The sequence below is a fragment of the Diadema setosum genome, chromosome 22, assembly GCF_964275005.1.
Source record: "Diadema setosum chromosome 22, eeDiaSeto1, whole genome shotgun sequence".
Lineage (NCBI taxonomy): Eukaryota > Metazoa > Echinodermata > Echinoidea > Diadematoida > Diadematidae > Diadema > Diadema setosum.
Window position 1 is genome coordinate 3671150 of NC_092706.1, and position 113951 is coordinate 3785100.

The 113951-nt window shown below is 39.5% G+C and overlaps 6 protein-coding genes across 6 annotated transcripts; all 6 read right to left on the reverse strand.

The window, feature by feature from the left end:
* Positions 1–1648: 1648 nt before the first annotated feature.
* LOC140245502 (N-acetylglutamate synthase, mitochondrial-like) lies at positions 1649–62767 on the reverse strand. The gene is made up of 10 exons (XM_072325072.1): positions 62372–62767; positions 22418–22540; positions 14248–14361; positions 12557–12738; positions 10510–10672; positions 9767–9947; positions 7523–7616; positions 4323–4488; positions 3579–3673; positions 1649–1875 (listed from the first exon to the last, which is right to left on the reverse strand). The coding sequence occupies exons 1-10, from the start codon at positions 62765–62767 to the stop codon at positions 1704–1706; spliced, it is 1686 nt and encodes a 561-aa protein (XP_072181173.1). The 3' UTR covers positions 1649–1703.
* Positions 62768–71827: 9060 nt separating this feature from the next.
* Positions 71828–73167, reverse strand: LOC140245556 (uncharacterized). The gene is made up of 2 exons (XM_072325121.1): positions 72723–73167; positions 71828–72499 (listed from the first exon to the last, which is right to left on the reverse strand). The coding sequence occupies exons 1-2, from the start codon at positions 72753–72755 to the stop codon at positions 71828–71830; spliced, it is 705 nt and encodes a 234-aa protein (XP_072181222.1). The 5' UTR covers positions 72756–73167.
* A 3458-nt stretch (positions 73168–76625) lies between these two features.
* LOC140245453 (uncharacterized) lies at positions 76626–77718 on the reverse strand. The gene is made up of 2 exons (XM_072325030.1): positions 77669–77718; positions 76626–77447 (listed from the first exon to the last, which is right to left on the reverse strand). The coding sequence occupies exons 1-2, from the start codon at positions 77699–77701 to the stop codon at positions 76767–76769; spliced, it is 714 nt and encodes a 237-aa protein (XP_072181131.1). The 5' UTR covers positions 77702–77718; the 3' UTR covers positions 76626–76766.
* A 6330-nt stretch (positions 77719–84048) lies between these two features.
* On the reverse strand, positions 84049–85354 carry LOC140245438 (uncharacterized). The gene is made up of 2 exons (XM_072325018.1): positions 84976–85354; positions 84049–84756 (listed from the first exon to the last, which is right to left on the reverse strand). The coding sequence occupies exons 1-2, from the start codon at positions 85006–85008 to the stop codon at positions 84076–84078; spliced, it is 714 nt and encodes a 237-aa protein (XP_072181119.1). The 5' UTR covers positions 85009–85354; the 3' UTR covers positions 84049–84075.
* Positions 85355–101135: 15781 nt separating this feature from the next.
* Positions 101136–102228, reverse strand: LOC140245557 (uncharacterized). The gene is made up of 2 exons (XM_072325123.1): positions 102054–102228; positions 101136–101819 (listed from the first exon to the last, which is right to left on the reverse strand). The coding sequence occupies exons 1-2, from the start codon at positions 102084–102086 to the stop codon at positions 101136–101138; spliced, it is 717 nt and encodes a 238-aa protein (XP_072181224.1). The 5' UTR covers positions 102087–102228.
* Positions 102229–109716: 7488 nt separating this feature from the next.
* LOC140245433 (uncharacterized) lies at positions 109717–110758 on the reverse strand. The gene is made up of 2 exons (XM_072325011.1): positions 110707–110758; positions 109717–110480 (listed from the first exon to the last, which is right to left on the reverse strand). The coding sequence occupies exons 1-2, from the start codon at positions 110737–110739 to the stop codon at positions 109803–109805; spliced, it is 711 nt and encodes a 236-aa protein (XP_072181112.1). The 5' UTR covers positions 110740–110758; the 3' UTR covers positions 109717–109802.
* Positions 110759–113951: the final 3193 nt, after the last annotated feature.

Sequence of the window (113951 nt, forward strand, 5' to 3'; positions counted from 1 at the left end):
CTAATACTGTCACATTAGTTTGACACTATTTTCTTCTCCTCTTCATACAAGTGTATATTTATACATCGCATGCATGCATCTTGTCACAAATAAAAAAATCTTTTGGACTTCTCTCTTTGCTCTCATTTGCAAACATTTTTTGAGATGTGAGATATACTGGTGACATACTGTAGAGTGCAACCTCTTCAATATAGAAGTTCGAAGTAAATCACAACTTTGGTTTCCCACAAAGTGTCTGCATACCTTTCCTTCTTGCAATGCACATTGGCACAAGTGGAGAGGACATGCTCCATTCAAAGTCTTTACTGAAAGTTTTTTGTAATACTTAAGGTAAGTCTCTATTGATTGCTCTTCTGCAATCTTTTTTTTTTTTTTTTTTTTTGGCCAGTCTGGTGGATGTCAGCATCACAAAGGGTCTTCAGCAACCCAAAATGGCACTCTGATAATGCTCCACTACCAACTTCAGCTGCTACAATTTGACAACACGAGGATCCTAACATTATACAAAAGGTTCGATCACAGCAGGACATATATACAATATTTTCTGCACTCGTCTCTTTTCTTCTCTCAGGAAAACTTCACACTGTTACATCCAGAGAGAAAGATCCATCCAACAATCTTTACAAAGCACAATGTGCTTGTTATTACCCTGCTTGCCTTTTAAGTTAGATCACAAGACCTCGGCAAAACTGTCCGCCTGGGCAAGATTGACATTGTTCTACTGGCATTCATCTCCCTAGAACTCTGCCTTCTAACAGCCATGATGTAAACGAACTGGAAACTTGAGCTACTTCCGCCTTTCTACTACAAGGTACAAACTCTAGATAGATATATACTCTGTATCAAACTTAGCAAATTCCTCTACCATCTTTACATGCAGCCATAGACGGAATCACAGAATTCAACTGCTCACTTTACGCAACCCTTGATGATCACTTAATATATCATATATCTTTATACGTTATCATCTTCCAAGCTTACACTTTTGAAATATCGCAAGCCTCTGGCCAAATATTTGTCCTCCTGCTGGAGAAATCCTACACTATGTTCTTTATGCCACACGCAGACCGACAGAAGGTTGCTAATGCGACATCTTTGGCATTATAAATAATCTAATGCTAGCAACATGACGAAAATTCACCTACGATATGCAATATCTCTTGTTCCGCAATATGAACACTAGCTAAAGATATCACTTTGTGAAGCATGCCCTTATGAAACATATCAGAAGGAAGATAAGAATTCAGAAGTCACAAGGTCAAAGGTTAGTTCCAGACCTCTCAGACTGCACATTTTCTGTCCTGTGACCCTTAACAGCACAAAGGGTTGAATATCTACCTCTTTATTCTCTGCTATATAATGATCTACTAGTATTAAAAATGGAGGAGTTCTTCCTCTTGTAAAACCTTGTTCTCACTCTCTCTCTTTATCTCTCTCTCTCGTTTTCTCTTGTCTCTTTCTATCTATCTATCTATCTATCCATCTATCTATCTATCTTTTCAGCCCTAAACTAGTGAATATTATGTACTGTCCTACTGAGGTATTCTAAACATGAGAGTGAAGTGCGCTGTCAGAGTTACGGCTGTCCTGCACTACCTACGTACTACGTGACAAGTCTTTGGTATTGCAATATGCCATGGCATGGGGGCGGGGAAGGTACGCAGAGGCAGAGGGGTAGGGGTGGGGGAGATGTGAGTGTGTCGTCATGGGTACTGATGCATCTTGTCATCCTCGTAGCTGTCAGGTTCTTGGAAGGAGGCGGGGCGCTTGATGGCCCACTCCACCAGCGCGTAGGAGAGCTTGGGATCCGACATCCCGTACCAGAATACCGTCCACTTGCTGTTGCTCCAGCTGCCCTCGCATCGCTTGAAGTACCTGGAGGACAGACGGCAATCATCGTGATGGAGAGAACAACATTCGAAACATTGAGTCAAAAAGGAGCAGAAAGAAGGAGGAGAGTTGGGAGGAGGAGAAGAAGAAGTGATGTCAGGAAAAAAGGAGATTACTGAAAATATATAATGGTGTAATTTCTGTTAAAAATCAAAACAAAACAAAACTTGTCCGCAACCTTCTTTGACTACAATTTCTTTCATTTGTGGGACTACCTCATTCACCATATTACATCTTGCAGATATCTCTTTACTGCATCATACATGTACATGTGAAGCACACTTGAACGTTTGAATGAGGAAACACACATCTGTTTTACAAGCTTCTGAATTAATGACTCTTCAAGTCTGGTTCCAAGTGAAGTAAAGGAAACTGAAACTACACACACACACACACACACACACACACACACACACACGCATGGTAAACCTATCACCTCATCCGACTTGATTCGATTAACTTGACACAACACAACCTCCTGTACATAACACATACAGCATCACACCAGAAATAGGAGGGTGTACATACATTATCTACATTTGTATGCTCTGTGCCCTATTACTTCTTAAGAATAAATACACAAGAAAGACCATCTGGTCTCCCCTACGCATTAAGCCTAATGTGTGATAGCAATACTTAAAAGTCTACACACCTACTGATGTTTATCTGTAACCAAGTCAGTCAATATTATTTAATTTTTTAAAGCAGACATACACTGTACTCTGCTGCATTCAAGAGCTTGTGACGCACTTGATATGACAATTTACGAATGTCTCATTGAAAAGATGTGCTTTTAATTACCACCTGAAACACAATTTTTGAAGTCCTACATAGAGCTTATTTCTTCCTTAGTTTGGGTGCTATCCATGCAAATACGTAATCTCCTAATGCCATCTTTGTTCTATGTGAGCGATTGCAAGAATAATGTACACGTGTATCTTGAGAATTATGAAGGTTGTGGAACAGTTCACTACATTTTATCAGGTCAGCATTATGTAATGGAACTCGTGGGTGGACCTCCATGTGCTTTGTTGTCAATCAATAGAACTTTGAATAAAATTCTGCAGCTTACTGCAAGCATATGCAGGTCTAGGGGTAATCTTGGAGATTTAGAGCAACCAGAAAAAAGTCCTGTACAAGTGTAATTTATCCGATGCTGCTGCCCCATTCAGATTATTCAGATTCAGGGAGTCCATGCAACAGCTCCCCAAAATAGTCCAACCTCCCTCCCCCCCCCCCCCCCTTTCATACTTTACGAGTTATCATTAGGATCTACGACGTACAGATATGGGACTTTTACTCTACATGTCTGAATGGTCGTACTCTACATGTCTGAATGGTCGTATAATAGATACAACATATATTCATAAGGCGAATATTGATACTCTCATATTCATACATAATACCAGCATATGTAGGTGGAATTTTTTGTGAGCTAATGGTTGAATCCAGTGCAACATACACATGCAATGTGCAAAGCCTATGGTGCAAAATTTCTCATGAAACGTGATAGTACATATCATACTCTTGTGACACCATATCATGATTATCATATATCGGGATGTTGTGTCTGAATGTTCTAATGCTATGTTGTATATCCACATGTTGTATGAACATACATGAACTCGGTACGTCTGAACACACTATCAATCCCTGATGAAGAATTCTCATAAACACTCCTCATTTACCATGGATTAATCTTATTGTTGCTCCTTGACCGCCAGAAGAGCATCCCAAAGTCCCTCCTCAGGTAGTCCCACAGCATCTCGCTGGTCCCCTCCCCCTGGAGGATGAGGAGATGGTGAACAGGGTGGAGAACACAATGGGATGGTCAGGGGTGTGTGACAATATCTTTGAGCAGGTGGGTTGGAGGTTGGAAACATTTGCTCAGGATTCAACTGGCATGTATGCATACACTTGTGTCTATGACTGTTTGCATGTAAGTGCTGGTATGCTGGCTGTATGTATATATATTTATACATATATAAAATGTGTATATTTAGATAGATAGATAGATAGACAGATAGATAGATAGATAGATAGATAGATAGATAGATAGATAGATAGATAGATAGATAGATAGATAGGTACAGTAGGATAGATAGGATAGATAGATAGCTAGAAAGATACTTGATTAGATAGATGAATGGATGGAGGGATAGATAGATAGATAGATAGATAGATAGATAGATAGATAGATAGATAGATAGATAGATAGATACTGTAGATAGATAGAAAGATAGAGAGACATACCTGTAGATATTGAGATGTAATGAGCTCTACAGATGTACATACCCAGTGTCATGTAGTCATACACATGTGTATAAAATGTGTATACATAATTATACATACATATAAAGATGTAGATATGCAGATAGATTGATAAATAAACAAAATAGGTCTGCTCATTTGCAGTTGATGGCATGGCCTACCTGTGTCTGGAGGCTGATGGAAAACTTGTCGAGATAAGGCACATCGTGAACGTCGTCCTCTTTGGTGATGATGGCCACGGCGTTGTAGCCCTCCGAGAGATAGATGGTGTGCAGCCGCCTCGGCAGCTCCTGCATGTAGCTCCTCTTGAGCACCCGGCCAAAGGACCTGCCGGGGGGAGAATGGGAGCCACAGCTTCATCCCCAGCAGAGAAAAGTCACACGTGGCGAGAGCAGAGCGGAATGGAGTGGAACGGAACAGAGTGGAGTGGGGTAGAATGGAGCAGAATGGAGCAAATTAGGAACGGGACATGCGGGGAGCATATAGGAAAAGCATAAAAAAGCAAGAAGCAAAACAATTCTTTAACTTTGTCAAGCAGTGAAAATCTTTTACAAATATGATAAAAGGAAAATCAATTGAAATTAGCAAACACATATCATATCTGAGATTTTCCAATGGCAGTGAATTTACACATCCAAAAGAGGGAGTATGTTCATAAAAGATATTTTTAAAAAAATATGACTTCAAAAATCATGAGCAAAGCTATGGATTATGTCATTGATTGTGAAGCAATACTGCCAGGAATGCATGAAAAGTGAAGTTCAGTAATCAAGCTGAAACATGCCGGAAGCATATGAAGGCAAACAAAACAGAGAAGCATCAATCACACAACATGAACTGGCCTGCAGCAAATATGCATTACCAAGAATGTTAAACTGAATCTGAATATGAAGTGCAAGGAGAACAAAAATCATGGTGAAATTCTACATGGCCATTATCGGCACGTTAACAACATTATCAGCATTGATAAATATATTCATTACAACTCTCACATTAAATCTTTAGAATCATCATCACCATCACCATAATCACCATCATCATCACCATCACCATCATCACCATCATCACCATTATCACCGCCATCATCATCACCATCATCACCATCATCATCACCATCACCATCCTCATCACTATCATCATCATATCATCATCATCATCATCACCATCATCATCCTCACCACCATCATCATCACCATCATCACCATCACTATCATCATCATCATCTCCAACAACATCATCATCATCATCATCATCGTCGCCACGACTAGTCTTGACATCTCCACCAGCCACATTCTCACCACCGCATTATGTACTGGCCTCAAGCATAGAAACTGCTGGAGTACCACTGATAGCCTAAATCACAGACTAACAGCACTGGAGACCCCTCCTTTCCATCTCCCAAGTGCAAGAAGGACACACTGATTTACAAAAACACGCTTGCAAGACATGTATCCCCCAGGAAACCCAACATCATCCCACTCAAAGATGTTACGCTGTGCTGCCAGTCGCCATGGTAACCATGACGTTCCTCCCAGCCCTCCAGACCATCCAAGGGGAGACGGAAGCATCATCCCGTGATGATAAACTCTTCAATTCATCCAATAAATTTCAGATCAGACCAGTTCTCTGGAATGAATTTCTTACGAAATGTAATCCGTTCAAATATCTATTTCCAGGCACCTACAATATCTTGATGTTTTCACTTTTTTCCACCCCATCAATTTTCCCAATTTACATACTTTCTGCCAAGTATTGCACATTGTAAAAGCTGTCATGCACGAGACAATGAGGAGTGCTGCATCCACAAATATCACAGTCATGCAAACATGAGGAGTGTTTTTAAAGTACCCAGTGAATGCACTGCTGGACAACGCACACATTTCTGCGGTTTTAAGTTTAATAGCAATGCATGTCAAATATGACAAAATTTCCCACCATTATTACACATAAAACTGCATTCGTGAAATATGAGATTATCCCGAGGGCACACCTTACTATATTCCATCCTCATTTTCTTCCTCATTTTCCTATTTGTCCAGTGTGTATGTGTTTAACAATCTTTTCTTTTTAAGCAGAAAACAAGAAGTATGTTTGTATCTCATGCCTGTGCAGTTATGCAGCCAAATTCATTTAGAAAAAGTGCCCTTTGTTCTTCCGACTGATTCTCTCTTCTTCTTCCTCTTTTTTGCTGACACACGCTATACAAACTTGCTCAAGCAATCACACCTTTAACTGGGGAGCGACACAAAACCTGAGCTGGCTGGCAAATTAGCAGAGCAAGCCGCAATCTCTCGGGTTAAATTCAGGCAATTACTCCCTTAATGGCCGAGGAGAGGCAATCAGGGATTCGTCCGTCGTCGCGAGACACCAACAAACAAGAGACGACACTCTACACTACACAAGGCGGATCCAAAAGAACTCACATCCTCCACAGTTACACCGCTGGAAGCAAACTTCCAGTATAAAGGGCTTACAACTGGTTTTGCATTTCTTGCATTTCTACCCAATAGACACCTTCTTACTACTCCTCATTTATTGTTACCTCTCAGTACTTCAGGACAAACAGTAACATTCAGCTCTCTCTCTCTCTCTCTCTCTCTCTCTCTCTGCTCCGCTCTTTATCTGTCTTCTTTTTCTTCACTTTAATCCATGTTTATACAGTTCATGAGAAATCACTCAACATTCTCAGCAATAGATTGCTAAACATACATTTGATTCGGCACGCCGTACACCGGGGTACCGTTGTAACCCGGGATACCGCATTGTATAGCGCCATCTCATGCCCATTATCTATAATGCGTATCCGATTTCAGATACGCCGATTCTGAATTCGGATACGGCAAAGTCGTCGCAATGAACTAGCACCATAGGTGTTTTTCGAAGTACACTTGCATGCATTAATTGATGCATAATCACAAATAAGAAAACATTTTTGTGCATAATAATACTAAAAAATATTTTGACACATTTTTTCGTAAGCCAGGATACAGCGCTGAAAAAAAAAAAAATTATTAATTCAACAAAATGGCGAATTTTCATTTGGTACCCCAGGGTACCAAATATTGCATCATTTATACAACTCTGGATCCAGCTTCAGGGAGACATTGTGCAGATGAGCAATTTCAATAGTACAGCATGCACTGAATGGGATATAACATAGTTTAAAACACAAATTGTCTCCTTACAGTCGAGTGTCTCTTTTAATAGTAAAGTAAATATGAGCATATTATGTCTCCCTAAAGCTGGATCCATAGCCTACAAATATCAGTGTTTATCAATATATCAATTTATATTGATATATATACTAATATATATTCCACCACCATATGAATGTCTACCACATGTAATCATGCATCCTCACCTTGTGATCAGCTGTATAAGTCTCTCTTTATCTACATTCTCGAGGTCATAGTACTTTTCTATCCTTTCTGTATTCTTGAACAGTGTACCAGACCCTGGGTGAAAAGAGGAAACATTTTTTAAAAAAGTATTGCAAATGACATTAATTTGGATATTGTTTCATGTCAGACATTGTTGCATTTTACAACTATTTAAAGCAATGTACCTCAGAATTTCCGATAAATGTTATATCTTCCAACATCATCCCCTTCTCAAACTTACAGAGTGAATTCTTTTTTATTGCAACTGATTGACAAATTGCCCTACATCGACGTAAATAAGCACTGAATTGATCAGTGTTTTAGTAGTAGCCATGATAAAAAATCATGGGCGTACATACTCGAGCAGGATTCGAACCCACGACCTCCTGATCACCGGACAGGCGTCATCTCCACTAGACCACCGAGCTTTCGCCCGACAGCAAGTGTTGGTTCTAATCCTTATAGCATGCAGCGGGTACTGCTTTGTTATTCAAATTTATGAAGTTCTTGCGTCAAGATGTTTTCATTGCAACTGATTGACAAATTGCCCTACATCGACGTAAATAAGCACTGAATTGATCAGTGTTTTAGTAGTAGCCATGATAAAAAATCATGGGCGTACATACTCGAGCAGGATTCGAACCCACGACCTCCTGATCACCGGACAGGCGTCATCTCCACTAGACCACCGAGCTTTCGCCCGACAGCAAGTGTTGGTTCTAATCCTTATAGCATGCAGCGGGTACTGCTTTGTTATTCAAATTTATGAAGTTCTTGCGTCGAGATGTTTTCATTGCAACTGATTGACAAATTGCCCTACATCGACGTAAATAAGCACTGAATTGATCAGTGTTTTAGTAGTAGCCATGATAAAAAATCATGGGCGTACATACTCGAGCAGGATTCGAACCCACGACCTCCTGATCACCGGACAGGCGTCATCTCCACTAGACCACCGAGCTTTCGCCCGACAGCAAGTGTTGGTTCTAATCCTTATAGCATGCAGCGGGTACTGCTTTGTTATTCAAATTTATGAAGTTCTTGCGTCGAGATGTTTTCATTGCAACTGATTGACAAATTGCCCTACATCGACGTAAATAAGCACTGAATTGATCAGTGTTTTAGTAGTAGCCATGATAAAAAATCATGGGCGTACATACTCGAGCAGGATTCGAACCCACGACCTCCTGATCACCGGACAGGCGTCATCTCCACTAGACCACCGAGCTTTCGCCCGACAGCAAGTGTTGGTTCTAATCCTTATAGCATGCAGCGGGTACTGCTTTGTTATTCAAATTTATGAAGTTCTTGCGTCGAGATGTTTTCATTGCAACTGATTGACAAATTGCCCTACATCGACGTAAATAAGCACTGAATTGATCAGTGTTTTAGTAGTAGCCATGATAAAAAATCATGGGCGTACATACTCGAGCAGGATTCGAACCCACGACCTCCTGATCACCGGACAGGCGTCATCTCCACTAGACCACCGAGCTTTCGCCCGACAGCAAGTGTTGGTTCTAATCCTTATAGCATGCAGCGGGTACTGCTTTGTTATTCAAATTTATGAAGTTCTTGCGTCGAGATGTTTTTTTTTTATCATGGCTACTACTAAAACACTGATCAATTCAGTGCTTATTTACGTCGATGTAGGGCAATTTGTCAATCAGTTGCAATGAAAACATCTCGACGCAAGAACTTCATAAATTTGAATTCTTTTTTAGTCTATCATTTGGGAAAAAAGTACAAACAAACTGTGAAATCATCATACATGTACGTATGAAAATGGCTTAATGAAATGTGTAATACATCCAGTCTTTGTCTATGGCCAAGATTTGGCCCAAGTACAAGACCTTTGATATTTGATATTCTTTGTGTCTGTGCACCTGTAGCCACAACCTGACCTGTAATATGCATATTTACATATTATTGAAATATACATATTTGTTTATTATTGGAATATACATATTTATATATACTACTGGACTGAAGATATTTATAAGTTACTGGAATATAGATATCAAATATTATTGGAATATACACATTTATATATTATTGAAATATACATATTCTCTATAATTGGAATAAACATAATCATACATTACAGGAGTATACATATTCATATATTATTGGAATATATATTTAAACATTATTGGAATATATATATTTGAGGATCAGACAAGACAGGGAGGTAACTTGGCAATGACAGGTGCCGGCATGCTTACCGTGGTGGGTGAAGAGCTCAGCGAGGAGAGCGTCCGGCGAGGTGATGACCACGCTGGACATGGCTGGGAGGTCGTGCAGCATGGTGGCGATGTACTGGATGCGGTTCTGGCAAGAGTTGGTGCACCACGGCTCCTCGATCATAGAGTCGACGTCAGCGGGGACGTGGACCTGGGGAATGACCTGCAGACAAATGGGAGAGGGGAAAACAATACAATGACTGGGTCACATTTGGATTTGCATGAATGAAGAAAAAAAAAATCCACAAGTGCATCTAAGCCACTGTGTTGTTTTGAAAGCATTGTGCATCATTGCTAATGAAAACTTTTCACAAAACATCTTTGATATTCCCTTTTGAGATGTATATACACACATTTTGGGTCAACAAAGCCATCTGCCGAGTTCCTGTGTGAAGTCTTCATCTGATTAAATTCTAATCTGATTAAAATGAACTACATCTTATTCTCCGATGATATTAAAGACTTTGAGTAATATCAAAGAAAGATTTTATCCGAGTGTTGGTAGTTTGATTATGGACAAATTGTTCAAAAAAAGGTCTCTTTAATGTTGACAGTAAGAATAAGGACAAATTGTTAACACTGAATGCATAGCAATCATATGGGTTTTACAACCACAAACAAATGAACAAACTATGGTTCTCTTCACTATTATGTCAACAAATTTGACTAGAATTCTTTAACAGATCTACTTCCTACAAGAGCGTGACAAATGAGGATCTCCTCACCTCCCCTTGCCCATCCAGAATTCCTCCCTTGTTGTTGAGAAGTAGCACCTTGATGGGTTGGACAGCCTTGGCAATCTCGGCCGTGGCCTCGGAAGCATCTATACTGACAAGCTGCGAACTAGACGTCTCTCCAATGGACGACACCACCGGTATATGCCCTGACCTGGAGGGAGGCGGTTGCCATGGAAACGCCCATCACACAGGGATGTACGTTATGGAATACATTGTCATCCCTCCCCTTGCCTAGTACCACCACTCTATGCTTACACTCTCTATCTTCCTATTAAAACTCTCCCATCATCACCATCAGCTAGGAAGCATCATCATGGATTGGACATCACAAAAGAAATCCTCAATGAATGAAGCATAATGATACAATCAACAATAAATGCATGAAGTATATTAGCCTTCTTCAAAGACAACCATGTTGTCGTTAGCAAGAATAGTCATAAGCAAAGAGATAAAGGGCTGAATCTAAGCATGCCAGTGGAAGGGCCTCTTTAAATCTGCAATTGCGATTATCAGTAATGACCAGGAGAAAGCTTAACCAGTTCACTAGTCCATGTGAATATTTCAGATAGTCAATTTGACCAATGAAATTGCTTAATTTGCCCATCTGCTTTCAGTGCAAAACAAAATAAATAATAAACAAATGAATGAATGACAAAAGGAATAAATGAAAAATGAGCATATTAATATATTACTAAATAAGTAAATGAATAGACAAACAAACAAACAAATAAATACTATACATCTGAGCTTTTTTGAAGGCACTCTGCTGATAATAGTTATAATTTTTGCTACGCAATGCTGGTAGGAAATTTAGTATTCAATTCAAAGGCGCAAGTTAAGGAATTCAGACAGATCTCCATCGGCATTCTTGCTGGGTCTTGGCTCTCACTGGTGGCTTGACTAGTCTTGCACACAAACCCTCTCATTGTGCCTCTTGATATCACTATAGTGGAAGGGCCTTTGAAAAAGGCTAGTTGTTTGCAAGAAATAGAAGAGAAAATGTTATCAGGGAGGTGTTTCATAAAGCTGTTCTTAAAGTTACGAACGACTTAAGAACAACTCGTGATCAGTTCTTGTGCTGAATTATTGACATTCTGATAAGTATAGCACATCAGAACTGATCACCAGTCGTTCTTAAGTTGCTCGTAACTTTAAGAACACCTTTATGAAGCACCCCCCGGACACGTTGGGATATGCTAGACCTTATCTACATCATGCTCTTTATTCTCTTTCCTGTTTCTATTTTAAGACCCCACTCAGGAAAACAAGGGATGAGGGTGAGAAGGTAGAAGTAGATGGTAATGCTGTTAGCAAAGGATGATGACTTTAATCAATACAGCTCTTGGCGTCTGAATGTTTTATGACTTTAACAGCCACACCATCAGTAGATATGAACATAGCTGAACATGAGAAGGCCATGGGGGAAGGAATGAGAATAGACGGAGGGATGGGAGGAAGAGGAGGAGGAGGAGGAGGAAGAGGTGGAGGAGGCGGAAGAAAAGGAAGAGCAGGAGAAGGAGGTGGAGGAGGAAGTGGAGGAGGTGGAGGTGGTGGAGGAGGTGGTGGAAGAGGAAGAGGAGGAGGAGGAGGAGGTGGAGGAGGAGGTGGAGGAGGAGGTGGTGGAGGAGGTGGTGGAAGAGGAGGAGGAGGAGGAAGAGGTGGAGGAGGCGGAAGAAAAGGAAGAGCAGGAGAAGGAGGTGGAGGAGGAAGTGGAGGAGGTGGAGGTGGTGGAGGAGGTGGTGGAAGAGGAAGAGGAGGAGGAGGAGGAGGTGGAGGAGGAGGTGGAGGAGGAGGTGGTGGAGGAGGTGGTGGAAGAGGAGGAGGAGGAGAAGGAGGTGGTGGTGGAGGAGGAGGAGAAGGAGAAGGTGGTGGAGGAAAAGGAGGAGGAGAAGGAAGAGGAGGAGAAAGAGGAAGAGGTGGAAGAAGATGAGGTGGAGGAGGAGGAGGAGGAGAAAGAGAAGGAGGAGGAGGAGGAGGAGGAGGTGATGAAGGAGGAGGAAGAGGAGGAGGAGGAGGAGGCAGAACATAGCCTTACCCTATACACCACTCCAAGGGCTCAGTGTTGACGTGAACGACCCTCCCCTTGGATCGCCCCTCGCCCACTGGCTCCGCCTGCAAGACGTTACTCCCTGAGAAGAGCGGATGGGCGGGGGCGCCGCTGGCCTGGAGGAAGTTCACCATGGTCATCGTATCCGTCCTCACTCGACTCCGACTTGCCTGGGGGGAATGATGCGGGAATGGGGTCACTCATTTGGCATGGGAGTGACATCGAAGTGTACCTACAATGTATTGAGCTACACTGTACCAGTGTTAGTATTTTCGTAGTCATCATTGCTGAGTGTTAACTTGCACATATAAATTATCCTTGGCAGACACTTTGTGATTTTTACAAGAAAGAGTTATTAGAAAATACTCCCTCCTAGTATCTCACTTGACTCTTGACTCATCTTGGGGAATGACACAAACATATGTTTGCTAATTTGGTATGAGTGTGACACTGAAGTATACTCACTGACTTACCACTATTTGTATTTCCGTAGTCCTTATTGCAGATCATTTAGATGTACACACTTGGCAGACATATTTTATTTTTCATTTTTTCATCTTCTGTGATATGAAATAGCTCATCTAATACTAATATTCCCTCCTAGCATTCACTTCCTCCTTTTCTCTCCCCCCCCCCCCACCAAACAGTGTCAATTTCAGTGCATTGTTACTACAGTGCACTACAGCTCTCATCTTTTCAGCTTCTCCATAAGCTCAGTCGCCTACGTGCATGCTTGCATGTTAGACAGCTTTCCCCTCTCTCCCTACAATATGGACACACACCATACTCTCAGTTTTTCCCCTAGCCATCCCCTTCCTTTGCTTCCACACAGTGTGACTGAAAAGGGGGAGGGGATAACTAGCACACATTCTATTCTCCTGACCAAGACAATGTACCACCATTCTATTGGCCTGACACACCATTCCCTGTAATTGTTTCCTGATGTAGCGCAGCAACATCATTCCCTGTGCATGAATGTCTTCAGAAGTAATATTTCAACTTCAGTACACATGTAAATTATCAGTTTCACACCATATCAAAAATCCTTCAAACGATCAAGTCAGCCCTCATGCGTGAGAGCTATTCTGTTGTGTATCATAACTGTGCACATGAGTAATTCATGCAAGTACAGCAGACTTTCATTTAGTTAGGAAAATGTGCATATCTCATTGGGGTTTGACTGCGTATAACAGCTCAGTCGAATACTTTCCTAGCTTAGTTGTTACAATAACCAAAGGTACGACACAGATTTGGATAGTCTGGCTATGAAAAATTCACCAGCCAATGGTTGATCTACTTGCGCTGGTTAAAAGATATTGCACAATTATATGGGGAAAAAAGAATAAATAATGGTAACAAATAAAAAATACACTTGTAAACATAAGTTTTACCGACCCTGTATTTCCAGTTTTCATTGTTGTTGTTGCTAACCTTATCATAATGAGCATTAGTGTTATTAAATTCATTTCTATTATTACTAACATCATCATTATTTTTACCATGAAGATCAGTAAAGATAAAAAATAATTGAAAGTACATGGACACATTCAAATATTCAAACAGAGAATTTTACTGGCCTTAGCCCTTGTTCATTTTCTGTCTCCCCTCTGCCCCCCTCCCCCCCCCCCCAGGCCTAAGGGCCAGCATATGCACGATGTTGAGTACATCCTTCCGCCTACCTGAAGTTCCTGGTCTGACATGTTGCTGCTCTCAGGCAGGGAAGCTCCGTGGACCACCAGTAACTTCATGTCGTTCCGGTGCAGGAATGCTAGGTTTGAGCTCAATGCCTCCAACTGTGCAAGGGACGGAGTGGTAGTGAAGGGATGGAAGGGGGGGGGGGGGGTAAGAAATGATTGAAAAGTTGAGTCACATAGGTAATGAGATTTAAACATAATCATCACAGATATTTGGTAAACTTCTAAAATATGACTTCAGTAAATTGCACAGTTGAAATATCCATCAAAATACCATTGTATCTGAACCAAGTCAGGTAGGGTGGCATGATGGATTAATCTGTACGGTATTGTAAGAAATGTTTAAAAATTGGGGGTGGGGTGCGTGCGCCCCCTCCCCTTTAATTTTGTACAGGCGCCCCCTCTTTACGGAATTCCTAGATTCGCCCCTGAGGAAGCTGGATTCTTGTAGTTGTCATGACAATTGCCATTCCAGCAGGAGCTGCTATCATGTCAACTTTTTACGAAACTGGGCCCAGATGACCCAATGTTGAGGGTTATCAAGCCCTTCCCTCCCCAAAGTAGAGAGACATAACACTCTGTCCCTCCAATGGGACACAACATGCAAGAGGGTCACAACTCGCACATCTGAAATGAGAAAACCGTGTGAAGTGGCTCCCTTTCATATATCTTGTCGGGGAAAACGTATAACTCTGCCAACCCCCATGTCTGTTCAATGCATGCGTGGGACTACAACCATAATCATCAAATGGCAATCATCCTCACACATTATAATTATTATTTTTTAATGTACCAGACAAAAGAAGGGACCCGCAATGTTTCCTAATAAAGCAATGTGATCCTTACTGCACTTTCAAGAGGCACTGATCGTATCCTCTTCTGTTCAAATGATCAAGGTGATGCAATATCATACATGCCAGATTAAATGTCTTCCTCCCGTAAATATTTGAAAAGACCATATGTCTTCTCCATTAAATATGCATGAAGTGACTACATATTGCTGTTGGTTAACAGCCTATCATGCTTCCATTTGATTCTCACCACTCAAAATTTATAATTGATGGTATTGTTGGTGGATGGTGCCAATAGTATACAACAGCTGTATTGTTTACAACCTTCTCGCAGTGATTTATTGCCATATCAGCAATAAATGATTACAGTCAACTGACGAAGGGGACGCTGAATTGCATGGGGACAACTTTTCCTGATGCAAAGTATACTGCTTCATATGAGGCCTGCCAAGTACTGGTGAAGTCCTGTTCATATGGCGGTAATCTCATGTTCACCCTGTGTTCCTCTCAGTCATCTAGTATGCTCATGGCACAACATTCCTTATCAAAACATGGTGCAAGGTTCAAGGACACATTTTACACACACACACATATAAACCAAAAGACACTAATGTCTCCATGGAAACCTGTCCCCACATCTAAAGTGCATCCATTTTGAATTTGCATGGCATATCATAATTCACTACAATATCCCCCAACCCTTGCTGACTTGTCTTCAGAAGATTCTTCTGTAAAGTAGCCCAGTTTAACCATGTCATTCTATCGGATTACTGTATAAGCCATTATTTTCGCGTACTGACATTTTTGTGAATGAGGCAGGTTACGGACATTTTTGCAAGATGTTGTTTTTGCAAATTGACACAGAGGCCTTCATAAGCGCATTATTACCTTATAGCACATGGTGACATTTTCGTGTGTTTTAAATTGGCAGTACAACTGAGATTTGCAAAATTCACAAAAAATTAAACCCTCACGAAAATAAGTTTATATAGTATTTCTATTCAAGATGAATGACTGAAGAGGCCCATTGAATTCAAATTGTGTCAAGACGATCTTCTCATATCATGCTAGAAGAAGCAAGGATACTATCAAAAATAGTGTAGTAATTTTCTATACATCAGGTTTTGCATTCTGAATATTGCTTCGCAAGAGCTATGCCATCCCAAATTCGACTCGTTTGACATCAACCAGGCCCAGAGATGGAATATACATGCATGGAGCCTAATCATATCCACCGGAGGTTCCGCTGTGTTCATCCTGCCAGATTGTCAATGTTGCATTAATAATCATTTTGTTTGAACCCTGGATGTTTGTGCTTTGTGCATTGTCTCCCAATTGTTCACCTTGAGGAGCGGTCGACGAGGCGCGACCTCCGCGATTTTCTCATGTGTTCGCGTCCATTATGCGTGATGTATGTTCCTCTTGTGTTTATCCCACATCCGTTCTTCATGCTTTGCGTTCCTATAATGCTACACTGAACAGCGGAGGAGGCAACACAACTTATGGTGGTTCTTTTTTTCTTTTTTTTTTATATGTTTTATTTCGAAATCACATGAAATCTCAATATTTCCAAATAATCATCAATCAGCAAAAACAAGAAAAAGAAAAAAAGAAGAAAAGAAGTGACAAGAGCAATTCAGAGATAATATAAAAAGAGAACCACCATGATTCATCAATAAGTAGTAAGGCAAAGCTTCCTCAAAGACCCCCGTCTCATAGCACACCCAGGGAGAGTGGCTCCCCCAGTGGGGTCCCCAGGTCTGAAAGAGGACCATACACCCTCTTACTCAACGACAAAAGTCACACCTTATCCTACACAATCAAAATTTACTCATCTAATCATCCCTCAAAACTACACATTCTCCACTCATCTCGAGACATCTTTAGCATTGTAATTCAAACCACTACATAAAGCCTAAATCAGACCTGGAGATCCCTGACAGGAAAAGATTACATTATAGGCTGTTAAAAAAAAAAAAAAATAGAGCCAAAAAAATTCCAAGACCATTGAGCAAATAATTCATACTATGGTGGTTCCTTTGTGTTCATGCTGCATTGTTCAGAGCAGTATGATTGGGATATAGGCTTGCTTGATGTTGTAAGAAAAATAAAACTTGGGAAGATGCACCTCAATAAACACCAATCGACAAGTCATCTATCAAATCAACAAACAACTGCCTTCACACAATGTGCATTCTAAGAAATGAATACTGCCCCTTTCATGCTCAGATTTAACCTCACAGAAATTTCTGTGGAGCAGCCTAACACAGATTTACCTGGGCCACTTTAATGAGGACCTGTACAAGAAGTGGAAATGGACGATGTGCATGCATACATTGTACATATGCCACAACCTATGATTTATACCCCTGAAATTGCACTGATACCCTATTTATAGGGCATTTGGAGAACTCATGACCAGGAGTGGTCCTAAAGCCCTTTAAACTCTCTTTGAATAGAAGTCAATCAGGAGAACTCCTGTGAAATGTTCTATTAAAACTCTTTATTTTAGCAGTCGCCAATGTTCAGAGCACTCTGGAAGTGGAATGACTCTGTCATGGAAGTGGAATGACTCTGAAATTTGTTCGCATGTGATGTGTGCGTATGCGCTGGCCGTAGTAATCAGTGTATGTAGCTCTCCCAAGGTCCTCTCGACAGAGTCACATTCAGTCATCAATTCGAACAGAAAGGGACTATTGGCGGAACCAAACGTTGCTCGAAGCCTGTTTTCAAGACTTCAACTTAATTGGTAAGTCTTCAAATTGAAGAATTTTTTGGATTTTAAGTTGATATTTACCCGCGATACTAAATCTGTCATGATCCTGAATGCTACAATGCGAAGCCCCATTACGCTATGCGTATGGGGCTGCTGGTCGCAGTTAATTGCATGATTACTAAGAAATGAGAGCACTTTGGGGCGAGTAAGTCTCACAGTGTTAGTTATTTGAAAGGTACTTTAACCTGAAACACGGAAATTCAGGGAAACTTTTGAGGTACCAAAACTTTTTATTATCTTTAATAGCCACTTTGTGTGTGGTCTTGGCTAGTGGTGATTCTCTGTATGGACTGACTCAGGCCATGTTTATCAAACTTTCCCATGTTTGAAATGGGTTTCAATACCCACTATCAAAACAAGTTTGCAAACGCCTCTCCAGATCCGTTTCTCTAGTTGTTGTGTTTATCAACTCTGTCATGAGTCAATTTGGAGGCCTTGTCACTGCGCAGCTCCACTGCACAGTTTGACCCAAGGAGAGTAGATGTGTAGTTAGCAGTGGTTGGTGTGGGCAGGTCCAAAAGTGAAAGGTGTTTCAAAACAACTTTGCTTTTGTCAACTCTACAGAAACATGTTTGCAATCACACTCTTTTTTGGCATGTCTGAAATGTGTTTATAACCCCATATAATCAAAACAGCTTTGCATTTGTCTGGAAAAAAAAAAAAAAAACTCCCTGAAAGTTGTTTAGGAATGTTGATTCTGCACCAGCTAGGGCCCCATTTCATAAAAAGTTGATATGATAGCAACTCTTGCTGGAATGACAATTGTCATGGTAAAGACACAAATCCAGCTTCCTGAATGGCTGTTGCTATTGGAAGTTGTCATTCCAGTAAGAGTTGCCATCCTAACATCTTTTATGAAATGGGCCCAGAAGTGAGTTGATAAACGCAGCCTAGAGGGGCATACATCGAAATGCTTCAGGAGTGCTTCTGGGCACACCTTTGTGTGTTAAAATGGGGTATGAGAATCCTAGGCTAGGCAAATGTGAATGAAGCTCAATAAATGAAAATGCAGCTTGGCTCAGTGGAAGGAAGGCATTTTCACACAGCAAGAATGCCTGACATATTGTCCTTCAAGCATTTAGACAAAATTTCAAACTTGTTTAACAGCACACTTTCTCCAAATCGAGACCTAGCCACAGTTTCTAGGTCTTGTTCCAAAAACGGGTTAAAAAAAATAATAAATAAATTTAAATAAATAAATAAATAAAATAAAATAATTGAGTTGGATTAAGGTGAAATAGATGTTTATTCCTACTTGACAGAGAATTCTTTCTTTCATCTACGAATGTGCCACACCTGACATCACAAAATAAATATGCAACTTGGAAATTGAAGAGCAGTAAGAGCAAGGAGGCTTAAGAGCTGGAGGTCCAACTGGCTGTAACTATTCAAACAATCGTCAATTTACTATGGATGCACAAAAAAATTCCACATCAGTGCATTTGTGCCTTTGATGTTCGATGTTTGAAGCTGCCATATCTTTGAGCGATTGATTGATTCATTTTGACCCCTAATATGGTATTAGGTATATTTGCTTGTTAATTCATTGAATGTGACTTCCCCTAATACAGGGCCGCACTTTGACCCCTAATATGGTATTAGGTATATTTGCTTGTTAATTCATTGAATGTGACTTCCCCTAATACAGGGCCGCACACTAACACATTTGTTCTACTGGTCCAACCTGTCTGTCAGAGGAGTAGGTACCTAGTTTTTCCATTTTTTACTTGTCCATTCATTTAAAAAAAAAAAAAAAAGTTATTGGTCTGAAAGTGATTTATACTGGTCAGGGATTGTTAATACTAAAACATACATTGAAACAATAGTCAATAACATCCCAAAGTTTCTGCAAAAGTGTGAATCAAAAAATTGCATCCTCATGGAAAGCCAATTTTATCACATTTCTGCTTAACTGTGATAATCAAAACTGATATGGTAATGATTGGTTAGTGTAGCTCTTCATGAATTAATATGTCAGATCAGTGCCCAAAAATGCCCAGTCAAGTAATTTTGAATACACTATTCTCATTAATCTTTTCACAATTTCTATTCGCGCATCCCATGTCTTTATGAGTACTATCCCATACTGTACGAGCTGAATTTTTCGCGGTGGTTTTATTTTCGTGAATTTCGCGAATCGCCTTTGAACCGCGAAAATAACAACACGCGAAAATAACAAAGTGTGAACAGATAAGCACAGTTAGACCTCGCAACCGCGAAATTAACAACACGTGAAAATGTTCTAGTAGCAATTCGCGAAAATATCTGTACGCGAAAATTTCAGCTCGTACAGTATTCAAGTAGGATAGTGAAAAGTAATTATCATCAGAAGGACATAGTGTACATAATTGTACAGGATCTTCCTTAGCGAGTGGCTGGTCATTATGAAATGAGACCAATGAATCAATTGTCTTTCTATCTGTAAGATACATGTAGTCCCAAATTGGCATCACACTTCAAATGTCTTTGATCGGTGGCATGAAATATGCGTTCAGAGGGAAAAAGACAGTAAATGTAATTCCAATCTTTTGAACCTCCTTGGTAAAAGCAACTATAGAGGACTTCAATAAGTACCAGGCTGTGTTGTCAACATTTGATAAACACATCTATCCATGTGTAACCTTCACACAAATAACACATTATTCATTTGGTCATACCTTTGAAGCTACTGTATCACAGAACAATCAGTGTGGTATCTCAAAGGTTCCAACAATGCCGACACGAGGAGAGTTCTGTCTTACCAGCGTATCCCATGCATTACACCGCTTTTATACACAATCTCAACGGACCATGAAAGGACATAACTCCATTCAACCAAGACCCCCAGTTCAAACATCAAATGTGTGAAGTACAATCGGTCACAACTGAAGCATGCTAGAATGGGCTAGCCTATGGGTAAGACAGACCTTTTAACATTAACTTTACAACACACAGTGCTTCTTTTTCCATTGTCTAGGGACCTTTCAGCACTTTATCTGTCCTTGCTAATATCACAATAACAATGCCTGAAATTCAGTTTGTATGCATGATTTGTTCTAAGCAATGAAAAGAAAAAAATATATAAATCAACAACTTTTTGCCCATTTCCACTCACTGGTTGAGAAATTGAAAAGACTTGACCTTGCCATTATATCTTTTCCCTACATTTGAATAACAGCAACTGCGAATTAAAATTGTGATTTGTCAGAAACAGCCAGTACCAAACTTGAACTGGTCTTCAAGAGGAAAAAAAAAAAACAAAACAAAGAGAAAAGGATGAAGATGATAATATATTGGGTGGATGACTACACCGTTAGGTGGTCTTGCAATAATCGGATCATAGGTTGCTCCTAATGAAGAGATAAAGAAAAATCTCATTGCAGTATATCAGACTAAATTTACATTCATATTAAAGTCACATAGAATATTTTCCATTGGGTTTTAAAGATGGAATGAGAACAGGGACATGGGAGATCCAAGGCAAACTTTAAATATTTTAGTTCACTTGATATTTCACATCAGACATTTTCGGCAATGTGATTCCTGAGGATTCTTAAAGGGTGTGTACAGTTCTGGTCGAGGTGAATATTTAGCTTTTAACGTTTTGTGAGATATTCAGAAACCACTCTATGAGATGTCAAAAAGCATGCAATTCTAAGGGATATCAAAAGTTTATTCGATGAAAATCGGTTTTGAAATGGCTGAGATATCCAAAAACAAGGTGAAACAAAGAGATACTAATAAAGTTGGGGCATGTCGCCTTTTATTATGAGCACTTTTTTGGATATCTCAGCCATTTGAAAATCAATTTTCATCAAATAAACGTTGAATCCTTCTTAAAATTACATGCTCTTTCATATTTCATAAGAGCCTTTTCATTATCTCACTTAGGAATGTTCAAAACATGAATACCTACCTCAACCAGTACTGTACAGTGCCTTTAAGGATACCTGGCCACTGATGGACTCCTATAAAGGGCATTTAGGTTATGAAGGGTCATCAGTATTTGGAGTGTTCTATTTAGGTGAGCCAATTAATATCCCATAATGCACTGCTGCTTCTCCAATTAGACGTATATTGGCCACTTTGTCTGTCTCCTGTTAGTCTCTCTAATCAGACCCTGTCTACTGTCAAAGGCATCCCTACACTGTGGCAATGAATTTGCCTTGATCAGTGAATGCAATGGAAGCCATAAATTCAATTGAGATGTTCTTAAGTCTGAAGGGAAATTTACCCCATCTTCATGTATCTTTTTCCTTTGATTCATACTTTCTACAAAAACAACAACAATCCAACAGCTATTGATAAGTAGGCTAGAATAGAAAGTGTCATGTAGCATCAGTAAAACAGAAAAGAGGGCAAAAAGACAGCCCCATAAGAATAAGGGGAAAGCAGGTTGGTGAGTCAAGTTTCTTGGTAAACCCTTTCAATGTATTGCTAGCAAATTCCAAAGGGTAGATGAACTTTGAGCATGTCTGAGAACTGTTTGGGCTTTATCAACAAAGAAAACCAAAAGACAAACAAAAATTATGTTCTTTTTGGGCTTTATGTTAATAATCGCTTTGTGGAATGCTCCACCCAAATTTGCAGTATAAGCTTTTTCCCTTACCATGTCTGGCTTCTGAAAGATTTCTTGATGAACTTGGACAACAGCGAATGGCTTGGAGTGGCTGCCACCCAGACGCTGGAATTGCTTTAGCCAATAGCGTGCCTCCTTAGGATCTGTGCCCACCTGGCAAAACAGAAGGAATGGAAAGAAGAGAGATTATGATTGGCTGATGTCAATGCAATGCACGCACATGATACAGATGACATGCAACGCAGCAGCTTCAGTTACACTGTACATGAGGCATGTTACCCTGACCTTAGGAGAGAAAAAGAAAATATAATTAACACTGTATTGAAAATAAATCATTTTCATACTGTTTTCAAATTTCATGTCAATTTCTGTCTAAAGGTCACTCATGGCAAAACAAAAGCTGGCTGGATGTCTGTCAAATGGTGTAGGTTTTTCTGATTTTGTGCATTCCTTCGCAGACAGAATCTCAACATATTGACTGTACATTCTGCAAAATAGCACACCAAATTACAGACATAAACTGGCCATTAGGAACTTCACAATGTGAAAACAGGCCATTGATGCATTCAATAAGAAGGCTATACCAATCACAAATTGCAGAGGGATTTGATGACTATGGAACTGCATTCCCACATTTGAAAGGATGGTGCACTGGGCATGAAGAATTTACAGGGGGGTAGAAATTCAGGAAAATACACCTCATATTGAATAAAGGGAGCAATTTTCCTTTTGCCCCTTATGGGGCTTGGGTATATGAAAAGCACAAAATATGCAAACATATCAGATCACGCTTCCTTTCTTTGTCAATTCAGAGAGCTGAAAACCAAACCTCTTTCGAAAGGTTAACTCACAATTTCATGGATGGCATCTTCCCAAGCCAGTTAATAACATAATGCCAGCAGAAAATTGCCACTTGAGCTACCGCTGGGAACAGATTGCTGTGCACCCACTGAATTTCAATGACGATACAGCATAGCATCATAGTAACTCTTTGGTTCTTGTGAGATAGAAACACAATGAAACATTTCATAGATAGACAGCCTCTTCACTATCAAAAATTAAATCTTTATTTTTTTGCATGAAAATATGCCCATTTATATAATACTAGACACATACATGTAAGACATTACATATTGTACCACGAAATGACACATGTGCAAAACATATTAGGTCATTTATTTGGTACACCGAAATGTTCTATAATTTTTTTTAATAATAATTAAATAGGTCAAATTCATGCAAAACTTGATTCACAAACACTTCTATGCATTAACTGGTAAACATAATTCCAGACATACATTTGAAAGCCTGATTCAAAGTTTGTTTTCAGTTTTTGTTTGAATTTAACTCAATAACAATGAAATGTTCTGAAGTTTTACAAACAAGTTCTCTCCCACATCTTAACCCCCTCTTCATTAGGCAAGGAAGAGATTCACATCCAATGGCACTATGGTCCTTAAAGGTCCAGTTTACCTTTGGGAGCAGTGATTTCAAAAATGTTCAAGATATCACATTTAATGTATATGTGTAGGTCTGTTGTATCATAAAACATCCTACCATATGAAATATTTGCAATAAAACCTAAAATATAGGGAGATATCAGGGTTTTTCTCAGTAAACCGTAACTATACGTTTTAGTCTGGAAACATTTTTATTATAACTATTGTTCACATTTTGTGTATTAACAACACTTAACATCGATTATACGGATTCAAATTTTGACAGTGGTTGTTTCTATCCCTAACTCACATTTTAGAACTATTTTAAAGCACTGATGCTTTCATCTGCAAAGTGAATTATGCCTTTAACTACACAATGCTTTTTAATAGCCCCATCTCCTCTCAGTTTATTGATGTCATAAACTAATCAATTGAGTGGTCTGCCCTGTATCTTTATTTGTGGCAGTAAATCATTCAAAGTACGCTGTGCTATTTTCTTGCATTTGAATTGTGACTTCATCTAAATAGATACAGCATAACCTTCATAGCAATGTCAGATCCGGCAGATACGGGATGCACGGAGATGGATGGCAGCCATTCATGAAATGACAAAGGTCAATTATGAATGTGGACAAGAGTCCACTGCTGTACACGTGTGCTGGTGCTGGAGAGCAACATACAATATCTCAACTATGTGCATGTTTACACAGTTGTCTGTTTACAGGTATGTTTCGGTCTAGTATGTGTGTGTGTGTGCGTATGTGTGCATGAGTGTGTATCCTAGCTTTAGTTTAAAGGGAAACTTCACACAATTTCCCATCTGACCTAAATGTTGGATCAATGAAATATAAAAAGTTGAATAAGAAGGAATAGTGAGCATTTTTTTTTTTGTCAATCAGATGAGGACTAAGATAAATTATAGAATTTCATAAGTCTTTCAGGTGTGCACAAAGTTGAAATCGTACACAGATATTAGATAGGACAGTGATGCTGTTTATTGGCTATGAAACAACTCTCATATTGATTTGCTTTTTGTTTTGTTTTGGTTCATTTTTAAAGTCAATACAATGGTGACTGTGGCTTGTCCATCTTTAAAAAAAAACACACAAAAAAAGGGTATCATTGCTATGGTAAATCTTTTCAATCTGATTTCATGAAAAACACACAAATTCTTTAACCTGCTCATTATGTCTGAAACCTCCATTAACAGAGCTAGAGTTTATACTGTATAATGTCTGTGTGATTCAAGTGACCAGGGTCGTACTGAATCAAACTGTGTATCTACAATAGACCAATCACAATCCAGTTCATACAACCTCTTTAAAGAATAACTGCAAGCTCTGGCTATTTGCTACACCAACAGACAGTTAGATAATAAGCGATAATCTGCACAATAAAATTGTTGTCATGGCGACTGCAGTCAGGGTAGCCACCAAAAATGGCATTGCAAATCCCTGTATTAGACATGGGGGCCTCAGCTGACCCCAAATGCAGAGTTTCTGATCCACCAAGAGTATCCCTCTTCAAGAACCTCTCTCTCTTGACAATCCAAATTGGGGTGAAATTCTGTGAATCTGCACTGCTCTTTTCTGCACTGCTCTTTTCACCACTTCCGGCTCTATTTGGAGAGCTACAGGGGCTACGTGTGGATTCTCCATTCCCCTTTTTTTCCCCCTTCTTCTGCACCTCGGGCAATTCCTCTTTGACGTATTTACATTTTGTACTAGTCACAACTCACAATTACACTTCCAGTGGGGAATATGGTCAAACAAATAATGGAGCTACGTAGCTCCAGGAACAAACTCACAATGACTATGTTGAATTTGAAATACTGTAGTATCAATTTTGGACTAGCTTGTCTGAAGCCAATTTGCTACTGTGCTGTACACATAGTTGCAATGTAAAACACAGCACATTACGTTCAGAGTTACCATTTTGACTATTTTTTTTTTTTTTTTTACTGGAGCTTACAAGAGCAGAATTTTATGGCATACTACATACACTATATTGTCAGCTGAGAACCAGAAGGGCACTTTTGCAATTTAAGATTTGAGCGTGAATAAAGGGGAATGATCAATTTCCATGAAATAAAAAGTTTGTATTCAAAAGTGGGTAGATTTCTAAGCACTGTTTCAAATATCGGGTACAGAAATAGCAACCTTGTGGTTTTGATTTTTAAAATCTTACGAAATGTAAAAATGATTTAGAATTGATACCATACAGTGTAGTAGAGGAGATTGTGCTTTACAATGTGATACCAACAACTCAATACTCCTCAAAATTGTGATAATGACCTTCTGGTTCTCAACCGATGATACACTTTCATCCTTGTCTTTTAGAACACTGGAAATGAGTGTGAGAGCTAATTCTGTTCAAAATTCTCTCTTACAATATGGTGTACAACCATAATGCACTCTGTCACTCAGTTTGCATTTGTGTTTTGTTTTGTCAAAGGGATTGTGGCATCTACGTAGAGGAACAGTCAGATTTCTTATCATAATTCTCCCCTAGAAAAAAAAAAAGAAAGAAAAGAGGCCCATCCACTCGTCTCTTCACTTCCACACACACATGATACACATAATTCTATTGATATTTTAGTACCATCAATATATCATGCATACTGAATTTCCCTGTATAGTTCAAATTCCAGCTCTCCCGACACAAAACTCATCAATCAATCAATTCTTAATCAAAGCAATCAGTTGTGGGTTCCCAATTACACTCAAATCTGACTTGTCATCATGGAAATTTAGATTGCTCTGCTTTTACTGTGCCATCCATCGTAATAGCACACACACACACACACACACACACACACACACACACACAAGGGAAACTTGTCATTTTGGGCCCCAAAGGGGATCAGCAGGTAGTTCACTAATGTGGGATCCTACTCTGGAAAGGAAATTGCAGCATTTTGTTCTCAATGCCTACATTGTATCTGAGGCTTATCTGAAAATTTATAGTTTTCTGATTTAAATGACAGTAGGGCAGGGAAGCAAATTACACACGCACATTCTGAATTTAGAGTATGTGCTGTATAGAGCATTCTCATACAGATTTCTCACCAAAAAAAAACAAAAACACACCACTTTACCACTGTACTGTATGCTTTATATGGAAAGAGTTCTGTGGATCCCTCCCCTAAAACTTGTTAAGATCATGAATATTTCAAATTATGTGTCTCAAATTATTTTCCATGTGTAATTCTTACCTGCTAGAAGTAACTGAATACCTAGCATTTCTAAATTTGGTGATATCAAATACTTGCAAGTCTTATATCATATTATTTCAATTATGCCATATTGCTTCATAGAGGGACGAAGCAGCCACTTTATATTCCACCAAACTGATCACACTGTGCACCACAACACACACCCTACACTAAAGCCTACGGACCAAAAGAGATAATTGCAGGGGCCCTCATCCCGTGTAATATACGTAAACAACATAACATGTGACTGGTCACAGTTGTTCTTTGATTTTACTTTGGTAAATACATTTTTGTTATAAATGTATCATAGACATTTCATTGGATTAATCACAAAAGAAGCAAAACATTTTAGAGAACAGAAACATGATGTCAATATATATAAATAGTTTTAATAAAAATAGACAGAGAAAGAGAGAGAGAGAGAATAGATAGATAGATCGATAGATAGATAAATAAATAAATAGATATACAAACATATAGACAGATCTTATAGATGGATTGGATGGATGGATAGATAGATACACAGATAGACAGACAGGCAGATAGATAGACAGACAGACAGACAGACAGACAGACAGACAGACAGATAGATAGATAGATAGATAGATAGATAGATAGACACTGATAGACCAATAGACAGATAGCTTTATATCAGCAATTTAAGGGGAGGATACCAAACAAACTCTTTGAAGGTCTCTTGAGATTGGGAACACACAAAGACAACTGTTATCTCACTGTCGACTTCTCTTCAAATTCTCTTTGGAGATGACAGACACCATCTATCTGAAGAAGTAGAGACAGGTGCATGGGGGCATCTTCCTGGGTCAAACCCACTGAGTGTACGTGAGAACGATGAAGAAAGCAGTGTCTTTTGAGAAAGCTGTCTTGAGCTTGAGTCTCCTCAAAAGTGGAAGATGTTGTTCCCCTCATACTCTGTGACTGCATGGCCGAGCTGGTTTTCACTGCCAGAAGGGCATTACTGCCACATCACAAAAAGATGTTTGTTTTTATCTCTGAACTCATAATGTCTTGTGTGTCTAGATGCTTATAAATGAGCAGGCTTCCTTGTGGGACAAACAACATTACATTCCATCCATTCGAAGGACAAGGCAGCAACAGTATACCTTGCCTAATGGCAGCACCCTCAAACCAGGGACCTCGCATTTGAGTCTGCTGTCATTTGCTGTTATTAAAGCCATTTTAGCAGCTCCTCATGTTCTTGGAAGGGTACAAATGGCACATTCACTACCTCCTTTGATATCCCCTTAATAAACTCAATTATGCCAAAAATATCCACATAACTTGTTCACAAAATCAGAGTGGGCCTAAGAATAAAACATACATTATCTGCAAAATATCCACATCAGGATTATAACACTTTTCCATTTCTTTTTCTTACAGGTGCTTAAAAAAAGTGTGGATTATATCCAGAGTTTACTTTACAATAGTCCATTTCAGCATTACTATCCTATGAAAAAATATTGAGTGCATACAGGGTAAATCCAGTCACAATGAGTTTATCTGGTTTTTCTGAAGCACTTAATTAGTAGTCATTTTCAACCCTAATCATATTAACTACATTGTATAGCTTCATATTGACACAATATCAGAGATTCTGGAAGTGCATCCGTATGTGCATGTACACCGTAGGACCATGCAGCATCACACATAGATTTTTTTTTTTTTCAAACTGGAAACATGGTCAAATATTGCCTTTTTATAGACAGCAAAGCCTAATATACACGGAACTACAAATTTCCAAGGGTATATGAATAACATGAATACATTGCTTCCCTTGGTGATGCTCAATCTCTTACTGTCCATGATGCATTCTTTTGTGTCTCCCTTGCATACTGTTTCACCTTCCTCTAACACGTCAGAATCCTGCTCACACATAACATGTTTCCATCAATGCTAATCCACTGCCACACATAACTGAATATTAAAAATGCAGAGATACATTTGTAAGTGTTGATTTTCAAAAGATACCAAGTCTGCAGCATGTACTGTATCATACAATGCAAGTCTTTTCTTTCTTTTTCTTTTTTTTTTTTGCTTTTCTTTCTTTTATTTGAGTGAGGATGTAATGGAAGCACCAGGGAATGATTTAATATCTCCTTTAGATGATCTACAGTGTACAGCATGTGGAATATATTGCATCTAGAATTCAAATCATTCTGAATCAAGTTCCTCAATTCCATACATCATGCCAAAGCAATGAGCTTTAGCTGGATGCATCCTTTTAATGCATCAGCACAGTTTAAAACTTCAAAAAGTACATCAAGAGTTTCTAATACGTGTAAGGATTACCATGCAAACCCCCTTATCCCTGATTGCATCATAATGGTCGTTATGTGAGGTGTGGCAAATAGGCCTTTTCCACAGTGGATTTATGACACTTTTTTTTCCATCGTTATGATATCAATTAAACAACATGCAGCTTATGGCTATGATTATGTGCAAAAGCATATAAAAAAGGGGCAGGGTTCATAAAGTCCATAACTAACACACAGGTTTACATTGTATCATCATCAAAATTGATACAGCAGCCCATCATTCTGCTTTGTAACCCCTTGATAATAACAAACCCATTGACCCCTTCCTCACCTAAACCCATATCCCAAGCTTTTCAGTACAAGCTGAGGAGCATAGAATATAACAGACAAAACAAGTCATTTATAAGGATCCAGAAGACTCATCTCTTACTTGACATGACTTTCCCTAACCCCCTCTTCCACCCACCCCTCCCCCCCCTCCCCCCCCCCCCCCACACACACAATACACACACAACAGCTCTTTCTGTATGTTCACTCAGTATTGTAAAAGGAATCACTGCTCCTCAAAATGGCTTCACATAATGCACTGTTTTGGCCTCCAGTCATGCTTTTCCCAAAAGGGACAAGCAAAATCAGATGGGTATTGGTACCGTGCACATGTCACATACAGTAGAACCAGTATCAACAGTCATATCTTCATTTTCCAATCAAAAGATTGCACAAGAAATATACAGAATACACAGTGTACGTATACATGCAATATTTGAGTACCGGTATGCTTAAATAATTTTGGGAAGGTGAATGTACATTACAAAGTAGGCAGTCATAACAATTTATGGTTTTCAAAACAGAGACTGAAAATTGGGGATTTGAACATGATATGGGGTTGTGCTAGCCAAATAAGCCAGGATGAAACCACAAGCCACAGAATGTTTACTGTCTGATGAATGCAGGAGACTGCCATTACAACAAGGTCACAGGACGGGTGGTTTTATTTTGATACAAAATTCCATTACAGCCTTACAGTAAAGTATGAAGTTAATAAGATAATAACTTTGGGATTTGAATCTTCATAGCATAATCCTTGTATAAACTGGATATCTCTTTGAGTTTAGGACTTCAAACATTTCATGTTGACTTTGTTGTCTGGACTAGGAATTAATTGAAAGAAAGTAGCTTTAAGGGGGTTGTTTAGCATTGGTAGGGTATATCCTTGATGCTCAGAACCACAACTTCCCCTTTGCAAAAATACTGAAGTCAGAGATGCAAAGATGAAGTATTTAAAGAGCTCTGGAGAAAAACAAATCTTCTTCTCGCTTAATTAAGGCATCTTGACTTTCAAGCTCCACCCAACTGACCCTGTGTAAACTGAGAATCTCATCCATATTGACTTCCATCTAGAATTACCAATCAGTGTCGGCAAAGAACTGGACACGACCAATATGGCCACACGACAATTCTGGAGTGACCTCCCAACACCTGCACGTAGCCTAACCACAGCTGATACTTTTGTCCATATGCCCCTTTCACATGAAGAAAAGTAATATGTGAAACATGAATCTCTGTTGACACAACATGGCCAATGGGCAGATGTTGTTTCATCTATGTATCATGTGTCAGTATCATTGAGCCAGGCAACAACACCCTACCTACTTCACACCCAAACAAGATAGCATTTACCCATTCACCATAACTTACTGGGTTCAAGTAAAATTCTGGTTTTTCCGTCCTCTTGTCAAGTGTGATCGTTTCCAAACCCTCTTTGTCTTTCACCGACAGTTGGATGAGATGATTACAAAGAGTATTACTTAGAGACTGAGGATAGGCCTTGTGGCAAATTTACTTTAGAAAAGATCCTTTGACTGAGCCTAATGCTTTACTCATGGGATTCATTTGATCTCATGACTTTGGTGTGGTTGTCTAGCATTTAGAGAATGTCTAGAGAACATCTCACAGTTCCCTCCAGACAGTACTGTAAAACATGATATTTTCGCTGCATTAAATTTTTGTGAATGGGAGCCAACGGCCTTGTTCACAGCATGAAAGTTTTGCCAGTTGCCTCTAACATTCAATGCATATAGTGTAGACAAGATCTTTAGCGTGCATTTTAATTTTGTGAAACTCGGCTCTCGCGAAATTGAAATGCACACAATCATTCCTCATTTTACAGTACTTATTTTACAAACCAACATACTCTACAAAGCTGACCCTCCCCCACCTCCCACCCCCCCCCAAAAAAAAAGATAAACAATTTTCAAACAGCTTGTTTGTTACTGTTGTATTTGATGCTATTTGATAAAGGTGAATCTAATCAGGCAAAATTGTAGGGGTAAAAAGAGAACACAGTCACATTTAGCTTTCCGAAGAAATAGCTTTAGCAAAAATTATCACACTCCTACATCAATGATCTACACGCAAGGGGAGCCATTTTACACCACACACACACATACACACACACACACACTTATTCATAATGTCAAAGAGGCACATTGCTATCAAAATGCAAAATCACTGTTCAAATTAATGTTTAATGCATTGACAAATACGGATACTCATCAAATGCATTTTTTACGAGATTTACTTCCTGCCGCACCCATTTATGACCTACCCATAACATTCATCATAATAAGTGTTTTCTACAGTAGCAGGTAATCAAAATAAGTCTACATTTTGAGGCAAGCACTACATAACATGTGAATACATACTTACTTCTACATACAAATTTGTACATTGTAACTCTCTTGAAAATGACCATTCAGATTATCAACTTAACTTTACTGTGGGAAGAGGGTATGGAAGGAATCGACATTTAATTGATGGTAATGAAACCTATTCAATTACGAACACAATATTTGGAGCTGATGCATTGACCTCAATATATTTCAGGTTGTGAGCGTTTCCTGTACAGATTTTGGGTGTCATCCACTGTTCTCGCCTTCATAATTGAATGGTTATAGGTGGAGTAATTATGAGGCTAGGGGCAGGAGTGTATTGATTAGAGGTAGCGGTTTCACCTGTTACCTTTAATCACAATTAGCAAGAGCAGATATCCCCATCTGCTTGTAGACAAACGTTTGTAGGTACGATACTCGATCCAGCAGGCATGAGGCATGGCAACAAGGGGACAGAAATGTGAGTGGCTGAAATCTATAGAAGATGTGGAAGGTGCGCACTGCACACAATGAAGGAAAAAAAAAATTTGAATCTATAAAATAAAGGTAATTGTTCTACTCATCTTTTGAACAATGCATTCTATGTTTGAAGTTTGTATGTCGTGATTATTACTTAATTAACTTTGTAATGCACAGTAGAGTATATCATTATAGTAGCTGCGCAATAAAAATGTCCTTAATTGTTATGATGATGATGATGATGATGATTATTATTATTATCATTATTATTATTATTATCATTATTATTATTATTATTATTATTATTATTATCATTATTATTATTATTATTATTATTATTATTATTATCATTATTATCATTATTATTATCATTATTATTACTATTATTATTACTATTATTACAGTTTATCCTTATTATTATTATTATTTATCATTACAGTTGGGCCTCCTACAATGGTGAAAGTGGGCATAATTTGAATGATTTTTTAACTCAGCCACATCAATCTTGAGATCCACAGAATGAAACTCCTCCACTTTCTCCTCCTGTAAGTTCAAACTCTTCCCCTCCCTTGCTTTACTCTCTTGCCTCTGCTTTGCGAGGGTGCTCCAATATCACATTACATCACTTGAATTCTCGGCACTTTAGGGAAAGCAAATAAAGCATTTATGAGCATTGCAGCAGCCTAGTCATCAGTCATATGTTATTGTCGCATAGAGCACTGTGAGCATCAATGTTCCTTTCATGTGTAGGCTCTTAAATTTGGTCATATAAAAAAAGAAGGCACATGAATTACATTCACTGCATTGTACTTCAGTAGGCAACAGCCTTCAATTTTTCCCCAATCCATCAATTAATAATGTCTCCATTCATCACGACAGCTGATCTGTACTGTCATTCCTCCACAATACAGATTTTGAATGGATTCACTGTGACATTAAAACTTAGGTTAAACACCTAACAAATAGCAATGGATAAATGCTACAGCCTGTAAAAGTTGCACACACACACAAACATACCGTAAAGTCCCGTGTATAAGACGCACCTTTTTTTTGTCGAAAAACATGAAAAATCGGGGATGCGTCTTATACACGGGTACAGTCGAAACACGGAAAAAAATCTGTCACGTACACCCAATTTTATAAAGTCAACTTTGGGCCATGTATACCCATCGACGTTCGGAGGGTAAGCAATCACGAAAACTTACGGATATATGAGCGATCTTTCAATCTGGACACACACAACAGCTGTAAATACGGGATAAACTTATATCGGCCTTGTGTACATGTACCGTAGTTACGATGACCGATGTATCAATCTGGCCATAGACAACATGCAGCTGTAATACGTGATGCGATGTAAACCTACCAGGTACCGATGTATATCAGTCTACCAAGCTACCAACAGCCAACCTACTGTAGTAGCTGAAATATGCGATGTACAGGTATCATTACTAAATTGCCGATAACGTAAAACTTATTGATGTACTAATATCAATCTGGCCATAGACAAAAGCTGTAAAATACGGAGTAGGATCGATACTATGTCACCCTAATGTGAACGATGTGTGAAGCATGCAGCATGTACAAACGGTACATGCATATCTATGCATGCGTTCGTTTGCATGCACGATCTCGAAGCCAGCTAGCAGGATCGAGGATAGCATAGCTAGCTAGCTAGCTAGGTACTGTACAGTAGCAAGCCTTTTGCAAAGGCAGCAGCTGAAGAGAGGCTCTCGCAATGGACTCACGTGCACACAATGATCGGATCGGAGTGCGCTTGCCCGTTGCGCGCTGTGTGTTCAAGTCCATTGCTCTCTGTGTGCGTGTGCTGAAATTATAGCGAGCTGCCTTTTGCAAAAGGCTAGCACTGTGCATACAAGCATGATACAGTACAAGAGACACACGTTACTGGTAATCCCTCCAGGCGAAACAACAGTGAGTGTAATTACCGTACGCACTGTACGTCTCGGTGTACGATCCCTCTGCTACACTTGTTGATGTTTTTCTTATTTTTCGTAATGAACCTCCCAGTCTGACATGCGTCAATATGCGAGACACCCTATGTATGATAGCAAAGATCGTACTATACACTCATGAGTACGATCTTTGATGATACATGTACCACGATTGAAAGGCGAAACAATAGGGAGTACCGAGACAAGTCTCGCATTTTGTGTCTTCCATATTTTGCCGATGTCCGATGAATACTGTTAAAAGAAAGTACAATAGGAAACGAAAAATAGAGCAAATACATTCTGCATTCTAGGGAAATTTTGAGCTGAAATGATATGTATGACACACACAATATTTGCGTGGAAATTTCCGTGTTTTGTTTTGTTTTTTAATTTTAGGTCCGAAAGTGGGGATGCGTCTTATACACGGAACTTTACGGTACATTACATTCACACCCTCACACATTCATATAAATGTGTTTCTACAATACTAAATACTTGCTATGCATATTTCTGGAAAGTTTGGAAAAAGGAGTGGAGTAGCAATTTCAAATCCAACTAAATAGCCATCTCAAAACAAAACTTGCAATTATTGTTCATAGTATTAGTAAAAACATTACAGTTACCAGTGAAACAGTTTAGATACATATGTATACTCCAATCGAATTGCAGCAAGCAACTGGGCATCAATATAAAAATTTTGAAACTCGGTGCTCACATAGGTGTGACAGGCACATGAAAATGGGTACCAAGATCTATTTTCAATAAACAGCATAGAAAAAAAAACCCAAATGCCGGTATCTGGCTAGTTCCATTATTGAAATCATGAATGCTATTAACTGAAGAGGAAATAAATGCCTAAAGCTAGATATCTTGTGTACCTTCTAACCAGCATATGGATGGACAAAAGAGGAAGAACTATTTTACCTGAATGATATTCACTATCAAGACATCATTTTTACTTTCTTTGGAGTGGATGGCTTTACCCACAAGCCCAATGGCAATAAAAAGCAATTAGAAAACAAATTGGCCCTTGAGTGCATTAATGCAGAGCTATACATCATTCCATAGTATGAATCTCCTGTATTCATTTGGGCCCTGGAGAAGACCATGTCTTCCAGCAAGGAGCTTGCCTCCAGGCAGTTGCTGCATTCCAGGCCTCCTCCCTCCCCTTGCCTGTTGGCAATCGATCAATGTTCCTCATATATCATCTCTCACTTCTGTAACACATGCTGTGTGGTCTGCTGAACATCACTCTCTTTTTTCTTCATCATACCATACAAATATTTGATTATTCAAAAAGGTAGGCTGCACTTTTTAAATTCAGTAAAAATCCAAATATATCATCAATACATTTAAAGATTACATCATACATTGTATATATTCATGTCATCTTGCTGGTATAAACTAAAACAAAGAACTGACAAGGAAAAGGTGATAAAAAAAAATGATGGCTGACCTGAATAAGGTTAGGTGCTACTATGATTCTTTTCATTATCTTATTCACAATGCAAGGCAAAGGTTAAGTGGGAACAGTTGACCAATATAGTTGACAGCACAGGAGGTTAAATGTATCAAGGCAATTATCTCCCCCCCCCCCCCCCCCCCACTAAATACTGACTAGCCATGGGGTTAGAGTAAAGGTTCGGATTAGGGTAAGGTTTAGGGTTAGGATTAGGTTCAGGATTAGGAAAAAGGCTAGGGTTAGAGTCAGGGGAAGGGTCTGGGTAATTGTTCAGGGGGTAATCGTCCTACCACCGAGGCTAAAACTGCTAAATATATGGGATCAACTCAGTCATAAATGTTTTGGGGTTTCTTCTGGGGGGGGGGGGGGGGGGGGAGGAGGGGGATAAGGAAAACAACAGACTATGTGAACTTGATCAAAATGTACCATGTAGGAGGTTTTAATTTCACTCTGGTTAAAATCATCCCTCAGAGAGAAAAGCAATTTGATTATGAACGTTGCAAGAGCTTGGACCCATGCGAGCATACCCATATGAGTGCACACCACACACAGCATTTTTCCCTTCCCTCATCAAATCAGGCCTTCAGCTGCTGCTGCCGCTGCTTATATTTGAAGCTTGTGCGGCGTGTATGCCCACAGGGGGAGGGGGGAAGAGGGCTCTCGATGTGCACGTAGGCAATCCCTCGCTCCCCTATTAACAGACAAAATCCCTCCTGCGAGCAGAGAAACCAAACATTCCCACACCTAAAGTGTGCCCTATCTCGCTCTCTATCCCTCCTTTTCCTCTACTACGACTAGTATCTCTTGTTTTTATACACACATACAGACCTGTATACCCACACTCACTTGGATGTATAACTGCAGGGTTGAGATTATCATAGTATTGTGCTGCGGGTACCATGGGAAGACACTGGAAGAAAAATATCCAGGAGGAGCTTCCGAGATTGATTATTGATTTCCGCAGCCACAAAGTCCAACCCAGCGACTTCACTGTTTGTTTAAGATCTGGAGAATATCTTCAGTAAGATGTGCACAATGTTTATTTCAAAGATCTTACACATGATGCACACAACTGGTATCCACTACCTGTACAATGTATGTGTGTTGCTTTTCCCAACATATTTTATTTGTGAAGCTATAGATCTACAACTGGCTTCTATAGCCATAAAACTAGTTGGCAATGTTTGGAATTTTGTTTTTGTTCATTTCATTCTTCACTCAATGCTGTACTTCACATTTTATGTGAGTAAATTACAGTTGAACCTCTCTTATCCGGCCTCCCTTTATCCGGATCTCTCTATTATACGGACGCAATCTCGCTGTGATTTTTTTTTTTATAATTACGGGAGGAAAGGGGATTCCCAACTCCTTGAGAACTCCTACACAAACACACATGAATTACATATTACTTCCAACATTAACATACACCTCTATTTTGGGGTCTGTTACTGAGTGTAACAATGAAAAGGTTGCAGTATACACATCACTACATGTGGTACTACAATGGGCTACATCAGTACATGTGTATGTATATGTACATGTATAAAGCATTGAGTCTCCCGTATCCGGCCAAATCCCTTATCCGGATGAGCCCCAGTCCCGACTTGTCCGGATACGAGAGGTTCAACTGTACATTGTAGCTGAAGATGATGCTACACAGTATGTGGTTCTGATGAGGGCTACACTGCTACAGCCAAATAAGCGATATAAAATTTGAGATTACAATGTAGCTTAGTGACTGTCATCATTATGTCATTACCCCATTTTTGAAGCTTTGGTCTTAATTGGTGGTTACCTGTATGATGATCATTCTCCAAATCATGAGTGCTAATAAAATGGATTGATGTCCAGTTAAAGCCTCATCAAATGTGCACTCACTTCCGAGTGGCGTTGAAAGATTGCCTTGCATTGAAACGTATGTACATTGTATATGGACTTCGCTCCCTTTCTCATTCAGTCGCTACCCCCCACAAAATTGATGCAAGCATAATGGACATTTTTCCCCAGAGTGGCCCCTCTCACAGAGAAGTAGTACCAAAGGACTCACACGACTATAGTGCACCTTGTACTGTTGTACAGATACAGCACTGATATTTTACATCAGTTGCTATGGGAACAGTAACCCTTTCCTCTCCATACCCCACTAAAATTCACATAAGTCACTTGATTATGCTCTTCACTGGAATCAGACAGACTGAGAACACATATTCTATATCAATTTCTTGGGAAAATGGAAACAGCGCAAAAAATAAAAGATATAAACTTTCCAGTATTAAGTTTGCAGCTGACCAAACTCTTACCAAGAAGGACTAAATATGTACATATTTATAGACATTACTGCCAAACATGATTATGGTATTATGTCACTATACAACAGGAAGATCCAGATTCTAAATCATGCAAGGTAATTTATTATACATTGTATACCGTATAAGATATTTCATGAGTGTACTACTTTTGTGAATTGGGATTTGTCAGAGAGTAACAAAATACAAAGTAGCAAGTGGTTGAATTTGCAATCTGGAATCATACTGATGGAGTAAAATAGAAGAGTTATCATATTTCAAGACAAAAATTAGCAATTTCTCACTGCTTATACATTACATACAGTGCATTTGTTTGTGGGAAGCGCACATTACCTGAGACGCACTGCCTTGACGCTTGATAAACAGCAGCAGCGGCTTCAGGGACAGCGCGTCTCAGGTGATGTGTGTCTTTTGCCTGAGACACGCTGTCTTTGAAGATGTTGTTGTTGTTTATCAAGCGTTTTGATTGTGAGATCATGTTGTTGCCAAATTTTTACCTCCACGAAATAATCCTTATTACTCTAAAATCTCGTTCTTCAAAATAATCCCCTTAATCGAAAAAAAGCTACGACTATAATTTTTTAATCTTTTTAAGACAACAAAGATACCACTACCTTTGGAAATGAATGATGTTTCTAGGTGTACTGAGTTTGTACTTAGCTCTCTTTTGTATCGTCATGTAGGGTAGCCATTATGTGTCTATTTTTATCGCGCGCCTTCGTATCTTGTTATCTACTATCTTTGGTAGAAGTACAAATTTGCGGGCGCGCGCGCTTTGCAGTACTCGCGCACTATCGGTAAAGGTACGGTAACAACGGTACGGTACGGTAAAAGTTGTGCCAACGGTAAGCCCTCTCTTTACGTGAGTATTTTCCCCGGTAGTCATGTCAGCTTTGCAACGGTTTTCAAACGGTAATGCTTGAATGAAAGCAGATCGGTAAGACAATATTTTACCAGTGAGGAACGCTTTTCCCGGTAGAGCATTAAGTTACTTCATAGCGGTAGTGTAGCATACTGTACACATGAATGTATGCCATTTATACATGCATAAAATTTGCTATATATGAATGACTGCAGATCTGACACCGTAACAGAACGCCTGATCACATTTATATAATCATATATAATAATATATATAATTATTCACATATATATATTCATATATTCATAAAATCATATATTCATATGTTTATATATTCATAGTATGGACCTGTTGATCATTTGTGATTATTTGTAATTATTTGTAATTATACAGTTACAGACAAGCTTGATTTCACATAGACCATGTACAAAGTACAGCCGGGCCAAAGGCGGGGCCTAAGGCCGGACCCAAGGCCACGGGCCTTAGCCCAGAACCAGGGGCCCAGAGCCCAAGTGGGCCCAGGCCCAGGCCCCCGGGCCCGGTGGCCCGGTGGCCCAGGGGCCCAGGGGCCCAGGGGCTCACGGGGCCAAAAGGCCGGGCCGAGGCCAGGAGCCTGAGTGCTGGCCCAAGGCAGGGGGCCCAGCCAGGGGCCACCAGACTGAGACCACTAAGAGTACCAGTCATGACTTGCTGTGATAATGATGTGACAGGCCTGTGCATACACATATTATGTAAATGCACTGTACAGGGCTGTGCATATTATGTAAATACACTGTACACTAACTATACACAGCCCAGTCGCTGTATAAATCGCGACAGGGCTGTACCTGAGCAGCCCACAACACAGAGCAAACACAAAGCAAATTCTACGATTGCATTTAGTTTTGATACTTGACATCATTTTTTGTCACCTCAAACACATCAAAGACAAATGAGACTTCATACCGTACCTGTTTTCCTGGGGTTATTTGTGGGAATTCTGCGATCTGGGTACTATTCGCAAATCTAACAACATGTGAAAATATCAACTCCTGATCATGTAACGTGCATGTGTACATTTCTGTGTTCACTGCTGTCTTCCATGAACATGAATTCAACAACTACTGTTACAATGTATATCCTGTAATATGAGCTGCCAGGACAAAACTCACATACGCTCTGATTCTGTATAGCAATCACTTTCAAAGCAATATATTGATACATTGCTTTGAAAGTGATTATTTCATTTTTTATATACATTTTGTCTCTAAATAATTGTATTTTTTAAGGAAAAAAAGCTTTAAAATGGAATTTATGTAAATTTGTGCAAATTAAGCAAAAGGCATTAATTGTTTTTATTTCTAAATGTGTCCAATAATCTCATTACCCTTGAAAATATCAGGTTCAGCACTTAAATCACTTCAAATGGGTGCGCTAGCAGTTCCAAGACCTTTCTTTGGAGTATAATGCCTCTGCAAAACATGGGGCTATTGACCCCCTATTCATCGGATGTGCTGAAAATGTATTTTAGGACATTTCTGGAAGATTTCGCTGTAATTCTTTCCTTATTATCATTTCCTTGTGATTATTTCATTTTTTTATATACATTTTGTCTCTAAATAATTGTATTTTTTTAAGGAAAAAAGCTTAAAAAATGGAATTTATGTAAATTTATGCAAAAAAAAAAGCAAAAGGCATTAATTGTAAAATGTGTCCAATAATCTCATTACCTTTGAAAATATCAGGTTCAGCACTAAAATCACTTCAAATGGAGAGTTTTATCCAATTTTTTGACAAAAGTCTAGAAGTTGGCGGCCATCTTGGATTTTGGCGGCCATTTTGAGTATTTCTTACTTGTGTGCTTGACACTCGAACCAAAATTGATCTATAGACAATTACCAAAGATTAAACTTAGTACCAAAGATTAAACTTTTACATCAACTTGAACTGAAAATCAAAAATAACACATGCAAGGCCCCCCACTAATATTTTTGCAAGTTCTTAAAGGACAAGTTCACCTTCATTGACATAAGGATTGAGAGAATGTAGCAATATTAGTAGAACACATCATTGAAAGTTTGAGGAAAATCGGACAATCCGTTTAAAAGTTATGAATTTTTGAAGTTTTTGTGCAGTCACCGCTGGATGAGAAGACTACTGCAGTATATGATGTCACATGCGTACAACAATGAAAGGAAAATATAAAGAGAATTTCACAAAATTTCATCATTTGACAAAAAGTACACATTCCCTTGACTCGTTACTGACCATATGTTATGGGTAATATTATTTCCATTGTCTTTAGAAAGAGGCAAGTCAAGTGCTCTTTTATTATGCGAAAAAAGTGAAAATATGTTGAATTTTCTTTACATTTTCTTTATACTGTTGTACTCATATGACATCACGAGCCTTAGTAGTCTCCTCATCCAGCGGTTCCAACACACAAATGTTAAAAATTCATAACTTTTGCATTGATTGTCCAATTTTCCTCAAACTTTCAGATGTGTTCTACCAATATTGCTGCATTCTCTCAATCCTTATGTTTATGAAGGTGAACTTGTCCTTTAATTTCACAAATATTGGTCCACTCGCATTAAAACACTGCCTATGCAATATACTGTCGACTGTACATCCTTGCAGATGTCTTGTTCATTATTTTCCTGTTGCCCGAGGTGTAAATATGGGTATTGGCCAAGCTGTGGTAATAGCGGCAGGGCCCTCAGCGGGGAAAAAACGGCCGTGCCTACACTCAAGTGGCTACCCTGGGTATTTAGGGTCATGTTATCATTAAAGGCCTTATAAATTACATACATGTATATGTCATCAATCTAATGCACATTTTGCCAAAGGACATGATATGGTGCACATCAAATCCTGTAGATTTTGGTTGACGAAGTGAGGTGATTTCAGCAAAATATTAATATACCTCATTTTAAGTTTATACAGAGTCACTGCTTCTTCTGCACTCCGGAGAGGGAATTAATAGCCCCATTCACTGCAAAGAGCAAATACTTTACACTTGACAGCATTTGATGGGAACATCCACGCCACAGAAAGCCTTCTACACAGCTCCAGCCAAGCTTCAGAGACTTTTTGAAAAGGCAAAGGGGCAGAAATGTATTGCTCATCGATAACACAGCTAAAGAAATTAAAGTATGCCATTAAAGGTAGGGAATCCCATTTGCATGCCTTAAATGAAGAGTTGTATAAATAGAGTGGTATGTTGAAGAGAGTATCATTTTAGAAACTCCCATAAAGTATTGAAAGTGGAAGGTAACATTTAGTACATTTTTATTGACGGTTAGATTTTGAATTGAATTTTTTTCGGGGCTCACCGTAAATTCCAGTACATTGCTAGGCTACCTTTGCAGACCCATGCACTGCATGTGTGTCCATCATGTATATTTTGTGAAGAAAGTTCATCAAAACTTACAAACATTTCTATATACATTCTTGCCACACACTCTATTATGCTATTACATCAGCTCTTATACTTTTAGATTTGTGTTTATAGATAGAAAAATACAGAAGACTGCAACAAAAAGGCTTAAGTGTGGCTGACACACAGAACTACTGAGTAGTTGAGTTTTGTGCTTTATTCAAATTGTAGATAACTGTTGATTTCCAAATTTCTCAGCAGTGGCCTAAACAAGTCCCCTGAGGTTCATATTTAATGTTTTGCTGCATTTTGGGAGGTCTGTAAAAGGTATCCCCTACCTTTAAAATCCAAATGCATGACGTGTGATATTCACCTGGTTCAGTAGGTTACCTGGTGTGTTTTTATTGTTGTAGGAACCTCATCACACAAAATTTTTCATTACAAGCATTCTGGCACTTAATGACGCAGTTAATATTGCTGTGACAACATCCAGTTGATTCTATTCTGATACAGAAGTTTTACTTGCAGCCATCATTTTTCTTCCTTGAGGAATTTGAGCATTCACAAATTGCACGTTCAGTGGCGGGGGGGGGGGGGGAATATCACGTAAAACAAGACTAATTACTGTATAGTTTCCTTCAAGATATTTTTTTTCACATCACAACAGCCTATTAAAATCTAAATGTCAACAAGGAACGATTCCTTTGGGATTTCTGAATGAGAAGAACTTCGCTTCACTTGCAGCATCTGCTGTCTCATAGGATACAACCAAGGAGGTACTAGGCGATTACTGTACCTCCTTGATACTACCAGGTACATCTCTAGAGTATTACCTCCGCCAAGGAAGGAGGTTATGTTTTCATCAGCGCTGGTTTGTTTGTTTGTCAGAATGCAAAATAACTTGAAAAGAAGTTGTGCACATATTTGAATGAAACTTGCAAGAAAAGTTGATAACGACAGAAGGAACACATGATTAAATTTTGGTAGTGATCCAGGATTATTATGGATTTTTTAAAGGATTTCTGTTCTTTTGGCAGAAAGGGTCAATGAACTTGGAAGTTCAAGCTGTGTGTGTTTGAGGTTTGCATACGTGCTCTATCCAAAAGCAAATGCTCTGCCTCGGCAAGGCACCGCATTATACAGTACAGTTGAACCTCTCGTATCCGGACAAGTCGGGACCGGGGCTCATCCGCATAAGGGATTTGGCCGGATACGGGAGACTCAATGCTTTATACATGTACATATACATACACATGTACTGATGTAGCCCATTGTAGTACCACGTAGTAATGTGTATACTGCAACCTTTTCATTGTTACACCAGGGAGGTGGAAGAAAGATGGAGTGTGCTCTTCTGAGTTTCCTTTGAAGTCATGCGTGGCCCCGACAGCGTTTTTTTCCCCCTCCCGTAATCCCATTACTCACGCTCGGCGCACTGCAAGTCGTAAATCTTGTGGCGGAAATCACGACGCGAAATGCATTGTGGTCGGGGAATAAAATGGCGTCCTACGGTGTAAGCACAGAATTAACTCAGAGTGTATTCTGTAAAGCAGTGGTGTAAGCAGTGGTGTAAGCAGTGGTGGTGGATCTGGCGATCGTGATTTTGACGGAGACGAGTTTGTTGAGGAGGAATTGCTTTTAGCAAATTCAAAATCACATTGACACAGCAACTTAACGAAAGTTGATTTGCAATTGAAACTGAAACTCAGAAAGTTAGTTGGGCCTTGGCTTGGAAATTGGAGGCCAAGGCAAGGGCAAGGCTCGGGACACTGTTTAATAGCGCAGCGTCACCTCGGGTACGCTGCCTAGCAAAAGCATACCTAACGTTAGTCCTAGCTAGTAGACTCTAGTATTTCACAAACTAGAATCTAACCACTGTTAAACGTTAGATTCTACTAGCTCCAGAGATGTACTCTACTACTTTTTAATTCAATTTTTTGTAACGTAAGCATGGGGTAGAGTCAAGCCGATTACCGGTATTTACCGATGAATGATCGAGGGAGAGTGAGGCGAAACACTGTACATGTATACTAAGCTCTGTTTTTCCCCCTAAAATATACTTACAGCATCATACATCTAGGCTTTTATAGATATCATCTTTAATTCTCTACGGAAAATTATTATAATCAAGGCTGATATGTCTAATTTACACTTTTTAACACTCAACTTTCCATTCCAATATGTATTTACTAGTAACTCAAATTCACCGAAACAACGGCAACGAACGCTGTCCCGACGCCTACGCGGCGGCCCTACAACAACTCGACGAGTACGCTGAAAAGCCCCAGCTCGCTCGGGTGCAGACGAAAAAAAAAAAACCGCCTCGGTCTCTATGAAGCACTACTTTTACACTCGAACTGTTTGAAAACACGCCCGAACACGCTCATGTAACTTATATCATTTTGAAGATCAAGGTCAGGCCTACCTCTCTAACTATAAAAAAATTGCGGAAATGTGCGGGATTTCTCATAATCGATACAGAAACAATATGATGACATCTCTAGCGCACAAAACTTACTGCTCAGTAACTCCGTTGTTTGTGTACCGATTTCGCTGGTTCAAACGGCAATCTCCTCAGCACAGTCTGCTGAACCAGCGAAAGGTATAGACATACCACGCTACCCAATTCTTGAGCCATAAGTTGTAGCTTTCGAAGGGGGACGTCTTTCACTGAATGTAATAGACTGCCAAAATTTTGAATATGACGTCATATTGTCGGTGCCACGCATCGCTTCAAAGCCCGATTTTTACGAGCGTGTGTTTATGGAAGGCCTGGAAAGGAGATCATGTTGCGTCACTCTTGTGCGCCGGAGGGTGATGGGTGGACCGATAAGGCCAGATTTTGACATATTTATCACAGAATGAGGGTTGGATTTCAAGACGTTAATCGGTGTAAGACCACTTGATTTTTTCTCTGAGGGAAGCTCTCAGAGTGCCATCTCCATCTTTCTTCCACCTCCCTGGTTACACTCAGTAACAGACCCAAAAATAGAGGTGTATGTTAAAGGGACTGTACAGTACTGGTTGAGGTGGGGATTCATGTTTTGAACATTCCTAAGTGAGATAATGAAAAGCCTCTTATGAAATATGAAAGAGCATGTAATTTTAAGAAGGATTCAACATTTATTTGATGAAAATTGGTTTTCAAATGGCTGAGATATCAAAAAAAGTGCTAATAATAAAAGGCAACATGCCACAACTTCATTAGGATCTCTTTGTTTCACCTTGTTTTTGGATATCTCAGCCATTTCAAAACCGATTTTCATCGAATAAACTTTTGATACCCCTTAGAACTGCATGCTCTTTGACATCTCATAGAGTGGTTTCTGAATATCTCGCAAAACGTTAAAAGCTAAATCCTCACCTCGACCAGAACTGTACACACTCTTTAATGTTGGAAGTAATATGTAATTCATGTGTGTTTGTGGAGGAGTTCTCAAGGAGTTGGGAATCCCCCTTTCCTCCCGTAATTATTAAAAAAAAAAAAAAAAAAAATCACGGCGAGATTGCGTCCGTATAATAGAGAGATCCGGATAAAGGGAGGCCGGATAAGAGAGGTTCAACTGTAGTTGGAAGCTACACCTTGTAGTGACATAATAAACAAAAGGCTTCTACATTGGGAAAGAGGGTGATTTTCAGTATGCATGTATTGGTGGAAAGGGTGAAAATGAGCTGCTTGGCGGAGGTCTGCGCTCTCTGAGTGCTTTTCTAGTTTAAAGTGATACTATGGCTGCCATAACTCATGGAAATAGATGGGATGGCAGTTGACATTTGTGTTCAATACTCCAGATTCCTAATGGTTCCTAGTAGGTTCAGCAGGTCTCTGAAACACTGTATCTACAAATTCATGTCAGAATATATACAGTGCAAATTATTTGCATTTTGTACTACAAATTTATAAATCTTGGCCCGAATTCACGAAGGTGGTACAAATGAAACCATGGTTTAAACCATGGACAAAATCCATGGAGCGCCAAGTGTCCCATGGAATATTTCGTTACAAAATCAGTCATTTCATCGATGAAATGATTATTTTGTAACGAAATGACAACATTTTATAACTAAATGAACATTTCGTACACGAAATGATAATTTCGTTAACGAAACAGTCATTTTGTCGACAAAATGACCAATTTCGAAACGAAATATTCCATGCCACACTTGGTGCTCCATAGTTTTAGTCCATGGTTTAAACCATGGTTTCATTTGTACCACCTTCGTGAATTCGGGCCCTTGGGTTTATTTGTTGCACATAGTTATTCCTGCCATACTGGAAGTTGACTACACATGAAGTTCTTGTCACTTCTCATCACAGTAGTGCATTGTAATGACAACAATTTGGTATCCTTTTCAGATCAATTTTCATTTAATTACACCATAAACCCTAAATACATTTGTACCTTTAGACTCCAACCACCACAAAGTCACTTCATTTTTTATGTCTTTTTCAAACTGAACACTACATGTATCACTTGAGTACTGCAATGTAGGTCACAAAGACTATCAAACAACACAGATTTCCTACTCATCAGTGATGACAAGTACACACCTTGTACACAACAGCATCAAAGCAGCACCTGTGCATTTGTAATGTGTATTCCCCTACTGTCCCTCAGTACCGGTACTATTTGTGGTGTAACCTACTAAAGGGTCAAGCATCACATTGTGACTTATCAAGGGGTCTATTTTTAGCTCTAAAGACATATCTGTGGAACTGACCCAGACGCAACAAATCCTGGCGCTCAGTAGTACAGGCAGCCCTTAAACCTGGGATCTCCCTTGCTGTAATATACCCACGGTAAACAGTCGTAAGGATACTGTATACAGCACATGTGGCTGCAACTCTGTTTTGTATGAAGACTACATAGCACAGCTTGATACTGAGGAAGGTGTGAAATATGGGGTGTGTATCCATTCAAGGAATGTTTCAACACATGCAATGCCTCCTCATGCTTTGGTGTCTTGATATGATACTGTGACCCCATTTACAGCATGGTGTCTTCATGACCGAGAACTTCCCCATGTATATTTGGTGGTAGAAGGCTTAACGGTGCACCACATATTAGGCCCGTTCACAAACAACGAAAATCGAAATTTCAATCGCGATCCAAATTTCGATTTTTTTTTCGACCGTTCATACACAGGGAAAAATCGCACTTCGCAGCAAGGAAAGAACGATCAGTGGCCAAACTGCGCATGCGCGAATCTTGCATGACCGAAGACTGACCCCGCAGTCCCAATAGAGTTTCGCACGCGCTACGAACGATGGGACTAAAAATACCGATTTCCGAATCTTGATCGCGCTCACACACACGACGCTTGGCAAAATAATCGCGATTATTCTGAAAAATCGCACTAATAGTGCGAGTTGGATTGCGATAAGGATCGCGGTAATTAGTGAAATTTTTCTGTCCACGGGCAAGTCCAAGATATCGCGCACCTTACGTATGGGACATTCAGAGATTTCAAACCTCTGAAAAGTAATGAAGGAGCACTTGGATTTTATTGTTTATCATCAGGAGGACTGGTATCCCTGAGAAGAATATTGTGTTTAAGTTTGATATCATTTGACCTTGGGTTAATGGTTTTATTAAGAAAAATATGCCAACTTACGTATGGGACCAGAGAAAAACTGGATTTTTCAAAATAAAGTTTGAACTGAAAATTCTCTGAAAGTACCTTACTGATCAAGTTCTGTTTGGAAGTGAAGAAAGGTACAATACTGAAGTATCTTTCAGCAAAGTTTCACTGCAAAAGAATAAAGCATATTTTCATGAAGTTGGTTTAATTAACGAAAGTACACCTTACGTATGGGACATGGCTCAACTTACGTATGGGACATTTGTCTTTAGTGCACAAATGCATTCATGGGAATGACTTTAAATTTCCCCATAGTATCATATTCAGTTCCACAAATCATGCTACAACATGTAACAAATGAAATAGACTTCTAAGTGGGTACTTTCCCGGTTCAGGTACCTAGCAAAAGCTAAAATAAAACAAATAAAAGTAATTACCAATTTACAATTAAATGTCTTAGTTTAGATTCCGTCATACATTAACACTGTCCTCATGATGTCTACACATACAGATATAGTATACTGACACTCTATTTCTAGCCCATTTGTAATTACTCTAGTCAATATTTTTTCATCAAATGAAAAAAAAAAAATGAGCGAATTCTAGCTTGTGACCTTGATATAGCATACACGTACATGTACAATAACTAATTTGTAGTCTTGATAATTTCAACTTCAGAATCAAACGTCACGTACAATGTAATTTGCAAATACAGTTTGAAGTGGGTACTTTCAGTAGCTCTAGGCTTACCTTGCAAGTTGTCTAAGTTTTTATAAAGCTTTATAATTGTTTGAAATGCAGCACAAAACACAACAACAACAAGAGTACTTCATTTTGCTCTGTAATCATCATGTTTTGCCATGTGAATTTTAGCTGAACTGCAAAATCAATCAAATTTTAATGAAAGTTTTAGATTTTAAGGAGATAGAAGAATGTATGTACCAATGCTGTTTTTTTTTTTTTTTTTTTCAGATTGCTTGGCTTCGTGTCTATGAAACCAAAGACGACAAAATTTGTGTTACTTTGTACATACATACATGCTTGTGTAGTGATACAGGAAAGATTATCATTTGCACATTCAAATCTAGATTTGAAACACTTAAGTAACTCACTGATCTGCAAATTACAATTTTGAATAAATTCTTATAACCTCATTTGATCATACACTACCAGATTGCAATGTATGTTGATAATTGTGTAGATGTGGGGTACAAAGTAAGTATGAATTGATGAAGGTGTCTCAGAGCACATCTGTCTCTTCAAACACAAAATAGAAAAGAAAATTGAATTCCCTATTTGTTTGTGTAATTTGTGTTTTTTAGCACTCCAACCACAGAACCAGTATTGATATTGTGGTTTATAGCAAATGTAAACTATAGTCTTCATTTTACAGGATTTTCAGAAATCATGTTCATGACCTTGATAAGTCATGACATATTCTGAGGGTGAGCAGTTGAAATATTAACAATCATATCAAAATAAAAAGTATTCTCATAGGGTTTTTCCTTTGCTATCAACTCTAGTAATGACAAAGTTACCTGCTCACACCTTCAGTGATTTTTCTTTTCAGTAAGACCTATAATGTTGTCATTGATGCGCGCTATAAGCACAATTGTTTTGATTTCGCTTTTGAGGCTGTACAACCTGTGGTACATGCTGAACAGTGTACTGCACCTAAAATGACACTCAGAGAATCCCATTCTTGGACAAAGTCATTTTGTAGAGAGGTAAAGTTGAAAATGATAACTGAATTAAGAAAATGTCCAATATCAAAATGTTCACGGGGAATGTTAATTTAAGACCAGCTGCACAGCCTGTAATGAAAATAAGAAAATACAAGTATAAATGAATATTCTTTATTTTCCTTTCTTAATCATAGAATGACTCAATAATGCTGTTCTTACACTCTCCCTGAGGTCAACTGAGTAGGAGAGGCAGATATATAGACATATCCTTCAGAGTAGGTGCAAAGATAACCATTAACCAAACAAATGTAAGGACATATAGCATCCATGTCAAAAGGCGGTTTTCCCATTCACTTTGCATGTAATGTCCCATACGTAAGGCATTTGTCCCATACGTAAGCAAACTTTAATTAGTTATAAGATGAAGGACTAATTAAATTTCCTCATTTAGTTTTGCTAATCTGGAGTTGAAATGAATAAATTAGAACTTCCTAAAGTATGATTGGTCAATGTTACAAATCTTCAGAAAAAACTTAAAAAAACATACTCAAATCCTTACGTATGGGACACTATGTTCTGGGAAAGTGCATAATTTGCATAATTAATGTGCTGACCTTGTCTTACCAATTGCAGATTATACTAACTCATACAGGGCTCATGTCCATAAAGGAACTAGGTCAAGGACAAATTCAACTGATTTTAGATGAATATTTATAATTTGTCCCATACGTAAGGTTTGTTTTTGATTTATGCAAATCAAGGCCATATTTCTTGCATAAATTTGCATAGTTCAATATTTTCTTTGCTGGAAATATATGATTTAACTCTTTGGCTACAGCATGATATCAATAACTTTTTGATAAAATCAAGTTGAATTTTGAGCATCTGAGGGGACATTATCTTGGACTTGCCCCCACACTGGAAAAAATTTCGAAATTTTGATCGCGATAAGAAAATCGATTTTTAAATCGCACTTTTTCCCTTGTGTGTGAACGGGCCTATTCTTTCTAGGGTATGTGTGTGGCCCTGAAAAGGGGGGGGGGGGGGGGGGACTGGGTAGGCATTTTTCAGGGCCAAACACATACCCTTGAAAGAATATCTAGTACACCGAAAGCCTTCTACCACCCAATGTTCTACCGCCACGGAAGCCTTCAAAGATTTTACCCCATGTACACAATGTACAGTTTATAAGGAGTCTAAAGATGCACTATAAAACATGATATATTTGCGTCATGAAATTTTCGCGAATTGCCACTGGCATTCAATGTAACGTAATGTAGACAAGAACTTTCGTGTGTATTTTAATTTTGCGAATCTTGGCGCTCGCGAAAATTTGCGAAATTAAAATTACACACGAGCATTCCTTGTTTTACAGTACTGAGATAATACATAATACATACATGCACGTATTTGTATACACTGTAGGTGGACTTAACTGTTTCCTTTGTGCACATTTTATTGTAGGTGAGGTGCTTTACAAACCCATGACACTTCATACACTTTTCAATAAGTTCACATCTGGTTCTGATAACCATGATTGTTGGGCACAGATTTATATAATTTTTACAATATGCTGAATATCATATTTCACTGCACAGAGCACATGTTATACAAGTATTATGTTTTAAACAGAATTATCCTCAGTTGTGGTTGTGTCTGAAGTATGCTACCAAGCCATATCTATCATGGAAGTGATGATACCTTGTAAATATTTCCAATGCCTAAAAGTATATGTTTTGCAACTAGGCGTTAAAGGCATATACCGGTAGTGGTACCATTTGCAGATGAAACAAAAACCAAGCTTTAGTGCTTCAAAATAGTACTAAAATGTGAGTTAGGGATCGAAATATAACCACTGTAAAAATGTTAATCAGTGTAATCAATGTTAAGTATTGTTAAATATATACAAAATGTGAATAGTTATTATAAAATTGTTTCAAGAATGAACTGTCTACAGCTATGGTTTATTGATAAAAAATAGTCATATCTCTTTATATTTCAGACTTCATTGCAACATTTTTATATGGTAGGATGTTGTGTGATACAACTGACCTACAAATATGCATCAAATGTGATAACTTGAACATTTTTTAAATCACTGCTCCAAATGGTAAACAATACCTTTAAAGTCCACAGGAGCATCTTCCTTCAGCTATTTTGAGTGAGCCCCCCAGTGCGCCACAAATTGGGTAGATCTTCACAGATTTGTCAACGGATGCATACAGTCCATTAACACACACGTGACTACCTCAAATATTTATGTGTGACTTGCACTCAATTTGCCATGGCCTGGCTGTACCAGTAGAACCATGCATTAGTGAAACAAGGGTTCCATCCATCAGATTATGTGGTGCTACCCCCCCCCCCCCCTTCTATCCCGAAAGTGGGGTTTCATTCCAGCATGACAAATGGTACACATCTGGCTGGAGGGGATTTTAATAAAGGAACATTTACAATGTCAAGAATGTGTGATTGATATCCTTTTAGGTGTAAATACTTTGTGGACAAAGATTTACAGGACACAGCACATAATTTTCTTCTAACGAACTATCTAAATATCAACTTTGAATGAGACTAGTATCATGTAATCACCATTGAACCAATATAATATTGCTTGTATTCCAACAAAATAATTGTATGATCAATGATCGAAAGTGCTCATTTAAAGAACATAACCTGATCTTGAATTGCTATTGAAGATAAAAATCAGAAAGAATCTTGGGGGGGGGGGGGAATTGTTCTGCGTCTCTCTCTCTCGAATGGAAATCATCACTACCTCGTCACAATGGCTGATGGACCAGTATGAGTTTTAATAGCTAATATTGAACTTGACAGAGGCTCCAGACTCTTTCAACCCATGGAGTGGTGTCGCAGCATTTATGGCTAAGTTATCTAAAGGTCAGCTAGGTCCCTTCACTGCATACTCGGCTCCTTGATTAGCCTGGGAGGTGTCCCAAGCCACAAGAAGCCTGGCAGGGCGAGGGGCTCTTATCCGTACATTGTACACCCCCGCAAAAGAAATTGGAAGGGACAGCTCAGAAAAACCTGGAGATGGACGGCCTCTTTCACACTGCCTACAGTGTAGCATGTGCTTTAAAAAACACATTGTAGTCCATTAAATAATTATGCAGAGCTCTGACCAAGGGGTGTGCAGTAATAACTTTTGCATGCGATGATAGGAAAAATTGTAATTTTTTTATTTATACAGTGTGTACATACATTACAATTCATGATACCAGCCATTCAGCATTATCCATGACATTGTAAGCCAAACCAAGTGATCCCTAATTCTAACACAAAACAGAAGAGGGGTATTTTCATTTTAAACATATGATTTTTTTTTTTTCTAAAACATGAATGTATAACACTATATCTCTTGGTGGAAGCTTATGAAAGGGTTCTTTTTTTGTAATCAATTTTAACATTATCACTTATTTTTAAGGCAATATTGTCAAAGCTTAAAATAGGCTTTGAAGTAAAAACAAAAAGGCACACACACACCTACACATTATATATTGGGTCTGTAATGAACAGCAAATCTCAAGGCACCTTGAGACAGAAAACAATACTACACCAGAACCACATGTACACAATGTAATATGCATTCATGTGAATTTGCTCATACATTGTATGACCACCATCCTATAACGAGCATCATCATGTAATTATGAGCATAATCAAAATATCATAAACAGATGTTACGACATTCACAATTTCATAAGTTGAAAAACATACACTCTTAGAGACAATTTCCATGACTCACATCAAAGTTCTCTTTCACTATATAATTGAGTAATTTAATTGCTAGTGTACGATGCATGGTGTCAGCAAGGGCACACTGTGGTTTCCCACCAGCTCAGTCAGACCATGGAGCTACTAAACATTGACAACTGGTCAGCCTGAAGATAAATGCTGCCGAAGGCTGGGGGTAGACAAGATGGTGATCAAGTCTCAACCCTTTCTAGTCAGTCTCAGAAATTCAGACCTTATCATGGTATCACTTTATATCATAGAATTCCTCTACTCCATCATACTTTCATTCATGGATAAGAACACACTGAAAGATACATAGATCTATGACAGTGATGTTACTCTGTACTCAATGCCTTGTGTTACATGACATTGTTATATGACACAATACTACCCTTACACAAATGAGTTTAAATACAGAAGCATGACTGGACATTTGATAGCAAACAAATCACAAGGATAGCACTACGCAACGATAATATGCTCTTTTAAACTGATGAGGTCATAATACTGTGTGTCCTATGCCATCATGCTAGGCATTCCATCAACAAGGATCTGAACACATGGGATGGGGACAGCTTGTCCCTAAGTGGCCCCTATAACAGCACAACCATTTATTTTTAAATGCTACCTGTTGTTATATAATGGTTTATGAATGTGATACACAAATGTTACATATGTGTGGGTTACTGGTGTTATAAATTGTACATGGTACACAAATAATTATGATTTCATGAGCAATGACACTACAACATCTGCTGCAAGAAAGAGCAATGAAAGCTATGGGCATACTTCACAATCATCTGGTTACTTGTCACTAACATATAAATTGCAGTAGTCTATTTAGTGCCAAAGTCAGATTTTGAGTCAAACCTTGTTTTACCATGGTTGTAAATTTCTGCAGTGCTGAATCTGAATTTGGTTGCCTTGACAGTTTTGAGATATTCAAGATGGCCACCAAAATGGCCACTAAAATCTGAAATTCCTATACTGTATTTCCTTTCACTTTTGAAATGGTAAATACTGCTTTTAACCTATTTCAAGAGTGTAGTGTTCATCTGAATCTGAGTGATGCAAGTCTTGCATCCTTGAGGATTGTGATGTACTGGTGATTATGATGATGTGATGTACCGGTATATGATTTGTATTCAAGATGGTCACCAAAAACTGAAAAGATTTAATGGGTTTATCCACTTCAAGGGTACTAACAGGGAGGTGCTAGAGAAGGAGAGACAACTACTGCTCTCCTTTGAAGTCATGCGCGGCGCCGCCGAGAAGTTATGCGTTCAACTACAGGTGTTACCCATGTGCTTTGACAAAAGAGAGCATCAATAATCGGGACTAGCGCTCTCACATCTAGAAATACTTGCCCCTACTGCAATTCACTCTCTCTTTCAATGTGATGGCAACAATGAATTTGTGTAACTTGAATTGGAGCAGCGAACCAAAATGCAGTGTAAAACTAACAATTTTAACAGCAAATAGTTTAAAAGCACGCTGGAATACGCTTTAGCGGAGTACTGTATTTGAAAGATCAACATATCCCAGATTAAAAGATAAAAAAACTAACATGCGCAAATATGCGCATTATAGAAAAATATTAGGTTTTTAAGAGGGCCTAATTTTCATTTCATTTTGATTTGCGCATTACGAAGAAACTAGAAATACATGTTTATAATATTGAATTCTTTCCTAAACTATTCTAAATCAATTCGAGTATTTCATTTAAAATTTTACGGTGAAATAAAACTTGTAATTCAACGAAAGGTGAAATGCGTTCTTCGTCTCCGAACTTCGTCTTGCACACCAGAGCGGTGCCGAGCATGACTTCAAAGCGTAATGGAATGCTAGACATCCCATTGTAACACCTTGAACCCAAACATGTGTTTGCATGAATTACGAAGAGTTGCCACTCCATCTCTGTAACACCTCCCTGGTACTAACCATCATCATCTTCTATGACTGAGGTATCAAAGGCATTTAAACTGATTTTACACAACAAAGAGGAGGAAAAAGCAAATGTTTATTGTTGTCGTTGTTTTGCATCAAACTGATGCCCTGGTACCGGTAACTCTAAATCTGTCCATTAGTAGAACACATCACAGACTTGTTCAGGAGTCAGGCATACATGTATATAGGTCAAAGGGCATGCTTGCTTTCTTCTTTCTCTAAAAAGTTTGTTGTTTAATCATGCATTTATTCAAATTCACGGCAATTTGAGTAGAACATGTGATACAAAAAACCAGGTCCACCATTTCATTCAAAATGACTGGCAGGTTAAAACATGTACACTGAGTTACAAACTGGAATGAAATGACTATCTCTGCTGGAATATGATCTTTGTGAGACCTCCATCCCCCTCATTTTTCAAAACAAAGTCTGGCCTTGTGGTCACAATACATGCCACAGGAAGTTACACAAAGGCAACGTCCTTTTACCTGCAACTTGGCCCTGTCATTGAACAATTGAATTCAGCATGTACTGCCAATGACATTTTCTGTGGGCAGTAGGTTGTACATGTGACCAAGTGAAAAATAAGTCTCTTGGTGTTTTTGTGCATTCAGTTAGGTGTTTGGCGTGAGACCAATTAGAGGCATGTATATCCCATCACAATTTTCATGCATGGTTCACATGGTTTGATGATGACATGAAACTTGCGTTAATGTCAGCAGGTTAAAAAAAACTGAAAGATGATGAATAAAAAGAATTTTTGTAGTGTTTGTCAAATGAAAAGCACATGTTCCAGTCACCACCATGTCCTGAAGTACAGTGTTGTTGCATAACTGAAAAATCAATATCAAAGGCCATTTACTTTCACACAACTTTGTCTTCACTGAGATGACTCAAGGAAAGTGAGAGAAAGACACTAATCAATACCAAGCTGGTCTTTCATCCCTGGTCAACACACTGGACACAGCACCATTTTGTTCAAAGCCACCGTGCGGTGATCAATAACAGGCTCCAGCTATTATACAGTCTTACATTTTGTATGGTTCACCGACACCTGAACTCCTGCAATTTAAGCATGTCATCCGTCACACATGAATATCCGTCAGCAGCTCGCATACAATGTAACTCCTAAGAATTGATGATTTGGTTTTCATTTTAATGGCATAATCGCATCATTTTTCTTGACATACACTGTACTTGTAGTACAGATAGTTTAATATATGAATGCAATTAAAAACTCCTAATAACCTTAAGTATGATTTATTTGAATTCAAACTTTCATCAATTTTTTTTTTTTATTCAGTTTTATTTCACAGTTTGTATTCTGCTAAATGCACATTCTACGAAGAACATAATTTCATATTCTTTGGTAGTCTAACATCAAAAGACACAGCGCAGCATTCCAAAGTGTACATTGTACGTGATATGAATCCCTACATCATCCTTCAAATGAGTGCAGGAATAGCTCTGACTGAATGAGAGTGTACCCTTGAGTGTTTTCTTTTCAAGCAAAAACCAACCCCATTTGCTGAGTGTCTCCACTGCGAATCCAAGTCGGTGGTTAATCAACGGAAGTAGATTCACCCATACGAACATAGAGCTCTCCAATCAGTCGTCAGCATGTTCTAGCTTTTGGGGGGTTCCGGATACAGCTCAACCTTGTCACGAGGAGTTGATAAGGGGACTTAGAGGAATGCGCTCCTCACAAAATTACTCACTCGGAGACGATGCAGACAGTGCATTAAAGGCATTTATGACTGTAAGCTAATGCTTCCAGTTTCAACGATCTGTACACTGTACCAGTCACATATCTGCAAATATGTAAAATTGAAGCTGACTGACAAATTGTTACTATAAATTATAGTACAGACAGTATTAAACACTTGTAATGTCAAACAGTGTCCTTTATACAAGTGTGTATAAATAAATAGTACATCTTTGACAAGAATGCTGGGTCCAGTCCTTGTAACCAAATTGTACCAAATATCAACTACACTGTATTCAAAGCAGTCACAACATGTATGGCACAAAGTCCAGCTCAATCTATGTGTACATCAATGTCAACTTTGTCCCCAGAAGAGGCATGTGTCTGACAATTTGGCTGTATTTTGAAAGTTTTTTCTGTCACTATGATTTCTTTGAATGTTCAGGGCATCATTCTTGAAATTCCTTCAGTTACATAATTTGTGAATGCTACATGCATTCTTGGCATGGAGAACAACAGAGAGAAATGTCCCAGCTGGAATAACTGTACTTTATGATATCATAAAATGATCCTGACTTGCATTCAAATGAATGGGTTCATATCTGCTTTAACCCATTCTGTACTGGAACTTGGTGACCTGCGTATAAAGTCTATGGGCATTTCAGAATTCAGTATGGAACAGGTTAAAGTGGTCCTGTCAATTCTATTCAAATCTACCTAGAGCAATTAGGATACAAACAGCCTCATGCCAGAGTTGAATATCAAAATGCCACTATATAATAGGTCTTGCACTGACCCTGGTAAACTGGTATCTTTGTGCAGTGCAGGAGTTCCAAAATCACATTCTTCTGGGATACATTATGCTGCATAGGATAAATATAGATAATAATACACAAAGTGCATCATACATTTCACGCTTAGTCTCTCTTTGATTTTTGTTAACACTTCCAACAGCTTATCATTTCAAATTATATTAACAGTCCTAATGTTAACACAGCATTGTAACATCATATAGTGAACGGTGATTAAGAGTTCTCCGGGAGAAGAGTGAAGCGCGTGCGCACACACACACACACACACACACACACACACACACACACAAATAAACAAACCAAAAAACCCCCGGATGGACAGATTCAAGTGGATTGTAGCAGCCTACGACTTCATCTACGTGCTGAAATCCATCCCGCATTATCAGAGGGATGCATGGCATTCGAAACGCTCACCGCTTGAGGCAACGGCCATGGGACTCTTGAAAGTGTTAGCCTGATTTGTAGGCAGTGCTAATTGAGTATAGTGTGCTGAAAATCAGATAAGGGAGGATCACAAAATACGGCTCTTGTGTCAAATGTGGCGGATCCACTGTGCTCATGTATCACACAAAGGTCTGGATATGAGATCTAATGCAATTTACCTACACCACAAAATACAAAATTCATCAGTTTGCACTGACCGATGTCCATCTATGGAATTTACTTATACCACAAAATACAATTCATCAGTGAGCACTGAGTGATGTCCATCTAAGGAATATTATGGTGGGAAAAAAAAAAATGTGTTTCTGAATCTGCTTTCAAATATTGACTGTGAGCAGGGTATATACAGTGTAGGTGCCTATATGCAACTTAATATTGCCTTAACTTCATTTCATTAAGCTTCACTAAAATTGCATTCTACAGAAATTTAAAGTTTGTAGATTTTTATAAGAACTTTGATTTAATACTGCAAAACACCTGTCAAGCAAATCTGCAAAAGTGAGTCTGCAGTAAAGATGTGCAAGCTTAGAATTGAGCTACACACATTCAACAGTCACAACCAATTCTCATGAATTAGAAAGTTTACCATTATTTCTATTGATTAATATACTGAACAGTTTCTATGTCCTTTCGTAGCCACAGCCTGCTAATGCCATGAAGGGTAAATGAGACCATATCTGAGATAAAGTTAAGTTTATGCCATCACCAACAGATGTAGAATAGGAACATTTCCCATAGAGTCCAAGGAATTTATTGCTGCGCTTCTAAGAAGAATATTGAGACATAATACGAAAGCGGGGCATTTCAACTGTGCACCAGAAAGAACAGCACAAATATACTGGTAAACATTTTCCATGTTAAATCCTATTTGATTTGCTTTAAATGACGTGACCCCTATATTTTTCAAAATGTCAAAAAAGGAAGCAGAAAGCAGAAAACTATCAACCTGGATTTGGGTTGATCTTTAAAAATTGAAACATGCTTTTGTCATGCAGGAAGATCGAACTCCCTCCCCCCCCCCCCTTTTTTTTTCTCTCTGTCCAACTCTACTCTTCCTATCATCTCATCTCCGGGGCAATTTTGGAAGCAGTAGGCTCTCCAATTACAGCAGCTCTAGTATGGGTAGTCAAGTCACATAGCTTCTGGAAACGACTCCTCCAAATGAAGATGAAGCTAATGCTCCTGTGTGCATGTGTGCGGGAGGGGGGAGGTTGGAAGGAAGGGCAGAGTAAAGGGGAAGGGGCAGGGGAAGGGGATAGGGGAGAGGGTGGAGTGGGTGAAGGACAGGATGGGAGGGGAGGGGGTTCTGGATGCATACAATATATACACAGCTGTATTCATCACTATCAACAACAACAAAAATGTCTGTATGCTCTAGGCAGGGACGTGTCTACCATTCTTCTATAATGTACATGTACATCATAGATCACAGTACAAAGTGGCAAGGAGTGGTGTACAGCATGACAATATTGAAGTGTGCTGCACTGTGTCAGCTTCCGTTCTGCACTTTGCGCAAAATGTTGCTGTTTTCCATTGGCTCTATGCTACTTTACAATTCATGTCTGCACTGCTTTTCAGCCTTTTCATTTTAATATTTGGAAAGCACAGACCATATTTACATCGAGTCTCGTTGTTTGCCAGGGATGCAAATTTAATCACAAACTCCCGACAATCTCAGAATGGCAGACACTTCATCACAGAATACTGCATGAGCTCAGAGTGTCACTGGACATTCTTTTGTTTCAGCATGATACACATACACGTACAATGTAGTCTTGTGGATTACACACTTGCGACAAATTTGTATTGTTTCACATTATCTCACTTAAAAATCACACGACATACAAAAAGAAAAGCTTTATAAACTGCTTCATTTTGTTTCATATCCTCTGAAGTTCACTCATACACACACAATATGTCATAGACCTCTGACAGTGGCAGGGTCTGACGGGCATGAAAAGGTTGTGCCAGGCCATGCGCGGTGATTATCTTTGCATTCAGGGGCCTGGATGCTACCTCTGAACGACAAGAACACAACTCTGTGAAAAGCAGGCAGACACATCATCCACCTTCTTTTCTCCCCATGCAGGCACAGAGGCTTACGTGAAGCAAGCCTCTTTCCAGAGTTTAGCCAGAGAAACACACGGAAGCCGTGCTGATATCCACACTGCCCAAAGCTATCGTATTCCTAAACAGAGCGAGGAGCCCACGAACAGACAATACGGTGGCAAAAACCTTCACGACAGCAACTGGCTATACTTTACTTGTCCACCCAATGTCTTGAATACATTTAAAGCAAACGTGTAGACATGTACAAATGTATCATCTTTCACAAATTTTATCAACAACTGACTTGTTGTGTGGCTACTGTGCAAATGAAAATTTGAAAGAAAAAATAAATTACCTCATTTTCCTTTACACACAATTCCAACATGTGCTGTACTGCCATTTAAATGAAGGAAGTTGAATTTTGCTATCTTTTTACAACATCATGTAGCATGATATCAAGATTTATTCACAGATATTTAATGAAAAGTATGGGCTTCAAATCCAAGAAAAACATGTGTTCATGCTGTTTTGTAACAACCAAATCCATGATCCATTTACAGGCAATGGCAAGCAAGAAATAAAGTACTTGTGTCTACATGCAATATCTGTCAGCACTATTATGACACAAAGCTTCAATCTGCAGTCTTGGTATAAAAACTACAAGAAATGACATTCAAAAATCAAAAAAAGTATACACTGTTTGGGTATGATTAATGAATTTTAACAGAGGATTTCAAAATGGGATGTACAATGTAAAAAAAAAGAAAGATCAGAATTTGTTTTCTCTTGTCACTTTATCATCAGTCACACTATTCAAAAGCATACTTGCCTCATACCACACAAAGATACTACAAGTATTAAGTTGAATTTAAATCAGAAATATGTATGTTCACATGAATAGTATTTCCCAATACATAGAGACAGCTCAGAATTTATTACAATGTGCCAATCATATTGTTGCTTTTTCAGAATCACATGCCATTGCACATATTTCTTTAATTTGGCACTGTCAAGCATCCTACAAGGTGTATTTTGGTTGAACTGATAGACTTGTACCTGTGTGTTGTGCCACTTTGAACAGTGTTACACACTTCATACATTGTGCTGATCAATGCAAAGAGCACATTCAATGCTAGTCGTAGACCTTGCATTTGGCAAAGTATGCAGCTTTGAAACAGGTGGTGACTTACTCAAGGTCAACCTGTCATACACAGGCAAATAATCACTTGATCAATGGAACAGAAGAAAGAGGCGCTATCTGGATAGGCACATGCTCGCATTCTCAACTAAGACATGTGTTAACATCTTCAACAGATGCTGTCGTCTCCGAGCATGGACTACAATGTTGCCCTTGACAAGGCACTCAAATTCTTTTCCCTTGTGTCTTTCATTTTTTCTTCTTTTTACAATGTATACTGCGTTTAACACTTACATCAAATTCCAGGTTCCTTGTATTAAAATCCAACTGCCTTTCATAATATTGACCCCTACAGTAAAGTTAGCTACACACATGGGAAAAATGAAATCAAACATGCATAAATAGTAAACAATTTGTTTAGGTGCACTACTGCCACAAATTACAATTTTTGTATGGCATGTGCATCAGCTCAGAATAGCATGACAGGTTTTAAAAGATCTGTTGTTTCACTTGCCACATAACAATATCCTGGAATATGCTGACAGGCAAACATGAAGCTATCAAGTTTTGTTCACATTTGTTCAGTTGGATGTGCTGTGTGTTAGTACTAGTTAGTAATTACATATCATGTTTAATCAATGGGAATCTTAGGTGTCATTCCCTCAGAGCAACAATGTTTCTAGATTAAGAAAAACAAAAGCAGGCATTTGTTTACTAATATCACATCTCAAACTGATATTGGGTTGTATGTAACCTTATCCTAACATTACACAGTGTGAAAGACCTGTGACCTATGTGTACATGCACCAGCTGCTAAGCCATTGGCTTGTTCAAAGAAGAGGGGAGAAAAGGGGAACACGTTACTTACCTCTTCAAGAAATCTACGTAGGTCGTGAGTGAGATTGGGAGAATACATGGAGTTCCAGTCATTGGGCATGGTAATCTTGAAGAAGTCACTCTTCCACCTTTGGTACTGCAGCATGTAGCCCCGCTGGTTGGGGTGCACCTTGGGTGCCTTGTGGCAGTCGGAGGCACCGGCCTCCTGCCAGACTCGGGAGTCCACCACACCGCACAGGGGCTTGGCGCCGGACAGGAGGGAGAAAGTCCTGCTCTGGCCTGCTGCCCCCTTCTTCAGTCCCGCCCCAAGGTTCTGGGCGTGTTTTAGGATGCTGCTGGCGAGATCCCCGCTGAGGAGGGTGCTAGGGGGCGGGGAGCACTTGCTCCATCCAGAAAAGTTTCTTGTGATGATGACCTGTCGAGACATTGTCACTGAGTAAAGGAGTCTCTTGTGTCTTCTCCTGGTTTCTTCACACTGTTGAAATCATGACCATTCACATTCAAAGACTCGTCATACAGTCAGGGATGGATAAGGCTGAACTGCAAATTAAGTCCTGTATAATGAAACAATGAGATTTAAAACAACCATATTTCAAAATATTATAATAATATGCCACCCTCTACAAGAATATCAAACAATTTCAATCAACAAGTGCCACCATGTCCTTCATAACCCGTTGAGGACGAGTCCCGAGTATACTCAGGCAGGTGTCTATGGGAAATGCGTGTTGTACTTGTAGCAAAATCAGTCCATCCTCAACGGGTTAAGAAAACATGGGTGGTCACAAACATACAGCAATTAAAAATAATAACTCTCTCTGTTTTATGTCCTCAAAATATCAGTATCATCAAAATACACATTATAGTTCTGAAGTTTTGTCATTTACTGTAACTTGATCATGTGAATTACTCCTTCCAGCACTTGTTTACATTGTTGTTATGTGCGAACTTTGTAGCTTTCCAGACCTTAGTACCATAAATTTTTGTTTTGAGCTGTGATGTAATCTCCTGAATTTCCCCCTAAAATTGTGATGATACATACGTGGATAAAGTTGAGTGACATGTCCCATGCTAGCACTATCACAGTCGCTAAAAGCCCGCAGTACTTTAAATGCCTGCACATACATTGTACATGTATATGTACATCATACACAATGTATTATTTACAGTATGCATGCACTGCACGTAACAGAGACTGTGTGGATTTAGACTGCACCACAGGCTCATCTTGAGTTCCAACCTTCTAGCTATGCTCATTTTCATTCACGATCTTTCAGGTAATATGTATTTTGCCTATCATTGCCAAAGTTGGTTTTACTAAAAATTTTGTTCTAAAGATAAGATCGTATGTTAAAGGAAAATAGATTTCTGATTTCAATCTTGCATTCATTTCAATGATGATTTTGAAAATACATGATACAACAAAATTGTCTCGGTAATAAGGAAGATTAATTACAATGAACTCTGGCATGGCAGCACTGATGTGGAGCAGACGCAACTACATTGTATGCAGATTACACAGAGCTCACATTCATTGTTCGACTTGTAAGTAGAACATCCCCTTTAAAAACCTATGGTCCTGGCTGATGCTTTTAAGACTACCCTGCCAGTAACTTGAGCCAGACAAGGGCAAAAGTAACCCAGACATTGTCTGGACAAAAAGTGAGTGATAGTGATGTCTAAGCGTCATCTGGATGTCATCCCGCATCTTAAAGCCTGCTAGGACAGGGCTCAATTATCACTAGCCAAAGAGGCCTACACATTGTACATCATCCGTACTTTAAAGCAGCGAGCACAGAATGCTTTGACTAGAACTTGCAATAGAAGTAAGATTCATAACCACAGCATACAAGGAGGCCAGATGGCTAACAAGGGAGTCATTGTATACTGTAGATGATTTATAGACAATGCATCATGGTCACAAAGAAAATAAACGAATACTGAATAGGTTCTAATTGATTAAATTAATAAGTCAATACGTAAATGAATAAGTAAATGAACAAAAAAATAAAAGTCAAAGAAAAAAAACAGACTACCAGACAAACTAAAATATTTGTCCACTAACAACATCTAGAGAAGCACTCTGAGAGTGCAGACCTCCATGAAGCAGCTCATTTCCACCACTGATATTGTTTTCCAAATGAGATTAATTAGTGATTTCCACTCATACACATATAATGCATGCTGAAAAATCACCCATTTTCTCAAGTGATATCTAGAAGTCTTTTGTTACAACATCAGCTTCCAGCTGCATGGCGCCTCGCTCGAGCAAAGCACGCACTTCAGTGCACATATGCAAACCTTAAAAATATGCTGATTGAACTCCCAACTTCATTGACCCCATCTGCCAAAATATTGAAAATTCTTCATAAAATTCATAAAAAATCCAAGATCACTATAAGAGGTACCAGAATTTAATTTGTTTCTTGTGTAATTCTCAACCTTTCCTGAAAGTTTCATCCAAATCCCTTCACAACTTTTTGAGTTGTAAATGCTCCACACAAATAAACAACTAACAAACAAATTATGCCAACGAAAACATTGATAACCTCCTTCCCTGGCGGAGGTAATTTGGATATGTGCAGACCGTGTATAGGTCTAGTGATTCTACTAAGTACTGTAGATTCTAGATTCTGCAGATTTCTACATTTCTACCTCTCTCTTCTATAGTATCTCTGTTTACAACAGGGTGCCTATTTGCAGCAGGGGCAGTTTCATTCAACGTTGATGAAACTGCCCAATCAGGTGCGAGAGTATGCTCACTTCCCAGAACATATGCAAGTAACCTCCGCTTTTGTTCTATAAGTGGGACTAAGCACACGCAGTGCTCTTCAGCTGAAAAAAAAAAAAAATAATAACTGGAAATCTCAAAGGAGGCATCTCAAGCTGGTAAGTTCACAGTATACTAAATTACAATCCATAAATTAAGGCTTATGGACATGTCTAGATATGTCTAGATATGCCTAGATACGAATCCTAAAGTTCTGTGTTTTTGGAGGTCGAGTTGAGATGATAGGAGAGACTACTAAGGGTTGCCTTCTGCTCCTGCTTGCTGTAAATACATAAAATGAACAATTTCACAAGATTTAAGAGGAGGCCGTAAATAGGGCTACCATAGAGGGTGCATGTTGTATATTTTGCATCAGATGACATATCGAACATATACTCATCTGTGTGCAATCTGCAGGTGCCATTCTGTTAAGTGTTGTAACCAACCCTCTTTGGCTCTTGTCAATGCGTATCACCTATCATCTCACGCCACAAACCAGGAACGATCCAAATAGCTGCCAGAAGGAGAGACATGCTGACAGCACATCAACTGGTCACTCTTGACTGGACCACCGATATGCAAATTTCCATTCACTGAAGTGTTGATATGCTCCAAACCAAGGATCCTAGAGTCTACTCTAGCGTTAAATCTAACATTACTGTTAGGATAGGAAAGTAACATGATAAGGAATCAGAGCGAAGATTCCTACACGTTATTGCAGCATTGACTTTAAATGATTGACCCCTTTAATTTAAATCAGCTGTCTAAAAAGTTTTAATACAAACACACAAAGTCTACAAATTCTACGAACCCTTGATTCGAAAATGGTTGTAATATGAATAAAACTGCTTGAACCTTGAACCTGGAAGTAGTAATCCCTTTCTTCAGCAGCTCCTTGGAACTATCCCAGGATGGTACAGTAGAAGTGTTGTGCATCAGTGAGACTGGCGAGGTGACATGGTGAACTGCTAAATTAATTAACAAAGCTAAAGACATTTTATCACACGCACACTGCACCGTTGCGTGGGAAGAGCAGCTTCAAAGCCACCAGAGCCCAACATATTAGTGAAGGTGAGCATATTATGACAACAAGAGACAGAGCAGCCGGTCGGCTGGGGTGACTGACAGGCTAGGCAAGTGTGCACGCGAGAGTGCAGAGTGCCAAGACATTGACTCGTAATATGCAGTGAATGAACGTTATTTAATGAGGGTCCGATGCTATATAGACCGGTAACAGTAACATTTTGATTGTTTGAATATTTATTTAGAGTCGACTAACGTTAGCATCTCTTTAGAGTTGTAACGTTTTACTTATTTTACTAGAGCGATCTACTGATAGTAAGATTTACTAGAAAAGTCTAGTCTAGCTGACCTCTTCTTGCGACGGTGCAGTGTGCATTCAGAATAGCTGCAAGCTTTGACCGAAAGATCGGTCTGTATCTGGTCGTCAGGGAAATGTTCCGCGGAGACTGCGTCTGGCTTCACGGATCCCCTAATTTGAGGAGAGCGATAACGTCAAAAAAAATAAAAGACTCCTCCGAACAGATGAGATGGATCTTTCTGTCTAACGTTACTGCAAGCTAACACTCAGTTTGTAACATTAACAAGTGATTAAGCCAGGTTAGAATATCTAACTGGTAACGTTAGCTTGAGATCTTCTGGGATATAAAACACATGAGAGGTTGTGAATTCATAGTGACATCGCCCTTATTTAGGACAAGGCCTAACGTTAGAATTGCTAGATAGAGGCCCTACGTTCCATGACGTGGACAAGAGCCTGAACTATTCGATTTGTAAAATTGTAAATTTTGTTGTCCGACAGAGTAGACACAATTTAGGGCAAGACTGTCGTCTGTAGCTCTAGAAAATCTACTAAAAATTTCACTCACCGACAAGATCGAGTCTACCAAGTCCCTTACATCTCTCTCAACATGCTCAAGTTTCTCCAAACCAGCAGCATAACTGCAGTTCCAGTCTTGCTAATGTCCAATTTGCCGGTAAAGGTGCTGGATGCCTGCGCCAGCGCCAGTCGGTACGCGGTCCCAGGTAAGCTAACTGGAAGGCCCGGTGCCGGTACAGTAGCGGTATGGTACAGTAGTCGGCCTCGTACGTATGCCACACGATTCAACGAAATTTACCGTTTCTTATCTACCGGTCGCGCGCAGTGCACGTACGTATTGGGATAGTTACAGTATCATTACATAAGGTATCGCCGACTACATGTGTTCCGTGCGTAAACAAGCGATTTATCAAAGGGTGAATGCGCTGATCAGTATTCCTGTCGAACCTAGTCGCCGCGGTCGGCTTGTACTAATACCTCCCAGAGATTCGTTGAATAGGGCATGGAGATTGCTCTCATATATCGTGGAAACATGTGTACCTTATGTGTGGCTCTATTACTGCAAAGCAATGAGAACAGTCTTTTTAAAACCGCTTATCCGAACAGAAATTAATCTTTTTAAACTTTTTTGGACTAGCGCCCTCTATTGTTGGTTACACTTTACACAGCAGTCAACTGCACTGATGTTGCATCATTCTTCGACACATTGTAGGAGTATAGGCCCAGAGTACTCTAGTCTTAATTATGAAGTACTGTAACAGTAGTATGAGTTGGTGGGTTTTTTTTCAGTTTATGGTAGAACTTCGTTCAATGTCATCTTAATACCAACTCCATGTACGTTACGAATTTAACGTTTGAGATCAAAGTAAGAAGTCCTTCGATTTTTGTCTTCTGATTCCATCATAAGCACAGGGAATCCCATCATTAGGCCCTTACTAGCTACCTCTCCCATGGACCGGAAATGATTATTTCCAAATTTGCAATCACACGGAGAATTTACATAAAAACAATCATGCGTGCATTTTGGTTTTGCTCAGAAAACAGGGCCTACAGTCATCATCTATATAATGTTAATAACGTACACAGTATCATCACACAAAAGGATAGTAAGTAAAGACGTTCAACAACAGTAAATGGCAAATGCAAACCTAAATATGACATATCCTCACATATTCCATTGGTTTCTTCGATAAGAAAATATCATTGGGCCTGTTTGGTTAATGATTTTGCCCGTGATAAATCCATTCCACTTCAAAAGTGGCAGATCAATGCAAATGGATGTAGAATGACGTGATTGAATGGAAACTATAAATAGGTTATAGTTTCTTCTGATAAAGGGGATGCTGCATGCATATAATGATATGTTGTTGTTGTTGTTGTTGTTGTTCGACATAATGTGGAAAACGTTCAGATTTTACCTAAAATTATGAGGTTATGAATGCTAAAATAATAATATATTAGCAAAACACTTTTATGTCAGTTAAATTTGAGGAAATTAAGACAATCAATAATAAAAAGAAGTGCATTTTTTTTTATTTGTTTGATAAACTCACGTGCCGTACATCGATCTCAACGAGGTATAGCGCCCATAAAACAAATCGTTATGTCGCACCAAGGAGGTTTTACACATGGAGTTCCTACTGGCTGTAATCATTCATACAGTTGTCAGATTTCTATAGATGTACAAAAGAATTCCACAGGTGCACTTGTGCCTTTGATGATCGATGTTCGACGCCGCCGTCTTGCTGAGCAATCTGAAGATTCATTTTGAACGTTATCATAATGTTGGCCATATTTTGCTTATTTATTTATTAAATGAAATGAAATTTCACTTAATGATGAAGCACATAAAACAAAAGTCAATTCCGTCCAGAAATTTGCGCAGAAGTGTAAATCAGAGCTGTATCATGTGAAAATGTTTAAAACTGTACTATCCTGGAAAGCTGGTTTTATCACTTTTCCGCTTAATTTCCACAAATGAAAAGAATATGGAATAATCTTCAAGTATAATTCTTTATTGATAGTTATATCAGATTAGTGCCCGGATATGCCCAGTCGAGTAATTTTCATCTTTATTTCAGTACTTTTTGCTCAATTTTTATTCGCGCATCCTCATGTCTGTACCACCTACCTTTTATAAAAAGGGATAGCGAAAAGTAATTACCATCACAAAAACATATCTTCCTTTGAAAGTGGCTGGTGATTATGCAATGAGACACGAGTCAATTGTCTTCGTATCTGCGCGGCAGATCCTGTTTGGCACATGCTTCAAATATTTTTGAGCGGCTTCGAACATCTAGCAAAGGAAATAAGACGGTTGTGACTCCATTCTCTAATTGGTCGCACTATCAAGCACGTACTTAGAGATGACAGGCTTCTGCATTTTTTTCTTCGTCTTTACCTGGAAACAAATGAGTATATGAATATAAGAATGACCCAAGTCCATGGAAGACCATTTTGAGTAAACTTAAAAAAACTTCATATCTTTTTTATTTTTTGTCCAATAATATTCTATTCAACTGTGATGGGACGGCAACATTGTACATACAAATTAGAACATATATTATTATGACAATTAACATTTTTGTGGAGAGGCCATTTTGTGTGATGGACTTGGGTCGTTCTTTGAATCATATACATGATATTCTGCTATAGAGATGAGAGAAGGATGAGAGAGGGCGCTATAATATGAATGTAAGAATGACCCAAGTCCTTATTTTTACATTCATATAAGATTTAACTCATTAATTTCAGGCACTTCCGGGGGTAATTAGGGTGTATCATTTAAACACAAGATGAATCTATGCATAAGCTACGGTTTCCCATGTCAAACTGAATTTGGCCAAAAAATGGACTTAGGTCGTTTCTATATTCAGGTCTTCAAAATATCGTCGATTCCTTTGATCTCATTGCCGTTATGTTTAAACTTTAAAGATTGTGATTATCATACTAGGAATATTGTTTTTTCCTATTCTGTTGTCAGATACACGTGTTGTCATTTTTAATTATGATTTCCTTGAAAAAAAAAATGCAGAAATAAAGTCGAACTGAACTAAAATAGAGGAAAATAGTGATGGAAACCATTAAGAGATATTCTACCTATACATGTATTTCAATTTTCTTTCTAGTATTAAAGAACACTTGACTTGGTCTATACCTTGTCAAAAGCAAAGGGAATAACTTCAGTATACTGTAGACATCGTGTCAAAATCAGTTGTTGTCGATGTTTAACCAAAGACAGTTTGAAAGATAAACTTTCACTTTCGCCTTTTATGACTGTGAATTACGAAAGAAATGAAAGAAAATAAGTGAAGTTGGCATGTGTGAATAATTGTGAAATTGGAGGTACCGTGCTTCTCTTATTCGCGAAATTATCTTTTTTTTTTTTATATGGAACTCTCATTATCATTATCATTTCTTTTTTTTATTTTTTTTTTTGGGGGGGGGGTGTTCAAGGTAAATAAGGATTGGTGTTTTCTTTCAAGTAATATAATCAACGCTAGCACTTTCCTCAGACCTTGATTGACAAGCTTCTCAGGGAACTGTGGATGTGAATTCAACGCGGTAAGATCTGAAGAATCTTTGATCCAGTTCACTCTGTGCCGCCTCGCTGATTACTCTCCCGGATAGGATGAAGATGGCACCCTCGATTTCAATAGAACGATGTTAAGCCTGTCCCTTTTAATCGTATACTTGTTAAGAGGCGTTTCCAACATTCCTGACCCCTATTGTTTCGTTTTAGGTGACATTCTGGGCTTACCAAGAGATAGACTCCGTGCAAGTTGTTAATCCCTGACTTGTAATGCAGGAAGAAGACTGATAACAGAGCGCCCACCCCTCAATCAGGAAAAAAGTATAGGGTCTACCCTTGAATTGACAAAATTACAATACCAATGAAGACATGTTACTTGAAAATAGATATCAGGACAACTTATGAGTAGTTTCTATGTCCGGAGACGGTAGCACAATCCAGAATGACATCATCGACTCGATGGTCTACCGACTCAGTATGCTTGTTCGGTTTGGGTGCTGTTCCATTGACTCATTGCATGACCCAATGAATCATCGTTTCCTATTATTTTGAACCCCCCCCCCTTGTTTATGGCTGACATACTGTATTAAAGTTACAGTGTTTTAAAAAGCGAATAGGTAGGCCCTATAACTGATACCCACTATGCATGTGCCGAGTTTCTCTTCAACGACAGGTAACTGTAACATAAACATTTTGTTTATAAACAGTGTTATCCAAACACCTTGCATGCGTAGATTTAGTAGAGATGTATCATAATTTTCCCCTCCTACTTATTTACTACAGCCGATTATCATTACAAGAAAGTTTCTCTCTCTCTCCCTCTCACTCTCTCTTTCTCTCTCGTTGTCGAAACTTCTACTAGTCTGTATATCTATCCTTCATATTGTTTGGTGTTTGACAATGTGAGGAGATGTGTGGGATATATTTTGTGGTGTAGTGGCGTTGTGTAATTTTTCCTGAGTATTCACTTCAAACAGGTGAATACTTTCAGCCAATTTTGTGACATAATCACATGATTATCTTACATTTTACTCACTACGCATACGCACACACACACGCACACACACACACACACACACATTCATAAGCACATCACTTCGTGATAGAATTCATAATTCCCTGCACACACAAAACACTTTCACGGGATTATACAGTCGTACTTCTTATTAAATCAATGCGTACAGAAGCGATGTAATCTTTCAGTATGAATCGTGTTTAATTTTCTTATGTGAACAGAAGCTTGTTCAAGCGATTTAGACACAACACACATTTGACAAGCCAAGAAGTCTTTAGCATAAAGAAACTCCATGGGCATCTTGACCCAAAGTCCATATCAATCTCCACTTCAAAGAGACACGACGTCGATGATCTCCGGCTCCTCGTCTTCCTGCTCTGCTGCTTTCCTCGGTTGACGTCTCGCTGGTCGGGTCTTCAGCGACGAGATCGATGCAACCGGTGCCCTGAGCTGATGCTGGTCGTACACTCCAAACACGGGAACATGCGTGAATGGTATCGGGTAGAAACTGTTTGATTGCTGGTGGTAGGCCGCTGGGTATGGGAGGTACTGCGGTCCAAGACAGCACGGGCTGGAACAGGCGACTGGATAACTTGTACTTCGGCGAGCTGGAATCATGGTGTACGGAGAGTAGCGGACGCTCGTCGGACGGTAAGCCGGGTGAGTTGTACTTGGTTGATGGGGAGGCGGACACACCGCTGGTTGCGTGGTGTAGCAGGTGGTTGACGCAGGCAATGGCGATGAACGTTCGATACCCACGGGCGAAGCAGCAGGTGACACCGAGATGTACGGGGGAGATGGTGGCGGCGTTGGTGGTAGCTGATGGCAGGGTACTTTGGCGACCGGCGCTAACAACAAGTCTGACGTCGAGCCGGACGCGGGACGAGGAGAAGGCGTTCTAGCTGCAGTACGAGGCGACGCTGTGCCAATCTTCCGGCAGGTAGCAGCCAACAATGCCAGAGGGCTCGGCTTGCCGATACAAGATGCATCCTCGTCGGAGAGCTGGAATGAAGAAAATGAAAGAGGAAATATTATTACTTAAATGACATTTACAGCAACAGAATTCTTGATAGAAACTGATATAAACGATTCAAACTGAAATTAAAAGAGTTCTTGGTAAAAAGAAGAGGAAAAATTAAGCACCATATTATATCGACATTTCATCCAAAGAAAATCATAATGGTTTCAGAATACATACTCGTCAAATAACTAGAGTGCAACATACCTGTAAATACTTTGACTTGACACTCGTTGCCATCCTAATAGCCTTGGCGTTCGTTCGGTATCACGATGATAATAAACTGTACTGTAAATCCAAAGTACACTTTCAGGTACAATAAGTATGTAGAACTTGGAGGCGAGCACTTGAGGCAGACGTAGTATTGATGGTTGGAAGTCAAAGAATGAAGAGCCTTCCTTCTGAAGCAGCAGTATTTATACCATGTCTGCCAATAGACTTGTCATTCACCTTCATCACGAAGGAGGAAAGTTGTAATAATAGCGATCGGTAGATCACAGGTGGCGTGTGATCTCCGCCGATCGTGTTCTTGAATAGTCCAGTCATTCCACTCACATTATCCTATCAAATCCTCACGCCACTCAACGGTCCCATCCAATCCGCATCCCTCCAACCCTTTGACAATGACAGCTCATTGTCCAATGACCGCGCGGACTCGCTGACCGCGACCGTGGGTGACAGGCGTTATAGCGCACCGGACAAAAGACGGAGCAGTGAGCTTTTGTTTTGACCATCAGTCAATAGCTGAAGATGGCTTGGCTGGAAGTCAAATGGAGTTGTGATGAATTAGCTGTCTGCGTGATTACAACTGATGTACAGGACTGGTACTAGATATCGTTTCAAGCATCGGAGATTCATAGCTATACAAATTATCAACTGCTGGTATATACCAAGTTGGCTGAAAATTGATGTAAGTGTAATTCAATGTCATAATTTATACAAAGAATAAATCAAATCAAATCAAGACCAGGTGACCTGAATACTATTTTCCCGGATAATGTCCTCTATACCTGCTGACAAATTATTCCATTCACCTGTACAAATTGACTGCATCTAGGTACCTAAAATCTAGTTTGGAGCATTAGTTGTTGCTTTGTCGGGTAATTTTCGGGCGACGTCTCTGAATGTATGAAAAAAAAAATCTCATTTCACAAAATGCACATTTATGTTTTACAGGAAGCAGGCTGTGTAAGGCTGCTTTCACATAGAAGTATTCGGTATTCGGTATTCGCTATTCGCTATTCGCTATTCGAGCACCGAATACACCATCACCCGCACCGTCAACTCACCATCCCATGTAGTGAGGATTTCTTCCTCCTACATCGCAGCAAATCTTATCAACAATTTCTAAACTGCATCAGAATGTCGGTCTACATGCTTATATTTGCTAACGGGCAAATCCAGACCAAAAGTGTCATTATTTTATAAACGAGAGACGGTATACGCTGCAAGAAAATCGAACAAGCTCGATTCCCACTTTGCTATACTTTTCGCAGGTATTCGGTACTTTCGAATAGTGCCCTCTTATGTGAACCGGTGTGAGGAAATCCTATCGTTCGATTCAAGCTATCCGCGTGCCCTCGAAAAACGAGCCCGAATACCCGAATAGTATACTTCTATGTGAAAGCAGCCTAAGAATCTCTTACCTATGTCATGATGTATTCAATAATTTATGGATATGTTTCTTTTAATGACCACGTAACAAGTTATGCCAGTCACCTGCATATCATCAAAGCGTGTCAATATTTGGAATGTAATTTGCATGGAGTTGTTGCTGCTACATCGGGGAAACCTCGGGAAAAAACTTTGGCTGCCGGGGGGGGGGGGGGGGGATCTCTGTTGAGATGCCAAGAATATGCATGAAATTTAAAATTCCGTGTGTGTAAGTAAACTGCATGGTCTATTATTCTTGACTACCATTTCAATACATGGAATTCAGCTTACATGTTGCTGTGGCAAATCCTTCATCACATGCATAAATTTACGCGTGTTACAAAACCGGTTTATTTTGTTTACCAAACGATTATGTTTTCCATGAAAATGTCCGAAGCATCTCCCAATTTTGATTGGTGTCTTGACTTTTACATTACTACCTTTTATGGCCAAATGCATTATTTTTTTATAAAACGTGGACAAGACATAGTGATAATTGCAAATTCATTGTTAAAATTCAAACTGCAAACACAACCATGCAACTGTGTGTACAGAAGTAGTAATCTATGATTAATAGCTACCAAAAAGAATTTGAGTAATATCATCATTAAAGGACCAAAAGAAAGCGAGAAAGTAATGAATTTTTAGCGAACTGTAAAAGCCACTATACTATTGATATGATGTGAATGGTATACACCCGTGCAATGATGTCGTGCGTCGCGAATCAAGGCATACATCAGACTTGACTGTGCAAGCTTTGATGAGTGAATGTCTACGTCACTGATTGACAGGTGCGAGGAGGACCAAATTAAAAATAGACAAGTCGGTAAGATCTGAGCTATCCTTTGATCTTCTTCATTCGTGCCGTACCGGTCTCTCAGCATTCTACAGGATGGACCAAGTGATAGCAGCCATCTTTTGTCCTATCTTAATAGCTAAGAGTACATCATAATCTCCTCGATCATCGTACTCAGACTGCGTGAAAACTATTCTCCGCCTCCTTTTGTATTCATGAGCTGCGTGGCCAACCTGCAGAGAGGACATACAAATCGTATATGCCATGAGACCCTACTTGTATAGGCTGCTTGGAAGGAGAGATAAATGAAAGGGTTATAGTACACTACGGGACGGGCATTATTGATAATAATAGATAGACCAAAGTGAAAGTTAGTAAAGGAGAGTTCAAAAAGAGAAAAAATAGCAAAAGAAAGAAAGAGGGAGACACACACACACACACACACACAGAAACAGAGAGACAGTGTGTGTGTGTGTGTGTGTGTGTGTGTGTGTGTATGATTATCAAATATTTCAACTACAATTCCAAACCATGTCAAAAGCAGCAATACACACAAATTTAGTGCTGGAGTTTTCATTGAAGTCAGCCCAAATATATCCAAGATAAAACATCTTTTAGTTTCACCTATTTACACAGAATGGTAATTTTTGTCACGAGTACATGGGAATGTGAGGGGGTAAGTCTCTAGTCAAACAAATCCTGTAAAACTTCCGTGGGTTCTCTTTGTTTTCGGACTTGATATCAAAACGTGTAAGATGTTATAGGAATCATTCACTTAATGCAATTTTTATATTTAACTTTACAAATGACGACTTGCTATCGGAAATGTGCTTTAAGCATCTAAAGCGTTGAAAGGTGTGTGTGTGTGTGGATGCCAGTAATACCCCCGTTCGATATAACATCTGAAACATTACACTTTTATTGAGTCTCATAACTTTTCTTTTGTTTGTTTTAGGGGTGTTTTTGGTGAAGCTTCTACTCGTCTAAAGCTTGCTTGATTTTATCCCATTTATCAAAGTCATCTTGATCAAGTGGAATTTGAGAGTTTGTTGGATATTTTGTTCCAGTAAAGTCGATTATTTGTAACAGTTTGTGACCAAGATAAAGAGCTCTGTTGGTATAGTATCATGAGCATTGTGTCAGTGTGTTGTAATGGCGATCTGGAGGCATAGTATTTTCCCTCTTTCCTGTGTTTCACCTACTACAACTGTATTAATGTAACTTCTCTCTCTCTTGGTTTCGTTGACATAATGTTACACATCACACACACGCACACACACACACACACACACGAAGAATTCGTAACGAAACTTCTATCTGGCTCAACACACTTTACTTCACTGTTTAAACAAGATGTGGATATTCAGTTTGGATTATAATGTAAGGAGCATTGTTGTGTGGTGTTGTGGTATATGTGTACAATTACTCGTGCATATTCACATCTATCAGTTCCTCACTTTTGTTCATTTTTGTGAGATAATATGGCATTTCACAGACTACACACACACACACACACAGACACACACGCAAACACGTAAGAACACCCGTATATGACAGAATTCTTAATTCACCTGCACACAGATCAGCACTAACGTGGACACCAGTCATACTTCTCGTAATCAATACACAGACAATAAGCGGTGTAAACTTCATGACCTTCAGTATATTTTTAATTTACTTTCTCACCTGAACAGAATCTTGTTCAAGCATTTAGACACAACACACATTTGACAAACCAAGAAGTCTTTAGCATAAAGAAACTCCAGGGACGTCTTGACCCAAAGTCCATATCAATCTCCACTTCAAAGAGACACGACGTCGATGATCTCCTCCTCGTCTTCTTCCTCTGCTGCTTTCCTCGGTTGACGTCTCGCTGGTCGGGTCTTCAGCGACGAGACCGACGCAACCGGTGCCCTGAGCTGATGCTGGTCGTACACTCCAAACACGGGAACATGCGTGAATGGTACCGGGTAGTAACTTGTGGGGCAGATGCTCGATCCCTGGTGGTAGGCCGCTGGGTATGGGAAGTACTGCGGTCCAAGGCAGCACGGGCTAGCACAGGCGACTGGGCAACGGGTACTTCGGCGAGCTGGAATCATGGTGTACGGAGAGTAGCGAACGCTTGTCGGACGGTAAGCAGGGTGAGTGGTGCTTGGTTGATGGGAAGGCGGACACACTGGTGATTGCGTGGTGTAGCAGGTGGTTGACGCAGGCAATGGCGATGAACGATCGATGCCCACGGGCGAAGCAGCAGGTGACACCGAGACGTACGGGGGAGATGGAGGCGGTGTTGGTGGTAGCTGATGGCAGGGTACTTTGGCGACCGGCGCTGACAACAAATCTGACGTCGAGCCGGACACGGGGCGAGGAGAAGGCGTTCTAGCTGCAGTACGAGGCGACGCTGTGCCAATCTTCCGACAGGTGGCAGCCAACAAGGCCAAAGGGCTCGGCTTGCCGATACAAGATGCATCCTCGTCGGAGAGCTGGAATGAAGAAAAAAAAAGAGGAAATTATTACTTAAATGACATTTACAGCAACATAATTCTTGATAGAAACTGATATGAACGATTCAAGCTGAAATTAAAAAGAGTTTTTGGTTAAAAAAAAAAGAGAGGAAAAATTAAGCGCCATATATTGACATTTCATCAAAAGAAAATCATAATGGTTTCAGAGTACATACTCGGCTAGCTAGAGTGCAACATACCTGTAAATACTTTGACTTGACACTCGTTGCCATCCTAATAGCCTTGACGTTCGTTCAGACCCGGCTTTCACGATGATAATAAACTGCACTGTAAATCCAAAGTACACTTTCAGGTACAATAAGTATGTAGAACTTGGAGGCGAGCACTTGAGGCCTCATGAAGCAGCAGTATTTATACCATGTCTGCCAATAGACTTGTCATTCACCTTCATCACGAAGGAGGAAAGTTGTAATAATAGCGGTCGGTAGATCACAGGTGGCGTGTGATCTCCGCCGATCGTGTTCTTGAATAGTCCAGTCATATCCAGTCACATTATCCTGTCAAATCCTCACGCCACTCAACGGTCCCATCCAATCCGCATCTCTCCAACCCTTTGCCAATGACAGCTCATTGTCCAATGACCGCCCGGACTCGCTGACCGTGACCGTGGGTGACAGGCGTTAGAGCACCGGCTATTGTTTTGACCATCTGGCCGAAGCTATGACTAGACTGAGCAAAGCGGTCTACATTTGGGCATAACTTGCATGTTTCCACGCAAGGTCTTGTGCTACTCATATTAGAAACATGGAATAATGCAAGTTACGCCCAGTTTATAGGGGAATGTACATTCAGATTTGTTGGTCTTAGCACTTTAGCAGTTATTGATAGATGATATTATCTGCGTTAGAAAATATTTTTGCGCTCGCTCGCCAAAATTTATATAAAAAAGAAGGTAAGAACAAAACGTGATGATGACAGTGTCTATTGTGTTCACACATGTCATTTTATATTTAGCAGGCAAAATGTTTCACGGAGCAGCGGCTGCAATTTCATTCGTTCTGAAGCGATCGCCAATTGGATCAAAAGAGGGTGTCAACGGTTTCGAACATACGGGGGGGGGGCGCAAAAAACAACGACAACAAATCAAACAAGATAAGAACAAAACGTAATGATGACGGGGAGATATACAAATTTCGGCTCACTCGCTCGTACTAATATAGAGTATTTTTTCAAGTCCTCAGTTTGTTGGTATAAATCGTTATCTATGTAAGGCCGTCACTATATCTTGATTAGTTTTTATTGTAAGATTTAATAAGCAAAAAATGACAAGAGTTTCATGATTTGTACGCTGAAATACAACAATTTTCGGCTCGCTCGCTGCGCTTGCTCGCCAGAATTTGTATAAAAAAGAGAAGAAGATAAGAACAAAACGTGACGATGACGCGGACAAAGTGATAATGTCTATTGTGTTCACTCATGTCATTTTATATTTAGCAGGAAAAATGTTACACGGAGCAGCGACACTGCAATTTCATTCGTTCTGAAGCGATCGGCAATTGGATCAAAAGAGGACGCCAACGGTTTCGAACATACGGCGGAGGGGGGCGAAAAAAAATCAAAAAAGATAAGAAAAAAACGTAATGATGACGCAGAAATATACAAATTTCGGCTCACTCGCTCGTACTAATTTAGAGTATTTTTTCAAGTCCTCAGTTTGTTGGTATAAATCGTTATCTATAAGGTTGTCACTATAATTGTGAGATTCAATAAGCAAAAAATGACAAGAATTCCATGTTTTGTAAGCTGAAATACAAAAATTTTCGGCTCGCTCGCTGCGCTCGCTCGCCAAAATTTATCTATGAAAAAAGATAAGAACAATACGTGATGATGACGAGGACACACCGCTGGTTGCGTGATGTAGCAGGTGGTTGACGCAGGCAATGGCAATGAACGTTCGATATCCACGGGCGAAGCAGCAGGTGACACCGAGACGTACGGGGGAGATGGTGGCGGCGTTGGTGGTAGCTGATGGCAGGGTACTTTGGCAACCGGCGCTAACAACAAGTCTGACGTCGAGCCGCACGCGGGACGAGGAGAAGGCGATCTAGCTGCAGTACGAGGAGACGCTGTGCCAATCTTCCGGCAGGTAGCAGCCAACAAGGCCAGAGGGCTCGGCTTGCCGATGCAAGATGCATCCTCGTCGGAGAGCTGGAATGAAGAAAATGAAAGAGGAAATATTATTACTTAAATGACATTTACAGCAACAGAATTCTTGACAGAAACTGATATAAACGATTCAAACTGAAATTAAAAGAGTTCTTGGTAAATAGAAGAGGAAAAATTAAGCACCATATTATATTGACATTTCATCCAAAGAAAATCATAATGGTTTCAGAATACATACTCGTCAAATAATTAGAGTGCAACATACCTGTAAATACTTTGACTTGACACTCGTTGCCATCCTAATAGCCTTGGCGTTCGTTCGGTGTCACGATGATAATAAACTGCACTGTAAATCCAAAGTACACTTTCAGGTACAATAAGTATGTAGAACTTGGAGGCGAGCACTTGAGGCAGACGTAGTATCGATGGTTGGAAGTCAAAGAATGATGAGCCTTCCTTCTGAAGCAGCAGTATTTATACCATGTCTGCCAATAATCTTGTCATTCACCTTCATCACGAAGGATGAACCACCATGGTTGTAATAATAGCGGTCGGTAGATCACAGGTGGCGTGTGATCTCCGCCGATCGTGTTCTTGAATAGTCCAGTCATTCCACTCACATTATCCTGTCAAATCCTCACGCCACTCAACGGTCCTATCCAATCCGCATCCCTCCAACCCTTTGCCAATGACAGCTCATTGTCCAATGACCGCGCGGACTCGCTGACCGCGACCGTGGGTGACAGGCGTTATAGCGCACCGGACAAAAGACGGAGCAGTGAGCTTTTATTTTGACCATCAGTCAATAGCTGAAGATGGCTTGGCTGGAAGTCAAATGGAGTTGTGATGAATTAGCTGTCTGCGTGATTACAACTGATGTACAGGACTGGTACTAGATATCGTTTCAAGCATCGGAGATTCATATACAAATTATCAACTGCTGGTATATACCAAGTTGGCTGAAAATTGATGTAAGTGTAATTCAATGTCATAATTTATACAAAGAATAAATCAAATCAAATCAAGACCAGGGCCCCGTTGCAAGAAACTCAGATTGCGTTTAAACGCAAAGTTTCTAGCAACGGGGCCCAGGTGACCTGAATACTATTTTCCCGGATAATGTCCTCGATACCTGCTGACAAATTATTCCATTCACCTGTACAAATTGACTGCATCTAGGTACTTAATATCTAGTTTGGAGCATTAAGTTGTTGCTTTGTCGGGTAATTTTCGGGCGACGTCTCTGAATGTATGAAAAAAAAAAATCTGGTTTCACAAAATGCACATTTATGTTTTACAGGAAGCAGGCAGTGTAAGAATTTCTTACCTAACATGATGTATTCAATAATTTATGGACCACGAAACAAGTTATGCCAGTCACCTGAATATCATCAATATCGTCAATATTTGGAATGTAATTTGCATGGAGTTGTTGCTGCTACATCGGGCAAACCTCGGGAAAAATTCTGGCTGCCGGGGGAAATCTCTGTTCAGATGCCAAGAATATACATGAAATTTAAAATTCCGTGTGTGTAAGTAAACTGCATGGTCTATTATTCTTGACTACCATTTCAATACATGGAATTCAGCTTCCATGTTGCTGTGGCAAATCCTTCATCACATGCATAAATTTACGCGTGTTACAAAACCGGTTTATTTTGTTTACCAAACGATTATGTTTTCCATGAAAATGTCCGAAGCATCTCCCAATTTTGATTGGTGTCTTGACTTTCACATGACTACCTTTTATGGCCAAATGCATTATTTTTTTTATAAAACGTGGACAATGCAGTGATGATTGCAAATTCATTATCAAAATTTAAGCTCCAAACACAACGATGCAACTGCGTACAGAAGTAACAGTCTATAATAATAGCTACATCTTTACCAGGAATGATTTGGCACAAATCTTTCCACATACACATCAATATGAAAAAATCGTAACATGAGTCCTAAAGCATTATGTCTCGTAGGTTTATGATTGGGGGGGGGGGGGGGAGGGGTCAAATATTATAACAGAGAAAGCCAAACTCGTTTCAGTATCACATCCCTTAGTTGTCTTTAACAAAAGTGAGAAAGTTAAGATTCTAACAAATTTCTCTTTTCACATAAACTCATTATCGTCACATATATAGGGGAATATCTCGGGGTGTGTTTAAAAAAATATATATATTTACAATGATTTATGTATAGGCCTACATAGGGTTTTTTGTGGTGTGTGTGTGTGTGTGTGTGTGTGTGTGTGTTGGCGTCAAAATTTCGACTTTTCCTGCATGGGATCTCTAGGACCATCACGGTTGTCGTCGATTCTGAAAGACATTGTATGAAACACTATGTCTGGATCCCTTAAACCTTGACAGAGGGTACCTCTCCTTCTGCGCTTTTGTCTTATTTATTGATATCGTGTAAGTCTACCAAAAAGAATTTGAGTAATGTTATCATTAACGGACCAAAAGAAAGAGAGAAAGTGACTAATTTTAACGAACTGTAAAAGCCACTATAATATGATGCGAATGGTATACACCCGTGCAAATGATATCGTCCGTCGCGAATCAGGGCATACATCAGACTTGACTGTGCAAGCTTTGATGAGTGAATGTCTACGTCACTGATTGACAGGTGCGAGGAGGACCAAATTAAAAATAGACAAGTCGGTAAGATCTGAGCTATCCTTTGATCTTCTTCATTCGTGCCGTACCGGTCTCTCAGCATTCTACAGGATGGACCAAGAGATAGCAGCCATCTTTTGTTCCATCTTAATAGCTTAGAGTACATCATAATCTCCTCGATCATCGTACTCAGACTGAGTGTAAACTATTCTCCGCCTCCTTTTGTATTCATGAGCTGCGTGGCCAACCTGTAGAGTGGACATACAAATCATATGCCATAAGACCTTACTTATATAGTCTCCATGGGAGGAGAGATAAATGAAAGGGTTATAGTACACCACGGGACGGGCATTATTGATAATAATAGATAGGCCAAAGTGAAAGTTAGTAAAAGAGAATTTAAAGAGAGAAAAAATAGCAAAAGAAATAAAGAGGGACACACACACACAAAGACAGTGTGTGTATGTGTGTGTGTGTGTGTGTATGATTATCAAATATTTCAACTACAATTCCAAACCATGTCAAATGCAGCAATACACACAAATTTAGTGCTGGAGTTTTCATTGAAGTCAGCCCAAATATATCGAAGATAAGACATCTTTTAGTTTCACCTATTTTCATAGAATGGTAATATTTGTCACGAGTACATGGGAATGTGAGGAGGTAAGTCTAAATATATCGAAGATAAGACATCTTTTAGTTTCACCTATTTTCATAGAATGGTAATATTTGTCACGAGTACATGGGAATGTGAGGAGGTAAGTCTCTAGTCAAACAAATCCTGTAAAACTTCCGTGGGTTCTCTTTGTTTTCGGACTTGATATCAAAACATGTAAGATGTTATAGGAATCATTCACTTAATGCAATTTTTATATTTAACTTTACAAATGACAACTGGCTATCGGAAATGTGCTTTAAACATCTAAAGCGTTGAAAGGTGTGTGTGAATGTGTGTGTGTGTGGATGCCAGTAATGCCCCCGTTCGATATAACATCTGAAACATTACACTTTTATTGAGTCTCATAACTTTTCTTTTGTTTGTTTCAGGGGTGTTTTTGGTGGAGCTTCTTATCGTCTAAAGCTTGCTTGATTTTATCCCATTTATCAAAGTCATGTTGATCAAGTGGAATCTGAGAGTTTGTTGGATATTTTGTTCCAGTATACTCGATTATTTGTAACAGTTCGTGACAGCGATAAAGAGCTGTGTTAGTTCATCCTGCATATCTGCTCCACTTATTACAGCTGTATTAATGCCATCTCTCTCTCTTGTTTCGTTGACATAATCTTACACATCACAATACTGCACACACACACACACACACACACACACACGAAGAATTCGTAACGAAACTTCTACCAGTCTGTATAAGTCCTATATCTGGCCCAACACACTTTACTTCACTGTTTAAACAAGATGTGGATATTCAGTTTGGATTAATGTAAGGAGCATCGTTGGTGTAGTATTGTGTGGTGTTGTGGTATATGTATACAATTACTCCTGCATATTCACTTCTATCAGTTCCTCACTTTCGTTCATTTTTGTGAGATAATGTGGCATTTCACAGGCTACACACACACACACACACACACACACACATACGCAAACACGTAAGAACACCCGTATATGACAGAATTCTTAATTCACCTTCACACAGATCTGCACTAACGTGGACACCAGTCATACTTCAGTCATACACAGACAATAAGCGGTGTAAACTTCATGACCTTCAGTATATTTTTAATTTACTTTCTCACCTGAACAGAATCTTGTTCAAGCATTTAGACACAACACACATTTGACAAACCAAGAAGTCTTTAGCATAAAGAAACTCCAGGGACGTCTTGACCCAAAGTCCATATTAATCTCCACTTCAAAGAGACACGACGTCGATGATCTCCTCCTCGTCTTCCTGCTCTGCTGCTTTCCTCGGTTGACGTCTCGCTGGTCGGGTCTTCATCGACGAGACCGACGCAACCGGTGCCCTGAGCTGATGCTGGTCGTACACTCCGAACACGGGAACATGCGTGAATGGTACCGGGTAGTAACTGCTGGAGCAGATGCTCGATCCCTGGTGGTAGGCCGCTGGGTATGGGAGGTACTGCGGTCCAAGACAGCACGGGCTGGAACAGACGGGTGGGTAACGGGTACTTCGGCGAGCTGGAATCATGGTGTACGGAGAGTAGCGGACGCTCGTCGGACGGTAAGCCGGGTGAGTGCTGTTTGGTTGATGGGGAGGCGGACACACCGGTGGTTGCGTGGTGTAGCAGGTGGTTGACGCAGGCAATGGCGATGAACGATCGATGCCCACGGGCGAAGCAGCAGGTGACACCGAGACGTACGGGGGAGATGGAGGCGGTGTTGGTGGTAGCTGATGGCAGGGTACTTTGGCGACCGGCGCTGACAACAAGTCTGACGTCGAGCCGGACGCGGGGCGAGGAGAAGGCGTTCTAGCTGCAGTACGAGGCGACGCTGTGCCAATCTTCCGGCAGGTAGCAGCCAACAAGGCCAGAGGGCTCGGCTTGCCGATACAAGATGCATCCTCGTCGGAGAGCTGGAATGAAGGGAAAAAAGAGGAAATTATTACTTAAATGACATTTACAGCAACAGAATTCTTGATAGAAACTGATATGAACGATTCAAGCTGAAATTAAAATAGTTCTTGGTAAAAAGAAGAGGAAAAATTAAGCACCATATTAATTGACATTTCATCAAAAGAAAATCATAATGGTTTCAGAGTACATACTCAGCAAATAGCGAGAGTGCAACATACCTGTAAATACTTTGACTTGACACTCGTTGCCATCCTAATAGCCTTGGCGTTCGTTCGGTATCACGATGATAATAAACTGCACTGTAAATCCAAAGTACACTTTCAGGTACAATAAGTATGTAGAACTTGGAGGCGAGCACTTGAGGCAGACGTAGTATCGATGGTTGGAAGTCAAAGAATGATGAGCCTTCCTTCTGAAGCAGCAGTATTTATACCATGTCTGCCAATAGACTTGTCATTCACCTTCATCACGAAGGAGGAAAGTTGTAATAATAGCGGTCGGTAGATCACAGATGGCGTGTGATCTCCGCCGATCGTATTCTTGAATAGTCAGTCATTCCACTCACATTATCCTGTCAAATCCTCACGCCAGTCAACGGTCCCATCCAATCCGCATCTCTCCAACCCTTTGGCAATGACAGCTCATTGTCCAATGACCGTGCGGACTCGCTGACCGTGACCGTAGGTGACAGGCGTTATAGCGCACCGGACAAAAGACGGAGCAGTGAGCTTTTGTTTTGACCATCAGTGGCTGAAGATGGCTTGGCGGGAGGTCAAATGGAGTTGTGATGAATTAGCTGTCTGCGTGATTACAACTGATGTACAGGACTGGTACTAGATATCATTTCAAGCATCGGAGATTCATAGCTATACAAATTATCAACTGCTGGTACCAAGTTGGCTGAAATGTAAGTGTAAGGCAATGTCATATACAAAGAACAAATCAAATCAAATCAAGACCAGGTGACCTGAATACTATTTTCCCGGATAATGTCCTCTATACCTGCTGACAAATTATTCCATTCACCTGTACAAATTGACTTCATGTAGGTACTTAAAATCTAGTTTGGAGCATTAGTTGTTGCTTTGTCGGGTAATTTTCGGGTGACGTCTCTGAATGTATGAAAAAAAAAAATCTCGTTTCACAAGATGCACATTTGTTTTACAGGAAGCAGGCTGTGTAAGAATCTCTTATATACCTAACATGGTGTATTCAATAATTTATGGATATGTTTCTTTTAATGACCACGTAACAAGTTATGCCAGTCACCTGAATATCATCAAAGCGTGCCAATATTTGGAATGTAATTTGCATGGAGTTGTTGCTGCTACATCGGGCAAACCTCGGGAAAAATTCTGGCTGCCGGGGGAAATCTCTGTTGAGATGCCAAGAATATGCATGAAATTTAAATTTCCGTGTGTGTAAGTAAACTGCATGGTCTATTATTCTTGACTACCATTTCAATACATGGAATTCAGCTTACATGTTGCTGTGGTAAATCCTTCATCATCACATGCATAAATTTACGCGTGTTACAAAACCGGTTTATTTCGTTTGCCAAACGATTGTTTTCCATGAAAATGTCGGAAGCATCTCCCAATTTTGATTGGTGTCTTGACTTTCACTTGACTACCTTTTATGGCCAAATGCATTATTTTTTTTTTATAAAACGTGGACAATGCAGTGATGATTGCAAATTCATTATCAAAATTTAAGCTCCAAACACAACGATGCAACTGCGTACAGAAGTAACAGTCTATAATAATAGCTACATCTTTACCAGGAATGATTCGGCACAAATCTTTCCACATACACATCAATATGAATAAATCGTAACATGAGTCCTAAAGCATTATGTCTAGTAGGTTTATGATTCGGGGGGGGGGGGGGGGAGGGGTCAAATATTATAACAGAGAAAGCCAAACTCGTTTCAGTATCACATCCCTTAGTTGTCTTTAACAAAAGTTAGAAAGTTAAGATTCTAACAAATTTCTCTTTTCACATAAACTCATTATCGTCACATACATAGGGGAGTATCTCGGGGTGTGTTTAAAAAATATATATATATTTACAATGATTTATGTATAGGCCTACATAGGGTTTTTTGTGGTGTGTGTGTGTGTGTGTGTGTGTATTGGCGTCAAAATTTCGACTTTTCCTGCATGGGATCTCTAGGACCATCACGGTTGTCGTCGATTCTGAAAGACATTGTATGAAACACTATGTCTGGATCCCTTAAACCTTGACAGAGGGTACCTCTCCTTCTGCGCTTTTGTCTTATTTATTGATATTGTATAAGTCTACCAAAAAGAATTTGAGTAATGTTATCATTAACGGACCAAAAGAAAGAGAGAAAGTGACTAATTTTTAACGAACTGTAAAAGCCACTATAATATGATGCGAATGGTATACACCCGTGCAAATGATATCGTGCGTCGCGAATCAGGGCATACATCAGACTTGACTGTGAAAGCTTTGATGAGTGAATGTCTACGTCACTGATTGACAGGTGCGAGGAGGACCAAATTAAAAATAGACAAGTCGGTAAGGTCTGAGCTATCCTTTGATCTTCTTCATTCGTGCCGTACCGGTCGCTCAGCATTCTACAGGATGGACCAAGTGATAGCAGCCATCTTTTGTCCCATCTTAATATCTGATTGGTTGAGCGCACACGCATGCTGCACATGCTTTTGCTTGCTCTCCAAAAAAGCTTCTGATTGCTTGTTTTTTGGACATTTCATTTGATTATACTATTACCACCATCTATGTAATAGTGCTCAGAAACTGCTAGACAAGTTTCTATCAGTGAAGTGTCGGTTTTACGCAGTATTTTGATATATTCATTTCTGGATGGATTTGGATTTGGATTTTGCTGTACTCAGTGTGCCCTGTGCTTCCTATGCATCACTGTGTAAGTAGCACATTCTACTATGTTCCTGCTTGGATGAACGTGAACATCTGGATTACAAGTCAGGCACAATGCAGCCTATTCATCTCAGAGTATTTGTTGCTCTTTGTCTCTGTGCTTTTCTGAGTGATCCAGTGCATTGCAGTGGCCAGTCTGCCCTACATCCTTTTCATCATGGGTCATTCACCAGAAGGCACTTTCTAAAGAGGAGAATTTTATACAGTCCAAACTGCACTGCCTCCTTTCAACTAGACATTCTCCATGATGGCGATGTTCATCCAAACCCAGGACCCAACACCCAAAATGGAGAGATATCGCCTGCGTCAGGTTGCCACGGCACATCTCACCATGGACAACGTCAAATCAAGTACACCCCAGGTGAACTTCTGCGATGGAGACATACCAAACTGCAACTCCCGCGAGACGTTTGCGACATCATCAAGTCTTGTGCAATTCAACGAAAGAGAACACGGAGAGGAACTCGAGGAGGCCGCAAGAAGAATACTGTCTCACGTAACAACAAGCCAATATCATCCTTGAATCTCCAGTTGTGTTCCATGAACGCCCAGTCAGTGTGTAATAAGACCGCTCTTGTTCAAGATTTCATCTGCGACAGCAATGTCGACTTGATTGCCATGACGGAAACCTGGTTAAAAGACACACATTCGGCAGTCTCTCGTGAACTTGTCCCTCCCGGATATCGTCTTGTTCATCGACCGAGGAGTGGCCGCCGTGGCGGTGGAACTGGCCTTGTCTTCAGAGAGACAATTGATGTTCATATGGTAGATGCTGGTGAGAAGGACTCATTCGAGTTCGCTGAGTATTCTATTTCATATCACACGTTTCATATGAAATTGATCAATATTTACAGACCGCCGTATTCAGAATCACATCCAGTGTCGGTTTCATCATTTATACCTGAATTTAATGATTATATGCAGTGTCACTTGTTGTCGAATGTACCCCTGCTAATTACAGGAGATTTCAATATTCATGTGGATGTTATCAATGCTGAGTCAAGATCTTTTTCGAGTCTCCTTGAGTCTCTTTGCTGCAGGCAATTGGTTGATTTTAGCACACACACACGTGGTCACACCCTTGACTTGTTGATTTGTCGGCAGTCAGATGATATTGTCATCGGCCAGCCCTGGCCACATGGTTCTCTGTTGTGTGATCATATCCCTGTTATGTGCTGTCTTAAATCATACAAACCTCCATTGCCTTTCAAAGTATTGTCTTTTCGCAGGTTGTCTACGATTGATATTGAAAGCCTAAAAACAGATGTTGTTGAAAGTGAACTGTGTAAGCGCATACCAAGTGATGTCAATGAACTGGCTGTATTGTATGATGCTACACTGAGTGACATCATTGATAAGCATGCACCTGTTGTAACAAAGAAAGTTGTTTTGCGTCCCCAAGTACCTTGGTTCACTGACACTGTCAGGGCCGCGAAACGGAAGAAAAGGAAGGCTGAAAAGTGTTGGTTGAAAACTAGGAAAGACATAGATTGGAATATTTACAAGTCAGAACGTAATTCTATGCTGTATTTGTTAAATGAAGCCCGCCGAAAGTATCACAATGATTTAGTCATGGAAAACAAAGACGACCAAAAACGTTTGTTTCACGTGGTGAAGTCTTTGTTGAACATAGCCAATAAGCAACCTGTAATACCACAGCACATTGACAAACACACCTTTGTGAATGACTTAGGCAAGTTTTTTCATGACAAAGTAATGAAAATTCACGTCGACATTGAGTCAAGATTGAACGTGCTGAGCAAACCATTCACAGATTCTCTTCAAGAGACCTCACACAGTGCACCAATGTTCACAAGCTTTAAGCCACTCTCAGAGCATGATGTTGAAAGACTCATATCTAAGCTCAGTAAAAAGTCGTGTGCATTAGACCCAATGCCTACAAAGATTCTTTTACAATGTGATAGCGCACTGATTCCTGTTTTAACATCCTTAATCAATCTCTCTTTGGCAACTGGTCAATTCCCCTCACAGTGGAAACATGCTTTAGTTAAACCCATTTTGAAGAAGGCTGGTCTAGATATGGAGTTTTGTAATCTGCGGCCTGTGAGTAACCTGAAGTATGTATCTAAGTTGGTTGAAGGTGCTGCCCATCAGCAAATTGTTGATCACCTTAATGTTAATGCACTCCTGCCTTTTAACCAGTCGGCTTATAGACAATTCCACAGTACTGAAACAACACTGTTAAGAATCAAGAGTGACATATTGATGGCTATGGACAATCAGAAAGTAACTATATTGCTTTTATTAGATCTGAGCAGTGCTTTTGACACCATAGATCATTCTCGCTTAGTGAAATCATTGAACACTTGCTTTGGCATTGATGGTGTTGTTCTGAAATGGACCAAGTCATACTTAGCAGATAGATATCAACAGATCGATATAGATGGTACTGGTTCAGATTTTTTCCCAGTGCCTTCTGGAGTCCCACAGGGGTCTCGGCTGGGCCCTCTGTTCTTTACTTTATACACAAGTAATCTGATCAAAAATGTGTATGAAAAGTTTCCTGGTGTATCCTGTCACTGCTATGCAGATGACACACAGATGTATTTGTCGTTCACACCTGACGCACTTGCTCAGCAGCAAAGCATCACTCACATGGAAATATGTGTTAATTATGTACGTGAATGGATGCTGCAAAACAAACTCATGCTGAATGACAGTAAGACTGAACTGTTATTGATTGGCACATCCAAGCAAATATCTAAACTTTCTTTTGATGGGATATCAGTTGGAAGCACCGTCATAAAGTCATCTTCCACTGTTAGGAATCTTGGAGTGTGTTTTGACACACATCTGAACATGGTAGCACACATCACAAATGTGTGTAAATCATCATACCATATGATATATAATCTTAGACGTATCAGGAAATATTTTGATGAGAACAGTATGAAAACGATCGTTCAAGCATGCATTGTCAGTAAATTGGATTATTGTAACGGGCTATTATATGGACTCCCTGATTCTCAAGTTGGGCGCCTGCAGCGAGTCCAAAACTCCTGCGCAAGGCTTATCTGTAACAAACCCAGGTTTTCAAGGATTATTCCTCTTCTGAAAGACTTACACTGGCTTCCGATTCGTAAACGAATATTGTTCAAGATTTTGTTGATTGTGTATAAGTCACTCATTGGTCAAGCCCCCAGGTATATATCCGAATTATTAATATTCAAATCTCATAGACACAGTCACAATTTGCGCAGTTTTAAGGACACTCTCCTTTTACAAATTCCAACATGTAAAACAAAAGTAACACTGGGAGACAGAGCATTTGCCTGTGCTGCTCCCAAACTCTGGAATGATCTACCATTAGAAGTCCGGAAATCCCCAACCGTAGCAGTTTTTAAATCACGGCTAAAAACACATCTTTTCATTTAATTGTTTATTATTATTAAGCACATCAGAAGCTTTTGCAGCGCAGAAGAATATATGTCTATAGGTTTTGCGCTTTATAAATTGATATATTATTATTTTAATAGCTAAGAGTACATCATAATCTCCTCGATCATCGTACTCAGACTGCGTGAAAACTATTCTCCGCCTCCTTTTGTATTCATGAGCTGCGTGGCCAACCTGTAGAGTGGACATACAAATCGTATATGCCATGAGACCTTACTTATATAGTCTCCATGGGAGGAGAGATAAATGAAAGGGTTATAGTACACCACGGGACGGGCATTATTGATAATAATAGATAGACCAAAGTGAAAGTTAGTTAAAGAGAATTCAAAAAGAGAAAAAATAGCAAAAGAAAGAAAGAGGGAGACACACACACACACAGACTGTGTGTGTGTGTGTGTGTGTGTGTGTGTGTGTGATTATCAAATATTTCAACTACAATTCCAAACCATGTCAAAAGCAGCAATACACACAAATTTAGTGCTGGAGTTTTCATTGAAGTCAGCCCAAATATATCCAAGATTAAACATCTTTTAGTTTCACCTATTTACACAGAATGGTAATAATATTTGTCACGAGTACATGGGAATGTGAGGGGGTAAGTCTCTAGTCAAACAAATCCTGTAAAACTTCCGTGGGTTCTCTTTGTTTTCGGACTTGATATCAAAACGTGTAAGATGTTATAGGAATCATTCACTTAATGCAATTTTTATATTTAACTTTACAAATGACGACTTGCTATCGGAAATGTGCTTTAAGCATCTAAAGCGTTGAAAGGTGTGTGTGTGTGTGGATGCCAGTAATACCCCCGTTCGATATAACATCTGAAACATTACACTTTTATTGAGTCTCATAACTTTTCTTTTGTTTGTTTTAGGGGTGTTTTTGGTGAAGCTTCTACTCGTCTAAAGCTTGCTTGATTTTATCCCATTTATCAAAGTCATCTTGATCAAGTGGAATTTGAGAGTTTGTTGGATATTTTGTTCCAGTAAAGTCGATTATTTGTAACAGTTTGTGACCAAGATAAAGAGCTCTGTTGGTATAGTATCATGTGTCAGTGTGTTGTAATGGCGATCTGGAGGCATAGTATTTTCCCTCTTTCTTGTGTTTCACCTACTACAACTGTATTAATGTAACTTCTCTCTCTCTCTTGGTTTCGTTGACATAATGTTACACATCACACACACACACACACACACATACGAAGAATTCGTAACGAAACTTCTACCCGTCTGTGTAAGTCCTATATTTGGCTTAATACACTTTACTTCACTGTTTAAACAAGATGTGGATATTCAGTTTGGATTATGATGTACGGAGCATCGTTGGGTGTAGTATTGTGTGGAGTTGTGGTATATGTGTACAATTACTCCTGCATATTCACATCTATCAGTTCCTCACTTTCGTTCATTTTTGTGAGATAATGTGGCATTTCACAGACTACACACACACACACACACACACACACACACGCAAACACGTAAGAACACCCGTATATGACAGAATTCTTAATTCACCTGCACACAGATGACCTTCAGTATATTTTTTTATTTTATATTTACTTATTCATTTTATATTTATTTTATATTTACTTTCTCACCTGAACAGAATCTTGTTCAAGCATTTAGACACAACACACATTTGACAAACCAAGAAGTATTTAGCATAAAGAAACTCCAGGGACGTCTTGACCCAAAGTCTATATCAATCTCCACTTCAAAGAGACACGACGTCGATGATCTCCTCCTCGTCTTCCTGCTCTGCTGCTTTCCTCGGTTGACGTCTCGCTGGTCGGGTCTTCAGCGACGAGATCGATGCAACCGGTGCCCTGAGCTGATGCTGGTCGTACACTCCAAACACGGGAACATGCGTGAATGGTACCGGGTAATAATCGCTGGAGCAGATGCTTGATTGCTGGTGGTAGGCCGCTGGGTATGGGAGGTACTGCGGTCCAAGACAGCACGGGCTGGAACAGGCGACTGGACTGGTACTTCGGCGAGCTGGAATCATGGTGTACGGAGAGTAGCGGACGCTCGTCGGACGGTAAGCCGGGTGAGTGGTGCTTGGTTGCTGGGGAGACGGACACACCGGTGGTTGCGTGGTGTAACAGGTGGTTGACGCAGGCAATGGCGATGAACGCTCTATACTAACGGGCGAAGCAGCAGGTGACACCGAGACGTACGGGGGAGATGGTGGCGGCGTTGGTGGTAGCTGATGGCAGGGTACTTTGACGACCGGCGCTGACAACAAGTCTGACGTCGAGTCGGACGCGAGACGAGGAGAAGGCGTTCTAGCTGCAGTACGAGACGACGCTGTGCCAATCTTCCGGCAGGTAGCAGCCAACAAGGCCAGAGGGCTCGGCTTGCCGATACAAGATGCATCCTCGTCGGAGAGCTGGAATGAAGAAAATGAAAGAGGAAAATTATTAATTGAATGACATTTACAGCGCCAGAATTCTTGACAGAAACTGATATGAACGATCCAAGCTGAAATTAAAAAAAGAGTTCTTGGGGGAAAAAAGAAGAGGAAAAATTAAGCACCATATATTGACATTTCATCCAAAGAAAATCATAATGGTTTCAGAGTACATACTCGGTAAATAACGAGAGTGCAAACATACCTGTAAATACTTTGACTTGACACTCGTTGCCATCCTAATAGTCTTGGCGTTCGTTCAGTATCACGATGATAATAAACTGCACTGTAAATCCAAAGTACACTTTCAGGTACAATAAGTATGTAGAACTTGGAGGCGAGCACTTGAGGCAGACGTAGTATCGATGGTTGGAAGTCAAAGAATGATGAGCCTTCCTTCTGAAGCAGCAGTATTTATACCATGTCTGCCAATAGTCTTGTCATTCACCTTCATCACGAAGGAGGAAAGTTGTAATAATATCGGTCGGTAGATCACAGGTGGCGTGTGATCTCCGCCGATCGTGTTCTTGAATAGTCCAGTCATTCCACTTACATTATCCTGTCAAATCCTCACGCCAGTCAACGGTCCCATCCAATCCGCATCCCTCCATCCCTTTGGCAATGACAGCTCATTGTCCAATGACCGCGCGGACTCGCTGACCGTGACCGTGGATGATAGGCGTTAGAGCACCGGACAAAGCAGAGCACTGAGCTATTGTTTTGACCATCTGGCCGAAGCTATGACTAGACTGAGCGAAGCGGTCTAGATTGAGCATAACTTGCATGTTTTCACGCAAGTTCTTGTGTTACTCATATTAGAAACATGGAATAATGCAAGTTACGCCCAGTTTATAGGGGAATGTACATTCAGATTTCTTGGTCTTAGCACTTTAGCAGTTATTGATAGATGATATTATCTGCGTTAGAAAATATTTTTGTGGGCGTATCCGCGTTGTCTGAAAAAGAGGAAAAAATATGGCACATACTGAGATAATCTTCTGGCCACATAATAATGATCAGGGGATAAACTATACATTGTATAATTCAACAAGCATAATGCATTACCTAGGTCCACTGGGATGCTTGTTCATGTTTTTCTCAGACTGGTGCATGTATTGAAATTCTGCTACAACGTATTTTTAGTATAAGCACCATTGTTGACCAGTTTTTATGAATTATTCAAGTGGCTGTGGAAAAGATTTTCTGAAGAACTTATCAGGGATTCATATCAGTGTTTAAAATCGAATTGACATAGATTTAGTGTCGCTTTGTCAGGCAAGTCTTACACACCTGTACTACTTGTTGAAGAGGCCAAAATATGCATAGATTTGAATATGTAATTAAATTAGTTTATTTCTTTACTGCCTTTTAAACGGGAAATCCAGTCCAAATTAGTAAGTCTGATAAGAAAGAGTAAAATATTTCGAATTCAATGGTAAAATTTTGATCGATATCGGGTGAAAAATAAGGAAGTTATAACATTTTGAAGTTTCGCTAATTTTTCAGGAAACAGTTCTTGAACGGTCGATATAATCATGAATATGCAAATGGCAAAGTGAGCATGTCATTCCCTTACAACTTTCTATATTGTTGGGACATAAAATTTTGAAATTTCCCGTTTTTAATTCCAATGCAATTATGCCCGAGTTTCAAATCCTGGTACATCTATAACTGATCACTTTTCTGAATGTTAATCGGGAATAACATCATGTTTCAGACTTCAAAGTCAGAAACATTGAATTTTCGTCATTTTTTTTTTCTGGTACATGATCGACGGAAAATTGTGAGGTTATGACATGTTAGCTCTCCCATTTTGCATATTCATATCCACTGTATAAGAACTGTTTTGCAGAAATTAGCAAAACTTCAAAATGTCATAACTTCCTTATTTTTTTTATCCCATTTGAGTCAAATTCTTACCGTTGAACTCGTAAAACTTCACTCTTTTATATCAGTCTAACTTTTAGTTGGACTGGCTTTCCCCTTCAATGCTTGTAATTCAGTCTGCGTCCATTAGGTGCTGCTATGTTGCACAACACAGCCATGGCGAGCCCTTCGTCATTATGGTGTCCATAAAGTTCAATGTATCATAAAGTCTGGTGATTTATTTTCATTTGTTCCACGATTTTAGTTTCCGTGAAAACGTTTGAAACATTTTTCAATTTTCTCTTGCCGTTTTGCTTCCATAATAACGTCCTCCTAGATATTTATGAGAGCATTAATTAGAGTATCAATAAAACGTGAATGATGCAAGGTGATAATGACAAATTCATTACTAGAAAAATCATACCACCAAACATGCATGAGCTTTGATTGTACAAAGGTTATAGAATTATATCTCTGATTAATCGTTACATCCCTATAGGCCTACACTATTATATATTCTCCACAAATCCTTCCGTGTACGCTGTAATATATAGATAAAAAGTAACATAAGTAAAAAAAAAAAAAAAAGAAAGAAAGTAATGTGATTAAAAAAAAAAAACAACTTATTGATAAACACTGACATGCGGATATGAAATATGGTGCGTGTCTGTTGCGATTCAGACATGTGCAAACTTGATGAGTCAATGCCCAGGTCATAGATTGACAGGCGAAAGGAGGATACTTTGACGAGTCGGTAAGATCTGAGCTATCTTTTGATCTTCTTCATCCGTGCCGTACCGGTCGCTCAGCATCCTACAGGATGGAACAAGTGATAGCAGCCATCTTTTGTCCCATCTTAATAGCTAAGACTACATCGTAATCTCCTCGATCATCGTACTCAGACTGCGTGAAAACTATTCTCCGCCTCCTATTATGTTTCTGAGCTGCGTGGCCAACCTGTAGAGAGGACAAACATGACTTGGTATTGAACTACAGACCTGGTTAATACGTAGACTGCTTCGGAGGAGAATGAATGAAAAGCTTTTAGTACTGGTGGACGGGTACCTAATAATAGATAGGCTAAGGTGAAAGATAGTGTAAGAAAGAGGGGGGGGGGGGGGGGGTAGACGGAGGGGGATAGAGAGAGAGTTCGAGTTCATGTTTATGGGTATATCTTTATGCTTTGATAATGCACATATACCTACAGTTGTATTTAATATACAAGACAGATGATGACTAAAATGATAACGCCATGTTTACGTTGAGACTGCGAAACGCACACTTGTATCAGGTGATATAGATGGTGACAAAATGTTCATCAACATCAGACATAATATTCATTCGTTTATTTCATTTATTGGTGCTAACATCAACCACGTTTTTTGTTGTTATTTTTTTCAGTTAGTGCGTGCAATTAAAACAAGTAGGCTGTCTTGATAAAATACAATTTGAAACAATTACATAAAAACTTCGCACATGGTATACATACGAGGCAAGACACAATAAGAGAGAAATATAGAATTCAGAAAATGATTTTTTTTTTTCATTTGAAAGAAAGGTATACAATTTTTAGTTAGGCAGAGAATGGTAATAATCGTCGTATCAAGCACATCGAATTGATGTGAGGAGGTAAATAATTCCCCAGGTAAAATATTAATCCCCTCAATATTTCAACATTTTGGTGTATCTTTTTTATTCTTGTGCTTGAAATTAATATGTGCACCAAGCTGCTTCTTCGCATCAAATCAATGTAGTGTTGTTATGATATAGCCTGCCAAACTATGAGATTTATGTGGAATGGGTTTGAAGTATATAGCGAGACAAGAGTCGATTTAAAAACATCTGAAACACTATACAATATCATATCTTTCAATTTCAGGGCCAGTTCGAAGAAACTGCTCTAATTAGTCTGTATAGCTTGCTTGATCAGTGTCATGTTAAACATTGAGTTTGACTGTAATTTTTTTCCCAATACTGTATTTCTTTGTTTATTTTCTTCTCTGCATTTTTTTTTTTGGTATTTTAGTAAAGGTTTGTTTGGTAACGTCACCATGCAGCTGGATAAATCATAAATACCGAATCGATACACCATGGTGAAATGTTTCACACCCTACATTAAACATCTTTACAAGGACTCCCCTGTCTCTCCGTTCACTTTCACTCTAATTCTTGGCATCTTCTTTTTTCACTCTATCCCACCTCTCAACCTTAAATATAAAACACATTGAAAAGTTGATTCATTAGGCATTCAAAGAATACATATATCATCACCACTGTAAATACCAACAAACTTGCCAACAAATTACTGAAATAACACAAGATAAAGCATACATGGAAGAGCATACAATTCTAAGAGAACTTCAAAATTTATTTTGATGAAAATCGGTTCTTAAATGGCTGAGATATCCAAAAACAAAGAAAACATAATAATGGTGGGTCCCACCTTTTATTATAGAACCGCTTTGTCTAACTTTGTTTTTGGATCTCTCAGTTTTCCATCGAATGAAATTTGAAGTCCTCTTAGAATTGTGTGTTCTTTCATATTTCATATCAATGTTTTTTCTTATATCTCAATATGTTAAAACCTAAATCCCCATCTCGGCTATACTGCTATATCCTATAAGTATGCACTTCTTCCAGACTGGACATGGTGATCTGTCAAGGGTGTCAACTCTTTTGTCCGATGAAGCACCCATGAGGTTAAGAATAGGGATCAGGAGACACTGGTAGATGAGAGTGGGCATTTTTGATCTCTTCCGCCGGCCGCCACCGGAACACCAGACCCCACCAGATCCCGTCTGATCATGTCAATCAGCTACCCGTCCAATCAACAGCTCGCTGGCCTTTGTTTTGTGAGGGTCAGTGATGACAGGTAATAAACCAATGACCGCTCGCACTTGACCGCTGCTGAGGATGATGAGCAGCCAAACTTCGAAAGCAGTGGTCTCATCACATATAAGCTTCTGGATTTTGTCATTTCTCTACCTGTTAAATAAATTTCGACTGTGAGTAGGCCAACGCAGTCCATCGCAGCTCAACTGCTAAGAATACGAAACAACTATTGAACTAGCTTGTGTGTGTGTGTGTGTGTGTGTGTGTGTGTGTGTGTGTGCAGATTTGTAGGGTTCAAGCATCCTTTACTCTTTTATAAAATCTTACCAGTATTGTCAGAATTAAGAGTTCGTTTCGAAAAAAAAAGTCATAAAGAACAGTAAACTGTTATCAGTGTTGTTTCCGTCACAAAGGTTCGTTGCGTCGACTGCATAACATTTCTCCTCTGTAGCCATGCACATAATATACTTCACACTTAAGTTTACGAAACTTTGCTAAAAATCGCGATATAATCGTGATCATCTTTCCAAAGCTATCAGTATTGAATACAGGGCCAATGCGTATACGGGTTCCAAAATAAACCTTTTTTAAAACATCAATATCATAGATAGAAATCAAATATTCATGTATTTATTAGTTGGAATGTCGTCACTGATATTCGTATTACTCCACTTGTTTTGGTGAAACGCTCGCTCATAAAAGATGAAAATGACATTTTCTCATTAATAATATTATGATTTGATTCATATATATTTTACTTATTTCACCAGCACTCTAAAAACGTATCACGTATTAAGTGAAGTAAATCTGTGTCATGAAAATATTCCCCGTGAGTTCAGGTCGAGTTTTAAAGTATTTGAGTGAAAGTTTGCACTCACAACTTTATTTCGTACAATACAATTCTATCAGATACATGTATATGCAGTCATGCAGTACAATAGAGCTGTACATGTAGAGAGAAATATGATGAGAGAGAGAGAGAAGGGGGGGGGATATACAATTTATATTGCTGTTTTGATTGTAAGTTCAGCACCAGTTATTGCTTCTTAATTCACTGTCTGAGGAGGACAATTTTCAGGATGCCATGATGAACACTTGTGCTAGTACTATAATTATATTACAGTGTAATTAAACACAATTTTAAAGTTGACATCAGTGAAAACAGATGAACAGAGTGAGTGAACAGAGCGAATAAACATATATAAACAAGAAGTGTTTCTTCCTGATACTTAGTCAAAAAGGGAAAATTCATTGAATTACGATTATCTTGTTTGCAGGTCAGTTAGGAATTTATGGGGCCATGACACTCACTTCATCAGAACTGGACATGACTGTGATTCTCATTAAAATCACATTTCACGAAACGTATATGAAATTTGAAAATGCCCTACTCATGTTCCAACTCTATGTAAGATTTTGATGGAACCTCCAACATCATTTGTTTGATTTTAGTCTATCTTAGTGAATTTAGATTGGTATCGCATTGCATATTATATGCGATTTTTTATCTAACATTTTGTTTGAAACTGATATAGCGAGTTCATATGACGCTGCCAAGAACGCATGATTGTGACGTAGTGACGCGATTTCCGTTCCCGACCTCCGTACAGGAATGGTCAATGTCAAGGGTCCGCGCTTGCACCTGTCATTGATGTTCAACTCTCGATCTGACTCTGACTGACGGGCCAAAATTAGCCCTTTTCTCAGGGCGGAAAGATCTAAACGTACCTTTGAAGGCGTTCACTCCGCACCGCCTCATTATCATGCCAGGATCGTCATCTGACTTGAAAGTTAATAGCTTTCTTTTGTTTGCGAGAGACATCTTTTCATCGCTTATACACTCCGGAGGGGTATAGTCATGATTAACATAGCCTGTTGTTCTTCTAATCTATGGAAACATATGTCGAAGACTGGAACCAGGGATGTGGAAACAGAGCTCACTGATGGAACTGAATGGAGAGGGAATATAAGCGTTGCCAACTTGAACTGATTCAGGGTGGAGGTGAATTGATAGACGGGGAGATGGGAGAAAAGAGCGAGAGGAAGATAGCTTGACTGCTTGCTTGATTTTATCCCGTTCATCAAAGTCATCTTGAACAAGTGGAATTTGGGAGTTTATTGAATATTTCTTCCAGTATGTAGTCGTTTGTTTGTAACAGTTATAGTGACAACGATAAAGAGCTGGGTTGGTAGTATTATGTGTTGTAACGACGATGTGTAGGCCTAGTATTTTTCCTCCTGCTTGTGTGCTTCACTTATTACAAAAGTATGAATGTCGCCCCTCTCTCTCTCTCTCTCTCTCTCTCTTGTTTATTTGACATGATGTTACACATCACAATATGCACACACACACACACACACACACACACACACACACACACAAATACGCAGAATTCATAACGAAACTTCTACCAGTCTGTATAAGTCGTATATTTGGCTCAACACACTTTACTTCACTGTTTAAACAAGATGTGGATATTCAGTTTGGATTATGATGTACGGAGCATCGTTGGGTGTAGTATTGTGTGGAGTTGTGGTACATGTATGTTTACTATTGCTCCTGCATATTCACTAATCTATCAGTTCGTCACTTTCATTCATTTTTGTGGGATAGTCTGGCAATTCATAGACCACACACACACACACACGCACACACACACACGCACATATGAAAACCCGTATTTATGACAGAATTAATTAATCACATGCGCACAGATCAGCACTAATGTGGACACATTCATACTTCTCGTAATCAATACACAGACAAAGCGGTGTAATCTTCAATATATTTCATTTATTTTCTCACCTGAACAGAAGCTTGTTCAAGCTATTTACACACAACACACATTTGACAAACCAAGAAGTCTTCAGCATAAAGAAACTCCAGGGGTGTCTTAACCCAAAGTCCATATCAATCTCCACTTCAAAGAGACACGACGTCGATCATTTCCTCCTCGTCTTCTGGTTCCTCTGCTGCTTTCCTCGGTTGACGTCTCGCTGGTCGGGCCTTCAGCGACGAGACCGACGCAACCGGTGCCCTGAGCTGATGTTGGTCGTACACTCCAAACACGGGAACACGAGTGAAGGGTACCGGGTAGTAACTGCTGGAGCAGATGCTTGATCCCTGGTGGTAGGCCGCTGGGTATGGGAGGTACTGCGGTCCAAGACAGCACGGGCTAGCACAGGCGACTGGGTGATGGGTACTCCGGCGAGCGGAAATCATGGTGTACGGAGAGTAGCGGACGCTCGTCGGACGGTAAGCCGGGTGAGTGGTGCTTGGTTGATGGGGAGGCGGACACACTGGTGGTTGCGTGGTGTAGCAGGTGGTTGACGCAGGCAATGGCGATGAACGTTCGATGCCCACGGGCGAAGCAGCAGGTGACACCGAGACGTACGGGGGAGATGGTGGCGGCGTTGGTGGTAGCTGATGGCAGGGTACTTTGGCGACCGGCGCTAACAACAACTCTGACGTCGAGTGGGACGCGGGACGAGGAGAAGGCGTTCTAGCTGCAGTACGAGGCGACGCTGTGCCAATCTTCCGGCAGGTAGCAGCCAACAAGGCCAGAGGGCTCGGCTTGCCGATACAAGATGCATCCTCGTCGGAGAGCTGGAATGAAGAAAAAAAAAAGAGGAAATTATTACTTAAATGACATTTACAGTAACATAATTCTTGATAGAAACTGATATGAACAATTCAAGCTCAAATTAAAAGGAGTTTTTGGTAAAAAAAAAAAAGAGAGGAAAAATTAAGCCCCATATATTGACATCTCATCAAAAAAAAAAAAAAAATCATAATGGTTTCAGAGCACATACTCGGTAAATAACGAGAGTGCAAACATACCTGTAAATACTTTGACTTGACACTCGTTGCCATCCTAATAGTCTTGGCGTTCGTTCGGTATCACAATGATTATAAACTGTACTGTAAATCCAAAGTACACTTTCAGGTACAATAAGTATATAGAACTTGGAGGCGAGCACTTGAGGCAGACGTAGTATCGATGGTTGGAAGTCAAAGAATGATGAGCCTTTCTTCTGAAGCAGCAGTATTTATACCATGTCTGCCAATATAGTCTTGTCATTCACCTTCATCACGAAGGAGGAAAGTTGTAATAATAGCGGTCGGTAGATCACAGGTGGCGTGTGATCTCCGCCGATCGTATTCTTGAATAGTCCAGTCATTCCACTCACATTATCCTGTCAAATCCTCACGCCACTCAACGGTCCCATCCAATCCGCATCCCTCCAACCCTTTGGCAATGACAGCTCATTGTCCAATGACCGCCCGGACTCGCTGACCGTGACCGTGGGTGACAAGCGTTAGCGCACCGGACAAAGCACAGCACTGAGCTATTGTTTTGACCATCTGGCCGAAGCTATGACTAGACTGAGCGAAGCGGTCTATCGATTGAGCATAACTTGCATGTTTCCACGCAAGGTCTTGTGTTACTCATTAGAAACATGGAATACTAGTAATGCAAGTTACGCCCAGTTTATAGGGGAATGTACATTCCGATTTGTTGGTCTTAGCACTTTAGCAGTTATTGATAGATGATATTATCTGCGTTAGAAAATATTTTTGTGGGCGTATCCACGTTGTCTGAAAAAAGAGGAAAAAAATATGGCACATACTGAGATAATCTTCCGGCCACATAATAATGATCAGGGGATAAACTATACATTGTATAAGTCAACAAGCATAATGCATTACATAGGTCCACTGGGATACTTGTTCATGTTTTTCTCAGACTGGTGCATGTATTAAAATTCTGCTATATATACAACGTATTTTTAGTATAAGCACCATTATTGACCAGTTTTATGAATAAGTGGCTGTGGAAAAGATTTTATAAAGAACTAATCAGGGATTCATATCAGTATTTAAAATCGAATTAGCATAGATTTAGTGTCGCTTTATCAGGCAAGTCTTACGTACCTATACTACTTGTTCAAAAGGCCAAAACATGCATAGATTTGAATATGTAATTAAACTAGTTTATTTCTCCACTGTATTTTAAACGTGAAATCCAGTCCAAATTAGTTAGTCTGATAAGAACAAGTAAAATGTTACGAATTCAACGGTAAAATTTTGATCGATATCGGGTGAAAAATAAGGAAGTTATGACATATTGAAGTTTCGCTAATTTTTCAGGAAACAGTTCTTGAACGGTCGATATAATTATGAATATGCAAATGGCAAAGTGACCATGTCATCCCCTTACAACCTACCATTTTGTCACAGTGGGACATAAAATTTTGAAATTTCCCGTTTTTTATTCCAATGCAATTATGCCCGAGTCTCAAATCCTGGTACATTTATAACTGATCACTTTTCTGAATGTTAACCGGGAATAACATCAGGTTTCAGACTTCAATGTTAGAAACATTGAATTTTCGTCATTTTTTTTTTTTCGTTCATTTTTTTTTTCTGGTACATGATCGATGGAAAATTGTGAGGTTGTGACATGTTAGCTCTCTCATTTTGCATATTCATATCCACTGTATAAGAACTGTTTTGCAGAAATTAGCAAAACTTCAAAATGCCATAACTTCTTTATTTTTTATCCCATTTGAGTCAAATTTCTACCGTTGAACTCGTAAAATTTTATTCTTTTATATCAGTCTAACTTTTAGTTGGACTGGCTTTCTTTCCCCTTCAATGCTTGTCATTCAGTCTGCGTGCATTAGGTGCTGCTATGTTGCACAACACAGCCATGGCGAGCCCTTCGTCATTATTATGGTGTCCATAAAGTTCAATGTATCACAAAGTCCGGTGGTTTATTTCGTTTGTTCCACGATTTTAGTTTCCGTGAAAACGTCTGAAACATTTTTTTTTTCAGATTCCCTTGCCGTTTTGCTTCCACGATAATGACCTCCTAGATCTTTATGAGAGCATTAATTAGAATATCAATAAAACGTGATTAACGCAAGGTGATAATGACAAATAATACAAAACACATACCACCAAACGTGCACGAGCATTGATTGTGCAGATGTTATATACTTATATATCATCTGATTAATTGTTACATTGCTAAACACTATTATATATTCTCCACAAATCCTTCTGATTACACTGTAATAATTATAGAGATAAAAAGTAACATAAGATGGGAAAAAAAGTGATGTGATCTTTAAAAAACTTAATGATAAACACTGAAATGCGAATGTGAAATATGGTGCATGTCTTTTGCGATTCAGACATGTGCAAACTTGATGAGTCTATGCCCAGGTCATAGATTGACAGGCGAAAAAGGAGGATACTTTGACGAGTCGGTAAGATCTGAGCTATCTTTTGATCTTCTTCATCCGTGCCGTACCGGTCGCTCAGCATTCTACAGGATGGACCAAGTGATAGCAGCCATCTTTTGTCCCATCTTAATAGATACGAGTACATCATAATCTCCTCGATCATCGTACTCAGACTGCGTAAAAACTATTCTCCGCCTCCTATTATGTTTCTGAGCTACGTGGCCAACCTGAAGAGTGGACAAACATGACTTGTTCAGCTGTTGGTATTGAACTACAGACCTGGTTAATACGTAGACTGCTTCGGAGGAGAATGAATGAAAAACTTTTAGTACTGGTGGACGGGTACCTAATAATAGATAGGCTCAGGTGAAAGAAGGGGTGTAAGAAAGAGGGGGGGGGGTAGACGGAGGGGGATAGAGGGAGAGAGTTCATGTTTATGGGTATATCTTTATGCTTTGATAATGCACATATACCTACAGTTGTATATAATATACAAGACAGATGATGACTAAAATGATAACGCCATGGTTACGTTGAGACTGCGAAACGCACACTTGTATCAGGTGATATGGTGACAAAATGTTCATCAACATCAGACATAATATTCATTCATTTATTTCATTTATTGGTACTAACATCAACCACGTTTTGTTGTTGTTACTTTTTTCAGTTAGTGCGTGCAATAAAAACAAGTAGGCTGTCTTGATAAAATACAATTTGAAACAATTACATAAAAACTTTGCACATGGTATACATACGTGGCAAGACACAATAAGAGAGAAATATAGAATTAAGAAAATGATTTTTTGCTTCATTTGAAAGAAAGGTATACAATTTTTGGTTAGGCAGAGAATGGTAATAATCGTCGTATAAAGCACATCGAATTGATGTGAGGAGGTAAATAATTCCCCAGGTAAAATATTAATCCCCTCAATATTTCACCATTTTGGTGTATCCCTTTTATTCTTGTGCTTGAAATTAATATGTGCACCAAGCTTCTTCTTCGCATCAAATTAATGTAGTGTTGTTATGATATAGCCTGCCAAACTATGAGATTTATGTGGAATGGGTTTGAAGTATATAGCGAGACAAGAATTTATTTAAAAACATCTGAAACACTATACAATCTCATATCTTTCAATTTCAGGGCCAGTTCGAAGAAACTGCTCTAACTAGTCTGTATGGCTTGCTTGATCAGTGTCATGTTAAACATTGAGTTTGACTGTAATTTTTCCCAATACTGTATTTCTTTGTTCATTTTCTTCTCTGCATTTTGTTTGTATTTTTAGTAAAGGTTTGTTTGGTAACGTCACCATGCAGCTGGATAAATCATAGATCCCGAATCGATACACCATGGTGAAATGTTTCACACCCTACATTAAACATCTTTACAAAGACTCCCCTGTCTCTCCGTTCACTTTCACTCTAATTCTTGGCATCTTCTTTTTTCACTCTATCCCACCTCTCAACCTTAAATATAAAATACATTGAAAAGTTGATTCATTAGGCATTCGAAGAATACATCATCACCACTGTAAATACCAACAAACTTGCCAACAAATTACTGAAATAACCCAAGATAAAGCATACAATTCTAAGAGAACTTCAAAATTTATTTTGATGAAAATCGGTTCTTAAATGGCTGAAATATCCAAAAACAAAGAAAACATAATAATGGTGGGTCCCACCTTTTATTATAGTACCGCTTTGTCTAACTTTGTTTTTGGATCTCTCAGCTTTTTCAAAACCGTTTTCCATCGAATGAAATTTGAAGTCCTCTTAGAATTGTATGTTCTCTCATATTTCATATTAATGTTTTTTTTTTTTTCTTATATCTCAATATGTTAAAACCTAAATCCCCATCTCAACTAAAGCTATACTGCTATATCAGGGCTCCACACTAACTTTTAATTTTGATGGCCCAAAGGCAAACATCCGACCTCTTTTGGTGGCCCGATCAGGCCACCAAATTCTTCATTTCTGAAATTTTGGTGGCCCGACGTGCGTTTTTGGTGGCCCCGGGCCACCGTTAGTGTCGAGCCGTGGCTATATCCTTTAAGTATGCACTTCTTCCAGACTGGCCATGGTGATCTGTCAAGGGTGTCAACTCTTTTGTCCGATGAAGCGCCCATGAGGTTAAGAATAGGGATCAGGAGACACTGGTAGATGAGAGTGGGCATTTTTGATCTCTTCCGCCGGCCGCCACCGGAACACCAGACCCGACCAGATCCCGTCTGATCATGTCAATCAGCTACCCGTCCAATCAACAGCTCGCTGGCCTTTGTTTCGTGAGGGTCAGTGATGACAGGTAATCGACCAATGACCGTTCGCACTTGACCGCTGCTGAGGATGATGAGCAACCAAACTTCGAAAGCAGTGGTCTCATCACATATAAGCTTCGGGATTTTGTCCTTTCGCTACCTGTTAAATAAATTTCGACTGTGAGTAGGCCAACGCAGTCCATCGCAGCTCAACTGCTAAGAATACGAAACAACTATTGAACTAGCTTGTGTGTGTGTGTGTGTGTGTGTGTGTGTGTGTGTGTGTGCAGATTTGTAGGGTTCAAGCATCCTTTACTCTTTTATAACATTTTACCAGTATTGTCAGAATTAAGAGTTCGTTTCGAAAAAAAAAAAGTCATAAAGAACAGTAAACTGTTATCAGTGTTGTTTCCGTCACAAAGGTTCGTTGCGTCGACTGCATAAGGTTTCTCCTCTTTAGCCATGCACATAATATACTTCACACTTAAGTTTACGAAACTTTGCTAAAAATCGCGATATAATCCTGATCATCTTTCCAAAGCTATCAGTATTGAATACAGGGCCAATGCGTATACGGGTTACAAAATAAACCTTTTTTAAAACATCAATATCATAGATAGAAATCAAATATTCATGTATTTATTAGCCGGAATGTCGTCACTGATATTCGTGTTACTCCACTTGTTTTGGTGAAACGCTCGCTCATGAAAGATGAAAATGACATTTTCTCATTAATAATATTATGATTTGATTCATATATATTTTACTTATTTCACCAGCACTCAAAAAACGTATCACGTATTAATTGAAGCAAATCTGTGTCATGAAAATACTCCCCGTGAGTTCAGGTCGAGTTTTAAAGTATTTGAGTGAAAATTTGCACTCACAACTTTATTTTGTACAATACAATTCTATCAGATACATATATAGCAGTCATGCAGAACAATAGAGCTGTACATGTAGAGAGAAATACAGTATGATGAGAGAGAGAGAAAGGGGAGATACAATTTATATTGCTGTTTTGATTGTAAGTTCAGCACTAGTTATTGCTTCTTAATTCACTGTCTGAGGAGGACGATTTTCGGGACGCCATGATGAACACTAATTGTGCTAGTGCTCTAATTATATTACAGTGTATATAAACACAATTTTAAAGTTGACATCAGTTAAAACAGATGAACAGAGTGATATAGCATTCTCTTCAAACTCTAGCATTAAATGATATGAAATTTAATTGTCTCATGTTTTCCTTTACTGAATAAGAATTTACAAACAGAGGTGCATAATGTCTTACAACTATCTTGTTAGCTTTTGTTCAAAGAAATTGTTTTTCACTTTTTTAACGACTTAGCAAGTAGAAGTCACCATTGCTAAGTTAATCCAACACAGCCTGATGCGAATAAACATGATAAAGTGTTTCTTGCCGATACTTCGTCAAAAAGGGAAAATTCATTGAATTACGATTATCTTGTTTGCAGGTCAGGTAGGAATTTGTGGGGCCATGACACTCACTTCATCTGAACGGAACATGACTGCGATTCTCATTAAAATCACATTTCACGAAACGTATATGAAATTTGAAAATGCCATTCTCAGTTCCAACTCTATGTAAGATTTTGATGAAACCTCCTACATCATTATTTTGTTTGATTTTATTCTATCATAGTGAATTCAAATTCGTATTGCATTGCATATCATATCCGATTTTTTATCTAACATTTATATTTGTTTGAAACTGATAGCGAGTTCATATTACGCTGCCAAGAACGCATGATTGTGACGTAGTGACGCAATTTCCGTTCCCGATGCTCCTACGTACAGGAATGGTCAATGTCAAGGGTCCGCGCTTGCACCTGTCATTGATGTTCAACTCTCGAACTGACTTTGACTGACAGGCCAAAATTAGCTCTCTTCCCAGGGCGGAAAGATCTAAACGTACCTTTGAAAGCGTTCACTCCGCGCCGCCTCATTATCATGCCAGGATCGTCATCTGACTTAAAAGTTAATAGCTTTCTTTTGTTTGCGAGAGACATCTTTTCATCGCTTATACACTCCAGAGCGGTATAGTCATGATTAACATCGCCTGTTGTTCTTCTAATCTATAGAAACATTATGTCGAAGACTGGAACCAGGGAGGTGGAAACAGAGCTCACTGATGGAACTGAATGGAGAGGGAATATAAGCGTTGCCAACTTGAACTGATTCAGGGTGGAGGTGAATTGATAGATGGGGAGAAGGGAGAAAAAAAAAGGGAGAGGAAGATAGCTTGACTGCTTGCTAACAAGTGGAATTTGGGGGGTTTATTGGATATTTCTTCCAGTATGTAGTCGTTTATTTGTAACAGTTAGTGACAACGATAAAGAGGCGTATTGGTAGTATTATGTGTTGTAATGACGATGTGCAGGCCTAGTATTTTTCCTCCTGCTTGTGTGCTTCGCTTATTAGAAATGTATGAATGTCGCCCCTCTCTCTCTCTTGTTTCTATGATTTTATTATGATGTTACACATCACAATATGCACACACACACACACACAAATACGCAGAATTCATAACGAAACTTCTACCAGTCTGTATAAGTCGTATATTTGGCTCAACACACTTTACTTCACTGTTTAAACAAGATGTGGATATTCAGTTTGGATTATGATGTACGGAGTATCGTTGGGTGTATATAGTATTGTATGGAGTTGTGGTATGTTTACTATTGCTCCTGCATATTCACTAATCTATCAGTTCGTCACTTTCATTCATTTTTGTGAGATAGTCTGGCAATTCACAGACTACACACACACAACACACACATGCACACACACGCACATATGAAAACCCGTATTTATGACAGAATTAATTATTCACAAGCGCACAGATCAGCACTAAAGTGGACACATTCATACTTCTCGTAATCAATACACAGACAAAGCGGTGTAATCTTCAATATATATTTTATTTATTTTCTCACCTGAACAGAAGCTTGTTCAAGCGATTTACACACAACACACATTTGACAAACCAAGAAGTCTTTAGCATAAAGAAACTCCAGGGGCGTCTTAACCCAAAATCCATATCAATCTCCACTTCAAATAGACACGACGTCGATGATCTCCTCCTCGTCTTCCTGCTCTGCTGCTTTCCTCGGTTGACGTCTCGCTGGTCGGGTCTTCAGCGACGAGACCGACGCAACCGGTGCCCTGAGCTGATGCTGGTCGTACACTCCAAACACGGGAACATGCCTGAATGGTACCGGGTAGTAACTGCTGGAGCAGATGCTTGATTGCTGGTGGTAGGCCGCTGGGTATGGGAGGTACTGCGGTCCAAGACAGCACGGGCTGGAACAGGCGACTGGATAACGGGTACTTCGGCGAGCTGGAATCGTGGTGTACGTAGAGTAGCGGACGCTCGTCGGACGGTAAGCTGGGTGAGTGGTGCTTGGTTGCTGGGGAGGCGGACACACCGGTGGTTGCGTGGTGTAGCAGGTGGTTGACGCAGGCAATGGCGATGAACGATCGATGCCCACGGGCGAAGCAGCAGGTGACACCGAGACGTACGGGGGAGATGGTGGCGGCGTTGGTGGTAGGTGATGGCAGGGTACTTTGACGACCGGCGCTGACAAGTCTGACGTCGAGTCGGACGCGAGACGAGGAGAAGGCGTTCTAGCTGCAGTACGAGGCGACGCTGTGCCAATCTTCCGGCAGGTAGCAGCCAACAAGGCCAGAGGGCTCGGCTTGCCGATACAAGATATATCCTCGTCGGAGAGCTGGAATGAAGAAAATGAAAGAGGAAAATTATTAATTGAATGACATTTACAGCGACAGAATTCTTGATAGAAACTGATATGAACGATTCAAGCTGAAATTAAAAAGAGTTCTTGGGAAAAAAAAAAGAAGAGGAAAAATTAAGCACCATATATTGACATTTCATCCAAAGAAAATCATAATGGTTTCAGAGTACATACTCGGTAAATAACGAGAGTGCAAACATACCTGTAAATACTTTGACTTGACACTCGTTGCCATCCTAATAGTCTTGGCGTTCGTTCGGTGTCACGATGATAATAAACTGTATATTGTAAATCCAAAGTACACTTTCAGGTACAATAAGTATGTAGAACTTGGAGGCGAGCACTTGAGGCAGACGTAGTATCGATGGTTGGAAGTCAAAGAATGATGAGCCTTCCTTCTGAAGCAGCAGTATTTATACCATGTCTGCCAATAATCTTGTCATTCACTTTCATCACGAAGGAAGAAAGTTGTAATAATAGCGGTCGGTAGATCACAGGTGGCGTGTGATCTCCGCCGATCGTATTCTTGAATAGTTCAGTCATTCCACTCACATTATCCTATCAAATCCTCACGCCACTCAACGGCCCCATCCAATCCGCATTCCTCCAACCCTTTGCCAATGACAGCTCATTGTCCAATGACCGCGCGGACTCGCTGACCGTGACGGTGGGTGACAAGCGTTAGCGCACTGGACAAAGCAGAGTACTGAGCTATTGTTTTGACCATCTGGCCGAAGCTATGACTAGACTGAGCGAAGCGGTGTAGATTGAGCATAACTTGCATGTTTCCACGCAAGGTCTTGTGTTACTCATATTAGAAACATGGAATAATGCAAGTTACGCCCAGTTTATAGGGGAAGGTACATTCCGATTTGTTGGTCTTAGCACTTAAGCAGTTATTGATAGATGATATTATCTGCGTTAGAAAATGTTTTTGTGGACGTATCCACGTTGTCTGAAAAAATAGGAAAAAATATGGCACGTACTGAGATAATCTTCTGGCCACATAATAATGATCAGGGGATAAACTATACAAAGTATAAGTCAACAAGCACAGAGCTACCAAGTCTCACGCATTCTGCTAAGCTAAAAATTGAAAAAGCTCCCTACCGTGGGAGGCCACCGGGGGAGAAACCCCTCCCACACCCTCGCTCGCTGGCACATTCGCGCGCCGAGATGCCGAGCGATGCCGAGTCATGAAAATCTCACTCATAAAAATTTCTTGAACTTGGCATCCCTGCAAGCATAATGCATTACATAGGTCCACTGGGATGCTTGTTCATGTTTTTCTCAGACTGGTGCATGTATTGAAATTCTGCTACAACGTATTTTTAGTATAAGCACCATTATTGACCAGTTTTTATGAATTATTCAAGGGGCTGTGGAAAAGATTTTCTGAAGAACTTATCAGGGATTCATATCAGTGTTTAAAGTCGAATTGACATAGATTTAGTGTCGCTTTATCAGGCAAGTCTTACGCACCTGTATTACTTGTTCAAAAGGCCAAAACATGCATAGACTTGAATATGTAACTAGTTTATTTCTTAACTGTATTTTAAACGGGAAATCCAATCCAAATTAGTTAGTCTGATAAAAAAGAGTAAAATGTTACGAATTCAATGGTAAAATTTTGATCGATATCGGGTGAAAAATAAGGAAGTTATGACATTTTGAAGTTTCGCTAATTTTTCAGGAAACAGTTCTTGAACGGTCGATATAATCATGAATATGCATATGGCAAAGTGAGCATGTCATCTCCTTACGACTTTCTATATTGTTGGGACATAAAATTTTGAAATTTCCCGTTTTTAATTCCAATGCAAGTATGCCCGAGTCTCAAATCCTGGTACATCTATAACTGATCACTTTTCTGAATGTTAATCGGGAATAACATCATGTTTCAGACTTCAATGTTAGAAACATTGAATTTTCGTCATTGTTTTTTTCTGGTACATGATCGATGGAAAATTGTGAGGTTATGACATGTTAGCTCTCAGTTTGCATATTCATATCCACTGTATAAGAACTGTTTTGCAGAAATTAGCAAAACTTCAAATGCCATAACTTCTTTATTTTTTATCCCATTTGAGTCAAATTTCTACCGTTGAACTCGTAAAATTTTACTCTTTTATATCAGTCTAACTTTTAGTTGGACTGGCTTTCCCCTTCAATGCTTGTAATTCAGTCTGCGTGCATTAGGCGCTGCTATGTTGCACAACACAGCCATGGCGAGCCCTTCGTCATTATGGTGTCCACAAGTTCAATGTATCACAAAGTCCGGTGGTTTATTTCGTTTGTTCCACGATTTTAGTTTCCGTGAAAACGTCTGAAACATTTTTTTTTTTTTTTTTCAGATTCCCTTGCCGTTTTGCTTCCATGATAACGCCCTCCTCGATCTTTATGAGAGCTTTATATCAATAAAACGTAAATAACGCGAGGTGATAATGACAAATAATAATAAAAAAAAAACCATACCACCAAACATGCATGAGCGTTGATTGTACAGAGGTTATAGACTTATATATCTGATTTACATTGCTAAACACTATTACATATTCTCCACAAATCCTTCTGATTACACTGTAATGATTATAGAGATAAAAAGTAGCATAAGATGAAAAAAAAAAGAAGAAGAAAGTAATGTGATTTTTAAAACACGTATTGATAAACACTGACATGCGAATGTGAAATATGGCGCATGTCTGTTGCGATTCAGACATGTGCAAAACTTGATGAGTCTATGCCCAGGTCATATAGATTGACAGGCGAAAGGAGGATACTTTGACGAGTCGGTAAGATCTGAGCTATCTTTTGATCTTCTTCATCCGTGCCGTACCGGTCGCTCAGCATTCTTCAGGATGGACCAAGTGATAGCAGCCATCTTTTGTCCTATCTTAATAGCTAAGAGTACATCGTAATCTCCTCGATCATCGTACTCAGACTCCGTGAAAACTATTCTCCGCCTCCTATTGTATTCATGAGCTGCGTGGCCAACCTGCAGAGTGGACTTAGTACAAAAATCTTGTATGCCATACATTGTACTGAGACCTTACTTTGACTGCCTGGAGGAGAAATGAATGAAGGGCTTATATCTATTGGGGGACGGGCATTATCTAATACAGATACGATCATGTGAAAGTTGGTGTGTGAGAAGGAGAGATATAAGGGAGAGGGGGATACGTGTTTGCGTATAATTATGTGTACAATATATTTTGTTCGTGCTATGTTCATGCTTATAGCTGTATCAAGACGGATGTTGACTGAAATAATCAATTGAAAAATATAAATTCAAAACGCCATTTTTTTTTAGTTTAAGGCTGCAAAACGCACACTATTAGATGATAGATTGTGAAATTTTTCATCAAAATCAGACTCCTGTGTGCATCAAATCAAAAATTCTAAACAAAAAGTGTTGTTATGATTTAACCTGCCATAACGATGGGTTTT

Coding starts and splice junctions, on each gene's coding strand:
- LOC140245438 (XM_072325018.1), bottom strand. CDS start 85,008: ATGGCAACGAGTGTCAAGTCAAAGTATTTACAG. Junction 84,757..84,975: donor TCAAGTCAAAGTATTTACAG/GTATGTTGCACT, acceptor CCTTCATTCCAG/CTCTCCGACGAGGATGCATC.
- LOC140245453 (XM_072325030.1), bottom strand. CDS start 77,701: ATGGCAACGAGTGTCAAGTCAAAGTATTTACAG. Junction 77,448..77,668: donor TCAAGTCAAAGTATTTACAG/GTATGTTGCACT, acceptor TCTTCATTCCAG/CTCTCCGACGAGGATGCATC.
- LOC140245433 (XM_072325011.1), bottom strand. CDS start 110,739: ATGGCAACGAGTGTCAAGTCAAAGTATTTACAG. Junction 110,481..110,706: donor TCAAGTCAAAGTATTTACAG/GTATGTTTGCAC, acceptor TCTTCATTCCAG/CTCTCCGACGAGGATATATC.
- LOC140245556 (XM_072325121.1), bottom strand. CDS start 72,755: ATGGCAACGAGTGTCAAGTCAAAGTATTTACAG. Junction 72,500..72,722: donor TCAAGTCAAAGTATTTACAG/GTATGTTGCACT, acceptor TCTTCATTCCAG/CTCTCCGACGAGGATGCATC.
- LOC140245502 (XM_072325072.1), bottom strand. CDS start 62,767: ATGTCTCGACAGGTCATCATCACAAGAAACTTTTCTGGATGGAGCAAG. Junction 22,541..62,371: donor TACGTAGATTTCTTGAAGAG/GTAAGTAACGTG, acceptor CTGTTTTGCCAG/GTGGGCACAGATCCTAAGGA. Junction 12,739..14,247: donor TGTCAGACCAGGAACTTCAG/GTAGGCGGAAGG, acceptor CATTCCCCCCAG/GCAAGTCGGAGTCGAGTGAG.
- LOC140245557 (XM_072325123.1), bottom strand. CDS start 102,086: ATGGCAACGAGTGTCAAGTCAAAGTATTTACAG. Junction 101,820..102,053: donor TCAAGTCAAAGTATTTACAG/GTATGTTTGCAC, acceptor TCTTCATTCCAG/CTCTCCGACGAGGATGCATC.